At 44.4% G+C, this 137,417-nt stretch overlaps 2 protein-coding genes across 8 annotated transcripts in view; both read left to right on the forward strand.

Annotated features, from left to right (window-relative positions):
- LOC123759451 (proteasome activator complex subunit 4) overlaps positions 1-58,395 on the forward strand; it is a 129,545-nt gene extending 71,150 nt beyond the window's left edge. For all 3 annotated transcript variants that reach the window (XM_045744537.2, XM_045744538.2, XM_045744540.2), the window contains 14 exons: positions 901-1,091; positions 3,990-4,180; positions 5,823-5,952; positions 10,291-10,430; positions 13,109-13,210; positions 13,398-13,593; positions 16,241-16,355; positions 18,745-18,979; positions 25,067-25,198; positions 32,469-33,158; positions 34,790-34,945; positions 36,757-36,973; positions 44,798-45,004; positions 47,130-58,395. In XM_045744537.2, coding sequence (XP_045600493.2) covers positions 901-1,091; positions 3,990-4,180; positions 5,823-5,952; positions 10,291-10,430; positions 13,109-13,210; positions 13,398-13,593; positions 16,241-16,355; positions 18,745-18,979; positions 25,067-25,198; positions 32,469-33,158; positions 34,790-34,945; positions 36,757-36,973; positions 44,798-45,004; positions 47,130-47,264 — 2,837 coding nt within the window. In that variant the 3' untranslated portion in view covers positions 47,265-58,395. The remainder of the gene's footprint in view (positions 1-900; positions 1,092-3,989; positions 4,181-5,822; positions 5,953-10,290; positions 10,431-13,108; positions 13,211-13,397; positions 13,594-16,240; positions 16,356-18,744; positions 18,980-25,066; positions 25,199-32,468; positions 33,159-34,789; positions 34,946-36,756; positions 36,974-44,797; positions 45,005-47,129) is intronic.
- A 12,559-nt stretch (positions 58,396-70,954) lies between these two features.
- LOC123759453 (coiled-coil domain-containing protein 103) lies at positions 70,955-100,834 on the forward strand. Of its 5 annotated transcripts, none has more exons than XM_045744542.2 (5): positions 70,955-71,122; positions 78,773-78,939; positions 80,800-80,948; positions 87,982-88,223; positions 97,797-100,834. In XM_045744542.2, the coding sequence occupies exons 1-5, from the start codon at positions 71,082-71,084 to the stop codon at positions 97,957-97,959; spliced, it is 762 nt and encodes a 253-aa protein (XP_045600498.2). In that variant the 5' UTR covers positions 70,955-71,081; the 3' UTR covers positions 97,960-100,834. The 5 variants fall into 5 exon arrangements, with proteins under 5 accessions (XP_045600498.2, XP_069191369.1, XP_069191368.1 ...); XM_069335268.1 differs by having other exon boundaries at positions 71,003-71,058; XM_069335267.1 differs by having other exon boundaries at positions 71,035-71,090.
- The last annotated feature ends 36,583 nt before the right edge of the window (positions 100,835-137,417 follow it).

Consider the following 137,417-nt stretch of genomic DNA (forward strand, 5'->3'; position numbering starts at 1 on the left):
GCTGTAGCAGGCCATTGTGTTAACCTTTTTAATGACAATGTGATGTCTCACTTCAGACAAGTGTTACAATGTAGGGAAAAACAAGTGTTGCTAGACAGGTTTTTAGTGAGAAAAACAAGCGGTGAGCCACAAGCAGGTCCTAGTGGTATGCAGGCAAAACATGGGAGAGAGTGTACCCCAGAAAAGTCATCGCTGCCTGATGTTATAATGGAAGGGGACTTCCTTTTCAAAGATTAACACCTCTCCTCCCCTCCTCCTCACAGTCTTCCATACTTCAACAAGTCCTCATTCAAGGTAAGATATACATACTGTATTGTAATGTTATTCGTATAAAATATATTTTTAAGTTAATATTTTTCGGGGTGTGGAATAGATTAATTCAATTTACATTATTTCTTATGGGAAACGAATTTTCGACTTACGACCCGTCTCTGGGAACGGATTAGATTCGTAAGTCAAGGCCCCACTGTATAAGCCTTGACATTGCATGTAAAACATGTCTTTGAAAATGGAAGAAGTGACTTGCGAAACGCTTCCCTAGGAATCGGACCATAAATAAAGTGTGAAAATGAACTTTGGAGAGTTAATTTTTCAACTACCCTCGACAGTGAAGAAAAACGTAAGAAATATTAAGAAGATTCTTGTTAGAATCATTAATCTTACCCTTTCAGTCATATTCAACAATATACGTAGTATACTATACTACAGTGTCTAAACCTCTGGGAGGTTATTGAGATTCCACCTAGAATGGGACTACATTTTAATTATTTCTTCATTTTCTTTGGGAAGTTTCCCCCATCCTCATGAGGGAAATTTGTTAATAATAATGTATGTACAGTATATGTGCATGTATTGTGTGTAGTGAATTGGAATTGAAATGCCATTTTCTGTCTTTATTAGGAAGTCTGTACCTGTTGTTGGGGCGACAAAACAAGTCATTAATGGTACGTCGTGATTGGGAGTCTCTGAACATGGTGTGGCCTGCTTTAATTGCTTCAAAACACTCTGAAAAGCCTTCAATAATTAGACTAATGAATGCCCTCTCAGATGCTGTGTACTACTATATGGAGCTCTTTGCAGTACATCATGAGGTATGTAAAAAATTTTGTGCGATACAAGATTTCTTGAATTACTGAGTAATAGCAAATATATTTAAATTAGAAAAACATTCATTGTAGTTTTTCTATAACATTCCTGTTTATTAAGGATGATGACTAGTTTTAACCCTTAAAACACTCCAGTTGCTATATGCAATTTTTCTGGGGAGGGGGGGGCTGTCGGCTCCCTGGAGCTATCCAGGCTGATTTGGATATAATAGACTTTGGCATCAGTCAATGTGAATGCAGTTCTATCCTTACTGGGGACCACGAGCCAGAACCTGGCCCCTTCAGAGAGGCACGAAGAGCAATGGCCTATAGAAACTCCGGTGTGGTTGGAAGCATTCTGTCTATCAGCCAGGTCAGGCACCCACAAAGGTAAGCATGACATCACTATGTCGCCGTGCCATTTGTCTGCGCAGCTTCCCAGGAGGGGGAGGGGGAGGGGGGAGCCCCAGACCCTCACGCTGGTTATCTACACACCCCAGTTCTTTGGCTGATGTGATTGGCAATAGTCGTGTGACTCTGGCTCCTGTTTTCCTGTCCTCCAGCTCTGTGCCTTGTGGTGTGGTGCTGTTTCTCTGGTGGGGTGTGAGCCAGGAGTATTTTCACAAGTACTCTGGCTGCATGCGCCTAGGGTCACTTTCCCTAGATGCCCTGTATGTGCCTAGGGTCATTTCCCTAGGTGCCCTGTATGTGCCTAGGGTCACTTTCCCTAGGTGCCCTGTATGTACTGCCCTTGGGGCTTGGGGGGCCACCTTCCACAAAGTCACCTTGGGATCTACCTCTGCTTGGTCTTTTGCTGCTCAGAGATTGACCACCCTTAATGTGCTGGGGTGTTTTATGCACTCATGTTTGCCTTTGAGAAGGGGTAGTTTGCACTGTTTGGGGGCAGGGTACTGCACAGCTAGTTTTCGTCTCTAATAGCGGCTGGATCTTTTCCGCCTGGGTACGTTGTCCTCTTGCAGGGTTTTTCTTTTACTTTTTTGTTTCCTGCTTATTGGGTGGGGGGGATTCTGCCCTTGGGTTTTAGTTACCCCCTATAGTTCTTTGTGGTCCCCTGCTAGGCCCCCCTTGAGTGGGCACATCTTGGTTCAGCTGTAGCAGTTTACTTGGTAGTTTTGGGCGCCGTTCAGCAATACCCTGCCTGAGCTTCCCTTAGCTAGATTACGCGACTAAGGGCCCTGGGAATCTCTGTGGGGCTTTATGGTCCAATGGATGCGACTCCCGAGTCCCCTCTCGCTTCGAGCGAGTTTGAAGGTTGCCCTGTCCTCCTTGTGTCAGGGTGATACTTACTGCTTCTGCCTCCGTCATGCTGCCTGCTGGGTTATCTTAAGGTTATCTAGAGATGATTTCGGGGCTTTTAGTGTCCCCGCGGCCCGGTCCTCGACCAGGCCTCCACCCCCAGGAAGCAGCCCGTGACAGCTGACTAACACCCAGGTACCTATTTTACTGCTAGGTAACGGGTATGGGGTGAAAGAAACTCTGCCCATTGTTTCTCACCGGTGCCTGGGATCGAACCCAGGACCACAGGATCACAAGTCCCGCGTGCTGTCCGCTCGGCCGACCGGCTCCCTGGGTCGGTGACACTTTTGAACCAGAGTCTTGCAAATTTTGTTGCTTGTTTGTGACTCTGTACACTCAGTCCACTGATGACTGTTCGGGTGCAGGCAGCTCAGGCATTGCATGCTAGGTTAAGTTGCTGCAACACACTCGGTTGATTGTTGGCCCGGGAGCCCTGAGGCTGCCCCGTTTTGGTTATAGGGACCAAGACTTGGTTGGTAGCTTCGACCTTGGTTTAATCCGTGCCTTCTCGTCCTTCCCCTGCTGTGGTTCATTCTGGTTTTCCCCCCACTGCTTCAGGCTCCGAAGCATCTGCGGGTTTCGGAATCGGGGCAAGATTTAGTTGGGTTGGCGGAGAGGGTAGTCTCGGGGGATGCCCCTTCCGAGGTGGCAACAGAGGCATTCGAGCCTGTTTCTCTGGCCGATGTGTATGGGTCTGACCAGTGGGCCCCTTCCTTAGTGTTTTTCTGGCTGGCCCGACTTTTCTCGAGTCCAGGGCTTTGGGGGGGATGGCTCGGCCCCCTGTCCTGCTGTGGAGGTTCCCGGGGAGGGGGCGACTTAAGGGTCTTGGTCCCCGTTGGATCCCGTTTGGGTTTATATGCCCTCTGGGTGGAGTTTACTGTTCTGAGGCGTGGAGTTTTCTTATCCCCCTACCTCATCTGACTTGGATTGGTGTCGGCCCCTTCCCGGGTTCGGTTCCGTGTCCCTTCGGTCCCGTCCTTCTGGAGGTTTTCGGCTTCCCATTCCCACCTCATGAGGTGCGGGAAACCCCTGTGGATTACCTCCTGCACAACCCGGATTATGCCTCCATATTGGATCCTCCTTCGTTCAGGTTTGGATCTTCGTTTCCTCGCGGGGTTTGTTATGAGGTTCCAGAATCATCCTGGCTAGTGGTCTGCTTGGACTCTGTCTCTTCGGTTTTCTTCTCCTGTCTATCCCTTGCTGTTTGCATAGTCTGCGGTTGGGCAGTATCTGTAGGCGGCTTCTGCTTGATGTTGTCCGAGGTCAGATATATTGGTTCTTTTTTAGTGGGCTCGTATTCCCTATTTTATTCTTCCAGGGTTATTTAGTAGGGTGTTTTATCCTGGTCATTAGAGGATTGATGTGCTTCCCAAGGCTTGCACATTTCTTGGTTGTTGCGTCAGGAGCTGCTGTGAAAGACCACCAAATAAGGCGTTTCACTACATTCAGTGCTGGATTTTTGTTAAGTTACGAAGACCAGTCAGTCTGTTTAATGTTGTTATATTATAAGGTCTGTTTAAGCTAAAAAATGCAGCTGCATTTTAGTTTCTTGGGCATAGTAATTGTTTTCTTTTTCTTTTTTAACAGATTTCACAGGGCGTTTTGAAAGCAGCGGAAGCCCTGTTACACTCAGATGTGCCAAAGGTGAAAGATGCGGATGTTACTGAGGCAGCTATAACTTTAGCCTGTGATCAGTTAAATGAAAGAGGAAATTCCAATCACGAACTTTATAAGACACTCGTTGGAAAAATGGTGACACTTCTTGATTCAGGAGCACTGTAAGTTAATATATATAATTTTATCTAAGTATTTAACTCCAGCTATACGTCAGTGTAATTTCATTTTGTATATTTAACCCTAAAAGTATGGTTATGTTGATCATCTAGTATGATGTGGTAATCATCTCTATCTATAATATCTATATTTTAGTAATATCTATATTACTAAATATAATCTATATTTTGCATCAGTGTTTGAATACCAATGTTGCCTTGCAAAACCTGTACATCCTTCATCTAAGTAAAATAGCTTTTCTGAGGGAGCCCCTCCGGCTCACCGGAGCTTACCAGGCTGATATACTAATGTTAGACTTTGGCATCAGTCATGTGTATGGAGTTCTGTGGGCCTACTGGGGACCACGGCCAGAACTTTGCCCCCTCAGAGGGGCATGGGGAGCAATAGCCTATGGAAACCCCCATGTGGTTGGAAGCATTCTGTGTCTGCCATTGACCAGGTCAGGCACCCAGAAAGGTAAGCGACCCAAAACAAACCCTTATTCTGGTGAATCTTATTCTTTTGCTACCAAAAGCCGAACAAGTGGATAGAACTCCCCTAAAATAAAAAAGCAAACATCCATGACATCACACGTCGCCATGCCGCTATCTGCACAGCTTCCCCCCTCCTTTTGAGGGGCAAGGGGAAGCCCCAGACCCCCGCACCGGCTATTCACCCGTCAGTTCTAAGGCTGATATTAGAGGCTGAGGTAGTGTGCTCTGGCTCCAGTGGTTGTTTCAGCACTGTACCTAGTGTGTGGTGACTGTCTTCTAAGTGGTGCGTGAGCCAGGAGTGATTCTCCAGTACTCGGGCTGCATGCGCCTAGGGTTTCCTTCTCTAAGTACCCTGTAAGTACTGCCATTGAGGCTTGGACAGTGGCATATCACACGTCTTGCACTTAGTGTGTGGCCCTCCTTTTACCAGACAATCTGCACACACGACACCTCGGACTATCTTTACTTGGGTGTGGGACAAGTTTCTGTTCAGATGTTCTGGATTATCCACAATACAGGGTTTTGTCCAAGCAGAAGCACCACTAGGGATAATCAGTCTCTTGTCTTCTGACTCAGACGATGAAGGTACAGCTACAGGTACAGGTAAAGTGAATAGTGGGCGCCTCACACCTGATGGTCCGGGTGTTGCAACATTGGCTCCAGCGGCATTGACATCAGCAGCATGTGGGATGTCATCATTTTCCAGAGGCCATTTACTAGGGTTAAAGAACAGTAGTGCCGAAATGACTTGTTTATGGAAATGGAGTAATGTGAGTTTCCTTCTATCTGTTGTGTAGTGTTTGTACAACACACAAGCATTGTGTATAGCCATTTGCAAAAAAATAGAAGGGGATTTTCTTCGTCCATTTGTGAGTTTTCCTTGTGAAGTGATGATGATATATGACCATTTGGTCAAAGTGATCAACACATTTCATGTTTGTATTGTAGTCACAGATTGCGTTTGGCTTGTTGACAGTTATTGTCCTTGCATTTGGATGATCAGATAAAAAATGAATTTTATACAAATATTTTTGTATTGGACGAGCGCTGTCCACGGCTAGGACTCAAGATAAAAAAAAGTGGGCGTGAGTGTCGTCCACGGCCATCGATACTGTTAAAAGCCAATAGTTACATTTCAGATGTTCTGTTTCAGGCATTGGCGTTCTCACAACATGGCTCTCAACCTCCTTGGTTGTCTCATTCGGCCAGACATCGCATTTCCTGCTGATGGTGTCCGATCCTTTACTGCCGGTCTCATCCATGACAACATCCGTATTAGAGAAGTAAGTAAAGCAATAAATACATGTTACCTTGAATCCAGTTTGTGTAGGATTTGTATTCAATGCATTAATTTGTGACCCCAAAATGCTCACCAAATTGAATCTTGTGGTTTTCTGTTGTTTTTGTCTTGCGAAGATCCGTAGCCTGGTGGATAGCGAGCAGGACTCGTAATTCTGTGGCGCGGGTTCGATTCCCGCACGAGGCAGAAACAAATGGGCAAAGTTTCTTTCACCCTGAATGCCCCTGTTGCCTAGCAGTAAATAGGTTCCTGGGAGTTAGTCAGCTGTCACGGGCTGCTTCCTGGGGGTGGAGGCCTGGTCGAGGACCGGGTCGCGGGGACACTAAAAGCCTCGAAATCATCTCAAAATAACCTCAAGATCCCCTTGCTGGCCTACCTCAATGGCTGACTGGTTTGTGGACCTTATATGTCAGCTTGTCTGCTGGCCAGGGATGTAGTTTTTCCCTAGTTTGCTTCTTTTGGGTTCTTTGCACACACAATTTCCCAGCATAGTTGGGAAAACCGCCTCTTCAACCTTACCTTCGTCATTGTAAGGTTATTCATCACTCTACTTCACTTCCTCCAAACCTACATACCTCATAAAACATCCAGTATTGCGTTCATCCAAGTTGCAGACGAATGTCTAGACAACCCTACCAGGACACACACCACCCATCCCAAGAGCCCACCACAGGTGTGCGGCTGCAAGCCAACCAGCTCATTGTTTCATCTATTAAAACTGCCAATTTTCCTGTTCAACTTTACGTGGTTCCTGGTTCCCTCCAAGGAGGGTATTATTTCGCAGTGGGAGGAGTTTCCAAATCCTCCCTCTCTGTATGCATATACAGTACAGTGGAACCCCGGGGTTAAGAGTGTCCCTGGTTACAAGTTTTTCGGGTTACGAGCAGGATTTGGTCGGAAAATTTGCATCGGGATATGAGCGTTGTATCGGGTAACGAGTGAGTTGATACGCATACGGGCCGACCTAGCGCATGGTGGCACGGCGATCGCCCCTCAGTTTATCAGTGCCTCGCGCCCAGTGACAATCCCACCTGAATTCATCTGCTTGAATGATAGATCTTGAGAATGTTCATTTATGTAACCTAACCTAACACTAAAATTACTGTACGTGAGCTTATCAAGGCTAGTTTTCCTGCCAGCTGCAGAAGCATCATATTTAAATATTTCAACATTGCTCGTATTTGCACTTAATTTTTCAGACAATTTTCACTTGCACAATACTGTATTGTGCCTCGCTTTAAACCTGGAAATGTAACCATCACTTGCCCTAAAATCTGATATTCTAAGGCTGTCTGCAAATCTGCCTAGAGCATTTCTTTTTTCTTCACCACAAATTGTCACACAACTGAGCAGTATTGTGCAAATCACTTATACACAGCCTCATCCAACTGTGCATAGTGTGAAGGCTTCAAAGGTTTTCTATTATAGCCCCTACTAGTGCAAGCTCCCTCACTCTCACTAGTAAATATGTATTTCATATAGTCATCATGTGTAGAGGCCTGACAGCTGAGTGGACAGTGCTTCGGATTCGTAGTCCCGAGGTTCCAGGTTCGATCCCCGGTGGAGGCGGAAACAAATGAGCAGAGTTTTTTACCCTGATGCCCCTGTTACCTAGCAGTAAATAGGTACTTGGGAGTTAGACAGCTGATACGAGCTGCTTCTTGGGGGGGTTGTAACAAAAAGGAGGCCTGGTCAAGGACCAGGCCATGGGGACGCTAAGCCCCGAAATCATCTCAAGATAACCTCAAGATAGATATTTGTTTCCTTATATCAGAGACAGTTCTAGTGCCTATACTGAAATCCTTGGCAATGCTCACAGCTGACTTGACATTTTCACAGAGTTCAGTGATGCATAGCTTATTTTTAATTATTAACACAACCTTCTTCCTCTTAACACCTCCAGGACAAATGCTATCAGACAGTCTTGGAAAAAATATTATCAAAGTTACTACAAAAACTAGTACTGTAAGTTAAGAAAAATTTGCAGTAATGGAGCATCACTGTGGTATCACACGAGAGCACTTGGATGTTCGTTGACCAGACCTCAACAGGTCTACTTGAGGCATGTTACGTAGGCTGCCAGATAGTAAAAATCCCATAATTTTAGTAGGGAAATATACTCTGCAGCCTGTAGGCACAGTTTAAAAAATTTTCTTATAATATTAGATAATGGTGTATTTTATTTTATTTGTAATTTATTGTATAATATAATTTTCTATGAAGAGCCCCTCTGGCTTCCCAGTGGTATACTGGGCTGATATGTATGTATTAGACCATGGCATCAGTCAATTAAATTGGAGTTCTAGCCTACCAGGGACCACAAGCCTGAACCTGGCCCCCTCAGAGAGGCACGAGGAACAGTGGCCTATAGAAACCCCCTATGTGATTGAAAGCATTCTATGTCTGCCATCTACTGGTTTAGGTACCCCAGAAAGGTAAATGTCCCAAAACAGACCCCACCTGGTGAAACATTGCTACCGAAAACCGAACTGTTAAGCGGAACTCCCAAATCTGAAAGCAAGCAAACAAGCATGTCACACCCACCGCTGCACTGCCTGTCTGCGCAGGAGGGGGAAGGGGGAGCCTCAGACCCCTGCGCCAGCTATCCAACCTCAGTTCTGAGGCTGATATGTTGAGTGGCGATCGTTTGACTCTGGCTCCTGTCTTTGAGCAGTGCTAACCCTTGTGGTGGTGTTCTGCTGTGTATGGTGTGCGAGCCAGGAGTAATTCAAGAAGTACTGTGGCTGCATGTGCCTAGGCCCTTCTTCCCTAGGTGCCTTGTAAGTACTGTTCTTACAGCTTGGGGTTCTCCACCATAAGTTGTTCTGAAACTGCCTCCGTAAGGGTCTTTTGCTGCTCGATGATTGCTTGCCCTTGGAGTCAGCTGGGGTTTTCTTAGCTGCTGTTTGACCTTGGGTAGGAGGCAGTATTGTCGCTGGTAGGGACGCAAGGTACTGTGCATCTTGTCTACTATTATCATAGCGGCCGGTTCTGTTTCCCTGGACACGAGACACACACTCACACCCACTCCTGACACCCACCACACTCACACCCACTCCTGACACCCACCACACTCACACCCACTCCTGACACCCACCACATTCACACCCACTCCTGACACCCACCACACTCACACCCACTCCTGACACCCACCACACTCACACCCACTCCTGACACCCACCACACACACACCCATTCCAGCCTCCCTGCTTGCCTAAAGCATCCCCGACTCCCTCCTTTCCTGGTGGTCGTGTACAATGAGTGTTAGGCCAGGTATTTCACTTCTTTATCTCTGTGGTATAGGTTCACATTTTATATTCAGCAGCAAGTCAACCCTTAGTTTTGGAGAGATGTTTAGGCTTCAGATGTTGACTTGTACACCAGCATATACGGTAAAAACTCTGCCTGTCTATTTGTATCTGAGCAAATTTCTGGTCATCCGGATTCTATGGACATCCATCCGAATATGGATACAAAAGTATCCGGAGGCAATTTTATCAGGATGACACGGTTATCCAGATTAGCGAGGTCTTACAGTTGTTCATTCAAGTGAGGACACTGTAAAAATGTAAAAGCATATTTTTGGCAACTTCCAATCCACACCTACACGGGGCCTCGTAGCCTGGTGGATAGCGCGCAGGACTCGTAATTCTGTGGCGCGGGTTCGATTCCCGCACGAGGCAGAAACAAATGGGCAAAGTTTCTTTCACCCTAAGTGCCCCTGTTACCTAGCAGTAAATAGGTACCTGGGAGTTAGTCAGCTGTCACGGGCTGCTTCCTGGGGTGTGTGTGTGGTGTGGGAAAAAAAAAAAAAAAAAAAAAAAAAAAAAAAAAAAAGTAGTAGTAGTTAGTAAACAGTTGATTGACAGTTGAGAGGCGGGCCGAAAGAGCAAAGCTCAACCCCCGTAAAAACACAACTAGTAAACACCTAGCCTGGAGCGACCTCCCCGTGGTGATTGCTCCATGAATGCTCATGAACTGTGAAAGCATCAGGAGATTTCCTTTTTCCACCAAGGCCAAAGATAGTCAAATATTTATTATTTTCCTGTGATCAGGGAATACATTTTAACAATTTTAAAGTAAAAAAAAATCTATTATTTCTTCTGTAAAGAGCAGTTGTCATTGAAATTAGGGTGAGCAGTGCATGATTTAGGAACTCAATAAATTATTGCTTAGCTCATATGCATGTACATACAAAAGACAAATTTCCAGCATCAGTTTAGTTTTGGGGTGATGGTTACGTGTTAAACCTGGTACCGTCACCCCATTTGTGATATTGAAGGTATTCTATATAATACTGCAATAGTAAACAAAATTTCAGACCTCAACGTTCTACATGCCTTGGATCCTCAAGAATCAAAAGCGTAAGCACAAGAAAATCAAGATTGACCCATACAATGTTGATGGAGCACATAGTATTTCTATCAAACCAGTTCCTGGTGACTCCAGACCTGATAATTTGTAAGTTGAATTTATGTAATTACGTCTTTTTATATTAAAAAAAAGCATCGCGTATAATGAAATGCCCCTCTTTGGGAACCCTCAGCAACTCCACAGAGCTTATGCACTGGTACCTCAGTGCCAGTGCCATCTTAACAGGTATCTCAGACTTATTCATTGGCCTACTGTAAACAAGGACCAGTCTCTCCTCACCATGCCACCCAGTCTTTCTCTCTTGAACTTGAGCAAACACCTAAAACCCATAAGGAAAAGGTAGCCACTGAGGGGCTCCCAGAATGGGGCATTTAATTATAATCAATGCATTATAATCATTTCTGTGTTGGCTCATTCACTGGTTCCCCAGAGCTACTTCTGTATTTCTGTACAGAAAAGTCAGCATGAATGATCAATAGAAGCTGCATGACCAAAACATGCCTAAGAACATAAGAATAAATGAAAATTGCAGGTCTATCGGCTCATATAAGGCAGCTCCTGTATATATCCACCCAAACTAATTCATACATGTCTCTCCTTGCCACTGAAATATTTCAGCAATTCTACATCTATTATATTATCTAGTAACTTGTTCTATAAAGCTTCAATTTTATTTCCAAATTAGTGACCCAGGTCTTTCCTGATTCTAAACTTATCTAGTTTATACTCATTGTTTCTTGTTCTATTATGTATTGATATACTAGTATTTAAAACCTTACTTATATCCCCTTTGTTATACCCTTTCATTCATTTGTATCCTTTAATCATATTATCCTTTATGCTTCGTCTTTCTAGTAAATGTAAATAGTTATTTTATTGTATCTTCATAAAGAAGATTCAAATTGCTGGGTTTAACTGTCATCCTTTGCTATACATTCAAGTTTACCTAAGTCCATTCTGTAGTGCAGAGACTAAAAATGAACTGCACAAACTGAATGAGGCCTAACAGAGCTACGATAAAGCTCAAGACAATCAAATGATTTACCTGGTTGATACCTGGTTGATGGGGTTCTGGGAGTTGTTCTACTCCCCAAGCCCGGCCCGAGGCCAGGCTTCACTTGAGAGTTTGGTCCACCAGGCTGTTGCTTGGAGCGGCCTGCAGGCCCGCATACCCACCACAGCCCGGTTGGTCCGGAACGTCTTTTAGAAAACAGTCTAGTTTTCTCTTGAAGGTGTCCACGGTTGTTCCGGCAATATTTCTTATAGTCGCTGGGAGGACGTTGAACAGCCGAGGACGTCTGATGTTTGTATAGTGTTCTCTGATTGTGCCTATGGCACCTCTGCTCTTCACTGGTTCTGTTCTGCATTTTCTTCCATATCGTTCATTCCAGTACGTTGTTATTTTACTGTGTAGATTAGGGACCTGGGCTTCCAGTATTTTCCATGTGATATTATTTTGTATCTCTCTCGTCTCCTTTCTAGTGAGACATTTGGAGAGCTTTGAGACAATCCCAATAATTTAGGTGCTTTATTAATCTTTGTTAAATTGCCAATCAAGCTGTTCAATGCAATCAGAGCTACCGATGTGCTTTAATATACCTACTAATCTCTCTCGTTTCATATTTTTTCTTGCAACGTACCTATCATTTTATAAATTCTGCTAGAATATACCTACTGAAAATTATCTGTTAGATTAAGGACCTGCCCGAAACGCTGCACGTACTAGTGGCTTTGCAAGAATGTAAATACCATGCTATGTATCCTCACAAACCCAATGTACCTTGTATATAAATAAATAAATAAATAAACCAATGGAACCACCTACCCGCTGAAGGCGTAAATGCCAAAATCCAGCTAGAAAATATTAGGACAATTGGCGGGACTTAACAAGCCCCCAGTTTGTTGTCCTCGTCGAGGCCACTAGATAGTGGCCCTTGGTTAAATTTAGGTAAATAAGTACCATCGCTTCTCAAATCTTGGGAACAACAATGAAAGCTATACACTGTCTTTTAGAATTACGTAGGTAAACAAAAAAATGTAACATTTATATACTACAATGTTGGTGCTGACTGTCCAGGTTGAAAAAACATAGTTTTACTTCGAAATGTACTAATTTTATAAGAAAATACGACGTAAGTAAGTAACAAGTGGTCACAGATAAGCTCCAATATGCCAGCGTCGTGATTGGCTACAGCTGTAAGATGGAAAATGTTACCTTCTCTCTGATTGGCCAAACTAAAAGCCTAGTGACATCTAGCGAAACCTAAGTGAACTACTTAAATATCTTTGTAAATTTACTTTTCTGAATTGCCCTTTGGCACATTCTTAGCCGGCACTTTGGAATCTTCGTAGCACACATACTTACGAAGAAAGACATGGAGCTTTGTGAATCTAGGTCCTGGTGAAGGTGAGAGTGCAGCCATTTGGTGGCAGTCAGGGAATGTGGCCATGCAAGAAACTAGAAGAATGATGAAAGTACATTTTGTGATGACAAAAACAGCTTGGAGAGTCTTTTGTATGTTTGAACTTTCCTTGGTCACTCTGGGGTGGATTGAGCTTGCCTCCAAAATGTTCCTAACACCTTTATGACCCAGCTTGAACACTTGAACAGACCCCCAAGGCACCTGTGCAGAATGACCCCCCTGCCCTGACTTACTTGATTCTTTCCAGTAGAACCTGCAATGAACTTGCCTCAGGGAAGTATTGAATACTTCCCTGAGGAAGTTCAGTACTTGATAATGTACTGATGTTCTGCTCCTACTTAGATGGATGCAGTATGATAGTAAGAAAAGAATTAATACTGAGGAGCAGTGGGAGGAGAGCAGATTTGTGGAGAAGACCTATTTTGGATGGTATACATGGCCAAAGTAAGTAAATGTATTATTAATAATAAGCATTTTTGCAACAGTTGGAGATAAGTTGAAATTAAAAATATAGTATAATTTTGATAGCCAACTATGTGTTAACTGCTAATTAGTGTACTAGTTAAAATAAAAAAAATTGAAATCTACTTTTTAGAACTTGTCTTAATTTTAACGTTTCATGACTTTGCAGATCATTGTTAGTTTATGCTCCACCATCACAGCAGCCAACACTAGATCGAAATCGAGAGGAGTTAAAAGAAGAAGAGAAGGAGATTTATGACTTTTTCATCTCGCATGATAATGTTGACAAATTAGTATCGTTTTTATCTCTCGAAGAAAACAAAGAACGTGATAATTTCAACACTCGGCGTTTCTGGATGTTTAAGGTACTGTACATCATCATGTGACTTATAGGTGTTGAGCAATCTCGGCATTACTACAAGGAGCCACTGAGGCCCCACTCCCCCAACCAAAAAGAGATGTTTTATTACATTCAACTCTGGCTTTCTAAGGGGGAGCCCCTTGTGGCTCCTTGAAGCTGCTACACTGATACAATGCCATACAACTAGGGTGCCATCAGTCAGTTTTTAATTGGCTTACCGGGGGACCACAAGATAGAACCTGAGCCCATCAAAGAGACGCAGGGAGTGGTGGCACTATGAAAAGTTTTTATATAAAGCTACTCAAAACTGCCAGCTCCAAAGGAAGGCACCTAGACAGTCAGGGAAACAAAACAGACCACTGCTTGGTTAGAAACGAGACTGCAGTCTCAAAACTGCCAAAAGAACTCCCCCAATAATGTAAACAAACGATTGAAAATTCATGAAACTAGGATGAGCTAGTTCCCCCCACCTTTTCCTTCAATTAGCAGGAGGGAGGGAGGGAAGAAGATAGTCATCTGGCTGCTCTACCACCAGTTTTTATTCTAATGTAGACAGTGCTCTGTGCCCTCTGTTTGCTCTGGCTCCAGTCTCCTGTCTTTAATCAATTGGTGTTTGCCTTTGAAGTTGTTCTTGTGCACATTTGTGCTGTGTGAGCCAGGAGTTTGGTGTACTTGGAGCTTCAGTACTCCCTCCCTCCCCCCCCTCCCCCCCATCCACACTGCTACCCCTCTTTCTGCTGTGGGAATTGGGGAGAGGATGTACAGTAGTGGGGATACCTTTCAGCCCATCTGTGATAGTCTTAGTCTCATCTCTGGCACTCTCTGGCCTGCCCACCCAATCGACCACCCGCTCCTGGATATTCACTCTGTGCCATCCACCTTTTTACTCACTCGCCCACCCAATCGCCTGACAACCCTTGCCACCCACCTGATGCTACCATCTCTCCTGCCACCAGCCTACTCATTCTGCTGCATGGATGCCCAAATGCCCATCTGCCCACCCTGCCACCCACCCACTCTGTTGCCTGCCTACTCTGCCACCCACCCACCCACTCTGCCCACTCACTACTACCCATCTGCCTGAACCCTGCTGCCCATCCACACACTGCCTGTCACCTGCTCGCCAGCCTCGATTCTACACAGTACTGCTCCATTACTGAAAGATTTTCTTTTTAACTTTTTTATACTTTAACATAAGCCTCAATCATGTTTTGCTAACATCATATCTGCCCTTGCCTGCCCACCTTCCAATCAGCCACCAATCCATCTACCCTACCCTACCCGCCCACCCCACTGCCTGCCTGCCTGCCTGCCTGCCTGCCTGCCTGCCTGGCTGTCTGTTTCCTTTCCAAATATGATTAAAAAATCACTGACATTTTAATACTTCTGGATTTAGTGGAGCCCCAGATTTAACTACCAAGGTACAGCCCCAGATTTAACTACCAAGGTACAGCCCCCTATAGGTTGTTAAATCGAGTGGATATTTATATACAAAGGAAAGAAATCAACATACAAGCATTGAAACGTTTATCATTTGCCCTGATTAACAGTTCTCCATGCAAGGACAGAAACCTAACAATAACAACTGGGGTCATAGCCCCCCCCCCCCTGACCCCGTCTCCTCCTCCACTCTGTCTGGTGGCTGCCCTCTTGAGGTGGAGTGGAAGGCCACAGTATTTGATTATACTGTCATATCAACAACCTAACCTTTAGCAGCAAAAAATGGACTAAATTTCAACAATTTCATTGACCCTTAAACTGTGCATGGCGTATATATACACCACGAATAACATGTCCCATGGTGCGCATGGTGTATATATACGCCATAGGATGCCAGGCACGATTCAAATGGCCCGCGGCTACATGGGGTTCACATTAGCTTCCTCAAGGCTCTTGTAAACAGATGCCATGTTTAAAAAAAATCGTGGGCAATATTCTTCGGTGTGAGAGCCACAGTACTATTGGAGCAACCAAGGCTGGCACACGCAGCATGAGCTAACAGCAATGCTGTTCAATTATATGTTTATTGCTTTAAAAAATTATTAAATTATTTGTTTATTGTTTTATGAATGTAATAATTGAACCACTAATATGAACACCATACTTTTGAGTATAGCGATGATCCACACATTTTATGATATAAATCTATCACACTACACACTATTGAATAATAATACTGCAAAAAACTAAGAAAAAGTCAGATATTGAAATAATTAGGTAATAATATCTTTGTGGCAACTCCCACCAGACAGCTTGGATGACGCTGACCGCCTCTGACAACCTCTCTGTCAATGCCCACATTTTGCCAGACTTCATTGGCCTATTCGGCCCAAAATGTGTCGCCTATGAATTTTTTTTATTTTCCCGTGCTCAGGGAACACAAATTAACATTTTTAGAAGATGAAAATTTTTTTTTTTTTTTTTCTTGCACACAGGGGTGTAAATCTCCTCAGGACCTCTTAGCAGCTTAAGGGTTAATATGTATATTACGTAAATAAACATGTAGATCTTGTGTGGTTATTTTAAATTTAGCCCTCATACATTTTAAGAGATTGTTCTCTTAAATGGATTTGATTGAAACCATAAAATGAATGGAATGGATTGTTCACCTATCTAATACAGATAATCTCATGCATCTTTAACCATTGCAGGGTTTGTTCCGGAACTTTGGAGACACTTTCCTTCATCTGTTGGAAGGTCATATAAAAAGACTGGTTGGAGAAACTCAAAAGAGCAGTCAAAGGTGTGCTGCAGAAATTATTACTGGTGAGCTCTTAATCTATATTTATTAAATAATATTTATCAAGTAATGATTAAAGTTTATTAAAGATCTTGTAAAACTGATTAAGTAATACTGTGTAATTACCTAAGTAATTACCTAAGCCGGTCAGCCGAGTAGACAGTACACTGGACTTGTGATCCTGTGGTTCCGGGTTCGATCCCGGGCGCCGGCGAGAAACAGTGGACAGAGTTTCTTTCACCCTATGCCCCTGTTACCTAGCAGTAAAATAGGTACCTGGGTGTTAGTCAGCTGTCACAGGCTGCTTCCTGGGGGGTGGAGGCCTGGTCGAGGACCGGACCACAGGGACGCTAAAGCCCTGAAATTATCTCAAGATAACTTCAAGATACCTAAGTGTAGTTACAGGATGAAAGCTATGCTCGTGGTGTCCCGTCTACCCAGCACTCTTTGTCATATAACACTTTGAAACTACAGTACTGTCTGTCTGATATTATATCATTTCTCTCAAGGTGTTCTACCCATTTAGTTTTTATTATTTTTTCCACTATTTTCACTATTACACTTGTCAATGATACAGGTCTATAATTGAGGGGGTCTTCTCTGCTGCCACTTTTGTAGATTGGAACTATGTTAGCCTTTTTCCACACGTCTACTATGGCTCGAGTACACAGGGATGCCTGAAAGATGAGGTGAAGTGGAATGCTGAGCTCAGATGCACATTCTCTCAGAACCCATGGGGAATCTCAGTCTGGGCCAACTGCTTTGTTCTTAGCTCCAAGAGCATTTGTTTCACTTCGTCTCTAGATGCCTCTGTGCTCTATGCTGTTCTCTGGAATTCTTATTGTGTCTGGTTCTCTGATGATCTCATTTTGTACAAACACACTTTGGAAATTTTCTTTTAATGTTTCATACATTTCCTTTTCATTTTCCATGTATCTGTCCCCCATTTTCACCCTCTGAATATTATCCTTTACCTGCAGCTTGCTTTTAATGAATTTATAGAAAAGGCCTGGATCTGATTTACAATTGTCTGCTATACAGTTCTCAAAGTTCCTCTCTGCTGTTCCTTACTGACGTGTAGTTGTTTCTTGCATCTTTGTATCATTGGTATGTTTAGGGGTTTGGCCTCTTTCTATAATGATTCCATGCTTGTGTCTTTTGATCTCTGGCCCTCTCACAATTTCTGTTGAACCAACCCTGTTTCCTAGGTCTACATGTCTGTTTTGGAATGAATGTTTGTGTGCCTTCATCGTATATTTTGCAAAATTTGGCATACATCTCATTTACTTCCTTGCCTAGCAAAAAGTCTTTCCAATGATACCCATGAAAAAAATTTCTTAGTTCCCCATAGCATCCTCTCTTGAAATAAAGTTTAACAACTGTTTCAATGACCCCATTCTCTACTAGATTATACCGCATAGCGTATTTAATGTTGAAGAGGACATGATCACTCTTTCCCAAGGGAGGAAGGTACTGGATGTCAAATACCTCTTCTTCTTTCCTGGTGAATTCTAGGTCCAGTACTGATGGAATATCCCCTTCCTTCATTCTTGTGGCCTGCTTGATGTGTTGATTCATGAATGTCTCCAAGATGAGGTTTAAAAATCTGCCTGTCCAAATGTCTTCCGTGTAATAATGTCAAATGTGTGTAATAAAAAGGAGGCATGGTCGAGGACTGGGCCACGGGGACACTAAGCCCCGAAATCATTTCAAGATAACCTCAAGATAAGATAACCATGTAGCCTATGTTTTCTATCACATCTGAAAAGATTGAATTCTGGTATCCATATCTCATTGTCATAATAGTCCTGTGTGTGAGTTTCAGTCAAAGCTGCAAACATTTAATTTGCCTCATTTAGAAAATCAGTTAGAAAGTAGACTTTGTTTTGCATGTTTTGATGTATGTTAGCAAATAAGAAAGATATACAGTAATCATATATGGGAAGTTTTGGGTATTTTGCTTGTGTTAAAGTAAAATGATATAAAATAGAGCTGGGAAGAACGAAGTGATTTGTGAAATACTGTATATTTTGTAAATTTGATATTATGCAATATATCACGATGTTTCTTAGGCAACAATTATGAACAATTATTGTAGCATATTTCAAAGAATGGGGAATTAGTTATGTTGGGCATGATTACTGTGTAAAGATTTGTATTTGATTTCTAAGGATGTTCTGGTTTCATAATGGGTAATTATATACAGTCTAAATGTAAGTGGATACTGTTGGAAGTATATTGTAAGCAAATTTACAAGTGCTGTAAAATAATTAGACATTTTCCTTTGTCTTTTGTCTTACATTTTTTGGCTCAACATAATATGTAATGGTTTTAGGAATTAAGGGTAAACTTGCATATCTACATTCGTCATTATTTGTAAACTTTAAGATTTCATTAGTTGGTCATTAATTTCAGGTATGATACGTGGAAGCAAACATTGGACCTTTGCTAAACATGAAGCATTATGGGAGGTGTTAAAACCAATCCTACAGGTAGGGATGGCAAAGGTGACGGTGGAGACGGTGGAAGACTGGGGCACGTGCATGGCCACAGCCAGTGCAGACAGAGACCCCAACAGATTAGCACCCTTAATGGAGATCTTAATGGATGATCCCCTTAGAGCTAGTGAAGGAGCATTTAATGGATCAAGGTGAGAGACTATACTTAATAATTAATGTGAAATTTTATTTTGAAAAGTCACTCGTATACACAGTAGATATGGTATAGATTGTCTTTTATTTTGGTTGAGACCATGAAAACTGCAGATCAATTTTAGGTAAATGTAATATAATACTAGTTTGGTAAGTAGTACATACATGTTAAACAAAAAATTCATCAATAGTAGTTCTACTGTAGTGTACTTGGAATTAGTTTTTAATACTGTATATATCATGGCAGTAAGCTGAAAATGCTGCAGGTATACTGAGAAATTAGGGTTAACAGGTAACAAAGGAATAGTAGTACTGTAAATCCATTAGACTGGGCAGGTACTGATGACATCACATTGAGGTTAGAAATAGTTTGTTGAATATAATGAAATGCCCTTTTCTGGGGTTCTACCAATGACTCCCCATATCATATTAGCTAGTGCCCCCAGAGCATTGCCATCTCACCAGGCCTCTCGGGCTTTTCCCATCGCCTCATTACTTTCTGGGGGGGGAGCCCCATTGGCTCCCTGAAGCTATTATACACTGATCAGTGGCATACAAATTGATGCCATCAGTCGTAGAGTTCTATTAACCTACTGGAGACCACGAGCCAGAACCTGGCCTTCTCAGAAGTAGTGCAGGGAGCAATGGCCTATGAAAACCTTACATTTAAAGTCTGATCATAATTGCCACTACCAAAGCCCCAGAAAGGTAGGCAAACCAAAACAAACTACTGCATGGTTAAAAATAGAGACCACATTCTTAAAACTGCCAAAACAACTTCCACAATAATGAAAACAAACGACCAAAATTTTTGTGAAGTGCCCCATCTTTCCCCGTTTGCGGGGACGAGAAAGGCCTACCAAGTCAGCTGGCTCATTACATCCTTAGTTCTTGCTGATGTGTGCCCAGGTGTGATGCTGTGGTCACAAGCTGAACAGCAGTGCTGTTAGCTGGTGCTGATTGAAGATAATGCTGATATTATGGATGGGAGACATAGTGCTATAGACTAGGGAGCCGGACGAGCATACTAGGCAAGTTCGGTTGGCACAAAAATACTTGCTAATAATAAAATATTGAAAGCAAACCAAATTATTACAGTAAATTGTTATTAATAATAAAATATTGAAAGCAAGACGAGTTATTAGTCTTAACACAAACTTACGATACGTAGACAGTTATGAAGGGAGGGTTTATATTTAATCTATTTTAGTACTGATAATTAAATTGGTTCAAGGGAAATGTTTTTATAATGTTTACAATCCAGAGACTGATGTTTAAGAAGTATTCATATTGTTGTAAGCTGGTGAATTTAATGGCGACGTGGCAATGATATCCCATATTCTTCTGTGGAAAATTCCACTGCAGTTTCATTTTCTTTGAATGAATTTGTTAGAACAAAAACAGCAATATTAACCGTTTGTTGTATTTAAAGTTAATAAATGGTGTCAGTTTTTCCGACATACCCTGCTTGTGGGTGCTGTCTTGGAATTAAGTGACCCTACCTCATCTCCCCGGACAAGAGGGGTAAGAAGGTTGCCTTACAGGACTCAACTCAGACCACCTCCACAATTGTTACATCCCTCTTTTCCCAGAATTAAGACAAACCCATGTGTACATAGTTAAGCATGATTTTGTCTTGTTAGGGAACCTTCCTCTAGTATTCCAGATGAAAAAACAAAATTGCATACAAAAAATCTAACCTAACTAAGTATTATGACACATAGTACTGTGGGGAGTTTTCCAGCAGTTGTTTATTTAATTTTAGATTTACAATACTATGATTAAGTGAACTGTATGTTTTAGTTTTAATTCTTGCTAGAGGTCTCCCTGTACACATAAAAATTTGGGGGCTGGTTTAATACTGCTAAACCAACTTGAAATTTGAAATAAAAATATTTAAATGAATTGGTTAGTAGGCCACACAACTATGGGTTAATTTGTGAGAACGTTAATCTTAGCTGGAAAGAAGAATTCCTCCTAGACCAGCTCGGGTATGGGAGTAGACAACAATGGATCAAGCATGCAAAGTAGACCTCGTGGTGACTGCATCCAGTACTCCCGCGAGTTGGAACAGGTGTGGAACCCTCTCACGTCGCCACAGTAGATTGGGTTTGTTTGTGAGGCATGCCTCGTAACCCAGTTGACATTCTAATGTTATAAAACTCTGGAACAAAAGATAATTTATACAACTGGAACACATTCTCTCGTGTTTGGAGAATGCGGCAGTCCAAAGCATGGTAACTCGTTCTAGGATGCGTGTCTGCTGCTCAACTTGCACCTCCGAGAGACACGCTTCTCTTATAAGCACAAATATGGTGTCAAAGGTGAGAGTACAGTGGTACATCCATCTGTCACCTAATCTCGGTTATCACATTGATGGTAACATGCTCAAACACATCTTGGTTATTGAGATGTTTGATCTGGGTAAGACTGTATTGAGAAAACTCAGCCCAACTGGGTAAACAATTGAATTAGATTCACAGACAAGCATTTAAAACTTGGATAGTGACATTTATTTTCTGATTATTAGACATTTTGAATACTACTTTATGTACCAAACTTAGCATTGATTAAAATCTACTCAGTAGTAGTCACTGAACAGGAAGTAGAGAACCCAATATGGCTGACTGCCCCTAGAATTTCACAAAACACATAATACAGTAGTAGAACATACAGTATATCACCTTGCAAACACTCGCCAAGTTCAAAATACAGACATGATGAAATTAGTGGGAACAGGCCTCGGTTCACACAACTCCTCTGGTCTGAAGCCTCCTCTTGGACTAACATGGAGCCTCAGCTCACACTGTCTCTGTCTCTCCATTCACACACTAATGAATCTTCCTGATTTCTTCTTTGCTTTCTGATCTGCTTTCTGTTCGCCTCAATTGATTTGTCCCCGGCTTTTATACCCTTGGATCCCCGTTACCATTGGATTACCAGATGAAGCTGGAGAATTCTCGGAAAGGGATCAATTAGCCAACCTTTGATAATTATCAAAGGTGGGGTTTGTGAAACCTTACCTTATCTTCTGGGTGCGAGAGTGGTAGGTTTAGGTCATAGGGATCAACTCTGGTCACCTCAACAGCTTTTACATGTGGATGTAAATTGCCTTGTATGGAGACCACTTCTTGAACCTCTTGTGGTATAAAAAAACCAGATATGAATATAATGAAACACCAGTTTCTGGGTGTGCCCCAGTGGCTCCCTGAAGCTATAAGCCGAGATGATGATATCTACTAGGTCGCATCAGCCGTGAAGTTCTGTAGACCTACTGGGGAACAGAGCCAGAACCTGGCCCCCTTACAGAGGAGCAGGGAGTGATGACACTTATTTTCACCACCGCGCTGGGAAAGGCAACCAGAAAGTCAGTGAGTCAAAACATATTACTACTACTAAATTATAAAAAAACACTGAAGCCTTGAAACCCACGAAAGAACTCCACCCAACTGGGTAAACCATTGAATTCTCTCGGTACTAGTACGAGCTTGTTCAACCCACCTTCCCCACTCGTATGGAGGAAGGAAGCTCACTGTCCGCCAGGATCTGAGCTCCAAGTTCTAGAGCAGATGTACAATATTTTCAACAACATTTTTCCCTCCGTAGTTCTTGGGGTTTCATATTGTAGCGTCTTCCAGCCTCATTTTTCAAGTACAGTACTTAATACAGTACATGAATGCATTGTCTTGGCTGGTTTTGTCTCTAGCCTGTTGTCATGCCAGGCAATGTCTGTGTTTGCATGCAAGCTCACAGAATGTTATTGGAGTTCAAGATGGTTCAGATGGTATTTCTGTGCATTCCTCTTCTGTGGGGCTTGACGACCTAACTTCATTCAGATAGTCTATGGGTGGTTCATTGTCTCATAAGTGAAAGCTGCACTCAGTCTCTTCCCTATGGACTTGGACTCATGGATGTAGCCTTGCTTCATGGGGTTTGATCCTTGGTGCAATTCACATTTGTGGCATCTAAAATGTGCTAACTGCTGGTTTCACTTTTATCCAATTTCAACAAGGTAGGAGGTAGAACCTCATTTTACTGCTTATGCTAGACCTTCAGGTTACAAGAAGTGGACATTTTTGCCTCGGTTTGGAATCTGCAGCTGTACTGTTTGTGACTCCAGTTTTCTAATAAGAAGCATTTGTGGGGATGCTTTGCTACTGAACTGGAACCTTTGGTTCCAGTCCTCTTTCTTTTCTTACTTACTTTTCTTCCTTATAAGGCAAAGGTTGGCGAACCTCTTTCTTTTGGTTCAGGTGTTTACACTGTCAGCTAAGATGGAGAGCTTTAGTAACCACATCAGGCTCTTGACTCCCATGCTGCCAGTTCAGCCAAAATTAACATTTCCTTCTCTCATGTTATCCCAATTTGGTACCTTTTCTAATAATTTTATTTCCTGACTGTTGATTGATGGCTTATATTGAATGCTATCTCCTCTTATTGTTCAGCTTTGGCAGAGCCTCGTTTGATTTTAATGTGGTGTTAACCTTGGCACCCCTTTCTGAAGCTGTCAAGTTTTCTTCCATTATGGCTGGCTAGATTCAGCTCTGTCCCTGACGAAGATTTTGACTTCTTGTTGGCTCCTTTCCCAGTGAACTCTATGTTCATGGTAATACATACCCCATTTTTTCTCATGTCATGTCATGCTTCCATTTCTTTTGGGCCCAGTGATTGGTTCCCTAGTTTACAGAAGTCCAGTGCTTCCTTACTAAAGATTGATTGGTACACATTTTGTTGTAAACCTGCAACAGTTCTATTGTTACGTAAAGTATGGTGACAATAAACACAAACACTAAGAGAATATATATATTTGGTCGAGTATACAGAAGAATGCAGGTGATAGCTTGGCGAGCAATGGTGAGAGTTGAGCGCACTGAGAGTCGGTACAGTATCTCGCAAGTGTCTGTTCTAGACCACACTTGAAAGTAGACTCGTTATTACTCGCTACTCTGCTGCTTTTATGCTCGGGCAACACCTCACCATTCTCCAAAGGTTGGCGGGAAAGGTTTGAGTTCCATAATTAGTACCAAGAAGAGTTTTGCTTCTCTCGTTAGGCTAATGCGTTTGGAGCGAGTATATTATTGGGATAATCTACTCACTACAAACCTATTTGTATTCTGACTTGGTTCATGCATTCTGCCTTGGCAGCAGTCTCCAACATGTATGCTGCCAACATCAGGCCCCTATGGTTCTGGCGCACTGAGTGCTTTCAGGGCCTTGCCTCCTTAATCTGCCTTGCCTGTGTCTACAGTGGGTGGCACTGCACTATGTTAGAATATATGAGGTTTGGTACCATCTGGGTCCTAAATTTCTGGGCTTTTGCTGCTCCGAGTAAGTCTCGCCTTCCCTGTGTTGTGTGCCTGATTTTATTTTATACTAATTTCTTACCAAAAGCAGGTTTCTCTCACAAGACATAGTTGAGAAGAAGCTTTGTGAGATACTGAGGAATTGACCCAGAAATAAGCAGAAGTGTTGTGACACACCCATTTCTGGCTCCACCTCAGTAACTTGTTGTTCCCCACCCTGCGTGCATCTTGCTAGATGTTTCACCAATGCTAGTGTGTGATGGGCAGGTGCATTGCCAGGTTGGTGGTAAGTTGGTTTGGACAGCTTATTTAGTAATTGCCAGTTTTGTTTTGGTAGTTGGACAGTTTCGAAACATTTCATAGAGGAAGTTTGTGTCTTGTGGCATCCTTTCATGCATTCAAGGGCAGTTTGCCTCAGTATTGAACTGACCTCTGATCTGCATGTGTTCCTTGCCTTGAAGGAGGGGGCAAGAGAAAATTGTAAAAGCCCTGATCCCTGGTAGGCAATTACAGTCTCTTGGGTACCTGGCTTCTTCAAACCTGACCAGTAACGACCAGAACGTAAGCTATGTGAGGTAATGAGATGAAACCCAGTAACAGGCACTTCATTATTTCTGGCACACTATTTTTACCATTAATTTATATTGTTGTACTTGGCATTTTTAAATCTTAAAAAAAAAGTTACTTTGAAATATTTATAACAAATGTTTCAAAATAATGACTGAAATGGCTTAAATGCATATTGTGTATAAATCTAATGCATACAGTAATTTTTTTTCACAGCCGAATGTATATGTTAATGGGAGGCCTAGGCCAGCAAGAATGGCGTGTAGCAGAGTTAAGTCATCGATTGCTAGAGTATCTGCGACCATCACTTTCACACCCATACAAAAGCATTAGGGATAGATTGGGAAGGTCAGTATAACTCATATTTCTGAACCCTTGTAATGATACTTTATGGTTTTTTCATGATTTTTCTTAAGAATGCCTTTTGTCTTGGGTTGAAATTTCAACACATACTGTATATATGGTGGTATAATTAGCGTCTATTTTTTATGCCAGTTTTGTATACCATTGTATATATGAAAGTGCAATCTCGCTTCAGCAAATCTCTGGTTGCAATATGCACTCTGCAGACCTGATCTACTCATCTGCTTTGCTGGACAAGTGTTTGGCAAATTGGATGATATATGGATTTTGCTTGGGAGTCAGGGCCAGTGTTCACCGAACTGAGAGAATGTTGATGGATCTGGTTTATTTACATAATTTTAGTGTCATGACCCAATCTTTAAGAACCCCAAAATTGATTGTAATGAAATGCCTCTTTCTGGTAAAGCCACAGCAGGTCCCTGAAGCTATCTTGCTGAGATTGCTCCAAGCTTATGGGTCACAACAGTCGCAGAAACTCTGTTTGGCCTATCAGTGACCAGAGCCAAAACCTGGCCCCCCCATACAGAGACATGGAAACAAGTGACACTCCATCACCCCCACATCCATGAAGTCACCATTGTCTAGAGAATTCTCCCATTCACAAAAGCCTTAAAGCGGCCAAACATCTCCACAGATTTACACACAACACATTCAGACTAGTTCAAAACTCATTAGTACGGATTGCCACCACCAGGCGACCCAGCTCCTGCCTGCATCTGGCTCCCCTGTCAGTTCTGGAGCTGATGGATAACCAGCCAATAAACTGACTAACCTGGAGGGAAGGAAAGGAATCGGGGAGTTGGCCGCAAACTCCCGAACCGTACTGTGAGTCCGACGACGGAGACCAATGACCCTGGCCGGCTATGATTGTCAGTCACAAAGCTCGCAACCTAGAGCCGAGACTTCCATGAATACGTTAAGCAAGGGCGAAGGAAGGTGCCAGGGAACCGAACCTGAAAAGCCCGAAGAGGAAGCCAAAAATGCACCAAGCAGCACAGGATTCTCAGAGCCTGCACCCAGCAATCGTGGCAGCCACAAAAGGGACTGTCCCGAAGATACCAGAACAGCCACAAAAGCCAAATCTTACCCAGAGGAAACACAGTGAAGGCAAAATTCAGACTCCTACTCAACTGCTAGAGCAGCTGCCAAGTCTCCTGATGCCGACTCAACACCAACAGATGGGTACTGCAACCAGGTTGAGGTCACCAGAGGCAGGGGAAAGCAATGCTGTCGAAGAGTTCCAAACAAGGCTGTCAGGTTCAAACCTGGGATGGAACCAAACAACTTCTGCCAGCATTCCAGGAACATGAACCCAGGCAGCTGGGAAAGAACCAGGAACTGGCAAGCAGAAATGCAGACCAGTTGAGAGCCCACCTCAGCAAGTGGAAGAGATAGTCCAAAACTGGTAGAAGAGATGAGATAAACCAAAGGAATTGGTTCATCTAGTCTCTTGCCGCATTTAGTTTCTCCCATTGGCCTCCTCTGGCTCCACGAGTGTTCACGTGGAGCCAGAGGAGGCTCAATGGGAGAAACCAAATGTGGCAAGCTTGATGCCCATATAAGCAGAAACCATAGGGAAAAAACCCTTACTGCCTTTGGTTCGTTTGTAGAGAGTAAGGAATGCACCGAATCAGCCATAAAAAGCTGAAAAAGAACCAGACGCCTGAGAAGGCCCGGTACCAGACTGGGACCTGGCAGGAGGACCTAAACTCTGAGAATGGGGAGAGACTGACCAACAGCACCATGAGATGTGGGAAACTACCTTAAAAAAAGAAAACATAAAATGTGGGACCAGAGGATCAGCTTCCCTATACCAAATGGGAAACAAGAAGAGCTGGAGCAGCCGAATCAAACGATTGGGGGCAAGCATAATGCTGGCCCGCCAGAGACGGATCTGCAGAAGGAATCACAAATGACCCAGGAACTGGTTCCACAGAAGGCCTACATTGACCCACAGGACTTAAAGCCCAAGCTCTGCCCAGAAGAGAGAGCTAAGGCCCACACAAAAACTGAAGAAAAGCCAACACAACCTGCTGACATGCAAGGCATGCAAAGAAGGTGGCCACCAGACCCCAGAGCACCGGAACAGAAAGCTCAGGAGGTGCAGCCGAATGCACCATAACATAGGCCATGACTCCCCCATCCCCCCTCCGCCTCTGCCAAGTGCCTGAAGACCCCCTGGAGCTAATCCAAAGGAAGCCCCAGGTGATCTAGGAACACACAATGGAACCCAACACAGGTGGTCTGAAAGTCAAAGACCACAGGCGCTGCCAAGGAGGATACCTGGACAGGGAGCAGAACGAGACGTCCAGTCCGAAAAATGTGGGTAAGCAAGCACCCAAGGAGGCTGTGATAAGAGCCCACCACCACACTAGGAAGAGGACGAGACCCAGTATATACTCAAATGCTCTAATCTTTCTAACAAATGTGACTTAACATAAGCTTACCCCCTTCCATTTATCTTTCTTTCTCTTTCCTTTTCTTTCTCTTCTCCCCTTTTTCTGTTCATTGTCTTCTCCTATGCTCCCTTGCTATCCTCTTCTTATTCCTATTACTATCTCCTTCTCATTCAGTGGTTATAATAGGAGCTGCCTCGTATGGGCCAATAGGCCCTCTGCAGTTCTCATTATTACTACTATCCCCTACACCTTACTTTCCTCCTCAGCTCTCTTGCCTATTTATTGCCTGTCTCTACCTCATCACAATCGACTTGAGAATGGTCCAGGACGGACCGAAACGTCGTCGTCCCCTCAACTTCTAGTGTGTGGTCTGGTCAACATACTTCAGCCACGTTATTGTGACTCATCGCCTGCAAAAGGACGATACCCCATGCCACCCAAGTGTGCAGGACCAACAAATGCCTTGCCAAGACCCAAGTGATAAGAAAGAAATGTTTGCCAGCCAGGATAATACTGGAACCTTGCAAAGCTTCCAAGGAAGAAAAGGACCCAAATTCAATAGAAGCACCTTTCACCTCCACTGATTAAACCCTGATTTTTCATATACCCGTACAGTACTACAAAAATGTATTTATTTATCTAGTATAATTTTAGTGCAGAAATAATGTCCTACATTAAAGGCATTTTTGTTACAAATTTCATTGAGCAGGATTACTAATAGTAGTTTTTCTGGGGAAAGCCCCTTCGGCTGCCCCGGAGCTATCCAGGCCGATATGTAATATATTAGACTTTGGCATCAGTGTGAATGAAGTTCATAGGCCTACCGGGAACCATGAGCCAGAACTTGGCCCCCCTCAGAGAGTCCCGAGGAGAAATGGCCTATAGAATAGCACATGTGATTAGGAGCATTCTATGTCTGCCATTGACTGGGTCAGGCACCCAGAAAGGTATGCATCCCAAAATAAACTCCTATTCTGGTTTAAACTATTACTGAAAGTCAAACAAGTGGACAGAACTCCCCAAAGAAAAATGAGCAAACGAGCATGACATCACCACTTGCCACGCCGCAGTCTGTGCAGCTTCCCCTTCCCTAGGAGGGGGAAGGAGGAGCCCCAGACCCCTCACACCAGCAACCCACACCTTCAGTTCTTTGGCTGATGTGGTTGGCATTGGTTGCTGTGGCTCTGGCTCTTGATTCTGTCCACTGCTCTGTCTCTTGTGGTGTGAGGCGAGTCTTCTCTGGTGGTGCGCGAGCCAGGAGTAATTTCCCAAGTACTCAGGCTGCATGCACCTAGGGTCACCTTCCCTAGGTGCCCTGTTAAGTACTGCCCTTTGGACTTGGGGTTATCTTCCACAAGTCATCTTGAGTCTACCTCTGTTGATCTTTTGATGCATGGTAATTGACCGCCCTGAGTGTGCTGGGGGGGGGGGGGGTTTCTTCCTCCCTGTTTACCTTAGGGTAAGGGGTAGTTTGTACTGGTAGGGGGCACTGGATACTGCACAGCTAGTTATCACCTATAATGGCGGCCAGCTCTGTTCCACCTGGGTATGCTGTCCTCTTGCAGGGTTTTTTCCTTTGTTTTTGTTTTCCTGCCTGGTGGGGGAGGGGTCTGCCTTTGGTTCATTTCCCCTCTAACTATATCTTGGGTTTCTATTTTTGTGTTCTAGGTGGTACCCCCTGCTAGGTTCCCCATGAGTGGACACGTCCCATGAGTTCAGCTTCTAGAAAGTTTGTTTGTAGATTTGGGTGGCGGTTAGCAGTACCCTACCTGGGCTTCCCTGAGCGCGAGTTCCATCTCAGGACCCTAGGAATCCCCACGGGGGCGCGTGGGTCTGATGGATGTGACCCCTGAGTCCCCCTCATTTTGTGCAAGTTTGAGGGTTGCTCTGTCCCCTTGTCTCAAGGTGACTTTGTTTTTTCCTTTGTCACGCTGCCTGCTGGGTCAGTGACAACTTTGACCCGGAGTCCTGCGAGTTTTGTTGCTTGTTTGTGACTGTTTACCCAGTTCACTGATGACTCTATTCGGATACAGACAGCACAGGCGTTGCACGTTAATTTTGGGTTGTTGCAACACGGCCATTGCAGCTTACCTCCTTCACGACCCCGATTATGCCTCTAATGGATCCGTCTTCGATCAAGTTTGGGTCTTCGTCTCCATACTGGGTTCGTTATGCGGTTCCAGAGTCATCCTGCCTAGCGAACTGCCCTGTGTTGTCGTTGGAGGCTTGGAGTACTTTGTCATACCACACGCTTGAGTGGCGCTAGGCGTTTACAGTGGTCCAGGTTTACCTGGGGGGGGGGGGCATATTCGAGCACCTCAATATGTATTTGTTCGCCCCTGCCCTTCAGCGGGATGTTGGTGGGGTTCAGCTTCACGTGCAGGTTCCCTCCCTTTCAGCTGCACTGGTGGCTGAGGGCTTGCACGCTCGTGGCCTGCTGGATTTGGTCTTGCACGTCTTTACCTCCTGGGGCTGTCTTCGGATTGGCTTCGGGAGGATGTGGAGGCGCTTGGGGCCGTTCCTGGGTCTGGTGCCTTGGTCTCGGCGGCATGTGTCATCTGAACTGCTGGACCTGTTTGCGCTGATCCTGCGGGATGCGGTGTCACAGCTATTGCCTCGCGTTTCGCGTGTCGGCTAGTGGTGCTCGCTTCCTCGTTGGAATCTGCCTGGGCCTTGGCTCTTAGGTTTTCATTGCCATTTTGTCCTTTGTTGTTTGCAGAGTCTGCGGTTGGGCATTTCTGCCCAACCGAAGCAGTCTCTCTGCTTCGGCTGGGCTCCTGCCTTCGTTTGTTTGGTGGGCTCCCGGGTCCCTTGGCAGTTGCGAGGGTTTGTGTGGGAGCCTGACCTTTGCCGTGGTGGCCTACCCACTGGGTCGGGTTTGGCTTCGTCAGTTGTTCTGGTTCCTTTGAAGACTTCCCTTCCGCCTCTCTCGCAACTGCTGGGTTCGGCCTCCGGGGGCCTTGGGTCAGCTGCTGCGTTGCCGACTTCCTCTTCGGGTTTCTCAGAGTTCAGTGCCTTAGTGCCTATCCGAGCCCTCACTCAATGTGTTCACGGATGCATCATCTTTTGTCTGGGGCTTTGTGACCTGTGCTTGCCAGACCAGCCAGGGGCGGTGGGGTCCGTCCTTCGTCGGGCACACAGTTCGCGGCGGTGTGGGTGTCGCTTCGTAGGGTTCGGGTCGCTCATGGATCGATGATTGGGCTCCATTCGGACTGCTCCCTGGTGGTTCATTGCCTGAACCGAGGGGGTTCGATGCAGTCCTTGGCTCTTTGGGGCTGGTCTCTTCGGATGATGTGACCAGCCGAGTCGCGGAGGGCCCAGCCTTGGTTTCAGGTGCTGCTTGCTCGGTGTCCAAACCCAGGGGTTTTCCCGTGGTTCCGCCTCTTTCAGGTGATTGGTCTGGTCCGTTACATGGCTGATTCAGTCTTCTCCTCGAGGCTTCGCATTTGGTAATTTTGACTTGTCTATCACCATCTGTTTGGTGATCAGGTAGCTTCATTGATGGTGTCCCTCTTGTGTGCTTCGTCTTTGAAGCAGTATGTGGTTTACTGGCGGTCTTTCCTTTTTTTTTTTTGTCTCTTCATAGGTATACTACACTTTTTGTTGAGGTGGTCTTGTTTTTTCTCTCGTGGCCGTTCATCTTATGCCGCATGCTGTCACCTCATATTGTGCGGCGCTGGTGGAGCCACTATGGCTTGCTTTTGGTTTTGATGTTCCTTCTGCACCATTTCGCGAGCTGTCTCGGGCGTTGTTTCACCTCCAGCCTGCTCATGCACCACCTGAGCCATCCTGGTCTTTAGACAAGGTGCTCTCTTATCCCCTCGGTTTGTTGTGGCCCCTTCAGTTCTGGATTGCTCCTCAGAGGTTTCTGCTCCTTTGGGTTCTGATGATCGGTTTGTTAGTTTGCAGCTATCTTCTTTTCTGGTGAAGTTGGGACTGCTATTTTCCGGAGGGGTCCCTTGGGGTAGATGCTTGGTTGGTTTGGCCGGGGGGAAGAGTACATCATCTTGTGTCCGGTTGTTGATCTCAGCCATTAACCGTGTGCCGCGGCCTCTTGTGACCCTGGACGTGCTTTGGGTTGACCCAGGGTTCCCTTTGTCCATGTTCCAGGGTTCGGATCTCCTGGGTCGTCTGCAGGGGGTCATTCAATGTTGCCAGTTGTCTTGCTTTTGAGTTTCGGGCATGTGGTTTCCACTTCCTGGGTTTGTCCCTCTTTTGCCCTTGTCTTTGGGTTTATAGCTCCAGGGAGCCAAAGGGGCTCCCCCCCCCCTCCCCCCAGAAAACCAGCATTGAATGTAATGAAATGCCATTTTCTGGGTGAGACCAGGATGCTCCCTGGCATCCCTCCCTCCCTTCCGGTCGGCGGCGCTTTCGCGTGTTTTGACATAGAGCCTCAGAACTGAAGGTGTGAGTTGCTGGTGCGAGGGGTCTGGGGCTCCACTTTCTCCTCCCAAAAAGGGGGCGAGCTGCGCAGACGACAGTGCGGCAGATGGTGACGTCATGCTTGTTTGCTCATTTTTCTTTGGGGAGTTCTGTCCACTCATTTGACTTTCAGTAGTAATTTCAAGCAGAATAGTGGTTTGTTTTGGGATACTTATCTTTCTGGGTGCCTGACCCGGTCGATGGCAAACACACAATGCTCCAAATCACACGTGCTATTCTATAGGCCATTGCTCCTCGTACCTCTCTGAGGGGGCCAAGTTCTGGCTCATGGTCCCCAGTAGGCCTATGAACTCCATTCACACTGATGCCAAAGTCTCATATATATCATATCATCCTGGAGAGCTCCGGGGAGCCTCTGGGTCTCGCTCAGAATATGGCTTTTCATTACATTAAACGCTGGGTTTTTTTTTCAGTGTGTTAACGGGTATCTTCATGTACGACTTGGTGCTACCAGGTGGTGTGACGTCTCTCTACCCTAGTAGCTCCGAGTTTATAGACTATGTACTTCCTCAGCTAGCAATACTGATCCAGGAACCGGGCTCAAGCATGGCCCATGATTGTGACTTAGATAATTCAAAATGTGATCCATCACTCCCATTGTCTCAAGACATCCTCTCTTCTCAACATCCTAATGGTACGGTGTTTAGTGAAAGGGTTGTCCCATCAATGATGGATTTGCAAAGTTCCTCACTTATGAGCAATGATAGTTTAAATAAAGTGCTTAATTCCATGCATATTGATGGAACTTCCCAACTCTCCTTAATAAATCCATTGACAAACCACCTTGCCAGCCTGGAGTCTTCTAATCTTCTGGCTGGACATGAAAACAAGGATGCTCTCAGGGTTAGTGCAAAACTGAAGCTCAGAGAAAACTGTGATATATCTAGTGATGTTATATGTGAACCTGTTAATGTAATACCTTCGCATTCTCTTAGTGATATAAAGAACAATATTCATGAGAATCACATCAAAAGTCCAGCAAATGGATGTTTTGGGGGCAGTGAAGAACGAAAAGCAACTGTGCGTCTGATGAACACTGTGTGTCGATGGCTTGTTGGCCAGATGGGACGCTGCTACAATGGTGTCACTCCAGAAATTTACAGGTAAATTTGAAATTTAACTTACTTTCATATGAATTTTATTGTCATTTAGCCCTTGCACTGCATAGCAATGTACCTATCCTGCACAGGAAGAGAAAATAATTCTTCTAATTTGGTTTACACATTGGCTGTAATGCCTAGTTTTCATCTTTATTCTCGGTCAAAATATGGTAAAAATTAGTTGTGAATTTTTCATTTTTCATTACATATTTACGTGTCTTCTTGAAGGGCATGACAATAATCTAAGTTTCTTATCCTTACTATTATCTTAGCATCATCAGCAAACATGTTCATATAATTCCGTATACCAACTGGTAGATCATTTATGTAGACAATGAACATCACTGGTGCAAGAACTGAATCCTGTGGTACTCCACTTGACATTTCTCCAGTCTGATACATTGCCTCTGATTACTGCCCTCATTTTTCTATCAGTCAGAAAATCTTTTATCCATGTTAGAAGCTTACCTGTCACTCCTGCAATATTTTCCAGTTTCCAGAACAACCTCTTATGTGAAACTCTGTCGAAAGCCTTTTTTAGGTCCAGATAGATGCAGTCAACCCAACCATCTCTTTTCTGTAAAATCTCTGTGGCTCGATCATAGAAACTGAGTAGATTCGATACACAGGATCTTTCAGATCGAAAACCATACTGTCTGATATTATATAATTTATCTCCAGGTGTTCTACCCATTTAGTTTTTATTATTTTTTCCAATATTTTCACTATTACACTTGTCAATGATACTGTACGGGTCTATAATTAAGGGGGTCTTCCCTGCTGCCACTTTTGTAGATTGGAACTATGTTAGACTTTTTCCACACGCAAATAAGTGAGCAGCTATTCCGTCCTGAAGATGGATCATGGTCTCTTTTGTTATTACAAGATAAAGGCTGTTGTTTCCCTGGTGGGCTCAATCATGTGCTGTATGAAAATGGAGTCTTGTACTAGGTCAAGAAACTGCTCTTCTGTTTGTGATGTTAGTCACCCAGACTATTAGCTTGTGGGTAAAATCCCCCATTATAAGAGTTTTTGCTTCAGTTGCTTCCTTTATCACATGATGCAGGTCTGTAACTTACAACCCCTGCCATTACTATGTCTATTTTATAACATATTCACACTATCAGTTTACTACCATTTTTTATTATTATATTGCTTAATACAGATTCTGAACATCCCATATTATTCATTTCCTTACCAGCAAATTCTCAAGTTTTTCCAGGCTTGAGTGTCATGATGTTGGCCTTGCCAGATCTCTGGTTTACTAGTGCTCTCATCTGATGACAAAAAAGATAAAGCAACAGGGTGGTATTTTGGTTATTTATTATATTTTTTAGTTAGGTTTGATACAAACAAATGGCAAACTGTTCCTATTGAGTGAGAGTTTTGTGACTCCTGTTCTGCTAATTTGGCAAGGTTTTCTGATAAGTGATGTCTTATGAATCCAACAACTGCTCCCAGTGGGCCTTGAATTGGCTAGATGACTGCTGTTATGGTTTTGGCCTTGGATACTGGTCCATAAGCTCTAAGGAGCCACTGAGAGGGGAACATTTTCTTTTAGTTAAAGCACTTAATTTTTATTATGTTCTCAGTACACTGATAACTTTCAACATACCTATTCTCTTTGTATTCAGGCTTCTCCCTCACCTGTGTCAGTTGGAGAGTGTTGACAATGATCCAGAGCTTCGTGGTAATTGTGTGGCAACATTAGCTGTCATAAGTCAAGCTCTTGTTCTTCCAGCTCGTGTTCCAGCACTCATGGATGCCATCACACAGGTAGCTAAGAGCAGGTATGTTAATAAAACCAACTTAATTCTGATTAATGTTAATTCAACTAATTAATGTTAATTCTGATAAAAAAAAAAAGAGATCTAGGTGTGGTTCTAGATAGAAAACTATCACCTGAGGATCACATAAAGAAAATTGTGCGGGGGAGCCTGTGCTACACTTTCTAACTTCAGAATTGCTTTTAAATACATGGATGGCGAAATACTAAAGAAATTGTTCACGACTTTTGTTAGACCAAAGCTGGAATATGCAGCGGTTGTATGGTGCCCACATCTTAAGAAGCACGTCAACAGACTGGAAAGGGTGCAAAGACATACAACTAAATGGCTCCCAGAACTGAAGGACAAGAGCTATGAGGAGAGACATTAAATATGCCAAAACTAGAAGATAGAAAAAGAGACGACGATATGATCACTGCGTACAAATAGTAACACGAATTGATAAAATTAACAGGGAAGAATTCCTGAGACCTGGAACTTCAAGAACAAGAGGTCATAGATTTAAACAAAGATGCCAAAAAATGTAAGAAAATTCACTTTTGTGAACAGTGTTAACGGTTAGAACAAGTTAGGTGAGGTGGTGGCCAAAACTGTCAATAATTTCAAAGCATTTTATGACAGTGGTGGGAAGACGGAACATCACGAGCGTAGCTCTCATTCTGTAACTACACTTAGGTAATTACTCTCTCTTACACAGAGGAAGATAGTAGGAGGCTAAACGACTATACACATTACGGTGCGGTGCGCCAATTGGTGCTCGCTCACGAGTAACTTTAGGCTTTGCTAAAGGGACTTATGCCGGGCTTTTGGACAATATATGCATATACACCTGCAGGGAATTTAATTGCGAACACAATGATACCAAAACAAAGGACATGGCACGAGAATTAAGGTGAGAAAACGGAAAAGAGTATACCCATTGTACTGATTTTGTGCGTTCACGGGTAACTTTTGCAGACTTTAGGCTTTGCTGTGGAGAGTCATGCCGGGCTTTTAGACATTATATGCAGATACACCTGTACAGAATTCTATTGCGAACACAATGATACCAAAACAAACAACGAAGCATGAGGATTAAGGTGAGAAAACTGAAACGAGTATACACATTTTGGTGTCGCCGTGCGCTCGCCCGCACTGCCGGGAGCGTGACCACAAAGTTTTTTTTGCACGCTCCCGGAGTGTGAGTGTGTTAAGAAAATGTGTTAAGTATGGGAAGAACTGCAAAGTTTTCTTGAAAACACTCGCCCAGATAAAGGTGTAGCAGGCTGTTGCATAGACCATTTAAATGACAATGTGGTCTCACTACAGACAAGTGTTAAAATGTAGGTAAAAACAAGTGTCTTTAGACAGATTCTTAGTAAGGTAAGCAAGCAGTGAGCCAGAACCAGGTCCTAGTAGTACTCCTGCAAAACAGGAGAGGGAGTACCCCAGAGAAGTCATCACTGCCTGATGTTATAATGGAAGGGGACTCCCCTTCCAAACATTAACACCTCTCCCCCCCCCCCCCCAACCATCTTTCATACATCAACACGAGTCATCAATTAGGGGTAAGGAATATCCTGTACATACTTTAGTACTAAAGATTTAGGTGAATTAGGTATAAAATTTACTTTGAAGTTAATATTTTTGGGAGTGTGGAACGAATTAATTCAATTTACATTATTTCTTAAGAGAAAATTCGCTTCGGTTTACAAATTTTCGGGTTATGAATCGTCTCTGGGAACGGATTAAGTTTGTAAGCTGAGGTATCACTGTATATGATTACATATGTATGAGCAGATACAGTAGTTAACATTTTATTTTTCCATCATCAGTTGGTGGCGTGCCCGAGCTGCAGTATTGTCACTGCTACAGGTGGCTGTGTTTACCAACATGTTTACGATCCTAAGTGATAACAGAGCTCCACAACAAGTACAAGAGCTGGTTGTGGGTCTCTTGTCTGATGTGAGACTGGAGGTGCAGCAGATGGCCTCTACTGTTCTGAGTGGACTTATACATTGTAAATTCATTCACGCCGAGGACAAACTCTTGGTAGGATATTTTGTTGTCTCTTATTTGTATCAAATATTTGCCACCTTGGCTAGCAGGGTGGCAGGTTCAGTCTCCTTCAAGCATTTCTATCCCGAGACATTTCCTCAAACTATACAGATATCACTGCAACTAATATACTGTACTCTCCTTTTTCACCATGCTTTTGGCCTCCCTTTTCTTCTCCCATTTGTATATTGCAGAGCAAATAACAGTTTACAACCCAATCACAAAAGCATCCAAAAAGTCAGTGAATCTTTGCAGATAACTGGAGGGTTCATAGGAAATGAAACTTTCAAATGGCAAATAGCTCCAAACAATTCACACATCAAATAACTCAAACTTACTCATAAGACTCTAGTATTGATTGCCACCACCAGGTGGCCCAGTCCCTGCCCCCAACCCTTGGTCCCCGGTAGGCCAATAGAACTCCGCAACTGATGGCACCTAGTAGTATGTATCAGGGATAGGGGATTTTATATCTTGAACTCTACTTATCTTCTAACAAACAAACCCCCTCTACCACTTCCCTGTTAATATAAGATTAAAACCACGGCAACTACTACTTACTGCTGCTGTTGTCAATCAGCAATGGACACTGGAGTGCATATTGGAAGATCACCTTGAAATCTGTTGTCATGGAGAGGGATTACCTTTGTCAATGTTACCTTTACTTGGAGAAATGGCTCCTATCTGGCCTATTTATCATGAATACACACCCTCGTCGAGCTGCCATGACTCGCCCCCACACTCCTTGTTTTGGGATTATCTTCTAATTATCCCTCATGATATTACTGTTCAATGTCAACCAATTTGCAGCCATATATATATATATATATATATATATATGTCGTACCTAGTAGCCAGAACTCACTTCTCAGCCTACTATGCAAGGCCCGATTTGCCTAATAAGCCAAGTTTTCATGAATTAATGTTTTTTCGTCTACCTAACCTACCTAACCTAACCTAACCTAGCTTTTTTTGGCTACCTAACCTAACCTTACCAATATATATATAGGTTAGGTTAGGTTAGGTAGGGTTGGTTAGGTTCGGTCATATATCTACGTTAATTTTAACTCCAATAAAAAAAAATTGACCTCATACATAGTGAAAAGGGTAGCTTTATCATTTCATAAGAAAAAAATTATAGTAAATATATTAATTCAGGAAAACTTGGCTTATTAGGCAAATCGGGCCTTGAATAGTAGGCTGAGAAGTGAGTTCTGGCTACTAGGTACGACATATATATATATATATATATATATATATATATATATATAATGTCGTACCTAGTAGCCAGAACTCACTTCTCAGCCTACTATTCATAGCCCGATTTGCCTAATAAGCCAAGTTTTCCTGAATTAATATATTTACTATAATTTTTTTCTTATGAAATGATAAAGCAACCCTTTTCTCTATGTATGAGGTCAATTTTTTTTTATTGGAGTTAAAATTAACGCAGATATATGACCGAACCTAACCAACCCTACCTAACCTAACCTAACCTATATTTATAGGTAAGGTTAGGTTAGGTAGCCAAGAAAAGCTAGGTTAGGTTAGGTTAGGTAGGTTAGGTAGACGAAAAAACATTAATTCATGAAAACTTGGCTTATTAGGCAAATCGGGCCTTGAATAGTAGGCTGAGAAGTGCGTTCTGGCTATTAGGTACGACATATATATATATATATATATATATATATATATATATATATATATATATATATATATATATATATATATATATATATATATATATATATGTCGTACCTAGTAGCCAGAACGCACTTATCAGCCTACTATGCAAGGCCTGATTTGCCTAATAAGCCAAGTTTTCCTGAATTATTATATTTTATCTAATTTTTTTCTTATGAAATGATAAAGCTACCCATTTCATTATGTATGAGGTCAATTTTTTGTTATTGGAGTTAAAATTAACGTAGATATATGACCGAACCTAACCAACCCTACCTAACCTAACCTAACCTATCTTTATAGGTTAGGTTAGGTTAGGTAGCCGAAAAAGTTAGGTTAGGTTAGGTTAGGTAGGTTAGGTAGTCGAAAAACAATTAATTCATGAAAACTTGGCTTATTAGGCAAATCGGGCCTTGCATAGTAGGCTGAGAAGTGCGTTCTGGCTACTAGGTACGACATATATATATATATATATATATATATATATATATGAATGAAAACTCACACCCCAGAAGTGACTCGAACCCATACTCCCAGAAGCAACGCAACTGGTAACTACAGGGCGCCTTAATCCGCTTGACCATCACGGCCGTCAAAAGGAAGTGATAGCCGAGGCTATTTGAGCCACTTCCCCGACGGCAACTCAAGCGGATTAAGGCGCCCTGTAGTTACCAGTTGCGTTGCTTCTGGGAGTATGGGTTCGAGTCACTTCTGGGGTGTGAGTTTTCATTCGCATATAGTCCTGGGGACCATTCAGGCTTGTTCGCATTTGTGTTCCTCACGTGTGCCCCAAAGAATGAGGTGATTTGGTGAAATGCTATGCCCAAGATTACCATCCGAGTTGCCGTCGGGGAAGTGGCTCAAATAGCCTCGGCTATCACTTCCTTTTGACGGCCGTGATGGTCAAGCGGATTAAGGCGCCCTGTAGTTACCAGTTGCGTTGCTTCTGGGAGTATGGGTTCGAGTCACTTCTGGGGTGTGAGTTTTCATTCGCATATAGTCCTGGGGACCATTCAGGCTTGTTCGCATATATATATATATATATATATATATATATATATATATATATATATAATATATATATATATATATATAATATATATATATATATATAATATATATATATATATATATATATATATATATATATATATATATATATATATATATATATATATATATATATATATATATATATATATATATATATATATATATATATATATATATATGTCGTACCTAATAGCCAGAACGCACTTCTTAGCCTACTATTCAAGGCCCGATTTGCCTAATAAGCCAAGTTTTCATGAATTAATGTTTTTTTCGTCTACCTAACCTAACCTAGCTTTTTTTGGCTACCTAACCTAACCTTACCTATAAATATAAGTTAGGTTAGGTTAGGTAGGGTTGGTTAGGTTCGGTCATATATCTACGTTAATTTTAACTCAAATAAAAAAAAATGACCTCATACATAGAGAAAAGGGTTGCTTTATCATTTCATAAGAAAAAAATTATAGTAAATATATTAATTCAGGAAAACTTGGCTTATTAGGCAAATCGGGCCTTGAATAGTAGGCTGAGAAGTGAGTTCTGGCTACTAGGTACGACATATATATATATATATATATATATATATATATATATATATATATATATATATATATATATATATATATATATATATATATATATATATATATATATATATATATATATATATATATATATATATATATATATATATATATATATATATATATATATATATATATATATATATATATATATATATATATATATATAATATATAATATATATTGACTAGGACCTGCCTTACCCTACAGAGAACTCTGTAGGGTAAGGCAGGTCCTAGTCAATAACGGCTTCTCCAATGGTTTCATCGAAGACATCATAAGAAGGAAAGTGAAAAGCCATGCAACCTCTGAAGAGACAACTAACACAACACCTATACCCCCTATTAGACTATTTTACAGGAACTTCTTTTCCACAGCTCATAAAACGGAGGAAAGGGTCCTGAAAGATATTGTTAATAGAAACGTTATCCCTACAGACAAAAATCAGAGGATACAACTGACGATTTACTATAAAACCAGAAAAACGGCCAGCCTACTCATGAGAAACTCTCCAGACACAAAACAGAACGCTTTAAAAGAGACTAATGTCGTCTATGCCTTCAAATGCCCACTTGGGGACTGTAAGCTCCAAAAAACCCAGTATATAGGCAAGACAACAACATCTCTTTCTAGGCGTTTAACGATGCATAAGCAACAGGGCTCCATTAAGGAACATATAATCTCTTCCCATAACCAAACCATCGCCAGAGAAATCCTAGTAAACAACACAGAAATCATCGATAGATACAGCGATAGCAGGCGGCTTGACGTTTGCGAGGCACTACACATCAAGAAGTCAACACCAGCAATCAACAGCCAATTATTGCACAACTATATTCTACCCACCTCAAGACTCCGCTCCAATATAGAAGCATCAAGAAATATGGACCAATAGGCTTTCTACAAACACTTCTATTCAATACCCATTGTTTCTGTTCTGTCTTGTGTTGATACTTTTAATACCCTATTAATATCCCCTCCTGTTCTGTCTTGTGTTAATGCCACATCACCCTTCCCACCTCACTCAAATGTAGATATAAAATCAGAGATACGTTCTAATCAGTTGTGTATTTGTGAAGTCTTTGAAAATGTAATAAGTTTTACGAAACGCGCCCGTGTCGCGTCAGACTAGAAATAAAAATGAATTTTGGAGAAGTGATTTTTGATTTACCTCCAACAGTGAAGCGTAATGTACGAAAGATTGAGAAAATTCGTGTTAGAATTATTAATCTTACTTTTTCGGTCATATTTAATAATATATGTCTACAGGAAAGACTGCTACCAAAATATACTAATATATATATATATATATATATATATATATATATATATATATATATATATATATATATATATATATATATATATAATATCTCTCTCTCTCTCTCTCTCTCTGGCTGGCTGGCTGGCTGCCTGGCTGCCTGGCTGCCTGCCTGCCTGGCTGCCTGCCTGCCTGCCTGCCTCCCTCCCTCCCTCCCTCCCTCCCTCCCTCCCTCCCCTCCCCTCCCTCCCCTCCCTCCCCTCCCCTCCCTCCCCTCCCTCCCCTCCCTGCCTGCCTGCCTGCCTGCCTGCCTGCCTGCCTGCCTGCCTGCCTGCCTGCCTGCCTGCCTGCCTGCCTCCCTGCCTGCCTGCCTGCCTGCCTCCCTCCCTGCCTGCCTGCCTGCCTCCCTCCCTCCCTGCCTGCCTGCCTGCCTGCCTCCCTCCCTGCCTCCCTCCCTCCCTGCCTCCCTGCCTCCCTCCCTCCCTGCCTGCCTGCCTGCCTGCCTGCCTCCCTCCCTGCCTCCCTCCCTCCCTCCCTCCCTGCCTCCCTCCCTGCCTCCCTCCCTCCCTCCCTCCCTGCCTCCCTCCCTCCCTCCCTTCCCTCCCTCCCTCCCTCCCTTCCTTCCTTCCTTCCTTCCTTCCTTCCTCCCTCCCTTCCTTCCTTCCTTCCTTCCTTCCTTCCTTCCTTCCTTCCTAGAAATCTTCACCAGGACAAGAGCAAAAATCAGTTGTCTACAGACATTACATGAATATACAGTATCCACTCAATTTAACGGCCTCTTTTATACCGATCAGCCGGTATTAACGACCGGTATCTGGAGCCTGCTATACCGATCTGCGGTCGATATTACCGACAGTCTGTCGGTATTGGGTTTGTTGTGGCATCAGCGTCCCCTCACATGGCGACCAGGCCACCGACCTGGATCGTCCAGAGTCATATATTACATCTTAATTTTCTTTTAAAATGATTCACTTTAATGAAGAAAATTTTAAATTATTATTAATAAAATATTTTGAAACAGTTTTTATTAACCAAAAGTCTTTGTTTTCTTATTAAATACCTTTTATAGTATAGGCACTAGGTATTTTTTCCCACGGACCTAGAATGTACTCCGCCGGGCCATGTGTTTCCATTGTTTACTCTGAACTCGCGCGGCTAGCTTCAATTGTGAAGGATATTACTGTACTGTAATTGTGATCTTCTTTTTAATTTACAAAAATGCCAAAAGTTACCCAAAGGAAGTGCCTGACGGTTGCACAGAAGCTGGAGTTAATTAAGAAACTTGATAAAGGATATTCTCATGCACGAGCAGCAGCAGAGTTTAACATCGGGAAAAGTACAGTAAGTGACATCAAGAAACAGAAGGATACTCTATTAAAATATGCCTGAAAATAAGGGTACATACAGTATGTACCCTGTATACAATATAAACAATATAAAATAAGCGCTGCAGAGGATGACGTAATCTTCACAGCTTCGTAATCTTCAGCTTCATTAAAAGTACTGTAAGTCAATTTACCAATTTTATTATAGTATTACAAGATATTAATTGTTTTTTTTCAATAAAAGCTACATATTAGTCTCTGCAAATGTATATTCTATCGTCAGCAGAGAATAGATGAGCTCAAAATATTTCGTCTTGGCTAGCTCTCAGTGACAAGGCTCGATCGCCATTGTTATGGCATGGCCGCCACAACCTGTGTTGTAACATTAAAAATACATTACCTGCACTGTTCAGGGTAAATCAAAACACATCTCTAAAATATTATTGAGGAAATATTAACTTGCTGATTGATACATGAAATATTTTGCAATACAAAGGAATGAATCAATTTTTTCCCACCCATCTGGGCTTGATCAGACCGTGTTCACACATCATCCATGCAGCAGCCAACAACTGGCTTAATCGTCGGTGTGGCACTAAATTGGAATGCAATTACACAATGAACTTTATTTATTTTTAGTTATACAGTATAAAATATATCCTACCTGAATGTTACTTGAAAAATTACCCGACCCGACTTAACTTCGGAAATAACGGAGCTCCGGAAATAACGACTAGGGCTCAGCCCCATATAGGCTGTTAAATTGAGTGGATACGTATATAATATTACAGTACATAGGATTCTACAAACCAGCAACCACCTATATAATATCAGTTCTTCACCAAATAAACTGCACTAGGCTTCTGCTAAATTTCTGCCCTCAGCCTTTTTGCCCTCTCACTACTTGTGGCTGAGTAACTTGCATATAAAATATCTCCAATAAGGAAAAATAATCACTTTCTCACCTTACATTGCATTAGTCATGCCATATGCATTCAAGCACTCCCTCAAACATATCATGGTGTCCATACAATTCTCTGTTCTGCATCCTGAGGGCACACCATAAGAACATCTGTCTCTGGGTCCTCAAAATCAGGTAGGTACTCCTGCAGTCTCTTCAATACTTGCTGCTACTTAGTCCCACTCAATGCCTGTGAAGTTCCTCTATGCAGCTTCACAAAAACATGTGTAGTGCCACTACACTTAAAGTTCCACTCTACCACTGAAGCTCCACTCTACCACTGAAGCTCCACTCTACCACTGAAGTTCACTCACTTCACTTCACTTCACTCACTTCACTTCACTTCACTTCACTCACTTCACTTCACTCACTTCACTTCACTCAGTTCTCTCTATCACAATAGCATAATGCATCATGCTATTGTGATGCATCTATTGTGATTTCTGTGTGTAATGAAGTAAGGATGAAGAGGTAGAACGGCCTATTGATATAGCTCGAGTGCATGGGGGGATTGTGTAAAACCCTGGTTTATGTCTTGGAGAGGCTGCAGGCCCCAAGTAAGTTCAGTAGAACTAATGGTTTCAATTCTTTTGACCATGTCGTAGCTCAGTCGATTAAGGCAGCATCTGGGTTGCTCTCAGACGTAGGTTCGAATCCTCGTCACAGCCCTTGTGGATTTGTTCATTTGATACATCACTTTATTGTGATTTCTGTGTGTAATAATTTTTTGTTCTTGATTTGTTTCTCAGACCTAACACACAACTATACAAATCTACTTTTGAAGATGAAAAATCCCCAAATCCATGTGTACTTTTCGTTTTGTAGGAAGAAATTTTGTGAATGTAATACACCAGAACCGTCTTCCCACCCCAATATTGCAAAGGATGCAAGTGTTTTAATATTGTTAAAAATTATTACCAATTAACTGTACCTGTATTTCATTTTTATTTTTAGGGAGACTTCACTTCCAAGCTACAGAATGGCCGTGATGAAAAGAGAAGACCAAAACAACCATTAAAGACCCTAGATGTTATAGAGTTACATGCAGGAGTTTTAGGGTTGTGTGCTTATGTCAGTGCCTTCCCATATGATGTCCCAGACATGATGCCTCAGGTTTTAGTTACACTTAGTGAACATCTCAACGACCCACATCCTGTACCTGTGAGTTACAATTGCACTTATCATTTATATTTTTTCATTAGGCTGTGATATTTTAAGATTTTAATGTAAAGTTACATCATGTGGAAGAAAAATTAGTGCTAATGAATTTAGAGTATTAATTCTACAGAGATTCTAGATAGAAGAGAGCCTTGAGGCACTGAATCGAGGGTGCACAGAGTGCCATGTGGTGTTTGTAGGTACAGTATAGGGAGTGATTTAAAACTCCCGTGGGTACACGGGGCTCACATCCTGTGCCACAGGACTCCTGTAAACTGACGCCAACTTGGATAAAAATCGTCAGCATCTGGGCCTCGTAGCCTGGTGGATAGCGCGCAGGACTCGTAATTCTGTGGCGCGGGTTCGATTCCCGCACGAGGCAGAAACAAATGGGCAAAAGTTTCTTTCACCCTGAATGCCCCTGTTACCTAGCAGTAAATAGGTACCTGGAAGTTAGTCAGCTGTCACGGGCTGCTTCCTGGGGGTGGAGGCCTGGTCGAGGACCGGGCCGCGGGGACACTAAAAGCCCCCGAAATCATCTCAAGATAAGATCTGTGCTGGCTGAAACAGCCTTGGTACTGAAAGAGCGACCAAGGCACATAAGGGGCATAACTGGCCGACCCCTCTCAGTGTTCAAAAGAGAACTGGATAAGCACCTCCAAAGGACACCTGATCAACCAGGCTGTGATTTGTACGTCAGGCTGAGAGCAGCCGCATCCAACAGCCTGGTTGACCAGTCCAGCAACCAGGAGGCCTGGTCGACGACCGGGCCGCGGGGACGGTAAACTCCGGAAGCACCTCAAGGTAAGGTTGGCGCATGGAGGACCTGTGCACAGCACAGCTGTGCAGCTAGGGGCCACAGCACCAATTAGTAATGACGACCAAAATAGGTAAAGAAATTATTTTGCGTTGATAGTGTTGTAGATGATCCTGACTGATAGACTATGTACAACATTCAGATATCGGTGAACACAATGTTAGTTACGATATTCACAACATGAGGTAGAGAGAGACAGCATCCAGCCATTATTTCCTGCATCTACGCATCATGAAATGACCTTATGTTCCATCACCAATGTTCATTTTGTTATGAATATGGATTCATATTCGGGATTTTGTGACAAATGTGATAATAACGGCAGTTTTGTAGCTAGGCATAACGAGATGAGTAGAATATTGGAGGCATTGTTTTGCACCATGTAACTGCAGGCATCATCTGCTTGTGGCTCCATGCTGTACTAAAGTACAGTATTTTGATTTCATCACCATTCTCACCAGAACTGATTATAAGTATTAAATGGAGCCTGACAGCTGAATGGACGGCGCTTCAGATTCGTAGTCCTGAGGTTCCGGGTTCGATCCCCGGTGGAGGCGGAAACAAATGGGCAGTTTCTTTCACCCTGATTCCCCTGTTCTCCTAGCAGTATGTAGGTACCTGGGAGTTAGACAGCTGCTATGGGCTGCTTCCTGGGAGTGTGTAACGAAAAGTAGACCTGGTCAAGGACCGGGCCGCGGGGATGCTAAGCCCCGAAATCATCTCAAGATAACAAAGATAGTAGGTTTTGGTGCATATAAATGTTGATAGTGATATACAGAGGATCACTTGGTTTGTGAACCCCTTGGGAACAAGGGGTTCCCAAGAACAAGTCGACGACACCATCGGATGTAGAGTCGCATTCTTCGATGAAATTTACATCGTAACTCGAAATTATCGTAAGTAGGGGCAATTGTATGTCGAGGTGCCACTGTATTTGAATTTTTTGAAATGCTGTACATGCACCACTACAATGGCCCTGTCATAGAATTCATGACAAATAACCAGTAATCTTGGCAAAGTTCTAATTAACTCTGTTACCAAAGAATATTTGATACAATGATGATATTAGGACTGCATGTTTACTGTGTGTGTGCTTGCCAACATCATCAATGTATGTTGTGACTGCCTCTCTGGCTAGAGTGTTGGTGAATAGTCCTGTGATTTTATGTAAGGCACAGAACCACTCAGTGTTCAAGTCAGTGCAGTTGAATAGGTGGCATGTGTTCAGTTCTGTATATTTCTTGGTCTGCTTTGAGGTTATCTTATTTATTATATTTTCATGTTGAGTTAATTTTCTTATTTTTGTCACAGGCAACTATAAAGAAGACCCTCAGCAATTTTCGAAGGACACATCATGACAACTGGAGAGACCATAAGCAGAAATTTACCGAGGACCAGTTGGTAGTACTGACAGATCTGCTGCTCTCCCCTTCTTATTATGCCTAACATGATACATTGTCTTAATAACTCGAATATCATTTGTGGAAACCTTATACTTGATTCAAGTCAATGTGGCTAAAGTATTTTATGATCCCTAAGAGATGTAGCACATGTAAGCAAGCAGTTTTCTTATTTTACCTTCATGTGTGGGAGGAGTTGCATTAACCAGGGTGTCAGGTTACTCTGTTGGTGTGCTCTCCTGGTTTTGTATGCAATTAAGCTACTGTATGGCAAGTTAATGTTAGCTGAAAATGCAAATTAAGTTTATATTGGTAAAGACATTGTAACTTCTTGAAAGTTTGTATAAATTTTTTAACTAAATTAAATATTATGATAACTAGCTTTTTGCCACTGAAGCATACAACTGGATGTCTTACTCATATCATTCACAGCACATTTTAAACATTGACTGCCTGGAATAAGTGCAGCCCATTTTGATATTAGAGTTAAATGTTCAGAGTTAGCATAAAGAATTTGTAATGCGGAGCACTTACTGAGTACCATATTGGTTAGTTGACAGTACAGTTCGATCAAACATTATTAATAAGGCATTGAAAATTTCAGTGATGCCGAGGTTAGTGCTTACAGATAACATTAATCTGAGGTTTGGAATGGTTTCCTATTACTATAGTAGAACTGTGTTCTTTGATTGTTACATTATCCTCATTAATTGTAAATTGCTTTTCTTTCACTTTATGTAGCAGACAGATTTAGTTTTTCTGCTCGCAGACATTACGTTAGTGAAGATAGCTCAGCTCTTCTCCAACTTTCTTGTGGGTCGTCATCACCATCTCGGTTTGTAGCTCTTAGGTATAACGTGATCATTCGTAAAGCACAAGTTTGTGGTACTTGTTTCTAAAGATTTTGTTTGTTTTACGATATATAACAGCATGAAGTTTGGACTTTTGTCCTAGGGCATCACTAAAGCATCTGCTCTTCATTGCTTTTTATGATTTATTCAAGTAATTAATTTTTAAAGCAATTTGTTGTATTAGATTATTTAAAAATTTACCAGTGCCATTAGCAAGAACTACTACTCCATGATATTGCATTACTGATATTTAGTTGTATCTTTCACATTGGTATCTCTGTTACTGTTGTTTCACTTGCACAAAGACAAGTTAGCTCTCGGTAATTTGTCATACGCAACTTTATCCCGTCCTCACAGTATGTGAAGTGTCAAATGTTGACACTTACCATGCATAAAGTGTCGATCTATTCTAGGCTATCTGTGGCCAATACTCATTAGTCCTAGCAAACAGCACAATAGTGACATGAGAATTCAGAACATCTTTTTTTATTGCATGGTATCCAGTTGATGTAAACTTCATTATTTTTAAAATGTGAACCAAGTTAGGTAATGTGTGCGTATTTATGTATATATGCTCTTATTCAGTTTAAATCTTTAAGGTTAGAGTAATGACCTACAATTAGCCAGAATTGGAAATATTCAATAAAAAACAAAATTATGGGAACCTAAATAACTTCAAAGATTTAGATGAAAATTCAAGATTTTAGCTTCAGAACTGCAGAGTAAATTTACATTTGCTAAAAATCATTAGGGGACCTCATTTTCACAGACATGCTTGACTGAAGCACACAAACCTTGTCCCAGTTTAGATATATGAAGAATAATCTATTTAAATTTATTTCTGCAGATGGGCAATGTAACACAATCCATAGAAATGTCATTGAAGAAGTTATGAATTGCATCTAATTTATAAAGCTCTAAAATGGAACCTGTGGGTAGTTCTAAATTGGATTGACAATTATTGCACATTGCCAGTCTTTGTATTTGATACCGTAAAACCCTTTGCAATGCAATTTAATAATACCAGGCATTTTATTTATTTCTGGTTTACAAAGGCCAAGTAATATTTGTAAGTTAAAATCAAGGCTGTATTTTATATGTAACTTTTTGTAAATTTCAAAAGTATTTACATATATATTGTATATAAAACAGAAGGTACTGCATTTAACATATGCTACCACCATTGCATGATAAGATATACATCAGGGTAACCTCATGGAGTGAATAAGTACATAAGTTTTAAGGGGATTATACCGTGTACATGTCACTAGTAGAGCTAGGGAATTGGGGCAGATTCATTATTTTAACTTTGTCAAGATTGCATGATTGGTTCTTTCTAGGTATAAAAAATTGTTTTATTACTTTTCATTGGTTGGTGAAGCACTGTAGGACAAAACTACTTGTGTAAGTATTTTTAAGCTATAGTAGAACCAAAGTATTGTACAGATAAGCAGAGAAATTTTATACAAATATTTATTGGTTATGGAATCATTCCACCTATGTACTGTAGTAACAAGTTTCAAGTAATAAAGCAACCAATCAAAAGTGTCTGGACATCATTGGTACAAGTGCATAATGTTTTGTTTTCACTCGGAAAGCTATTTATTACAGTTTGAATTTTGTTTGTGGTTTTGGATTATTTATGTAAGGGGCCTAAATCATGTTTTTGGCCATTTCTTTTAATATTTTGTATTGCCATTAGATAGCCTTGGTTACTAGCTCAATTTTGAGCTTTATTTGAAAGAAATCAGACAAATCTAAGTATCATTTTTGTTTCTAAAGTTGCATTGACTACCCACACAAGTCTAGCAATAATGGTGAGCTGACAACAAGGTTTTTCTGTTAAGTCTAAACCATAATCGGCTTAATTATATACAAATCATTGAAAAGTACATACAAATGTAAGTTATATAATTAAAACTGATATTGTTGAGGATTTGTGGCACCATTTTTGGTGGGAAATTCAAGTCTCAAAAACACACTTTTTCTTTTTTCTAGATTTTAAAAATGTTCATGGGTTTTGACAAAATTTGAAACATAATAGTGAAACCTTGACTCAATGATCCTCAATTTGGCAAATCTTGGGTTGGAATGCACACTTGGAAAAGCCGCCTGTCCTCCTAATTCAAGGCCAAAGTCCATTCCATGCACCCGCCAAACCCTCTGTTTATGAATGGAAAAAATATTTACATAGGACTCACAACTGATGGTGTCCGAACACATCTGGAACAAATGCTTCACTGACTACTATTATTCGAACCGTGACCCTGTAAATGCTTCACCCACATATCCCCTTCCCTTTCCAGACTGTTGTTGTCATAAGGGGGCTTGGTTGGCGGCGGCCGGTGTGTGATGCTCCATGGGATAGTCCTCTGTCCTTTTGAAGCCTTATGCTCCTGCTGCCATCTTCACTAATTGTGCTGGATCCCTTTTCCTTCAGTTTCATTTTGCCTATCCCCCTCCCTCTTCTCCTTTCTGATTATCATTTCCTGTCAACTTTTTGCCATCTCTTGATTATTCTTTCAATCATCATCTGTTTTGACGTCCGGGTGTTTGGAGAGGCACAATCTCTCACCCGAAAAACTGTGGTACCCCCATGTTTTGAGTGAGGGGACGCTATTATTGTCAATCTTTGCCTTTGTTGCTGAACCCGAGCTTGACGGACTGACGGTTCTTAAAGTGGCGATTGCCGTGCATACTGGGTATACCCAAGATGCACCCCTGGGGGGCCCTTGTCTTGTCAGGTGTCCTATCCTCTAATTGTGGCTCCATGGTGAGTATGGGGGCTTATTCAAGGATGAAATTATTACTTGTTCATTTATATGCCGATAATTGACCCTCTTTTCAACTTCGCAGGCTTGTGGGGTGGGCGACCAGCCCCCCCCCCCCCCCATCAAGGTGATTCGCCTTTCCTTCAACCACAGCTGCAACTTGTGATTGATGTTGTGTTGTCTTGTCTTGTCTAGAGGTTGCTGTGTTATCTTGAGATGATTTTGGGGCTTTGCGTCCCCACAGCCCAGTCCTCAACCAGGCCTCCTTTTTATTACACACCCCTAGGAAGCTGCCCGTATCATCTGTCTAACTCCCAGGTATCTATTTACTACTAGGTAACAGACATCAGGGTGAAAGAAACTCTGCCCATTTGTTTCCCGCCTCCACCAGGGATTAAACCCGGAACTTCTGGACTGTGAATCCGAAGCGCTCTCCACTCAGCTCTCAGGCCCCCCATAGCTTCAAGTTCTCTACAACTAAAACTTGTGCTATGACTTTTACTCTGAAGCAGGTCGTTCTTTGTCCCCCTTTATCATTTTATAGTCATCCCCTTATGTACAAAGATTCTGCTAAGCTTTTTGGGTTAATCTTTGACACTCATCTTTGTCTTGGTCACCGGTACTGCTCTCTCTGCCTCTGTACGGCTATACGACTGTGTACCCCAAGGTAGTGTTCTGAGCACCACTGTTACACCTAACCTAACCAATACCTAAATATGTACAGAATGCTAATATAACAATATTAATTTATATTTAAAAAAAATCCTTTTTTGAATGAACTACATGTTAAAAATTGATGAATTCGTCTTTGGAGTCGACTGCTGGATGGAATGGACTTAGTCTGAGGATGGGTTGTGGAAAAGATGCCCATCATATCATAGATTAAAATTACAAATTTCCGTAGTGAAATCAGCCCATAAAGCATGGTGAAATATGAGGGTATAAATGGTAACATTCTTAACACTTTCGCGCTATCTGGACGCGCCGGCGCGTTCGGTTTCGTCTAACGTAAATGCATAGTGGACATAAAGTTATGTCTACTTTTAAAATATTTGTATAAAATTCAATTTTAATCCGATTTCATTGGAGTTTGTTTCAAACGACGCGCCATGAAGTTCTCTTTCTCAACACTAGGCCGCCTGGCGCGTCGGCCTACCCGGTCACGTGACGGGCCCATTGTTTTCGTGTCATGTGTCGTGAGTCGATCACGCTCCCCTCGCGTGCCAAACTCGAGCATTTTTACCCGTTTCCGTGTGGATTATACCCAATTACTTCATCAAAAATGGATCAAGGTCAAGGCCCAAGCACTTCTACAAGCACTCAAGAAACATTGAGAGAACTTGGGGTGTACACATGTGGCACAATTAGAATGCTACGTGGCGCCCCAAAGGTATTGCAAGTTCTAGCCAAGGGTAAACTTCCACTGGATACCACAGTATACCGCCGCAAAGATAATACCTTCATTCTCCTGTGGAAAGACAAGCGAGTGGTTTCAATCATTACCAACATCCACAATGCAGACACTCGGCGAGTTCAGCGAAGGAAGCGAATTCGCAACCGAGACGGAACAAGTGGAATACAACAGAACAGTGAACAAACCGACTGCAATTTGCGAGTACAATAAGTTCATGAAAGGTGTGGACCACTTCGATCAAATGGTTAAATATTACCATTTTACCAGGAAAACTCACAAGTGGACCAAAAAGATTACCTTTTATTTCCTGCAAATGGCATTGCATAATGCCTATGTTTTGTACAAATACAACACAACTGATCGAAAAAAGCTAACATTGCTACAGTTCCACGAAGTGGCAATCTGGGCCCTATTGCACTGGGACACAGAGGAGTGGCCTAAAACATCATCATCATCTCAACACTTGCGGCACGCTCCAGACATAAATGATGACACAGCTCCTGCCAATGCTGACGCCATGCCAACTCCCGGACCATCTGGTGTGAGGCAGCCTTTGTTCACTACACCACCTCAAGATGAAGCAGACAACGAATCTGAACCCGACATGTCTGCACACTGCCAGTTGACGAAACTGTTTTGTCAGATGAATCTGACTCTCCTGCAACTCCTGTTACACCTCCAGCGAGAGGACCTGGCCGCCCTATTGTTGATTCAGAAAATCGCATGAACTACAAACTGAAACATGAAATTTACAGACTGCCCAAACGTCTCAAGTGTCATGCATGCACACGGTCCGGTAAAAGGAAGGACACGAACTATGGATGCAAGACCTGTGGTGTTGCACTCTGTGTTGTTCCCTGCTACACCAATTACCACCGGAAACAGGTGTATTGGGTGGTGAAGAAGTAACCACCCGCAACAGCTTCACTCCACCTACAAACCATCTGTTGAGCAACTTCAGGAATGAAGAACCTGAAGAAGGTGGAGAGAAGAACAAATGCTCAACTTACTGTTCCACAACCAGCCTTCCCTTGGTAAGTACACCTATTTGGTCCAAGTTTGTGTAGTATAATTTAGCTCATAGAACATTCTATTGCAAAAACATTGCCACAAAAATGAATGACATACATACAATAATAATATCAGAACAGTGAAATAAGTATAAACTTTCAAAGCAACGTTTCGCGCGTGTGTCGTCCGGTCACCGTTACCGGGTAACAGTGCGCCCACTTCCCACACTCTTGCGGGTGGGCCGGGACCATTATTCTACGATTATATTCATATCATCGTGTTGGGAATTTTATTGGGAGTCCATTGATACCAAAATTAAGGCTGTAGGACAATTGTAGAGGTGATAATAATCCCAAGAGTAAAAACATTTTGTTGCTGTTGAGCGCTCACGGCGACTCATCTTCGTAGTTATTTATTTCATGCTGGTATCTCTATAGCTTTTGTGACTTTTTTTACTGGTGTTCTTCTAGAGAATTTTATTGCGAACACGTTGGTACCAAAATAAAATACGTAGCATGAAAACTAAGGTCAGAAAAGTAAAAAGAGTATACACATTTTTGTTTTTACGCTTAAGCGATAAAAACGCCACGCTGAGTGACCTTCGCCGAGAGCGCGAAAGTGTTAATAGGGCTTTTATCACCTTTTTATATTAATTTCCATAGATGGATAAATAATTAGAAGTAAGAGTTGCGGGCCTTAGGATAGCCATCGAGCATATTTAAAATCATTTTTTTTCTCCAGTTGTAGAAAATTTAAAAATATGGGCCCCTTCTTTTAAAATTAGATATCAGGGCTAGGGTATGGCAAATATGCTTAGATATGGTTAAACCTCTTTACAGACAGGTTCTCTTGGTGGTTGTCCTTCATCTTACAGGTTGAAATTTATATTTTGCTTGGTGAAATCTGCCCATACAGTGGGAAATACTAGGGTATGAATAGTAACTTAGTATGGGTCCAATTGCATTTTTAATGATTTTGGTAGATGGATGCAACATTACATGGAAAAGGCGAGGGGCAACCCATTCTCGCAAATTCGTAAAGTCAATATTGACTTATTAACTACGTGCATAGGTGATATACTAAACATAATAGATACCCTTAAAAAGATTCATAGAAAACACCGACCTTACCTAACCTTGTTAGTATCTTAAGATAAGCATCTTATTGCTTCGTAATTACAATTATTACTTAACCTATACCAATTATAGGTTAGGTGATTACCAATTATAGGTTAGGTAATTGCTTCGTAATTACAATTATTACTTAACCTATACCAATTATAGGTTAGGTAATAATTGTAATTACGAAGCAATAAGATGCTTATCTTAAGATACTAACAAGGTTAGGTAAGGTCGGTGTTTTCTATGAATCTTTTTAAGGGTATCTATTATGTTAAGTATGTCACCTATGCACATATTTAATAAGTCAATAATGACTTATTAAATTTGCGAGAACGGGTTGCGAGGGGCCTTGGGAAAGCCATAAGCATATTTAAAACCAAATTCTATAGTTCATTTTCATTAGAGATTCCCAGTTTTCATTCACAAATATGGGCCATTTTTCTTGGAATATGAGGTTTTGAGGTTCAGGCGTGGAAAATATTAGAATATGAATGGTAACTGTTAATGTGGCTCCAGTCAAGTTTTCAATGATTTTCATAGATGGATGCAACATTAAAAGAAGCAATTAGGCCATTTTATTGTGTATATAAAAAAAATTATGCAAATGCTTCCTATTGGCATCTTAGGTTGCAACGAATCCATCACTGCACCAAATTGGGACTGGTCCCACATACAGTAAGTAGTTTGTTGATTGAGTTTATACTGTGTGTAACTTGGCAGCATTTATAATACTGATCGAGAGTATTTTGAAAAAGTTTTTATAAAAGTGATTTAATTAAAAAATAATAGGAATTCTTATTAAACTTAACTTGGACATTTTTACAATTCAGATTATAGAACCTTGTCTATTGTCTCTAATGATACTAAAAGCATGACCATGCAGTAATATTTGTGAAACCTTGACACTTTAAAAAACAAAAACAAAACTCTTGAGTAACCGTCGTGCTAATGCTTTAAAATGTAAATACACGTATCAAAGAAATGCAAATCTGAAAACTATGTACAAGAGTAAACTTGATTTGGGCCCCCTAAATATGGTCTCATTTATACATATAGTAGCAATATGAAATATCCATAAATGAAAATACAGTACAGTATATATTTATACAGTTATCAGTAAGGTTTGAGAATAATTGTGAATGTATTATAAGTACACTAGATATAACAATTGGTCAATGGAATGATTGTACAGTATTTGAGTTAGTATATAGTTTCGAGGTGGAATGAAATGATGCATCTAGTTCATGTATTCCACCAATTTCTCGGAAGGCCTCCCTCGGTAGCTTTCAAAGGTTTAAGTGCCAGTATTGTAATCCTTAGTCATAGGATCATGCCAGGCCTCATAGACCCACACTGACTTAGTTGAAACTAGGGCCAGAATCTGGTTCTCTCAAAGAGGCTAGGAAAGTTTGGGGATCAAAGGTCAATCCAAAACCAAGGAATACCAGCCAGACAGGCAGGAAAAAAAAAAATGCTTGAAAAATAAAAAATTTAGCAGAAATAATGTAAATGATAGTTTGTTGCATTTAAACTTCTACCCTAATTCACCAGATGGCTGCCCAGGGCATCCCGGATTCTGGCCCGCAACGTGTCTCATTTATTTGCCTGGTACAGTGAAAGTTAGCTGGCCTGCTTGGATCCATTGGCAATTTGTTTGCACATAAGTATTTTATACCACCCACATATGTTCTCAGGTTACCATTTTGCTCCAACTTTATCCCATTGTTTTCTTCCCTGGTTTATCTGGTTGTATATCCTTGCCCACTGGACATGTCTTTTCAAAGGGTTTAGGTGCCTGCTAATGAGGCATTATTGTAGTTAGCTCTATGCTTGTGTGTACAAGTGCATTGTGCCAGTACCTGAATTGCACTTAGAAGCACATTTAGTAATTCTTATTTGTGGATTCATATGCCTTCCCCTCATTGGCTGATTTATTGGGATAAAGTCTGTGTCTGACCCTATTTATCCTGACAGCCAGTTCTCATTGCACCCAAGAGGTTTTCTCTTCCAATATTATTAAAAACCATTCTCTGAGCATAGGAAAAATGTTCAAAAAATTTTCACTTTTCAAAATGGGGTGTGAATTTTGGAGGCCTCAAATATCAGTTAGGAACCCTGTATAAGGAGCAGTTTCAAATGTTAGTCTTAAATGTCTTAGGATGACATGTGTACCACAGGTTAATTTTCTTGTGAAATGCACACGTCAAGGGTTAAAGGCCCCTGCTATTGTATGGCGGCAAATTCTGAGGGGTTGCTCTTACCCGTGTGCACATAGTGTAAGTCTGCCTAATCTGATCCTGTTTTGGCCAAGGGTCGTCGTCCTTTTCAATTGGCCTCTTAAACTACCTCCGAAACACGGTTTGTTTCCTCAAGGATTTCTTATGGTGGCCTCAGTTCATTCTCCTCCAACAACCTTGTTTTAGTGGAATGATTCTTTGGAGGAAGAGTTGCTATTCCCTTCCTCATTCATGGTCTGAGCCCTAGGAAAGGGATGTATCCTTGACCCTGGTCTTTTCTGTACTGTGAAAGGAAAGGGGTCTCATGGCTTTCAGGTCTGAATTTTACACTAACTGCCTGTCCCTCAACACAGTTACTATTAATGTGTACAGTACAGTATATATATGGTAAGCATATATCAATGTACCTCCTCCCCAAGGTCATATTACTGACCATACCCAGGATGCAACTCATGGGTACCTATTTACTGCTAGGTGAACAGGCGCATTAGGTTATAGGAAATGTACCCAATCATTTGTATCCTGGTCCCCAGGATTTGAACTTGGAATTCAAGTCAGGAATGAACCCAACTATACTACTGGGGATCTTGGGGTTTGTTTTTCCTGTGGAAGCTTTTTCAGTTTTCCTTCCTCCTGGTTCAAGTCGGAGGCTTTGTGTGTGTTACCTAGCGCCAGTTGGAGCCAAGTATGCTCTGCAGATTTGTGTGCTTACATTTTCCTCAGTCTCGATCCTTAGGATTCTGCTCCAAAACCATGATCACTCGCACAAAGTCTAAGCTCATTTAAGTTTACTTTTTTGTTGTTACCACCACCACTAGCTGGTATCTTGTGTCAATGGACGGTCTTCTCCACAATTTTTTGATGTGTGGCCAGTTTGCTTTGGCTGCATTTTTTGCCTTTTTGTCCACAGTTGCTGTTTGGTTCTGGGATTTTGGTGGGCCCAGCAGCCAAAGGGTGTTGGTTTCTTTAGATCCTCCTCCACATACACGTGATGACCTGGTTTTTCTGGCTTTAACTACTGACTTTCTTTTCAGCAAAGCTATTTTCCTCCGAGGTGTTGCTGTGAATACCCGGTCACACTGAGTTACAAGAATGCTTTTTTTCTGGCAGTCCTTCAGTAGCTTTCCAACCTATCCTTGTTTTCCCAGTGGGTATTTTAGGGATGCCTTACCAGTTGTTTTTGAGCTAGGAAAAGTGAAAGACATGACAAAGTGCTCTAGGCTTCTTTATCTGGTGGCAGTTTGGGCAAATTAGGGCTAGATTTATTCACCCATGTCATACTTTTGTATGTAATGTTTACTTATTTGTTTCTTTGAACCAGTTTGTTATATTTTGTGTTTATGGTTGACCTTTCTCAGCTTTGGGAATATCTCATCACACTCCAGTTGGTCTGTATGAGAGCCAGATTCTGGTACTGGCACCCAAGAGGTCAACATGGTTCTTGAAGGACTTGCACGAGCCTCAGGCTTAGTGGTACCAGTGCTTAAGTACAGGAGAAATAGTCTACTCAGAAAAAGGAGTTTTATCACATTAAATGTTTTATTTTGTGAGAGTTTTGCCTTTGTACTTTAATAAAGATTCTAACCTATTTGGCATTCTACACTGTGATGCTCAAGCCACATACTGTACTGTTGTCAGTTCAAGAATTTTTATTGATGGCCAAGTACAAGGATAATTATATTGTTTCCTATATTAACATACATAAATGTTTTATATTTCCTGTATGAGCTGCTTTTTTTTTCAAATTTATTAAAAACACTTAAAACTCTTAATATCTAGTCATTCATCATCATATATCCTACAAAATACATTATTGATAAAAAAAGATTATTGATGTACATGTATTTGTGTAAATGATTGTATATATGTATGTACATGTATGTGTAACTAGCTTCAAAGGATTGTCACTTGCTTAGCTAAATGAACTATGGGGTTCAGTTCCTGAACCGATTGTGTGCCTCTATAACCCTTCTCACCACCGCCCATGGGATGGGAATGGAGTGCATAATAAAGAAAGAATTATCTCGGGAGTAGAACTCCCGAAACCTTCTCCAGGACAAGCTGGATGTGAGAGACCATGGAGTTATACCCTATAAACCGAGATAAATTGGGATAACGAGTAAAGTGGGGTGTTTGATTTTAAATTTTCTGTTAAACAGAATACAAAAAGTAAGAATCAATCAAATAAGATCAAGTGCAGTGAAAAGCTCTGTACCCCAAGGCACAGTCCTTGCACCATTGCTCTTTTCTCATTCTCACCTCGGATATAGATCAAAATACTCGTCACAGCTTCGTGGCATCCTTTGCCAATGCAAAAATCATGAAAATTTCTTCTGTATTAGACACTGAAAAATTAAAAGCCAATATTAATAGAGTCCTTGATTGGGCAACAGAAAATAACATGATGTTTAACAGTGATAAGTTCCAGGTACTATACTAAGGTATGGTGGAAACGAACTTAAATGAAACACAGGGTACAAAACACAATCATGCAAGGAAAGCGACACACAAAAGATCTGGGAATTACGATGTCTGACTGAACATTTAGTGAACACAACCAAGCAAATATAGCGGCAACTGGGACAATTATAGGATGGAATATGATTATGTTCAAATCCAGGGACCCCCCACACCAATGATACTATTTAAATCACTGGTGCTGCCCCTTCTGGAGTATTGCTTAGTACTCGCTTCCCCTTCCAGAGCAAGAGATTTCCGAAATAGAGGGAATACAGAGAACATATACGGCACAGACACGATAAACCACCTAACCAACTGGGGACCAAATCAAAGCTCTCAAGATGTACCCTCTGGAAAGGAGATGAGAGGGGTATCAAATAATATATACATGGAAGATATTGGAAGGCCAAGTCCCTTGCACAGTAGAATAACATACTGGGAGCAAAAGGTAGGAAGGAAATGTAGAATAGAACCAGCAAGAAGTAGAGGTGCCATAGGCACAGAGAACACTGAACATCGTAAGTCCACAGCTGTTCAATACTCTCCCAGCAAGCATTGGAAATACTGCCGGCACAAAGGTGGACTTCAACAACCAATTGGATAAATTCTAGCCAGTACCGGACCAACTGAACTATAGTGGGTACGTGGGCCTACAGGCAGCTATAAGCAACAGCCTGTTGGACAAAGTTATCTCAAGTCAAGCCTGGCCTTAGACAAGGGCCCAGAGACCCTCTCCGGATAAGATCCAGGTAACTAAAATTGGCAAATGATTGCTACATCAGACATGACCATAACTGACCTTTAAAGGAGTTTGGGAATTTTCAGTGAAATTGTGGCAATCTAGTTTAATTGGATATCTTCACCTTAGTCAATTAATATATGATACTAGATATATATATCCAGTTGAACAAACAGCACTCATTTTACTAAAATAACATCCATTGCAAATTTTAAAATGTGTAGCATCAAATTTTCCTCTAATAAATCCTTTTAATTTGTGCTTCCGATGCCCATTTACATATTTAATTAAGCTTAAATCTGCTTACTCTAAGAATAATTTTCTATAGGGGGGGGAATAATATTGCATTAGTACTAATAAATGTATTTTCTTTATTTAACATTTACATCAATACATTTTCTTTCCTGCATGTTTAACTATGTTCTTTCATTATCTGCAAAGCAAAAGAAAAGCACTAATTAGAAGTTAATAAATGCAGCAACAATAAGGCTGAAGTACCATATATAAATTTAAACAAATATATTAGTGAAGTAATAAACAGTAAATGATGAACATCAATTGATTAGGCACCAAATTGAGAAGTTTGCTCTTCAGCAATTGAATGTCTTATAACACAAAAATTAATGCTGTAAATAAATTAATAGCAAACATTTATCCCATGGCATGAGAATAATTTGTAGAGTATCTCCGGTTGATGATGCTATAGTATCTTAAGATACAAGCAAAATTATGAATTATTCATGAAAATACTATATATTGAAACTTTGATAGGCAATAAATGCATACCTAGGAAACCTTGAACAATTATCAAAAGAAGGCACCAAGCTGGGAAGACTGTAGAAAGAGAAATCAGTGTCATTGAATATTCAAAAGGCACTTGCCAGGGATGCAAACATGAGAACAAAAGCACACAAGGTGAGCAATATTGGAGGTATCAGATTCACCAAGGATTCTATCAAGGAAGTAGTGTCCACAAGGGACAGTTGGGAAGCTAGTCCTAAAAATCAGGACAGTCTACAAAGAGGTGCATGACTAAAATGGACAATGCAGTTCAGACAATAAGAAGCAGAGAAGTGTTCCATTAAGTGCCTGCCTGTGAGTTAAATGTGTATGGACAACACATGACCTAACCAGAGTCATTTCACAACGCAGATTACCCGGGGTAAGCAGAAGGCCAAGAAAGACAGGTTACCCTGTAGTGCACACAATTTTCATTTAGCAGCTACATAACCTTGTGACTAGTGCACCAGACCAATGACTCTGCCAATGGTCTCAGTGAGGAATTAATGACTGGGTAAAAATCTGAATAAGGAATACTTTTTGGGTGCAAGTGCAGATAGCCTCCTTAGTTGTAGTGCCTGCATGCTCATTTAATCCTTCCACTGAGCATCCCGACTGGAGAAGTGGTGGCCAATTATTCACAAATGGCACATCCCGGCTAGGGATGTATTAGGATAACATGCAAGATTTAATTAAAACTTCTGTGCGTTCACAGGGCTCGCACTTTTTTTCAGGCCACCAGTAAACGGAACATATATATACATACAGAGGTACCTCGGAATACGAGCAGGATTTGCTCTGGAAAATGTGCCTCGGAAGGCAAGGGTTACCTCGAAACACGAGTTTGTTGATACACGTACAGGCCGGATTAGCACGTGGTGGTACGGCGATCATCGGCTCTCACCCCTCAGTTTACCAGTGCCTTGCGCCCAGTGACTATCCCACGTCAATTCTTCACCCGGATTTTCAGTGTTTTGTTGGATTTTTGGTTATTTGACCATAAAAGTTATTATATATCTCACCATGGGTCCCAGGAAAGCCAGTGGTAAGGATCAAGGCAAGAAATCCCATGTGAGGATGACAATAGAGGAGAAACAAGAGATCATTCGTTAGCATGAAAATGGTACACGGGTTGTTGAACTGTGGGAAGAACTGAGGGAAGAGATGCAAACTTTTATTGAAAAACTCGCCCAGAGAAAGCTGTAGTAGGCCATTGCCTTAATCTTTTCAATGACAATGTGATGCCTTACTACAGAGACAGCTTGCGAAGAAGGGAAAAACAAGCTTCCATGGACTGAAAAACAATAGTTAAGAAGAGAGACTAGAGACATTAAACATACCAAAACCACAAGATAAGAAAATGACGAGATATGATCACCACTTACAAAAACTAACAGGAATTTACCAAATTGACAGAGGAATTCCTGAAACCAGCAGCTTCACGAACAAGAGGACTAGAGGATTCAAGCCAAGGAAACAAAGATGCCAAAAAAATATTAGAAAGTTTTGTTTTGCAGAGTCGTAGACGGTTGGAACAAGCGAGGTGATGGAGGGCAAACCGTCAGTCGTTTTTAAAGCTTTATACGACTTTTAAAGCTTTATAAGGGTACTGGAAAGACAACACCACGAGTGTACCTATCATCCTGTAACTACACTTATACAAAATATGGTAAATTTTGTAATTACCTGTCAAAATGCTAAATAAACATAATACAAATAATGACTAAAAACCCACTATATCTGAAACAAAATCCACTTGTATATAAGCAGAAGGCATTCTATGGCAAGCATGGTGGGAAGTGTTTAACAGGAACACCTTGAAGCACCCGTCATCACCTAAGCATGAGAAGCAAGGAGGTTCACACTTCTCTAAATTTCAATGGTTGGGAAAGTTCTTAGTTTAAAATGTATTTCAAGTTGAAAGCCAATACAGTGAGGCACTCAATATGTTTCATGGAAACCATGTCTTTTAAGAAGTACAAATATGACCTTAATGTACTTATGAATATGTTCATACTCTACCTTTAAATATTTCATTTATGTACAGCAGAAATTCCAGTTTTCACTTTTTGAGCAGCTGATGACGAACTAGTATGAAGGGCAAGGCTAAACCAGAGCCAAAGAATAGCACAAACACCGCTGTAAGGCGAAATCTATTCTGGATCTGGAAGGGGAGATTCTGCAAGAAAAAATATAAAAGTACTGTTATAAAATTGCTTTGAATATACAGTATTAAATATAAAACATTTGAAATAGCAGTGATAATTTTTAACATGCAGATACATAAACACGACTTCTGACTCATTAGCAGAACTTTCCCTGTGCAAAGGTAATTTTAACCTTACTGTACCCATTTTTTCTGGGCCATGGCCAAGTATGACGGGGAAGACACCAGTATCTAGGTTCGGCCTCCAAAAAGATGTTTAGGGCCTATGATAGTGGTGTTTTGCACTTTGTGAATATAGAATTCTAAGAGTGAGCCTGGTGCAGTGCATGGGCATGCTGACTATTGCTACTTTCAAGTCCAGTGGGGTTAGGTTGACATCTGATAATATGGTTCGATGTTGGTGTCACATTCATGAAGAATTTGTTTGGATCATTGATCTTCAATGTGTTCAGGGGTTCAATGAAAACAATCTTACTAAATCCTGGCTATTTTACTTATTTCTTTGTTGTCACTTGTGAAAATTCCATCATCAATGTGCAAGGAGCCCAATGCTGAATGTAGTTTTTTATTCCCCTAAATTTCACTTATGGCCATTCGCTCTCTTTGCCGTTCCTGGATTTTATGCTATTCTTGCAGCTTGAATTTGATCATTTCTATTTCTCTAGTCTTCATTATCATTGTTCTGATAGAGTGGAGAGTTTTGACATTTTCTACAATTTGTCTTATTTGCCTCTAGGAGACAACATTCTCATTCCAGTTTGCATCTCTCTTTTTCCCTAGTGTTATGTGCCTTCCACATATTTCTAGTGCTACTGTGGCCATGGACAAGGACACAACCTATAGTACTGTATCATCCTTTGTAGATGACACTAGGATTTTTATGAGAGTAGACAACATAAGAGGACACGGCAAACCTCCAATCAGATGTCAATCGGGTCTTTCTATAGGCTACAGAAAATAATATGGTGTTTAACGAAGATAAGTTTCAGCTCATGCACTACGGAAAAAAATGAAAATATAAAAACGGAAACCACGTACAAAACTTGGTCAAATCATAATATAGAACGGAAAGGCAATGTAAAGGATTTGGGTGTACTGATGTCGGAAGACCTTACATTTAAAGAACACAAAGTAGCCGTCACAACTGCAAGAAAAATGACAGGTTGGATAACAAGAACCTTTCACACTAGGGATGCTATACCGATGATACTTTTCAAGACGCTAGTGCTCTCTTAGAGTTGAATACTGCTGCACAATGACAGCCTCTTTCAAAGCTGGAGAAGTTGCTGACCTGGAGAGCGTGCAGAGATCCTTTACTGCTAGAATCCACTCAGTAAAGCATCTAAACTATTGGGACTGACTAAAGAGCCTAAATCTGTATTCTCTTGAGCGCAGGCGGGAGAGATACATAATAATTTGCACGTGGAAAATAGTAGGGGGGCTGGTCCCAAACATGCACACAGAAATAACATCACATGAGACAAAGCACAGTTGAGAAAAGGCACAGTTGATAAAATGCAAAGGGTAACCAAGGCGAGAGAATGATTTGTAGATAAAAGGCAATTTCAGAATCAAGAAACTGAGGCTCTCTGATTCGTAGAGCGTGGAGGAAGAGAGACGAGGACACTTTTCTTAACAGAAGGAGGATGGTAAGAAAAGAAGTGAATGTACATGCCACTATGCATGGAATAGTGCTGAGAATGGTCCAGGATGGACCAAAACGTCGTTGTCCCTTCACTTTCTAGTGTGTGGTCTGGTCAACAAGAAGAATAGTAGTAAGGAGGATCCACAACTTTCTATCATGTAATGGAGACGAGAGACAGAATGGTTTTGGAGGGCGAGGCACATGCTATAAGACCTTATTGGAAAGTTCAGAGATTTCTACATACCGGCTCAGAAGCTGGTTACTGATGACTCCCTTGTGCTTTTCAAAGGATGTGCTGCCTTAAACCAGTATATTCACTCAAAACGCCACCGATTTGAATTGAAATTCTTTGTACTCTATGACTGAATCAAGAATGGTGTTACACATGATACTTTATTCGGCTACAAATATAGACATCCTGGTAATGACAAATATGGCTTTGCTTTGTTTGTTTATTAATTTTTTTCCATAACCTACATGGTAGATGAACCAACGTACCCTAATGGATCAACATCGTAATTAATTAATGCTTTGATTGTTAACATATTAACAGGTTAAACACGAGACCCGTAAGAGAATGCAGATTATATAATACTGTTTAACCATTGCCCAGACACCAAGAACCCCCCTTTTTTTTTTTTTAACAGGCTTAGGTATACACAGCAACGTGCTGCTACTCTATTCTATATGAAAGATTAGTGTAGATCAAAAACTAGCTAGAAGTTCATCTAATATTCCCATCTCACAGGATGGTTAGTCATACATGGAATTAGGGGGAGAAATTACCTGTCTCAATACAAAAACAAACCGCCTGCCACAGCCCCGACCAGCTGATGGAGGTAGGCGTTATCTTACTCTCGCAGCTATACCTTTGTCACACCATGTACACTTACAGCTCCGGGAACGCCGCCTTCACCTCCTCTCCTGATGGCGGAGGTCATGAGGCTCCTGGAGGCCACAGCTAGCCTGCTGGCAAACATGTTGAGCAGGATGTTGGACGTCTGTACACTACCACCAATGGACAACCGGCTGGTTCCTCTCACACAAATGAGCGCTTTTATTCCCGTCTCATCAATAATAGATTTATATATATATATATCGCAAATCTACTTAATATAATCGTTCTAGTGTGACTGTACTACTTTTTATTTAATCTTGCTGCTTTAATTTTACTCAGTTTTATTAAATATTGCATCGGTTAATATCTCCTTTGATTATTGAACAATGTAGATGGAGTAAGATTGTGCGCATGCCCATGAGTTTTGTTATTATAATTATTAGCTAGTTAGAAATTAGTTAGGCCGCGAGAAATTATAGCTAGCTTTTTATATACACTGTGTAATCTTTCAAAGTGGGTAATTTTTGGTAATTAGTAATGTTAATTATTTAGGAATACTTGTGCATAGGCTATATGCATCATGTTATTTTCTCACCTATTTTTAGTCAGTTGATTTATTTGTGTATTAAGGTAGCTATTTTCTCTTCGCATGATTCCATGTATCCATCCCATCCCGTGTGATGGGAATATTAGATGAACTTATAGCTAGTTGTTTAGTCAGAGTTGCCCACGGGATGGGTATGGGGTGCATAATAAATAAACTAAACTAACTCTTAGAGTTGGTTTGTCTTTGTATTGAGGCTGATATTTGCTCCCCTTATTCCGTGTATGACTAACTATCCTGTGAGATGGGAATATTAGATGAAATTATGGCTAGTTTTTTATTTACACTGTGTAATCTTTTAAATATACTGAAAGCAGCAAACAGCTGGGGCTCCCCCCTACTGCTCTAAGGGGACCTTCCGTCTACCTGCAGTAGGGGCCATTTGTCAGTGACACTTGGGTTGAGCAATCCCAAAGGCAGTCTGCCCCTGTCAAGGGTTTTCGTGCCTTGTCACCCATAAACTTTTGTGAAAACCATTACGGAGACGTACTGACCCCTGTCAGCACGATGGGTGATCTTCATGATGATCCGGCTATGAATGACCGGTCGCCAGACTGTCCAAACTGTGGCAGAACCTTTCGAGACTATAGAGCAATGCGAGTCCATCTGAGCCGCATGCAGAAGGTCCAATACCACCAGGAACTTGAAGAGGCCGCGAGTAGAGCGGGTAGGCCCAAAGCAAGGTAGACCGATGAGGAGAAACGCCTCCTGGCAATGGAAGAGGTGAAGCTGGAAGACAGACCCCAGGCAGGCCGGGATGGTATGAACCAGAGGCTGCAACAGCGCTTTCCTTCGCGAACTTTAGAGTCCATAAGAGTCAAAGGAAAAGGAATGAGTACAAAGAACTGGTGGTGGAATACAGAAATCGCGCGGAGGGCGAGTTAGTTTAGTTCATTTATTATGCACCCCATACCCATCCTGTGGGCGGTAGTGGAAAGGGTTACAGAGGCACATAATGGGCTCAGGGACTGAACCCCACAATTCATTTAGCTAAGCAAATGAACAAATCCACAAGGGCCGTGACGAGGATTCGAACCTGCGTCCGGGAGCATCCCAGACACTTCCTTAATCGACTGAGCTACGACAGGGTAAAAAGAGTTGAAACCGAAGTTCTACTGAAGTAAGTTCAGTAGAACTTCGGTCCGAAAAGTGTAAAATATTCTGCCATGTTCCCCCCCTTTTTTTATTTTCTCAACACAATTTATATTTTAATCTCAATTAGTATTAAGTTTTAGTCTTAGTGTTTTTCCTGCCCGAAACGCTTTGCGTAATAGTGGCTTTAGGTATTGTATGTACTAGCCCGTAGTGGACTTACCTGGCACAAGAGCAGCGCTGTGTATGAAAAAAAAAAGAAATTACAAATCTCGTTAGATATATACCAGTACGGAGTCAGGTGAGAAAACAAGTAGAATAAAGGAAAAGGCAAGGGGATAAATAGGGGATTTGAACATACTGTACAAGAATGTAACAACTCTTGTATATATCTAAAAAAAAAAAAAAAATAGGGGACGAAGCACATACAAAGATTAATCGGGTGTAATAACCCTATTATGTTGAGCAGTGTCTTCTGTGTTGGCATTGTTATGTTCCGGTCTTGTTCTTACTCTCATGGTGGGTAGAGTAAATAGTTCCGTGATTTGGGTATTCATGGTAGGGTGTTGTATGTATATACATACATACATTTATATACAGCACTTATATAAGACCAATCCTGGAGTATGCAGCTCCAGCCTGGAGTCCATACCTAGTTAAACACAAGACAAAGTTAGAGAAGATTCAGCGGTATGCCACCAGGCTCGTCCCGGAACTGAGAGGACTGAGCTACGAGGAAAGGCTAAAGGAGCTGAGCCTCACATCCCTGGAAAACAGAAGAGTAAGGGGAGACATGATAACCACCCACAAAATTCTCAGGGGAATTGACAGGTGGAAACTTAGTACCCAGATGAGCCACAGAGACGTTAGAAAGAATTTTTTCAGTGTCAGAGTAGTCAATAAATGGAATGCACTAGGAAGTGATGTGGTGGAGGCTGACTCCATACACAGTTTCAAATGTAGATATGATAGAGCCCAGTAGGCTCAGGAATCTGTACACCAGTTGATTGACAGTTGAGAGGCGGGACCAAAGAGCCAAAGCTCAACCCCCGCAAGCACAATTAGGTGAGTACAATCAGGTGAGTACATGGGAGTATGTTGATGGGGCGGTTGGGTAGTTACCAGCGGCGGCCGGGCGTGGTTCCCAGCAACTCAGTCGAGGTCAAGGCCATCTGTCATGTTCGAACACCTCCTATGTCATTTATACTATTTAAATCAATATAGTAAATTTGTAAATATTAATAACACAAAATTACAAATACACTCAAAGAAATATTGAAAATATAAATTACGGGGCAGCGTAATTGATCAACCAACAACATGTTGCGTTTCGGGTCTTTCCCGAAACGCTATGCGTTAAAGTGACTTTATTTAGTGTATATACTAGCTCTATCTTTAAATCGAACATTATGTTTGTAACTCATCTTTAATGAATGTACCTTTACCTGAATAAAAAATCTAATCTAATCTAAAGTTAAATAAGCTCGTGAGGTCAGCCAAGCGTCCAGTACCTAGAGATGGTTGACCTCGGCGTGACCAGTAGTGTGGGTTGCCAGGTCACTAGTCATACACGGGGACAATATGTGTATATATACATACATGTACACCTTGAGACTTTACTTTAGTGCTGGGATAATATCCAGAGTCAAACCGTCAAAAAATTGGGGAGTGATCACAAGTGGTGTTAATCATTGAGAGGTTGTAGAGGACCACCATTGCCAGGGGTCAAGGTATAGTTGACCTGGTCGTGCTGGAGAGTGTGGGGTCAAGGTATAGTTGACCTGGTCGTGCTGGAGAGTGTGGGGTCAAGGTATAGTTGACCTGGTCGTGCTGGAGAGTGTGGGGTCAAGGTATAGTTGACCTGGTCGTGCTGGAGAGTGTGGGGTCAAGGTATAGTTGACCTGGTCGTGCTGGAGAGTGTGGGGGTCAAGGTATAGTTGACCTGGTCGTGCTGGAGAGTGTGTGGGGTCAAGGTATAGTTGACCTGGTCGTGCTGGAGAGTGTGGGGGTCAAGGTATAGTTGACCTGGTCGTGCTGGAGAGTGTGTGGGGTCAAGGTATAGTTGACCTGGTCGTGCTGGAGAGTGTGGGGGTCAAGGCATAGTTGACCTGGTCGTGCTGGAGAGTGTGGGGGTCAAGGCATAGTTGACCTGGTCGTGCTGGAGAGTGTGTGGGGTCAAGGTATAGTTGACCTGGTCGTGCTGGAGTGTGTGGTCAAGGTATAGTTGACCTGGTCGTGCTGGCGAGTGTGGGGGTCAAGGTATAGTTGACCTGGTCGTGCTGGAGAGTGTGGGGGTCAAGGTATAGTTGACCTGGTCGTGCTGAAGAGTGTGTGGTCAAGGTATAGTTGACCTTAATGATAATTACAATACAAATAATTATAAAAATGAGAAAACGTTAAATCCCACTAACTTAACTATTCTTCCCCTCCCCCCATGCTGACCTTACAACCAACCCTACAAGGAGGGCGAGCCTCAACAACACCGGTAGATTGTTCCAGGTCATTGTCCTAGCAACACATTTTGACGTTCGTTGACCTCTGATTGCTTGGTCTTTAGTCTGTGTTGCTAGTACAATGTGTACTAGTGTTCTAGTACAATGACAAGAGTTGCTATACGGTCGGAGCATTTTTGATTAACCAGAATCTGTTTTACCTCGGGGCTGTCAGACGTAACATTCTAAGCCAGCACGCAAGCGCCTCTTCGAGAGATTATAACCTGCAATTAAGTTATTCCCTTAGGAATTTGTCTAAATTGTTGCTTAATAAATATATAAATACCTTGCTACTTTTTCTCCTATAAAGTGCATAGCAACTTTTTTTTTTTTCTCCCCTCCATGCTATATAGTGTCTGGTATAATGCCTTATTCCAGGAGGAAATAAGTATCAGAAGAAGTTGGTTCCGAAGTAATGGTTTATCGCTAGAACCTTCTAACCAAAGAACGCTTGAGAATAACTATGGAGGATATACCAGAATTATCGAAGATTACATGGGAACAACGTTACTAGAACCATGAACTTAAAATTAAATATTGAAAGTAATAAAGTACATAAAAGCTCTTGGCTGTATAAAAGATTCCTATGCTTGATTGTAAGTCCACTACTGTGACCCTGCTACTGGTCACAGTAGTGGACTGCTACTGGTCACAGCTGTAACAGGTTAAGGAATTTAAGACGCCACAACTTTCACTCGCATGTTTCAGGCGAAATAAAACATCGTACCACCAATCAAAATCTAACAGTTTAGTTTAGTTCATTTATTATGCACCCCATACCCATCTTGAGGCGGTAGTGGAAAGGGTTACAGAGGCACATAATGGGCTCAGGGACTGAACCCCACAATTCATTTAGCTAAGCAAGTTACAATCTTGATGAGCTAGTTACAAAATTCAATATAAGTCGTCACATCAACAATGGGTTCGAGATCGACCTCAAGTACAGGTTCTAAATTAAGCAGCTGACATATGTGGAGAGCTAGTGTCAAAATTTATATGTTTGTCCTGCACACCGCCCCCCATCCAGTGGGCAGCGGTGGATAGGTTACAATCACTTAGTTACTACCTACAGTTAGCAAACTGGGGATATTTGGCTAAAATTTCTGGTAGCAGATCATTTTGAATGAAATATTGACACATCGCTGGAACATTGGTTATAGAATTGTCTCTAAATTCACGTATCTTTTCGCACTCCATCACATAGTGACGGAGGGTGTGCGAATAATTTTGTTGACACAGTTTACATTTGGTCAGGTCTACATCAGCAGATAATGAGAATTCCCAGAGATACTTGTAACCGAGTCTAAGCCGAGCAGCAGTAACATCTAGAAGTCTGCTGATTTTATTGGATGATCCATAGATGTGTGGCTCCTCTTGCATGATAGTATGATGATAGATGGAATTACTGGTGTTAATTTCACTTTGCCTCAGATCTACAAGATCTTTTTGGAGGAGGGGGTGAGGTAAATGGGTTGTCATGGAGGAGTGAGGTAAGCGAGGAGCGTCGTGGAGCATGGGTGAGGTAAGCGAGGAGCGTCGTGGAGCATGGGTGAGGTAAGCGAGGAGCGTCGTGGAGCATGGATGAGGTAAGCGAGGAGCGTCGTGGAGCATGGGTGAGGTAAGCGAGGAGCGTCGTGGAGCATGGATGAGGTAAACGAGGAGCGTCGTGGAGCATGGGTGAGGTAAGCGAGGAGCGTCGTGGAGGACGGGGTCTGAGGGCTGGACTAAGTGATTGATCAGAGGTGGGGTCGGGGTTGGTAGACCTGGTGAGTGGTCGCCTGGTTGATTGTAAACATTGAGGTGCGTCGCCGTTGTCGCCAGACTCTTGCCGCTGCTTCACCATGAACACTGGCCTTAACACATCTTAAATATCCTCCCCGCCCGCCTGCTCCTCAGGTACACTGTAGCCTCCACAAGCATCTTGGTGTAAACCACCAATTTTTTTCTATAGAAGGTACAAATAATGCCAACTAAAGGAGAATTGGCTTAACCAATTCATCGGTCGGTGCCAACCTTGCCAGAAAAATCCCACAGACTCAGACACATGTTGCTACCACATATCTTTCAGTCAGCTATCCAAACTCTCTTCTCCTTTCACCAGTCAGCCCGACAAATGTGTCCATCATTCACTCATTAAAAGTCAAAGCTAGGAACATTAATGAAATACCAACTATGGTATACAAGAGTATGCTATGGGCATTCAAGGGCATGGTATGGTATCCCATGCCCTTGCACCACCCTTAACTTTGCTGCTCAACAAATTTCTAGTGTCATACCTTCCCTGATATCCTTAAAAAAAAAAAAAAACGAAGCTATACCTAATAAATTCCCTGTAACCTACCTTACCTCTCTATTGTCAACCCATGTATGTTTTTTTTTTTTTTTTTTTTGTTTTTCAAATCAACGCTGTTTTAATGTAATTTTCTGTAATAATTTGTAATTGTATTTGTGCTGTTTTTCAACAATGTTCCCCCCTCTCTTACCTCTATTTTTATTTGTACTCAACGCATTTTTTTCTTTTTACCCATTAGTTTTAAGCTTTAGTCAGTAGTGTTTTTTCCTGCCCGAAACGCTTTGCGTAATAGTGGCTTTAGGCATTGTATGTACTAGCTCTTATCTATAAAGCCAACAAACTTTGTAAAATCTCTTTATGTATGTACCTTTGCCTAAATAAAAATTATTATTATTATTATTATTATAAAAAAAACACTAGTAATACCAGTTCATAAAGGAGCCAATCCGGCAGACGTAAATAATTACAGACCATTTAAAAAGTTATTTACAAACAGGTCTACTCCTACCTCGTAAAATTCAACATACTAAGTCCCTATCAGTTTGGCTTCTCTCCCAAAAGAGTACCAATGATGCAATTTTTAGTCTGCTTGATATAATCTACTCAGCCCTTGACAAAAATGAGTTTCTGATTGGACTCTTCATTGACCTGAAAAAGGCCTTTGATGCTGTTAACCATAACTACCACTTACTTAGACTCCACCATTATGTAATCAGAGGCCTTGTCCTGAACTATATTCGACCATAGTGACATACACTGGTACATAGCCATCAATGATATAACCTCTTCCACTCTACCATTAACTGTAGGAATGCCACAGGGAAGCATCCTAAGACCTCTTCAATTTCTTCTATTTATTCATTTTATTTTAATTATTTATATACAAGAAGGTACATTGGATTTATGATGGGTACAGAGCATTGAAAGTTTACATTCCTGTAAAGCCACTAGCATGCATAGTGTTTCAGGCAGATCCTTAATCTAACATATAATTTTAAGAAGGTAATTTCTAGCAAAATTAAAAACATGTTTACAGGTACTGTACATTGTAAGAAAGTATAAAAATGCATTGTAAGAAATTATAAAATAATACATTGTATAAGAAATTTGACAGGATTAGCAGGTATATTAAAGTAAATTTAAAGGGTTATCCACAGGTACGTTGTAGCATAATTTGAGGATTATTGCAAGTTATAATGTAGTAAACTATGTGTATAACATGATATAAGAGTGATCACAATGGTCACAATGGCAAAGATCGATTGATCGCAATGATCACAATGGCAAAGTTGTATGGCACAGGTACACGTATTGGGGAATTACATATACTGTATATACATTATATACATCAATGATCTGCCTAATGTCTCTAACATTCTTACGCCTATATTATTTGCTGACGATACTACCCTAATCTACTCAGACCCCAACCCACACATATTAAATAATGTTGTAAATAATGAACTAAAAAAAAAGTCCACTTGTTGATGTCAACCAACAAACTCACACTCTCATACTTAATTAACTATTTCTAGAGTTCCCCCAGAATCCCTAGGGCAACCTCTCCAATTCAACATCTTGTAACTGGTGTTGTAGATTTTGTAACCTCGGTGCTTGATCACCAAGGTACATACTGTACCACAAAAACAAGGTATTGTACCTGATCAGCTACCAGTAAATCTAGAAAAACTCTAATAATTTTCCACTGCCACCACCTGATTCAACTCCACCCTGATTAACCCCCCAATTGACAAAACAGGAAACCACCAATTACATATTTTCCCAAATATGGATCCCCAATTATGAATAGGAGGGAGGAATTTACTATTAACAGTATTGCGCGCCGCCAACTTAGAGGTCACACCCGCGGCGTGTGGGCGAGCCGTTAAGAACACCTGTTTGAGAGTCTCTAACTATTTAGAGTTTCCTGCCTTAACTGCAGCTCCAGTTTCTTGTCCCTGTGGTCTACTGATCCATCTGTGAAGTATATGAAGCTGTCAGATGCAGAGTTTGCTTCTATATCCATCTGTGCAATATTACGTAGCAGATGAAGATTAGTTGGTTCTTTTTTCCTTCAAGAGCCATAATCTTAAAGTCAAGGGGCAGCGATTCCCAAGGGGCTTGCATAACAAAGTCTGCATGTATTTCGTCGACACCCTTCTCAGTGACTGTGTTTGTTATATTGAATGTATTGATGTTATAGAATTGTCACTTAGTATGATTGTTATTAGTATGATTAGTATGATTATTAGTATGATATGATAACAAAGTCTGCATGTATTTCGTCGACACCCTTCTCAGTGACTGTGTTTGTTATATTGAATGTATTGATGTTATAGAATTGTCACTTAGTATAATTGTCACTCCTGGTTTATCGCACAATGGGTCCACCTGTTGCTAATGGAGGCTCTTCTGTCCAGAGTTAGTGCTCCAGTGATTATATCTTTAAGTGAACTGATTCTAGGTCTAGTCAATATCTTGGTCAGCATGCATGCAGCAATCCCTTTTACCCTTATTTCAATCGACGTTAGCTTGGTTTCTAGTCTTAGGTTCAGTATTTTAGTCTAGTACTGTAGAACTCTTTGGAATCGACGTCTATATTCTCCACCTCGCAAGTCGTGTCGCTGCAAATCGGATTGCACTGATTGCTCATGGTCATCCTCTGCATTGTTGGAATCTGTGCATAGCTATGATCCATCGCTTTGCTATTGGTATTGCTGCACATCGGGCTGCATTGATTGCTCGTGGCCGTTTCTTGTGTTGTCAGAATCTATACATCTCTGCTATCCAGTATTTAGGTGTTAATGATGCTACATATTGGGCTACATTGATTGTTTATTGCCTGCCTCTTGTGTTGTTGGAACCTGTGCATCTCTGCTGTTTAATACTTCTTTGTTGGTGCTGTTTCATATCAGACTGCATTGGCTGTTGATTCCTGTCTCTTGTGTTGTAAGATTCTGTTGATCTTGAGTGGCCACATCTTTTTGCAGTTGCTTTTGTGAATGTTGATGGACTGGTGTTTTGACTACCCGACTGTTGGTAGTCTGTTTGTCCATGTCGCATTGTTTGTCCTCTTGTGTTTTGTATATAGTACTGTGTATTTCTTGTGTAACTGTGGTCTGCTGCACGATCTTGTCCATTATTACACAAGTGATTTCTTGAGTCTGTTGTTGTGAGGCATTCTGCATCATCTGTAGGCAATTGATAATATTCTCTGCCATGATCTTCACGATGTTTTTCAGCTGGACCTCTGTAAATTTGCTGTGTTGATTACATAAGTAATTGCTTTTTTGCTTATGTTGTATTTCTGCAGCATTTTTGTGTATTTTCTGATTTGGAATTGATAGATTCAAGAAATTTTGTTCTGTGAGGGTGTGTGTCTGTTGTGGCTGTGCACGAGTGTTCCAGACATTGGTGTTGGTGTATGTAGTGCTGGTCTGTGTGTTTATCCTGGCCTGAGCTGTCTGCACCTTTTCTTTTTGTGCAGGGCCGGTTGTGCTCCAGGTATGATGTTTGTCTCCACAATTTGGACATTTAGCTGTTGTGGTCTGGTTTGCCTTGTGCTTAGCTATACAGTCTTTAGTTGGATGCTTCAGGCTGCATACTCCACATCTCTCCTGTCCGGTGCAGTGCGATTGATGGAGACCGTATTTCTGACATCTGAAGCAGCACAGGGGTATGGACGTATGGTCTCTGTTGGTATATTCCCCAATTTCCAAGATTGAATGTTTCTGGCACATATCCCATGATGGTCACCAGAACCTGACATCGTTGCTTTGTCTACTTTGTGTGGCATCATTCTGCATTCAGGATTTGCTTGTGTTCTAGTACCTGTACTGGATCCAGTGGAAAGTCAATTGGGTATCCAAAAAGCATGACTCTTGTGAGTCTTTCTGAAGTGTCCAGCTTTTCCAAGCATACAGGGTTTCCCTTGCAGGACTGTTACTTTTTCTAAGGAATTTGCAGTCTGTTGGTCTCCAACCCGTTCTCGCAAATTCGTAAAGTCAATATTGACTTATTAACTACGTGCATAGGTGATATACTAAACATAATAGATACCCTTAAAAAGATTCATAGAAAACACCGACCTTACCTAACCTTGTTAGTATCTTAAGATAAGCATCTTATTGCTTTGTAATTACAATTATTACTTAACCCGTACCTATTATAGGTTAGGTAATAATTGTAATTACAAAGCAATAAGATGCTTATCTTAACATACTAAGTAGGTTAGGTAAGGTCGGTGTTTTCTATGAATCTTTTTAAGGGTATCTATTATGTTAAGTATGTCACCTATGCACATATTTAATAAGTCAATATTGACTTATTAAATTTGCGAGAACGGGTTGTGGTCTCGTGGTGTCATTATTATTTCTCCTTTCAGATCGACTGTGATGGAAAGTTTTAGCTCAGGTTGTTCCTTTTCCACTGTTGTTATTACTCCATATGCTGTAGGAAAGTGGTCTGTCTGCATTATCTTGAATTTTGGAAGATGTGCAGAATCTGATGCTGTTTGGTGTGAGATGGGTGGTGTCCTCTCCTGTCTCATGCTGTTGTCTTGTGACTGGGCTGTGGAGAGAGGTACATTGTCTGACACTGGCTGGTGTGTGACTGGTACTGTCCTCTCCTGTCTCTCATACTGTCATCTTGTGGCTGGGTTGTGGACAGAGAAGCATTGTCTGATACTGGCTGGTTTGTGACTGATGCTGTCCTCTCTAGGTCCATTATGTCTGCTGTCTTGCTGGTAGAAGCACGTGGTGAAGCCTCGATAGCAGTTTTCTTCGGTGCCTGCTGCACCTCGGTTCACTGTCCCTCCTTGTCTGAAAGCTGCCTCCATTGCCTCTTTCACTTTGACTTCCCCATGATGTTTCCACATAGTGAGGACTGATTCACTGCCTTACCTAATGTCTGAGGCACTGCTAGGCCTGGAGAAATTCATTCCCCTCCAACGGAGGGTGTAGAATGATTCCTCCCAGGTGGAATCAGGGATACCTAACACCTCAATGAGCTGATTGGTCTACCTTTCCCTGAAAAGGCTCAGTACACCTTTTAAGGTGCCCCCCTTGTGGCGATGCCTGCAGGGTAGGACTTAGTGATCTGGTTAGTGATATGGTCCTCACAAAAAAAAAAGTGCGACGAGTGCGGTGTGACAGTTTGGGTCACCTGCTTACTGGGTTGCGCAGAATACCAGTCAGCTGGACAGTAGATAATCAACAATATTGTTTGTCCATCAATTGTAGACAAAATTGGTATTGTTTCCTTCGAAACAAGATCTTCTCTGGGTCTTGGAGTATTGATGTATTCTTCCTCACAAAACTGCGATGATTTGAGCTGATGGATGCTCAGAATCTTAAGTTTTTCAGGGAACAAAATCGTGAGTGGCCAGCTCGCAATGGCGCCGAGGTGCTATAGGCACAATGAGAGAGCACTGGCTGAATATCAGAGTTCCATGGCTGTTCAGTACTCTCCCAGCAGGCATTAGAAATATTGCAGGAACAAAGGTGGACTTTCTCAAGAAGCAGTTAGATAAGTTTCTACAAGAAGTGCCAGACCAACTGGGTTGTAGTGGATATGCGGGCCTGTAGGCCGCTCCAAGCAACAGCCTATTGACCAAGTTACCACAAGTGTGAAAACTTGGGAGTAGATGAGGAGAAAAAAAGAGAGAAATAGAAGAACTCCTGGTATGCTCCAGGAATGGCTATAAGTCAGGACTGACCCACGAAAAGAAGGGGAAAAGAAGAGAACTCGGCACTGGCCCAAATGCAAAACAAGCATGGAACTGCTGAAGAATAAGTAACAAAGGGTAAGAGGGCATCAACTAAAGAGGTTGTCAGCACTTCCATGTACTGTACTGTATACACATTTGCTGTAGGCAGATTAGTGAAGGAAACCGACAAGTTCATGCAAGCCCACAGACATCAAAAGGACAAGGACAACTCCAGGCTGGCTAAGCCAGAGTACCTCCAAATGACTGTGTAAAGATCAGCCTAGAAGGAGGAACCAAAAAATGTAAGACATGTCCTGCCACCAAAGCGGACAAACCTGACCCTGTGCCTACTAGCTCAATGCTGCCTGGAATCAGCTAGTCAAATGTGCTTTAGTACCAGGCAGACCACCTGAGCCAGCAGAACTGGAGGCTGTGGACAGAAGGCTGCTCCAGAAAGTGTCTCACAAGATCCATCTATAGCCGGACAAGATGGTCCCGGCAACAGCTGGGCAAAAGTGCTCTGACAACAGCCAAGTAAGACAGGTCTGATGACATCCAGGACAAATAGTACAGTTGAAAGTTGGGGTATACAGCTGGACAAGACAGCGCTGGCAAAACAGCTGGGCAAGACAGCCAAGTTAAAAAAGTAATCCAAGACAGTATAACTTGGTTTCTGAAACGGTTAGTTCTAGCAAGACAGCACTGTAAAAAACAGCTAGACTTAAATAACCCAACAAAAGATTATTAAAACTTGCTTAACTTTATAGAATGACTTTGGTGTTAGTAATTTATATTTGGACCTCTGCATATTTCATTCACAGTATTTCATTTTAAAAACCTGAATTACAGTACAATACTAGGTTTTATTGTTTTGACACTAATGTACAATCACAGCAACCAACATTGACATGGAACACATGTTGCATTTTATTCATTTACTTATTTATTTATTTATATATATACAAGAAGGTACATTGGAATTGAGGATACATAGCATAGTAATTACAATCTTGTAAAGCCACTAGTATGCGCAGTGTTTCGGGCAGAATATGACTTGGATATGAATATGAAACTATATGAATATGAAACTATGCATTATGTGACTTGGAACAAGGTATGAATGATAGTAGACAAGGATGCTTGTATTTACCATATATTAAATTAAAACATCATATGCTAATACAATATTTGAAATTGTTGAAGTACTGTACAAAAATAGAGCTCTTAATATGGTAGCTATAGAGGAGCAAATGAATGATGGAAAATGTATATACTGTATAAAAGTTAATTTTAGTACAATACTTAGTTGGCATTATCTAAATTATTCTGTAGCGTGATGGCATGTGGAGGATGGGAAGGAAGTGTGGATTCCAATCAGCTAGAAGCAAGACTTCGAGCAGGATTAGATGCAGATCGGCGTTACACAGCAGAAAATGCTGCCAAGTTACGAGCCATTCACTCGGCACCAACTTATGATGAATTCAGGCAGCTTGTTCTGGGTAAGAAAAAATAATTTTCATGTGTTTTTAAAAGATTAAAAATAAAACAGATGTTTACTCTTGAGATCTTAGTATTACACATAACAAGCACCTTTTCACAGATATGTTTATTAATACTTCAATAGCTGTCTAGTTCAGTTGTAATTGAACACATTTTTGTGAATTTGTTTGTTATTTTATAAGTACAGTACTGAAGTTCCTTTTTGTACTGTATTGATTTAAGGAGTTAAAGTATCTTAACTTTGAACTCAATTAATTTATAAATCATAATTTTTGATTTTATGAGTACTGTACTTACATGTGCAAATTCTTGAATTTCTGTTACTAACCGAAATCAGAATTAAAGTTATGAAGAAATGTGTGTGTTTACTAAAGAGAGCATGTGATGGGTATCTTGAGGTTATCTTGAGATGATTTCGGGGCTTAGCATCCCCGTGGCCCAGTCTTCGACCAGGCCTCCTTTTTGTTACACATCCCTAGGAAGCAGCCCATAGCAGCAGTCTAACTCCCAGGTACCTATTTACTGCTGGGTGAACTAGGGCATCTGGGTGAAAGAAACTGCCAATTTGTTTTCGCCTCCGCTGGGGAACGAACCCGGACCTTAGAACTATGAATACTGAGCTCTGTCTACTCAGCCGTCAGGGCCCCTAGGTTAGGTTAGGTATGAAAGACTTGTTAAACCAAGTGTATGTAAAGAATAGATGTGATATATTCATGTAATGCTCAAACATGATATTCATGTAATGCTCAAACATGAGGCTTATTTTATTATACTATTCCAGGCAAAGTTCCCTTGGTAGCTCCCTTAGCCAAAATGCACCAGACTCAGACAGATCAGTAGACTTTGTAGGACTTTTTGCTTCAGAAGGACAAGTAACTTTCAAAATTGTCTTGTCCATCTACCAACAGAGTAGGGGGCTCAAGGAAGATCACAAGTTCAAATCCTGTCAAGACAACTATTCACCATAACACACAAATCCTTCAAACTACTTAACACTCCCTGTAAATGACTCTGGAAACTCAAAACTCACCAAGAGTTGGTATGAATCTATTCAACCCCTTTCCATTAAATACATTTGTATCATCAATACTCTGCATAGAAGTTTGAGTTGCTTGCCATCTCTTTCTTCAACCTGATGGTTTATGCAACATTACTTTTCTGGGAGGAGCCCTGTCGGCTCCCGGAGCTATACCAGGCTGATATGCTAATGTCAGACTTTGGCATTAGATCAGTCATGTGTATGGAGTTCTTAGGGCCTACCGGGGACCACGGCCAGAACCTCGCCCCTTCAGAGAGGCAAGGGGAGCAATGGCCTATAGAAACCCCCGTGTGGTTGGAAGCATTCTGTGTCTGCCATCGACCGGGTTAAGCATCCAGAAAGGTAAGCATTCCAAAACAAACCCCTATTCTGGTTAAAATTGCTACCAAAAGCCAAACTTGTGGATAGAACTCCCCAACAGAAAACAAGCAAACTAGTATGATGTCACCGTGCCGCTATCTGTGCAGCTCCCCCCTCCCCGGGAAGGGGAAGGGGGAGCCCCAGACCTCTTATGCCGGCTATCCACCCATCAGTTCTGAGGCTGGATGTCAAATCACGCAAAAACCGCCGACCGGAGGGAGGGAGGGAGGGAGGGTTGCCGGGGAGCCTCCAGGTCTCACCCAGAAAATGATGTTTCATTACAGTCAACGCTGGTTTGTTGTTATTGTAATGAACAGTGTAAGATGATTTATTGAAAAGTGCTGTAAGACTTGTTTTGTCAAAATTCTATATGAGTTTTGTTGTTATTGTTGTATGTAGTTCAGCAATTTGAACAACAGAAGGTTGGAAAAAAGCTTGACGCTTTGGTTTAAAATTACAGGTGCTCATCTAAAGCCACTTGATCGTAATGACAAAAGTAAAGTCCGGCCATCCATCTGGAATTCTCTAGCTTCTTCAGCAACTAAAAAGGCTAGTAAGCCACCTCCACAGGATACTGAAAATTCTGTATATCCAACTGATGTACAGTATGTAAGTATCTCTGTTGCATTCTTACCATTTCAGTACTGTATTTCACTTAAATTTAAAATTTTGTTTTGTCTGAATAGAATTTTCTCAAGCATGTATTATTATACATTTTCAAACTATTTTCTGCCTCTTTATTTTCTTAGCATGCATCTATGGCTAGTGTTTGATGTTGTAGATTTAAAGAAATTCCATGTAAATTTTTGTTGATTCCTGTTACAATTATGAACATGGTAATATTATTATTGCTTTTCTGGAGTAGTGGCTCCCTGAAGTTATCTCACTGAGAAAGTTTCCCATATTGAGTCGAATCCTGCCGTAGGAATCCTGTTGGTATACTGGGAGACCAGAGCCATAACCTGGACCCCACATAGAGGAAGAGGGAGTTGGGGATTACAGTATTATGATCATCCACATCCAGAAAGTAAGCAAAGTAATACAAACAACTGCAAGGTTCACCTAAATGAAGCACCAAAACAGCCAACAGACTCTGCAGATTATTTACTCAAATCTAAATGGTTCACTCGAAAGTGATCTTGAAACCCTTGAGTGCACAATGCTGCCAGCTGGTGGCATCCCGAGAACTGTCTAACGGCCAGCTATGATTCAGTCCCAACCCCAATGTCAAAGTGCTCGGACTTTCCATAGTTGCCAAAACCATAGCGAGTTCACGACTTTTATGAGACTAAAATTGGAATATTCAGCATTTGTATGGTGTCCATATCTCAAGAAGCACCTTAATAAAATGGAAAAGGTGCAAAGGCATGCTACTAAATGGCTTAGTACCTTCTGTGGTTGATTATTGAATAAATCGCTAAACTATATGTTTAACAGATCTCTAACCCTGTCCATGGAGGACAGAAGAAAATGTATATATGCTGGTTAACATTGTAAATGTGTGGCTACATCTGTGATAGAAAATAATTAAAAAAAAAAAAATTTTGACCCCCAGAGTCCTGCAACATATGCGTTATTGGGTCTTCATTCATTCTGTTCACACCTGCTTCTAATCAAGTAGCTTACTGGGCAGCAGCCACCCTACGGGCAAAGTTTTCCAATATTTGGATTTTACGACATTGTGCTCATTTAGATACCCCTGGAATTGGCCCCTGTTGTATTTAGTGATATGGAATTGGAAGTTTTGGTGTAATCTGCCTGGGCTAAGTACACACCTCTTGCTTTTCCTGTGGGTGTTGTATGCCCTGCTTCGAGTCTTTCTCCCTCTGGTTCTGGTGCTGAAGTGTCTGAGGGGTTTCTGAGTCTTGGCAGGGTTTAGTTGAGATGGGTAGCTCACCCATCTCCGGGGATGGTTCCATCAACTTTGATGGAGGAGACAGTTGAGCTGGCTCTATCTGCTGAGGATTCAGAGCCTTCTTCACAAGCATGTGCTAGCAACATTCTTTCTCCTTTTAACAATGCCTTTCTGTCCCAGGCATTAGGTGCAGCATATGGTTCTGCCCTGGGGCCATCATGGTTGACTTCTGGGGCTGTAATAGGGAAGATGGAATTTAAGGAAAGTCTGTGGGTGCCCTTGAACCCTTCTGGGAAGGGGCAAATTTGTCCTATCCCCCCTTCAATGTATGAGCTGGATTATTGGCTGCTGCTCCAAGGTTCAATTTCATATGCCATTTGGTGCATCCCTTTTGCAAAGGTTATCCTGCATTGTGTTGTCTTTGGCTCATTTGGACTCATTTCAGTTCCTCCTGTGGGATTTGGACCTCACATTGTTGATGGACCCTGGGTCTGTCATGGCATACTGACTGCAGTATGAGGTCCAGGATTTATCCTGTCTGGCTGCCAACCCTCTCATATCCTTCAGGACTTGGCACTGGTTCTGTCAAATTCAAACATTTGATTGGCAGGAAGTGAGTTCTGTCTTTCATATGTTCTTGGAGGACACTTCTTATTTTCTGCTTGAGGACTACTGATTTGTTCTGGCACTTTTCAAGGATATGGGCAAGTGGCAGCTCCATGTGTAGCTGCGTGTGCTCTCTGGAGTCCTTATTGCAGAACACCACAGGGCTCATATTCACTTAGTGGCTGTCATGCATTTTTGGGCTGTCATGGGGTCTCTTTGCTGACAAGTTCCATGAAGGTGTGGAGTTGCTTGCTTTGGTCCTGGGTGTGGAGGCCTTGTTGCCTACAGTACTGACTTTGGTGGCATTCTTGAGGTTATCTTGAGATGATTTCAGGGCTTAGCGTCCCCATGGCCCGGTCCTCGACCAGACCTCATTTTTGTTACACCCCCCAGGAAACAGCCCATAGCAGCTGTCCCAGGTATTTATTAACTGCTGGGTAACAGGGGCATCAGGGTGAAAGAAACTCTGCCCATTTGTTTCCAGCTCTACTGCGGATCATACCCGGAACCTCAGGACTACGAATCCGATGTGCTGTCCACTCAGCTGTCAGGCCTTGCCTAATGTGAGAGATGGATCTCTCAGAACAAGCTCATGTCCACTCATTTGATATGTGCTATCAGGTTGCTTCCATGGCATAACTTCCTTTGGAATGGAAAGAAAGGGCATGTTTGATGTCTATGGTCTCTGTGGTCTTAGGAATTGTGTGATATTGTCTATGTTGACCTATGTCATTTCATTAAGCCAGAATCAATTGAGCTGTTGGTTGGTACTAGCGGTAAGGGCTCTTAGTCCAAGGATGGGAAGTTGGTGTTGTGTGGTAAAAGGGAATCGACATGGTGAAAGACCATAAGGCTAAACCCCCAAATACCTCACCTCATCCTACCTATCACAGTGACGACCTCTGTTGAGAACGAGGGAAGGGTATGCCTTGCTGGTGGCTTGAACTTGGCGGGGCAGCCAATGACAATGTGAGTGTGCAGAACTTAGGGCTCTGATTGGTTAATCAGAGGGGGTGTGGTTACCTCGAGGTGGGGGGCTGTTGCCTACTAGGGCATTTGGAATTGTACGCTTATGAGGGGAGGTCGTCTTGATTCAGCTAACCAAGACAACACTTTTTCCCTCGAGCTTCAATTATATCATCACCAGGACACCTGCCAGTACCAGCACCGAATCACTGATTACTGTAGGTGTGTCTGGATAATCGAATTCTGGACTTTGGAAGACTTCAGGACCCTGAGCGGGTGATGCCAGCTCCACTGAAGTGATGTCATGGGAGTAAGTGGAGTGCCATGAATTCAGTGCCACAGATTTATTGTATCCAATTGACTTGTATAATTACCTAAGTAATTACCTAAGTGTAGTTACAGGATGAGAGCTATGCTCGTGGTGTCCCCGTCTACCCAGCACTCTTTGTCATATAACGCTTTGAAGCTACTGATGGTTTTGGCCTCCACCACCTTCTCACTTAACTTGTTCCAACCATCTACCACTCTGTTTGCAAAAGTGTATTTTCTTATATTTCTTTAGCATCTTTGTTTAGTTAGTTTAAATCTATGATCTCTTGGTCTTGAAGTTCCAGGTCTCAGGAAATCTGAGAAAATGGAAAATACCCACTCAACAGTCTGCACAGTGGAGACAGTACAAATAACCATCAGCATGTATCAAAACTGATGGGCATCCCTTAAACTTGCAAGAAGTAAGTGTGGGCATGGTGGGCCTGCTTGATACCTGCTTGATGTGATTCTGGGAGTTCTTCTACTTCCAAAGCCCGGCCCAAGGCCTGGCTTGACTTGTGAGAGTTGGTCTACAAGGCTGTTACTTGGAGTGGCCCGCAGGCCCACATATCCACTACAGCCTGGTTGGTCCGGCACTCCTTGGAGAATCCAATGGGTCAATAAAATAATGTTCCACACAAAAGACTCTCAGGGCTTACTAGTTCTTGACGGACACCATGGCACTAGGGATGCTCGCCAAAAGAAACCGACACCAAAAGCAACCTTTAGAAAAAACTGTGAAGGACATCAGCAGTGTGCGATATGTACAAGCGCATGATTCCTAGTTCATCTCTTGATCAATAACTCCAGAATGCCCCCAATCTTAGAGCCTAGCAGAACAGTCAAGGACCCTTGTACAACTCAGGACGAGGCACCCTACACAGTAGGTCAGCCTCTACCTTGAGGTTACCTTGAGGTTACCTTGAGGTTACCTTGAGGTTACCTTGAGGTGCTTCCGGGGCTTAGCGTCCCCGCGGCCCGGTCGTCGACCAGGCCTCCTGGTTGCCGGACTGATCAACCTCATCTCTATGAGATGAACATCAAAACTCACCAGGGAAAATAATCCTATTAGGACAGGGGCAGCATCAGCAAGTCCCCAGGGAAGGGTAACCCTAAGCACATGCAGTTGTAATGAACAATTTTCAAAGTTCATACAACAAGCGAGGCTTGTAAAAACAAACACACGCACGCACGCACGCACACACGCACACACGCACACACACACGCACACACACACACACACACACACACACACACACACACACACACACACACACACACACACACACACATATGTACATACATATACACACATACACATATAGCACATCAACAAACTGGAAAAGGTGCAAAGACATGCTACTAAGTGGCTCCCAGAACTGAAGGGCAAGAGCTACGAGGAGAGGTTAGAGGCATTAAATATGCCAAAACTAGAAAGACAGAAGAAAAAGAGGTGATATGATCACTACATACAAAATAGTAACAGGAATTGATAAAATCAATAGGGAAGATTTCCTGAGACCTGGAACTTTAAGAACAAGAGGTCATAGATTTAAACTAGCTAAACACAGATGCCGAAGAAATATAAGAAAATTCACTTTCACAAACAGTGGTAGACGGTTGGAACAAGTTAGGTGAGAAGGTGGTGGAGGCCAAGACCGTCAGTAGTGTCAAAGCGTTATATGACAAAGAGTGCTGGGAAGACGGGACACCACGAGCATAGCTCTCATCCTGTAACTACACTTAGGTAATTACACATATACACATATACATACATACATACATACATATACATACATATACATACATACATACATACATGCATACATGCATGCATGCATGCATGCATGCATGCATGCATACATACATACATACATACATACATACATACATACATACATACATACATGTATGTATGTATGTATGTATGTATGTATGTATGTATGTATGTATGTATGGCTCAGGAATCTGTACACCAGTTGATTGACAGTTGAGAGGCGGGACCAAAGAGCCAAAGCTCAACCCCCGCAAGCACAATTAGGTGAGTACAATTAGGTGAGTACATACATACATACATACATACATACATACATACATACATACATACATACATACATACATACATACATACATACATACATACATACATACAAAGAAAATACTAAATATTGAAACATTTCACAAGCACAGGGGGGCCCCCTGCAAGACGGAGTCTGAAGGATGACCAACACCTACCTAGAATAGTAGATTTGAAGACCAGCAGCTCCCATATAGCCACCATCTGGCTCTATGGGGTATGGTCTAACTACTGGGCGGATTGTTTACTGATTTATTTGCTGCATTGTTGTACATCATTTCTTTGCTGGGGATTTGTTTCTTTGGTGATGGTGATCATGAACTTTACTTTTATAGCAAGTATATTATGTCAGTAATATACTTGCTCTATATTCTCATTAGCTATGCGCAGATAATGAGATGGGTCTGTTAATTCTACTTAGTCCACTAATTACAATTAATACCTCTTCCCAAACCTGCTAAAGGATGGTCAGGTGAGGTGTAGGACTGGTAATGTAACCAGTTGACAACGAATCATCATCAGTGTAGCTCCAATAGTAGTTCAATACAGATGCTTGAGAGATACCACACATCTTGAACATTTACCAACAACAGTGTAACACTCGACGTGTCCAGTTCCTACCCTCACAAGATGTTTCAGCCTCGAAACAGAGCAGACAGCCAGACTCTGGCCTCATCGAGCTTCCACCCCTCTCGTTCGAAAATTAGCTCCTCGATTCTGCCCGCATTCAGAGCACCACAGTCTACACACTCACCCTGCATCCGAGCTGCTCTCTAGCCCTGTCCTCACTCAGCTCTCTGCCCTGCTCTAGGCTTCATCTCAACTACAACACCACTTCTCTACACTCTAAACATACTGACTGCTGTAACCAAGATTAAATAAATATAAAAACCACTAAACTGTTTAATCAGCCAAAAACGTACAGTAAACATACGTTAAAATTTGCTTTGAGCACCTAAGTGAGGGGGGTTCAAATTTGGGTCTCTGGTCTCCAGTAGGTCATTAAGGACTCCTAACTTACATTTGGCCCCTTCAGAAAGGAGTGTTTCATAAGCTTAAAAACTTATTTTTGCATTAGTTTACTAATGTAAAAGTTGACCTTGGGGGGAGTGAATCAGACGAAATTAAGAGGTTTCTAGTGCAATACTGTAGCCATGTACCAAAAGAGGTCATAGTGTATTGGAGACAGTGTGAGCACTCATGCAAAGTACCATTGCTGTTGCAATATTTAATATTAGCAATATTAAATTTATTAATTTTCTGGAGGAGCCCTGTTGGCTCCTTGAAGCTATCCAAACTGATATGTGCTATATTAGTTCGAGGCCATTAGTCACTGGAGTTCTTAAGCCTACCGGAAACCAGCGCCAGAACCTGGTTCCCTCAGAGAGGCGCAGAGAGCATTGGCATACGATCACTCTACATTTTAAGTATGTTGTATTCCAGGCTGGGCACTCAGAAAGATAGGTGAGCCAATATAAACAATTAGCCAATAAAATGCAACCTACAGCCAGAAAGAGGAAGGAACTCCTGCTAAAAGAAAGACAAGTATCCAAAAATAACCCAAACTGGCAACTCTACCCTCAACTAGTACTCCCACTCATTAGTGTATTAACCCCCCCTTTATAAGGGGGTGGGGGGGGGGAAAGCCCGCTCAAGCAAGCCAGCTATTTGCCACCTCAGTTCGAGGCCTGATGGAAAGCCAAAACCTTTAACCAGAGGGTGGGAGGGAGGGAGCCTCCGGGGCTTCACTCAGAAAATGTTGTTTCATTACATTCAATGCTGGTTTTTTATTTTTTCCCAAATTCATTTTGCACAATAATCTTTTACAGGATGTCAATAATCCACCAACTACTACAGAAGGTCTTGTGCAGCTGTGGGAGCGATTGGATTTAGCAGAACGACTTGACCTATTGCGCAACTTATCACCACTAGCAACAGAGAGACTAGCTGGGGGCTTGGTGGCTGGTGGCTTGCTAGGGGATGCCATCACCACACTCCTGGCTTTTACACCAACAGTCAGTGATGTGGTCATGGTAGTAAACATGCTGCAGGCATTAACACTTGCAAAAAGGTTAGAAAATATGTAGGTGTTAATAATATTAAATAAGCTATACAAGTTATTGTTAAATTATATAGCAGTTAGGTTTCCTTATGATTGGAAGCACAGCCATGCAGAGTAGAGCATTTTCTTAGTATTTTTAACCCTTTCCAGAACCACTGTATATCACATTCTATAACATTTAGTTATAATAAGCAGATACTTTGAAAGTTTACATATACATTTTTAGCCATCTCCAGTAGATATACCTAATAGTTTTGTCAGACTTTCTTGGGAGGAAACCTCCCCCTCAATAGCCACCGATGGTACAACCTGACAATGGTTGAGCCTTGGAAATTACACCAGGCCTTTTTGGACCCACAACCATCTACTGGTGACCAGGGCCAAAATCTGGCTCCCCTCAAATAGGCAAAGGGAGCCAGGTGATCAAATATCACCACAGAACCAAGAAAAAAGACTGTCTGAAAGTCAAAATGTTCAAAGACAAGTGGTTGAATACAAATTCTAACTCTTGGCAAAAATCATGCAAACAATCATACAAGGAAATTCTGCTGTGATATATTCTTGATTTGAGAAATTTTCTTGAAGCAGGACCATTCTCCAGGTGAGCTGGGCTCCTGGATGAGCTAGATGTGAGAATTTTTAGTGTGCAAACTGTTCCTGCACCTTGGTCCTAGTTACTAGGTCACATTTGTATAATCTGTTGTTCAGAGCAGACGTAGGAACTGCACTTGTCGATTCCCCAGCCCTTTTGTGGCAAGCCTTACCCCTTTCCATCCACATTTCTACTTCCTAAGGCCATCCTCTATGCATGGACCTGTCTCTTCCTCTCATGTCTCGTAGTTCTCCCATTGCTAATACTGTTTTTTCTGTGGAAAGCCCCTCTGGCTCCCCATAGCTTACTGAGCTAATATGCATTTATTAGACTGTGGCATTAGTCCATCGATTGAAGTTCTTGCCTACCAGGGATCATGAACCAGAACCTGACCCCACCTCGGAGAGGCATGAGGAGCAATGGCCTATAGAATCCCCCATGTGGTTGGGAACATTCCACGTCTGCCATCGACCGGGTTAGGCACCCAGAAAGGCAGGCATCTCAAAACACACCCCACCGGGTTAAAATTTGATTACCAAAAGTTGAACTATCAAGCAGAACTAAGAACAGAAAAATAAAGGTAACTGCAGAAGGCCTATTGGCCCATATGAGGCAGCTCCTATTTATAACCACCCAATCCCACTCATACACCCACTCCAAATACCTCAGCATATGTGCCCCGTGACAAGCAAAAGGCTGGTTCCTCATTTACTCCGGTAAACGTCTGTGGTAAAAATTCGCTACCGCACCGGAACTGAGAACCAGCACCATGGAATGAGGGAAGAGAAAGGAGCTAACGTACCAAAATAATGGAAAACATTTGCTCCTTCCCTCTGGCAGCAATGAGACACAATGTCGCCAAGACGCCAGTAGTTGTCAGTAGGCTCCCTCACATGGTCCCCGCAGACAGCAGGTTACCCGCTAGGAAGGTGCCACCACCTGACATTGAGTCTTCCCTATTTATATCGAATACGTCAAAGTGATGTCGTTACTGTGTGCAAATGAATTTCAAATGGTCACCCAGCTTTCACCCTGCTGTGAGCTAAGCACGAAAACCCCTGATGTACCATGTCTCTGCATTCCTGTCTCTGTGCAGTGCTGTGCCCTGGTGGTGGTGTTCTGCTGTGTTATTTTGTGTGAGCCAGGAGTAAATACTAGGGCTACATGCACCTAGGGGGCCCTCATCCCTAGATACCCTGTGAGTACTTCCCTTGCGGCTTGGGATTATCTTCCACAAATCATTCAGGGACTACCTCCGTGGGGATCTTTTGCTGCTTGATGATTACCCGCCCTTGGGGTCAGCTGGGGGTTTCATAGCCGCTGTTTGTCCTTGGGTAGGAGGTAGTATCGTCGCTGGTAGGGGTGCAAGGTTCTGTGTAGCTTGTTTCCCATTATTTACAGTGGCTGGTTCTGTTCCTCCTGGGGACGTTGTGCTTTTGCGGGGTTTTTCTATTTTTGTTTGTTTGTTGCCTGGTGGGGGTCTGCCCCTTAGTAATTGTGCACCCTTTGTTATTCTGGTGGCCCCCCGCTAGGTCCGTATGATTGTACATGTCGCAGGAGTTCAGCTTTAGTTGTTTTCTCGGTAGTTTGGGCCAACCGGTTAGCAGTACCTTGCCTGGGCTTTCCTTATCGGTCAGCCTAAGGGCCCTGGAAAACCCCGTTGGGTTCATTGGCCCAATAGATGCATCCTCTGGGTCCATCTCACTTTATGTGAGTTCATGGGTTGCTCTGTCCCTTTGTCTCAAGGTGACATTCACCATCTTTGCCTCCGCCATGCTGCCTGTTGGGTCGGTGACACCTTTGGCCCGGAGTCCTTCGAGTAGTGTTTCTTGCAGGTGCTCCAATTCACCCAGTTCACTGATAATGATATTCGAGTGCAGGCGGCTGCAGCATTGCATGCGAGGTTTAGGTTGCTGCACCGCGCTAAGTTGGTTGCCAATCCGGATGCCCCGAGGCTGCCCCGCTTAGGTTATAGGGACCCAGACTTGGGGGCGTTAGCCGCTTCGACTTTGGTTTTGTCCGCGCTCCCTTGCCCTTTCCCTGGTGTTGTTCATCCTGCTCCCTCCCCAGCTGCCGGCTCCCAGACGTTTGAGGGTTTCGGAGTCTGGGTGGGGTTTAGATGGTGATGAGACTCGAGGACTTTCGGGGGCTGTCTCATCCGGTTCGGTGTCGGAAGCATTCGGGCCTGCTCCTCCAGCCAGGGCTTTTAGGTCTGACCAGCGGGCTCTCTCCTTTTTTCCAGCTTTTCTGGTGGACTCTTCCTTTTCTTCAGAGGCAGGGGGTTTAGAGGATGGCTATGCCCCCTGTCCTTGCATGGAGGATCCCGGGGCTGGGGAGGAGTTGGCCTGAGGGGCTTGGGCCCCATTTGACCCCACTTGGGTGTTGGTACCCTCAGCATGGGCTTGTTGTTGCAGGGAGGAGGGGTTTTCTTCCCCCCCCCCCCCCTCCCTGTACGAGTTTGATATGGGTTCGGTTCCGAGTTCTCTTGGGTTCTTCAGTTCTTTCTTTCAGGAGGTTTTTGGCTTCCTTCATCCAGCCTAAGGAGGTGAGGGAGGCCAATGCGGCGTACCTCCTGTGCGACCTGGATTTCGCCTCGGTAATGGACCCTTCCTCTTTTGAGTTTGTTTTACTTTTCCTTATTGGGTATGTTACGAGGTGCTGGAGTCTTCCTGGCTGGCGGACTGTACTTTCTTTTTATTGGGGGCCTGGTATACGTTCTGTTGGACCCGCACGCTTGAGTGACAGGAGACTTCTATGGTTGTTCAGGTTAACCTGGGGGGCGAATTGGAGCACCTCAATGCATGCTTGTTTGCCCGTTCTTCTTAAAGGTATCAGCCTGGTGCAGCTTCACCAGCAGGTTCTTGCCCTTTTGGCATTCTTGGTTGTGGTGGATTTGTGCGCCTGTGGGCATTTGGCTTCGGTCTTGCGTTTCTTTGCCCTTCTCGAGTTGTCTTTAGACTGGTTTGAGGAGGATGTGCAGGTGCAGGGTGCCATGCCTGCATCTGGTTAGCTTGCCTTGGCACTCCGGGCATTGGCTGCGTTGTTAAAGATGTTTGCGCTGATACTGAAGGAGATGGTGTCTCTGTTCTTTGTTACTCGCTTGGTATGCTGGCAGGCTGTGCTCGCTCATTCCTTGGAATCCACTTGGGCCTTGGCTCTTAAGTTTTCATCACCATTTTGTCCTCTGCTGTTTACAGAGTCTGCGGTTGTGCAGTTTCTGCATGTGGCTTCAGCTAGCTGTCGCCCTATGTTGGGCTTGTTGATTCTCCGTGGTGGCCATGGGGGTCCTTCCCGGAAAGGGTTTGCCAGGGTTCGGGGTTCCTTTGGTCGTAGTAGGCCAGTGGTGCCAGTTTCGGAGCTGGCGCTTCCTTCAGAGCCGACGGCATCTGATTGGCACTCATCTCGCTCTGCACATCCATCTGTTTCTCGTAAGGGGCATTGAGCCTTTCGTGGGTCGCCCTGTTGATGGGGCGATTTGGGGAAAGCTCATAGTGTTTGCTCACATCTGGTCCCACGATTTGTGGGCATTTCGGGTCATATCCTCCGGCCTGTGGTGGCGTTGGGTGGCTCCTCCTTCGGGAGGTTCGGGCTGGCAGGGCAGGCCTCTTCTCCTGCACTCTGTCAGGTCATCTTGGTGCAGGTGCGCTTGAGTGTGGTCGAAACGACAACGTCCCTCAGGTGGGTTTCCCGTCTGTTCCCAGTCCCGTGTGCGGATCTGAGGATAATCTGGACTTGTCCTGTCTGAACCCCTGGATCCAGTGTCCCTCCTTTTGGATGATCAATCTGTCCCCGGTCCGACTTTTTTTGGAGCCTGATGCTTGGATGGTGTCTCTGGACCTTCAGGATGTGTATTGGCACATCCCAGAGGTCTGATCATCCGGGGTTGAGGGACTGGTTAGGTTTTGTGGTGGGGCGGCATGCTTACCGCTTTCGTTGCCTTCCATTTGGCCTGAATTTGGCACTTCGTATATTCACGTGTCTTAACCGGATTGTGGTGACCCCTTCTTTTAGGGGTTCGGGTTCTGGGCTACCTCGACGACTGGCTGGTGTGGGCTCCCAGCCGGTCCATGTGTCTGCTTGCCAGAGATTTGGTTCTTTCCCAACTCGCTAGGTTCAGGTTCTTGGTGACCTGGTGGAAGTCCCATCTGGTTCCCTCTCATGTTCGGACTTGGTGGGGCCTTGTGTGGGACACTTGGACTGCTTCCTTGTCTCTCCCTCTGGAGGCATTGCTGCGACTGCAGTTTTGCCTTCAGCTGTCCCTTCCCCCTCCCCAGGAGGGGGAAAGGGGAGTCCCAGACTTCTCACGCCAGCTATCCACCCATCAGTTCTGAGGCTGGATGTCCTGCTGACCGGAGGGAGGGAGGGTTGCCAGGAAGCCTCCGTGTCTCGCCCAGAAAATGGTGTTTCATTACATTCAATGTTTTTTTTTGGGCTCCATCTCTGTTTTCCCTTCTATCTTCTTTACCCCAAATCCTTCCTATTGCTCTCATGGTTATACTAGGTGTCCACGTTCATTCCAGTCATCATTCATCTCTGGTTGAAACTGTTGCCAGCATGAATTGCATTGCAGCCACTGATTGTCTTCTGGCCTGAAGTATAAGCTGGTTTTCTGATCCTCTTTATTCTCTAAGGGAAAGAAGGCCTCAGTCTCTGACCCTTCCTTCCTCTGTTCTGGAGTTAGGCACCATCATTATTCTGGAGCTGCCCATGTATTTGAGTACTCTTAACCTTCACTGACTGTGTGTTTGAGGTTGTGTCCTTGCCCCTCAGGGGCTGTTCTTCCTTACCCATGCTACATAACCCTGATTTCACAGATCCCAATTTTAATTGCCTATAAGTTTTCCTGTGTGTTTCTTTACTTTTTACTTTTTATTCCCATCTATTTCCCAATATTTCTCTTATTCAAGGGAATATAAAAAAAATTCTGTGGGGGAGCCCCATTGGCTCCCTGAAGCTATCTTACTGATCAAGTGCCATACTACTTGAGAGTCATCAGTTGCAGAGTTCTTTGTATGCCTATTGGGAACTAGAGCCAGAACCTGGCCCCCTCAGAGATGCAGGGAGCAATGTCCCATGAACACTTTACATGTAAGGTATGTCATCTTGCCATTGACCAAGGAAGGTACCCAGAAAGGTAGGTGCTTCAATGAGGTTCACTTTCAGCTTTTCTCTGTCCTCTTTTGAGAGGTCTTGTCTTATTGACCAAAGTTTGCCATCCTCGTCACATTGCAATTTTCTGGTATTCCGAAGCACTTCTGTCATATACTTCACTCCATTAAACGTCACCCTTAAGGGGCGGTTCTTGTCTCTCATATTTTCCTATCCTCCTAAAATCAGTGACATGCTCCTTTGAATTTAGGTCTTCTTCTATTCCTACTATTTTTTCTATGATTTTCATCTCTTCTGCTCATAGGTCCACCCTGGATGGAATTTCCTTCTATACACATCCAAAAATTATGGACTTACTTCTATCTACAGTGTTTTGTACCAGTTTACTGTTGGTTACCAGTTCTTTCCTAATTGCTTGCCTAAGATCTGCATCTTGTTTGTCATTTCTGGTTTTGACTTCCAAACACACTTCCTTGATATTCTCTTTCTCTTTTAGAACTTGGGCATATGTCTCCTTTATTTCTTCTTTATACTTTTCTAGTTCTTTATTAACCTCCTCTATGTGAGTTGTCAATGAAGTTTCCAGTTGGAGATCCTTCCCTAACTCTATGTTAGCCCTCAGGCTCCCTTGGAGTTGTTCACCATATGAGTCTATTTTCTTGTTTATTACTTCAAAGTCACCACACTTCACTTTCCACACCTCATTTTCTTTCACTAGTTTCTTGATTTGCTCCTCCAGATTTGTTACCTTGTCCATTAATGCAGTAATAATCTTACCTTGCTGAAGAATACTCCCTTTTAGAGTGCAAAGCTCACCCCTAAGAGCTCCATTGTCCTCTTTCAATTTAAGCACTTTTTCTACATACTTCTTTTGCATATCCTCAGTTATCTCTAACCTGCCAAGAACACCTCCTTTCCTTATATCTTGTGGTGAGAATCCTTTGAAACAATCATCTGTTGGTGTGTCTACATTCCCAGTGGCGGTGGTGGCGGCCATCTTTGTTTATATTCTAGAACAAAAACAAACTTCTCCAACTCGGCTATTTTCTCTCAATTTTATTTGTTTGTTGTATTTTATTTGCTTTTACACTTCCCTGAACCTTTATGTAACCTGGGACACCACTGTAGCCCTCAACCTGCTTCCAATACTTAGGTAATTTGATATTTTGTGGAGCTTGCTGCAGTGTGACTCCTGCATCCTCCAGCTCTAGTTACTCTACCTCCAGTGTGTGTGTGTGTAATTACCTAAGTGTAGTTACAGGATGAGAGCTATGCTCATGGTGTCCCATCTACCTAGCACTCTGTCATATAACGCTTTGAAATTACTGACGGTTTTGGCCTCCACCACCTTCTCACCTAACTTGTGTACTCACCTAATTGTGCTTGGGGGGGTTGAGCTCTGGCTCTTTGGTCCCGCCTCTCAACCGTCAATCAACAGGTGTACATGTTCCTGAGCCTATTGGGCTCTATCATATCTACACTTGAAACTGTGTATGGAGTCAGCCTCCACCAAATCACTTCCTAATGCATTCCATTTATCAACCACTCTGACACTAAAAGAGTTCTTTCTAATATCTCTGTGGCTCATTTGGGCACTCAGTTTCCACCTGTGTCCCCTAGTATATGTGCCCCTTGTGTTAAATAGACTGTCTCTATCTACCCTGTCGATTCCCTTGAGAATCTTGAATGTGGTGATCATGTCCCTCCTAACTCTTCTGTCTTCCAACAAAGTGAGGTTTAATTCCCGTAGTCTCTCCTCGTAGCTCATACCTCTCAGCTCGGGTACTAGTCTGGTTGCAAACCTTTGAACCTTTTCCAGTTTAGTCTTATGCTTGACTAGATATGGACTCCATGCTGGAGCCGCATACTCCAGGATTGGTCTGACATATGTGGTATATAATGTTCTGAAAGATTCCTTACACAAGTTTTTAAAGGCCGTTCTTATGTTAGCCAACCTGGCATATGCCACTTATGTTATTCTCTTGATATGATCTTCAGGGGACAGGTCTGGCATAATATCAACCCCCAGGTCTTTCTCTCTCTTTGACTCTTGAAGTATTTTATCTCCCAAATGATACCTTGTATCTGGTCTCCTGCTTCCTACCCCTATCTTCATTACATTATATTTGCTTGGGTTAAACTCTAACAACCATTTGTTCGACCATTCTTGCAGCTTGTCCAGGTCTTCTTGAAGCCTCAAGCTGTCCTTCTCTGTCTTAATCCTTCTCATAATTTTGGCGTCGTCAGCAAATATTGAGAGGAATGAGTCTATACCCTCTGGGAGATCATTTACGTATATCAGAAACAGGATAGGTCCAAGTACAGAGCCTTGTGGGACTCCACTGGTGACTTCATGCCAATCTAAGGTCTCACCCATCACTGTAACTCTGCTTCCTATTGCTTAGGTACTCCCTTATCCACTGTGCCCATGTGGTTGGGCAACCCGTTCTCGCACTTGCCAATAAGTCAATATTGGCTTATTTAATAGGTGCATATGTGACATACTAATTGATTGTGAATATTTTAGTTTACCTTGAAAAGCTTCATAGAAAACACCGACCTCACCTAACCTTCTTAGTATGTTAAGATTACAATTATTACTTAACCTATACCGTTGATAGGTTAAGTAATAGTTGTAAATAAGAAGCAATAAGATGCTTTTCTTAACATACTAAGAAGGTTATGTGAGGTCGGTGTTTTCTATGAAGCTTTTCAAGGTAAACTAAAATATTCACAATCAATTAGTATGTCACATATGCACCTATTAAATAAGCCAATATTGACAGTAAGCAAGTGCAAGAACGGGTTGGGTTGGTGCCCATATGGGCACCAACATATGCAGTGGGCATATGCAGTGCATATGCAGTGGTTGAGGCCCATATGGGCAAAATCGAACTAAATGGCCACCAGAACTGAAGGACAAGAGCTACGAGGATAGGTTAGAGGCATTAAATATGCCTAAACTAAAAGATAGAGGAAAATAAGCAATAGGATTACTACAACATACAAAATAATAATGGGAATCGATAAAATTGATAGGGAAGAATTCTTGAGACCTTTAACTTCAAAAACAAGAGGTCATAGATTTAAACTAACTAAACAAAGGTGTCAAAGAAATATAAGAAAATTCACTTTTGGAAACAGAGTGGTAGATTGTTGGAACAAGTTAGGTGAGAAGGTGGTGGAGGCCAAAACTGTCTGTAGTTTAAAGCATTACGGTATATGACAAAGTGCTGGTAAAGCAGGACACCACGAACATAGCTCTCGTCCTGTAATTACACTTAGATAATTACCAGGTATGTCAGTTTATAGTCTATCATACCCCAGAATGAATTATAGGTGGCCAGAAACTGGAAGCTTCTGGGTAGCTGTCTGTTAGGGGCTTTGGCACTAGGGAGTTTGAGCTCAGTTCTGAGTGAATCATTTGCAGAATCTATTGGCTGTTTTAGTGCTTCATGTAAATGAACTTTACAGTTGTTTGTATTGCCTCGCTTACTTTTTGGGTGTTTTCTCAGTGTGATTGATCATAATAATCTCTAGCTCTCTCTGCCTCGTATTATTATTTTGCCTGTGTGAAGTAGTTTCAGGTTCTGGTTCTGGTCTCCAGTAGCCCAACAGGACTCCAGTGGCTGATGTGACTCTTGTATGAGAAGCCATCTCAGCGAGATAGCTTTTTGCCTCTGCCTCGTACAAATATTTTGCCTGTGTGAAGTAGTTTCAGGTTCTGGCTCTGGTCTCCAGTAGCCCAACAGGACTCCAGTGGCTGATGTGACTCTTGTATGAGAAGCCATCTCAGCGAGATAGCTTCAGGGAACCATTGAGGTTTTACCAGAAAATGACATTTCGATATACTGAACGCTGGTTATTTATTTATTTTTTAGATTTACCCTGAGTGTGACGTTAGTGTGTGGAGAAGAGCGATGGGCATGGGGTCGACTTCTGGAGAAGCTTCAGCTTGCTCTGTCTGAACGGCCACAAGATCTTGCAGAGTTAAATGTTACGGAATGGACTCTGGCACAGCTTAAGCTCAAGTTTAATCTTTAAGATTTTTATATATTATTACTTATAAACTTAGAAGACAATAAGTTGCACTAATATATTATGATTTAAGAAAAAATCTTTTTACTCTGAAGGAAGTATTCTTACAGTGGGACCTTGCTCAAATGGATCGTGGTGCACCCGGATCCCTTAGTGACCAGGCAGATTTTTGATGGGCAAGACTAGGGTGTCCATTTCACCAAGATGTCTTGGTAGACTAGATATATTTTGCTCAATCAGAACTGAATATTTATCCATATTTTCTTAAATACAGGATTTACAGAGTTAAAAAAAAATCAGAAAATCTTGATTAAAAAACAACTTGGGCAGTCAGTAATTGAATAGGCCAATTTTAGAAAAAGAAAAATTGTGTAACTGGTTTTAATTTTGGTGCATTTCATTCAGTAAGGGATAGAGTTTGACTTGGTCAAGGTGCCAAAAATATTATTCTGAAAATCTTGAGTCATGGAAAGACTTTTAGGCATGGTAAAGTCAATAGGCATGGTTTGTTGACACCATTAGGGATCATAGTGGTACTTTTGAAAAATAAAGTTAAGGTTAAGGGGCTCTGGAGTAGGAAGTATTGAGAATAATAGCAAGATCTCAATTACTTTACGATCAGATTCTGCTGATAAATTTTCATCATATGATATGTTGACATTAATATTTTTCTCAATGAAATTTGCTCATAGAGCATGGAAAAATAATGAAGGTAATAATTGTATTTACGCTTTAATATTTCTTGGATTGAGTTTTTAATGATTTTTCTAAATGAGCACAATCTTAGAAAAATTGATATGGTGTTATGGAAGAAACCACTGAACATAGTTAATATGAAAATTAAGGGGGCATTACTTCCAAATTTGCACATAAGGGGCATTACTTCCAGACTGCACATAAGCCTATCTGTAAGGGTGCCAATTTTGGAAAATTTGGCCGCAATTAGGGGAAGTCTGGCAAAAAAGAGGTGTTGGCAGAGCAGGCGCCAGATGAGGTCTGCTTCGCCCCAGCTGTCTGGCGGGAGTTGCCACAAAGATATTGTTACCTAATTATTTCAATGTCTCTGATTTTTTCTTTGTTTTTTTGCAGTAATATTATTCAACAGTGTGTATTGTGATATATTTATATAATAAAATGTGTGAACCATCGCTGTACTCAAAATTATGGTGTGCATATTAGTGATTCAATTATGTTCATAAAACAATAAACAAATAGTTTTGCTGTTATTACACTATATACACAGGTTATATATAAGTATTTGCATGTTTTGTTCACCATAATGAACCACTAAGTTGGTATTGTGAGTCAAAAGCAACGAAGAGCGGCCACCACTCACCAGCCACTCGCCACCAACCCCTCCCTCACCTTCTCACTCGCCAACATACTCCTCCCACCATACTGTTTTTTTTTATTCACTATACACAGATGTTATATATATAAGTATTGTATCTACATGTTCACCATAACTGTACATCTAAGCTTGTATGGTGAGTTCAGGCAATAAGAGACATAGCTACACACACAGTCAGCTGGTGGCTGCCGCCCTCACTGGTTCAAGGCCAGATGCACTAATATTTCTCCTCCAACAATACTGTTTGTGGTGTTATTACACTATATACACACATTATAGATACGTATCTACATGTTTTATTCAACATAATTGTATAAATAAGCTGGTATGGTCTTATGGTGCCCAAAGACCATAGTGGCCACCAGTACACACCATGGCATGTCATGCAGATTATGCCACCTTCCTCACCAAAATGGCTGCTCCCAACATACTCCTCTTGCTGTTATTACACTATATACACACGTTATATATAAGTATCCACATTTGTGTTCACCATAGCGAACCACTAAGCTGGTGCTGGTATAGTGAGTCTAGACAGTAAAAGGGGGTCACACACAGTCAGCAGACAACGCTACCTCCCTCCCCACCAAGATTACTCCTCCCACTGTAGCGCTAATTATCACCACAATCCTGCTATTATCAGAATCCTGGTCATTTTTATCACAGTCAGGGGTCTTCTGTAATACTATCATTGCTAAATAATAGCATGTACATATATATTTTGACATTTTTAGGCAATATTATGGTCACAAGTTGAACAGCGGTGCTGTGAGCTCATGCTGCGTGTGCCAGCCTTGGTGGCTCACTCAGTACTAAGGCTCTCATACCCGGGAATGTTGCCCATGATTTTTTTTCTGGGTGGCGTCTGTTAACTATCGGTTGTGGCTGTACTATAGCTGCCCCTATCCTTCCCGGGGCATTTAAAATCGTGCGCCAGAGCCTCAATCATCTATATATGTATTGCTCGGTTTCAGTAAAGTTACTCCCATCGTCTATGTATTACGCGGTTTAAGGGTTATAGGCTGCAGCTTGGAGGAGGATGATGAAAATATGTGTATAATCCTGTTTTGCTAGTAGATAGCTATCATATGACTGTTTGAAATTAAGACTTCATCCAGTAAAAAATTTTCTTCGACCGAGAGAATTAATCAGCTTTTCCAAACAGTAAGTAAAAATATTGTTACATTTTCCCTTTAAATTTTTATTTTCCTCAATTTTATGTTCCGGTATATTTAAATTGCATTGTTCACGAATTATTGTGCTCTGTTAGTTGAGGTTAGAATTATTTTTTACATTAGCAAAAAATGACTAACGATTGGTGGGCTGGACTCCTTGGTTAACCAGAATAGGTGAGAGTGCAATTGTTCCGTTTGAGTAAGGTGCCACTTTCTTGTTTCTCAAGTGTCTTAGTACTTATTTCCATTTTAATAATTGAGACCAAAATAATATGCAGTATTAATTATATGTAACATCTTATGTTAATATTTTCTGTACTTAACATTAAAATCAATTTTATTGATTATGAAAAGCCTCTGGATTTTTAATATGCAATATACCTTTTAAATATCTTATTGGCAGTATTATATCCAGCCCGTCCTCCTAAGGTTTCCCAACGTCAAGAAAACGGTCACATTAAAGTGACCTCTCCTTACCTATCAGAGGACCCAAAACAGAAAAACGGGACAGTATGTCACTTTCGTGAGTCGCTTCAATTTTCTTATGACAATTTTTAGCCTTATGTAACGCATACGATCGAAATGCTACTTCTTTGTAAGAGGACAGGTTGTTTTATCAGTATAAAAATATTAAATATTTATAATACATGATTAATCACTACAATGAAATTTAGACATCATCTAAAATTTTAAGAATACAGTAAAAGAAGAGTGTTATCTTCAAAATTAAACACAAAAATAAAAATATTAGATTTTTATTTTTTAGAAATGGTACTCAGTGTAGAGTACTTGCATTGAAGAAGCATAATTGCTACAATTTACTTGAATTAGTGTTATTTTGGGGGAATTTCCCTCAGTAGCTCACCATAGTTTGCATTTTGATAAAGTCAAGTACATATTGAAAAGTACACCAAGCCTCAGATGTCCATGCTAACCTATCAGAAGCCAAGACCAAAATATGACACACTCTACAAGGCGATGGGAGTTTGGGGATCAGAGATTGATCCAAAACCAAGAAAAATCCACCAGAAAGATAGGTGAAATTAAACAAAATAAAGCACGAAGAAATATTTATTCTGAGGCAAATAATGTTTGCCACTGGTAACTAACACTAACCTTGATACACCTGGCCATTACCAGATGATGGCCCAGGTCACTTGGATCCCTAGTCAGCCATCAACCTCAGTTGCCTGGTGCAAGTAGAGAGAGTGCCTCTCTGCCTTGGACCCTCTGACCTGCTTTTATTTCAGGTAAGAGGTGTTGGCAATCCCTGGAACAATTAGTTCCATGAGGTCATTGCATTATTTTTGTTCTATTAATGTTTTATTATTGTTCCTTGTATTATAATTCATTTCGACTGTGTGCCAGGGTGGCCTTCCCTGGTGGCTGGCTTGCATTTTTTCCTGCTCCACCAGATCTGAGAAATTGGGGTTCCTTCCCTGCAAGTTGGGGGTCTCTTTGAGTCATTTTGCCATTGGGTAATGCATGGGACTTGCTGTCCACAGTAAGGCCTGTGGTTATGGAGTTAGCTCTGTGCTTATGTATGAATCTTCAACCAATGAAGCTTCAGCAGCTGGCAGTCAAAACTGACCAGGGTGCTCATTCACCTTGTTACATGCCAATGATCGTTCCATGTCTCCACCATGCTGCCTATTAGGTCAGACACCTTCAACCCCAAATCCTGCAACGTTTGCACTCATTAGATCTATGTTAATAGAGACTGTTTCAAAATAGGAGGCTTATCAGGCAGCTACCACTTCATGGCATGTTTTATCTTTATTTGTGGTTCATGGCATGGTGTTCAATTGGATAACCCTATGGTGTTTATAGACCTGGATTTAGAGGAGCTGGTGAATACCACCTGGTCTAAGTTAGCCCCCCCTTCTTTATTTCCCCCTTCTGGTGTGGTTTGCCCAGCACATGATCTCTGGCTTTGAAATGTCTGAGGATTTCAGACAAAGGTCAGGATTTAGCTTTGAAGGTCCTCCCAGGCTGCTCCATCCACTTTTTTTTTTCTTTTTTCTTTTTTTTTTAGGGATATTCCTGCGCGGGCCCTAAGCCTCTGGCTGTCCCACTAAGTGTTGCTTGTTTCTGTTTTACTTGGGCGGAGTATGAGTATTTATTACTCGTATGGTCGCTTCAGTAAGATTTTGCCATATGTGTTTAACAACTTCTGCTCTGTTGAATCTAAGTTGAAATCTTAATGGGTTTGTAACTGTGCACGGTGTTAGATAATGTTTGATGGCAGATACAGTTGAGCCATCCCTTCCCACCAGGGTCCGTCTAATTACCACAAGCTTCACAAAGCTTCCTGGCAATACGTTAGTAATGAATAAATATGATATGTTAGGTTAAGCTGACCTAACCTAACCTAAAACTCCTATCCTAACCTAACCTAACTTAACCAAACCAAACCTAACCTAACCGAAGCTTGGATCGTCGACACCAGCTTTTTATTTTCGTCTAATTTCTTTATAAAAAGATATTTTTTCAGATTAAAATTATGTTTTTTCGTGTTGTACATTCAGCACCAACATTATAATGAGTAAATATATCATATTTATTCATTAACGTATTGCCAGGAAGCTTTGTGAAGCTTGTGTAGCTTGTGGTAATTAGACGGACCGTCCCACCACAACATATGGAGCCTTTGCCTTCACAACAACTACTTTGCTGTGATCCTTTTCAGTGGGATACCTTTTTATCTCAGGCATTGACGTGTAGAACTTCAATGATCAAGAGAGTAAAATTGTACAATATACATTATAAGTTATTGGATGTGACTGAGGACTTAGAGGTAAGTCAATGAAACAATACTCCATTTTATGTAAAATTTATTGCTCAATATAGGTGAATGTGTGCATCCATCGCTTAAATCAAGTATATAAATATACGTTGTTGGTGTTTAGAAAGGTAAATGAACAATTGCAAACCTTATTACAAAACTAGCTTTCACATTGACAGTGGCTGGTCACTGGGCAAACTATAGTGTATTATATATCCATTTCCTTGGTTAATATACGTTTTAGTGTGCATCCATTGCTTAAATCAAGTATATAAATATACATTGTTGGTGTGTATTGAGGTAAAGGAAGTATTGCAAAGCTAATTAAGACACTAGAATTCAAATTGAGGTTGGCTCGCTGCTGGGCAAACTGTCTTTCGTTGCCGAGTACCACTATTCAACAAACACCTCACTCACCCTGCAACTCCGAATTGACAGTACGATTTAATACTAAGTGTAATAAGTACACTTTCTTACTGTCATAGCCATCCAGCCATCCTCCGAATATGGGGAGGTAAATGCAATGGCACAAGTAAGTATAATTATGTACTATTCCTAGCATTCAGGAATTGTACTTATTACACTTAGTATTAAACCGTACTGTCAAATAATCGCCAGAATCGCACCAAAACATTGTGAATATTTGAGTTTACCTGAAAAGCTGAATAGAAAACCACGACCTAACCTAACGGCCTTAGTGTATGAGGACAAGCATTTTATTGCTTCTTAATTACAATTAGCACTTAACCTATAGCTATATTGATATTACAGTTTTATAAAACTAATAAAACAAAACTGAAGTCTTTTAATAAATTATAAAGTAACTCAGGATATTTTCAAATTTTCTATAAAATCTGTATTGTTTAATAAAACTGAAAAAATTTCTTTATATTTAAAACTTTAAATATAGAATTAAAGATGAAAATTTAATTCTAAAATTCTGAGTGTTTTAACAGAAAACAAGGAGAATACATGTAGAGGTAAGTGTAATGGCACAAGTAAGTCTACTCGCCTAGTTATGTCTGTAGGATCGAGCATTGATTCTTGATCCCGCCTATAATTATGTACTTATAGTGTAATTATGTACTATTCCTAGCAGTCACGAATTGTACTTCATTACACAGTATTAAACCGTACTGTCAATTCGGGGGATGCGTTGCACCATCTAACATCGACTTTGATTGTTATTATGCCTAGGTATATTCAATCAGCGATAGATTCAATAGATAAACCTTTAATTTTCATGTGTTCATGCAATTGGTGCATTTGAAAGCTCACTAACGAATTCCGAGTGATATATTCGTCTCTCACTAATGCCACAACCTGCCCTCCCTCCCAGCCAAAAGAGAGTAATTCCATAACAGAAAATCATACAATCAATGGGTAACTATTATTTTTGTGTTCTCGATCATAGTAAGCATATTGATTTAGAGTTGATTTCCACAATGACCATGTCACATTAAATGCTAAAAACTTCCAAATCCAATCCTCCACTAAACGCAAACAACAATCCTACAAACCTATATTAACCTTTCCATAAAACACCACTGATGTACCACCACCAGTTTCCACACACAAATAAAAATAAAAACTTAACTAATTTAACCTATCTATCTCGATAAATAAATATAATCACTCCGACAACTCGCCATAATCTAATCAACTTTCTATATTTATTGTGTGATAATAACACCTAATCTTGGTTCTAACGTTATTATATAATGATATTGACTTCACCGAACCTCACTGAACCTAACCTAACCTGTTTTCACTAATTGGCATATTTTTGGTATAAAAAGTCGTAATTTTAAAGTCCACGAACCCATGACAAAGCGCACGCGAAACACCAGGCGAGTGTCTTACCACTACACCACGGAGACTGTTAAAGAACACTGTTTTTCCCAAAAACGGTGGGTTTTCTGAGTGGAAGAGAACGTATGTCTGGAAGCTGACTTTAACCGCCCCAAGCTGCACGCGCAGTGAGCCGAGGTTATATAAGCCTGGACGGAGGCGGCGTGGCCCCTCTTCCAAGCCAGCAGCTGCTCTTACATAACGCCCACCCTCCTCCCGGGATCCTCTGCATCATCTGTTTTAATTTTGAAAGGGACGGCCCACAGACGTGCTCAAGGGGCACTTGCTCTTGCATGCTAAGCATTTGCTGTATCTTTGGGGGTGCTCCGCCGGAACCCCCAAAGTGATAAGCCTGCAGATAGCCAAGAAATATTCCCATGAATTGTAATTAGTCTAATTAAGTTAATGCAACTTTCATTTACTACCTATGGATGTAGTTATTAATTGTAATTGATCTCTACTTTATCATTAAGGATTATACCACAGTACTTTATTGTTATGCACTAGTCAATACTAATTATTTATCATTCATCCTAATTAGCTATTTGAGTCATTAAAAATAATTGCTTATCATTATACTATTTGTTATTATTATTTATTATATAATAATAATTATCTTATTATTTATTAATTTATTATTTATTAATTTATTTATTAATTTATTATATAAATTTATATAAATTTATTATATAAATTTATTATATATTGTGACGATAATCTCCTTCAAGAGATTGAGCCTGCTCTTCCCTCCATAATTACGTCGTTGAAATTATATAATACTACTATGGAAGAAATGTCCAACAACGACAACAACACCAGCAAGGTTTGCCAGAGCGCAAAACGTTGCAGCCAGAGACACCTGTTCAGACTCAAACCGCCAAACTACCTGTTGATCGCTACCGGCTCCGCTGATGGGTGGCCGGTCTGGCTGCACCTGCACTCGCCCCCCCCATACTACTTGATGTCTGGGGTCGCCACGGCCTCAGACCTCAGAATGTTCAGTGCTTTCGTGGTTACCACTCCTCCCGGCTAGACGTTAGCGTGTACTGAGAGAGGTGGTAGCTTAAAGCCAATATTCCAGCACCTTCCCTTTATTTTGTGTTGCACTTCTTGTTATTTTATCTTAACGTAACTTTTCATTGTGTCATTTAATTATTCTTATTATTTTGATTGATTGATTTTATTATACAAATTTGTTTGTCCATTTTTTCATGTTTTGATTTATTTAACGTAATTAAAATTTCATTGTTAAAGTTTACTTGTGTTTTGTGTGTCTTCTCCTTACCTTACCACAGACGAAGTTCCAGTTTTTCTATTTTTTTTTATAACTATGTCACGAGGCCATACCCCTAGCCTTAAACAGCCGAACACCAACGCGTTACCGTCACAATATTTATTTATTATTTATTATTTTCGCTGCTACCGGCCAAAAATAGCGCGATTTTCGCCGCTACTATCCAAAAACCGCTCGATTTTCGCCGCTACCGGCCAAAAACCATGCGATTTTCGCCGCTGGCAGGCAAAAATCGCGATTTTCGCCGCTACCGGCCAAAAACCGCGCGATTTTCGCCGCTACCAGTAAAAAACCATGCGATTTTCGCAGCTGGTGGGCAAAAATCGCGATTTTCGCCGCTACCGGCCAAAAATAGCGCGATTTTCGCCGCTACCGGCCAAAAACCGCGCGATTTTCGCCGCTACCGGCCAAAAACCATGCGATGTTCGCAGCTGGCGGGTAAAAATCGCTATTTTTGCCGCTAGCGGCCAAAAATCGGGCTATTTTTGCCGCTAACGGCCGAAAACCGCGCTATTTTGCGCAAAAACCATGCGATTTTCGCAGCTGGCGGGCAAAAATCGCGATTTTCGCCGCTACCGGCCAAAAATAGCGCGATTTTCGCCGCTACTGGCCAAAAACCGCTTGATTTTCGCCACTACCGACCAAAAACCATGCGATTTTCGCAACTGGAGGGCAAAAATCGCGATTTTCGCCGATACCAGCCAAAAATAGCGCGATTTTTGCCGCTACCGGCCAAAAACCGCGCGATTCTCGCCGCTACCAGCCAAACACCATGCGATTTTCGCAGCTGTCGGGCAAAAATCGCGATTTTCGCCGCTACCGGCCAAAAATAGCGCGATTTTCGCCGCTACCGGCCAAAAACCACGCGATGTTCGCAGCTGATGGGCAAAAATCGCGATTTTTGCCGCTAGCGGCCAAAAATCGGGCTATTTTTGCCGCTAACGGCCGAAAACCGCGCTATTTTGCGCAAAAACCATGTGATTTTCGCAGCTGGCGGACAAAAATCGAGATTTTCGCCGCTACCGGCCAAAAATAGCGCGATTTTCGCCGCTACCGGCCAAAAACCGCGCGATTTTCGCCGCTACTGGCCAAAAACCAAGCGATTTTCGCAGCTGGCGGGGAAAAATCGCGATTTTCGCCGCTACCGGCAAAAAATAGCGCGATTTTCGCCGCTACCGGCCAAAAACCGCGCGATTTTCGCCGCTACCGACCAAAAACCATGCGATTTTCGCAGTTGGCGGGGAAAAATCGCGATTTTCGCCGCTACCGGCCAAAAATAGCCCCATTTTCGCCGCTACCGGCCAAAAACCGCTCGATTTTCGCCGCTACCTGCCAAAAACCGCGCGATTTTCGCCGCTAGCGGCCAAAAATAGCGCGTTTTTTGCCGTTAACGGCCGAAAACCGCGCTATTTTGCGCAAAAACCATGCGATTTTCGCAGCTGGCGGGCAAAAATCGCGATTTTCGCCGCTACCGGCCAAAAATAGCGCGATTTTCGTTGCTAGCGGCCAAAAACCGTGCGATTTTCGCCGCTAGCGGCCAAAAATCGGGCGATTTTTGCCGCTAACGGCCGAAAACCGCGCTATTTTGCGCAAAAACCATGCGATTTTTGCAGCTGGCGGGCAAAAGTCGCGATTTTTGCCGCTATCGGCCAAAAATAGTGCGATTTTCGCCGCTACCGGCCAAAAACCGCGCGATTTTCGCCGCTACCAGCCAAAAACCATGCGATTTTCGCCGCTACCAGCCAAAAACCATGCGATTTTCGCAGCTGGCGGGCAAAAATCGCGATTTTCGTCGCTACCGGCCAAAAACCGCTCGATTTTCGCCGCTACCGACCAAAAACCATGCGATTTTCGCAGCTGGCGGGCAAAAATCGCGATTTTCGCCGCTACCGGCCAAAAATAGCGCGATTTTTGCCGCTAGCGGCCAAAAATCGGGCTATTTTTGCAGCTAACGGCCGAAAACCGCGCTATTTTGCGCAAAAACCATGCGATTTTCGCAGCTGGCGGGCAAAAATCCCGATTTTCGCCGCTACCGGCCAAAAATAGCGCGATTTTCGCCGCTACCGGCCAAAAACCGCTCGATTATCGCCGCTACCGGCCAAAAACCATGCGATTTTCGCAGCTGGCGGGCAAAAATCGCTATTTTCTCCGCTACCGGCCAAAAATAGCGCGATTTTCGCCACTAGCGGCCAAAAACCGTCCGATTTTTGCCGCTAGCGGCCAAAAGTCGGGCGATTTTTGCCGCTAACGGCCGAAGACCGCGCTATTTTGCGCAAAAACCATGCGGTTTTTGCAGCTGGTGGGCAAAAATCACAATTTTCGCCGCTACCGGCCAAAAACCGCTCGATTTTCGCCGCTACCGGCCAAAAATAGCGCGATTTTCGTTGCTAGCGGCCAAAAACCGTGCGATTTTCGCCGCTAGCGGCCAAAAATCGGGCGATTTTTGCTGCTAACGGCTGAAAACCGCGCTATTTTGCGCCAAAACCATGCGATTTTCGCAGCTGGCGGGCAAAAGTCGCGATTTTTGCCGCTATCGGCCAAAAATAGCGCGATTTTCGCCGCTACCGGCCAAAAACCGCGCGATTTTCGCCGCTACCAGCCAAAAACCATGCGATTTTCGCAGCTGGCGGGCAAAAATCGCGATTTTCGCCGCTACCGGCCAAAAACCGCTCGATTTTCGCCGTTACCGGCCAAAAACCATGCGATTTTCGCAGCTGGCGGGAAAAAATCGCGATTTTCGCCGCTACCGGCTAAAAATAGCGCGATTTTCGCCGCTACCGGCCAAAAACCGCGCGATTTTCGCCGCTACTGGCCAAAAACCAAGCGATTTTCGCAGCTGGTGGGCAAAAATCGCGATTTTCGCCGCTACCGGCCAAAAATAGCGCGATTTTCGCCGCTACCGGCCAAAAACCGCTCGATTTTCGCCGCTACCGGCCAAAAATAGCGCGATTTTCGCCGCTAGCGGCCAAAAACCGTCCGATTTTTGCCGCTAGCGGCCAAAAGTCGGGCGATTTTTGCCGCTAACGGCCGAAGACCGCGCTATTTTGCGCAAAAACCATGCGGTTTTTGCAGCTGGTGGGCAAAAATCGCAATTTTCGCCGCTACCGGCCAAAAATAGCGCGATTTTCGCCGCTACCGGCCAAAAACCGCGCGATTTTTGCCGCTAGCGGCCAAAAATAGCGCGTTTTTTGCCGCTAACGGCCGAAAACCGCGCTATTTTGCGCAAAAACCATGCGATTTTCGCAGCTGGCGGGCAAAAATCGCGATTTTCGCCGCTACCGGCCAAAAATAGCGCGATTTTCGCTGCTAGCGGCAAAAAACCGTGCGATTTTCGCCGCTAGCGGCCAAAAATCGGGCAATTTTTGCCGCTAACGGCCGAAAACCGCGCTATTTTACGCAAAAAACATGCGATTTTCGCATCTGGCGGGAAAAAGTCGCGATTTTCGCCGCTACCGGCCAAAAATAGCGCGATTTTCGCCGCTACCGGCCAAAAACCGCGCGATTTTCGCCGCTACCAGCCAAAAACCATGCGATTTTCGCAGCTGGCGGGCAAAAATCGCGATTTTCGCCGCTACCGGCCAAAAATAGCGCAATTTTCGCCGCTACCGGCCAAAAATAGCGCGATTTTCGACGCTACCGGCCAAAAACCGCGCGATTTTCGCCGCTACCAGCCAAAAACCATGCGATTTTCGCAGCTGGCGGGCAAAAATCGCGATTTTCGCCGCTACCGGCCAAAAATAGCGCGATTTTCGCCGCTACCGGCCAAAAACCGCGCGATTTTCGCCGCTACCGGCCAAAACCCATACGATTTTCGCAGCTGGCAGGCAAAAATCGCGATTTTCGCCGCTACCAGCCAAAAATAGCGCGATTTTCTCAGCTACCGGCCAAAAACCGCTCGATTTTCGCCGCTACCGGCCAAAAATCGCGATTTTTGCCTCTATCGGCCAAAAATAGCGCGATTTTCGCCGCTACCTGACAAAAGCCGCTCGATTTTCGCCGCTACCGGCCAAAAACTATGCGATTTTTGCAGCTGGCGGCAAAAATCGCGATTTTCGCCGCTACCGGCCAAAAATAACGCGATTTTCGCCGCTACCGGCCAAAAACCGCTCGATTTTCGCCGCTACCGGCCAAAAATAGCGCGATTTTCGCTGCTAGCGGCAAAAAACCGTGCGATTTTCGTCGCTAGCGGCCAAAAATCGGGCGATTTTTGCCGCTAACGGCCGAAAACCGCGCTATTTTGCGCAAAAAACATGCGATTTTCGCATCTGGCGGAAAAAGTCGCGATTTTCGCCGCTACCGGCCAAAAATAGCGCGATTTTCGCCGCTACCGGCCAAAAACCGCGCGATTTTCGCCGCTACCAGCCAAAAACCATGCGATTTTCGCAGCTGGCGGGCAAAAATCGCGATTTTCGCCGCTACCGGCCAAAAATAGCGCGATTTTCGCCGCTACCGGCCAAAAACCGCGCGATTTTCAACGCTAGCGGCCAAAAACCGTACGATTTTCGCCGCTAGCGGCCAAAAATCGGGCTATTTTTGCCGCTAACGGCCGAAAACCGCGCTATTTTGCGCAAAAACCATGCGATTTTCGCAGCTGGCGGGCAAAAATCCCGATTTTCGCCGCTACCGGCCAAAAATAGCGCGATTTTCGCCGCTACTGGCCAAAAACCGCTCGATTTTCGCCGCTACCGGCCAAAACCCATACGATTTTCGCAGCTGGCAGGCAAAAATCGCGATTTTCGCCGCTACCAGCCAAAAATAGCGCGATTTTCTCCGCTACCGGCCAAAAACCGCTCGATTTTCGCCGCTACCGGCCAAAAATCGCGATTTTTGCCTCTATCGGCCAAAAATAGAGCGATTTTCGCCGCTACCTGACAAAAGCCGCTCGATTTTCGCCGCTACCGGCCAAAAACCATGCGATTTTTGCAGCTGGCGGCAAAAATCGCGATTTTCGTCGCTACCGGCCAAAAATAGCGCGATTTTCGCCGCTATCTGCCAAAAACCGCGCGATTTTCGCCGCTACTGGCCAAAAACCATGCGATTTTCGCAGCTGGCGGTGCAAAAATCGCGATTTTCGCCGCTACTGGCCAAAAATCGGGCGATTTTCGCCGCTAGCGGCCAAAAATCGGGCGATTTTTGCCGCTAACTGCCGAAACCACGCTATTTTGCGCAAAAACTATGCCATTTTCGCAGCTGGCGGGCAAAAATCGCGATTTTCGCCGCTACCAGCCAAAAATAGCGCGATTTTCGCCGCTACCGGCCAAAAATAGCGCGATTTTCGCCGCTACCGGCCAAAAACCATGCGATGTTCGCAGCTGGCGGGCAAAAATCGCGATTTTTGCCGCTAGCGGCCAAAAATCGGGCTATTTTTGCCGCTAACGGCCGAAAACCGCTCTATTTTGCGCAAAAAGCATGCGATTTTCTCAGCTGGCGGACAATAATCGCGATTTTCGCCGCTACCGGCCAAAAATAGCGCGATTTTCGCCGCTACCGGCCAAAAACCGCTCGATTTTCGCCGCTACTGGCCAAAAACCAAGCGATTTTCGCAGCTGGCGGGGAAAAATCGCGATTTTCGCCGCTACCGGCAAAAAATAGCGCGATTTTCGCCGCTACCGGCCAAAAACCGCGCGATTTTCGCCGCTACCGACCAAAAACCATGCGATTTTCGCAGCTGGCGGGGAAAAATCGCGATTTTCGCCGCTACCGGCCAAAAATAGCGCGATTTTTGCCGCTAGCGGCCAAAAATCGGGCTATTTTTGCCGCTAACGGCCGAAAACCGCGCTATTTTCCGCAAAAATAATGCGATTTTCGCAGCTGGCGGGCAAAAATCGCAATTTTCGCCGCTACCGGCCAAAAATAGCGCCATTTTCGCCGCTAGCGGCCAAAAATCGGGCTATTTTTGCCGCTAACGGCCGAAAACCGCGCTATTTTGCGCAAAAACCATGCGATTTTCGCAGCTGGCGGGCAAAAATCCCGATTTTCGCCGCTACCGGCCAAAAATAGCGCGATTTTCGCCGCTACTGGCCAAAAACCGCTCGATTTTCGCCGCTACCGGCCAAAACCCATACGGTTTTCGCAGCTGGCAGGCAAAAATCGCGATTTTCGCCGCTACCAGCCAAAAATAGCGCGATTTTCTCCGCTACCGGCCAAAAACCGCTCGATTTTCGCCGCTACCGGCCAAAAATCGCGATTTTTGCCTCTATCGGCCAAAAATAGAGCGATTTTCGCCGCTACCTGACAAAAGCCGCTCGATTTTCGCCGCTACCGGCCAAAAACCATGCGATTTTTGCAGCTGGCGGCAAAAATCGCGATTTTCGTCGCTACCGGCCAAAAATAGCGCGATTTTCGCCGCTACCTGCCAAAAACCGCGCGATTTTCGCCGCTACTGGCCAAAAACCATGCGATTTTCGCAGCTGGCGGTGCAAAAATCGCGATTTTCGCCGCTACTGGCCAAAAATCGGGCGATTTTCGCCGCTAGCGGCCAAAAATCGGGCGATTTTTGCCGCTAACTGCCGAAACCACGCTATTTTGCGCAAAAACTATGCCATTTTCGCAGCTGGCGGGCAAAAATCGCGATTTTCGCCGCTACCAGCCAAAAATAGCGCGATTTTCGCCGCTACCGGCCAAAAATAGCGCGATTTTCGCCGCTACCGGCCAAAAACCATGCGATGTTCGCAGCTGGCGGGCAAAAATCGCGATTTTTGCCGCTAGCGGCCAAAAATCGGGCTATTTTTGCCGCTAACGGCCGAAAACCGCGCTATTTTCCGCAAAAATAATGCGATTTTCGCAGCTGGCGGGCAAAAATCGCAATTTTCGCCGCTACCGGCCAAAAATAGCGCCATTTTCGCCGCTACCGGCCAAAAACCGCTCGATTTTCGCCGCTACCTGCCAAAAACCGCGCGATTTTCGCCGCTAGCGGCCAAAAATAGCGCGTTTTTTGCCGTTAACGGCCGAAAACCGCGCTATTTTGCGCAAAAACCATGCGATTCTCGCAGCTGGCGGGCAAAAATCGCGATTTTCGCCGCTACCGGCCAAAAATAGCGCGATTTTCGTTGCTAGCGGCCAAAAACCGTGCGATTTTCGCCGCTAGCGGCCAAAAATCGGGCGATTTTTGCCGCTAGCGGCCAAAAATCGGGCTATTTTTGCCGCTAACGGCCGAAAACCGCGCTATTTTGCGCAAAAACCATGCGATTTTCGCAGCTGGCGGGCAAAAATCGCGATTTTCGCCGCTACCGGCCAAAAATAGCGCGATTTTCGTTGCTAGCAGCCAAAAACCGTGCGATTTTCGCCGCTAGCGGCCAAAAATCGGGCGATTTTTGCCGCTAACGGCCGAAAACCGCGCTATTTTGCGCAAAAACCATGCGATTTTTGCAGCTGGCGGGCAAAAATCGCGATTTTCGCTGCTACCGGCCAAAAATAGCGCGATTTTCGCCGCTACCAGCCAAAAACCATGCGATTTTCGCAGCTGGCGGGCAAAAATCGCGATTTTCGCCGCTACCGGCCAAAAACCGCTCGATTTTCGCCGTTACCGGCCAAAAACCATGCGATTTTCGCAGCTGGCGGGAAAAAATCGCGATTTTCGCCGCTACCGGCTAAAAATAACGCGATTTTCGCCGCTACCGGCCAAAAACCGCGCGATTTTCGCCGCTACTGGCCAAAAACCAAGCGATTTTCGCAGCTGGTGGGCAAAAATCGCGATTTTCGCCGCTACCGGCCAAAAATAGCGCGATTTTCGCCGCTACCGGCCAAAAACCGCTCGATTTTCGCCGCTACCGGCCAAAAATAGCGCGATTTTCGCCGCTAGCGGCCAAAAACCGTCCGATTTTTGCCGCTAGCGGCCAAAAGTCGGGCGATTTTTGCCGCTAACGGCCGAAGACCGCGCTATTTTGCGCAAAAACCATGCGGTTTTTGCAGCTGGTGGGCAAAAATCGCAATTTTCGCCGCTACCGGCCAAAAATAGCGCGATTTTCGCCGCTACCGGCCAAAAACCGCGCGATTTTCGCCGCTAGCGGCCTAAAATAGCGCGTTTTTTGCCGCTAACGGCCGAAAACCGCGCTATTTTGCGCAAAAACCATGCGATTTTCGCAGCTGGCGGGCAAAAATCGCGATTTTCGCCGCTACCGGCCAAAAATAGCGCGATTTTCGCTGCTAGCGGCAAAAAACCGTGCGATTTTCGCCGCTAGCGGCCAAAAATCGGGCAATTTTTGCCGCTAACGGCCGAAAACCGCGCTATTTTGCGCAAAAAACATGCGATTTTCGCATCTGGCGGGAAAAAGTCGCGATTTTCGCCGCTACCGGCCAAAAATAGCGCGATTTTCGCCGCTACCGGCCAAAAACCGCGCGATTTTCGCCGCTACCAGCCAAAAACCATGCGATTTTCGCAGCTGGCGGGCAAAAATCGCGATTTTCGCCGCTACCGGCCAAAAATAGCGCAATTTTCGCCGCTACCGGCCAAAAATAGCGCGATTTTCGACGCTACCGGCCAAAAACCGCGCGATTTTCGTCGCTACCAGCCAAAAACCATGCGATTTTCGCAGCTGGCGGGCAAAAATCGCGATTTTCGCCGCTACCGGCCAAAAATTGCGCGATTTTCGCCGCTACCGGCCAAAAACCGCGCGATTTTCGCCGCTACCGGCCAAAACCCATACGATTTTCGCAGCTGGCAGGCAAAAATCGCGATTTTCGCCGCTACCAGCCAAAAATAGCGCGATTTTCTCAGCTACCGGCCAAAAACCGCTCGATTTTCGCCGCTACCGGCCAAAAATCGCGATTTTTGCCTCTATCGGCCAAAAATAGCGCGATTTTCGCCGCTACCTGACAAAAGCCGCTCGATTTTCGCCGCTACCGGCCAAAAACCATGCGATTTTTGCAGCTGGCGGCAAAAATCGCGATTTTCGCCGCTACCGGCAAAAAATAACGCGATTTTCGCCGCTACCGGCCAAAAACCGCTCGATTTTCGCCGCTACCGGCCAAAAATAGCGCGATTTTCGCTGCTAGCGGCAAAAAACCGTGCGATTTTCGCCGCTAGCGGCCAAAAATCGGGCGATTTTTGCCGCTAACGGCCGAAAACCGCGCTATTTTGCGCAAAAAACATGCGATTTTCGCATCTGGCGGAAAAAGTCGCGATTTTCGCCGCTACCGGCCAAAAACCATGCGATTTTCGCAGCTGGCGGTGCAAAAATCGCGATTTTCGCCGCTACTGGCCAAAAACCGCGCGATTTTCGCCGCTACTGGCCAAAAACCATGCGATTTTCGCAGCTGGCGGTGCAAAAATCGCGATTTTCGCCGCTACTGGCCAAAAATCGGGCGATTTTCGCCGCTAGCGGCCAAAAATCGGGCGATTTTTGCCGCTAACTGCCGAAACCACGCTATTTTGCGCAAAAACTATGCCATTTTCGCAGCTGGCGGGCAAAAATCGCGATTTTCGCCGCTACCAGCCAAAAATAGCGCGATTTTCGCCGCTACCGGCCAAAAATAGCGCGATTTTCGCCGCTACCGGCCAAAAACCATGCGATGTTCGCAGCTGGCGGGCAAAAATCGCGATTTTTGCCGCTAGCGGCCAAAAATCGGGCTATTTTTGCCGCTAACGGCCGAAAACCGCTCTATTTTGCGCAAAAAGCATGCGATTTTCTCAGCTGGCGGACAATAATCGCGATTTTCGCCGCTACCGGCCAAAAATAGCGCGATTTTCGCCGCTACCGGCCAAAAACCGCTCGATTTTCGCCGCTACTGGCCAAAAACCAAGCGATTTTCGCAGCTGGCGGGGAAAAATCGCGATTTTCGCCGCTACCGGCAAAAAATAGCGCGATTTTCGCCGCTACCGGCCAAAAACCGCGCGATTTTCGCCGCTACCGACCAAAAACCATGCGATTTTCGCAGCTGGCGGGGAAAAATCGCGATTTTCGCCGCTACCGGCCAAAAATAGCGCGATTTTTGCCGCTAGCGGCCAAAAATCGGGCTATTTTTGCCGCTAACGGCCGAAAACCGCGCTATTTTCCGCAAAAATAATGCGATTTTCGCAGCTGGCGGGCAAAAATCGCAATTTTCGCCGCTACCGGCCAAAAATAGCGCCATTTTCGCCGCTACCGGCCAAAAACCGCTCGATTTTCGCCGCTACCTGCCAAAAACCGCGCGATTTTCGCCGCTAGCGGCCAAAAATAGCGCGTTTTTTGCCGTTAACGGCCGAAAACCGCGCTATTTTGCGCAAAAACCATGCGATTCTCGCAGCTGGCGGGCAAAAATCGCGATTTTCGCCGCTACCGGCCAAAAATAGCGCGATTTTCGTTGCTAGCGGCCAAAAACCGTGCGATTTTCGCCGCTAGCGGCCAAAAATCGGGCGATTTTTGCCGCTAGCGGCCAAAAATCGGGCTATTTTTGCCGCTAACGGCCGAAAACCGCGCTATTTTGCGCAAAAACCATGCGATTTTCGCAGCTGGCGGGCAAAAATCGCGATTTTCGCCGCTACCGGCCAAAAATAGCGCGATTTTCGTTGCTAGCGGCCAAAAACCGTGCGATTTTCGCCGCTAGCGGCCAAAAATCGGGCGATTTTTGCCGCTAACGGCCGAAAACCGCGCTATTTTGCGCAAAAACCATGCGATTTTTGCAGCTGGCGGGCAAAAATCGCGATTTTCGCTGCTACCGGCCAAAAATAGCGCGATTTTCGCCGCTACCAGCCAAAAACCATGCGATTTTCGCAGCTGGCGGGCAAAAATCGCGATTTTCGCCGCTACCGGCCAAAAACCGCTCGATTTTCGCCGTTACCGGCCAAAAACCATGCGATTTTCGCAGCTGGCGGGAAAAAATCGCGATTTTCGCCGCTACCGGCTAAAAATAACGCGATTTTCGCCGCTACCGGCCAAAAACCGCGCGATTTTCGCCGCTACTGGCCAAAAACCAAGCGATTTTCGCAGCTGGTGGGCAAAAATCGCGATTTTCGCCGCTACCGGCCAAAAATAGCGCGATTTTCGCCGCTACCGGCCAAAAACCGCTCGATTTTCGCCGCTACCGGCCAAAAATAGCGCGATTTTCGCCGCTAGCGGCCAAAAACCGTCCGATTTTTGCCGCTAGCGGCCAAAAGTCGGGCGATTTTTGCCGCTAACGGCCGAAGACCGCGCTATTTTGCGCAAAAACCATGCGGTTTTTGCAGCTGGTGGGCAAAAATCGCAATTTTCGCCGCTACCGGCCAAAAATAGCGCGATTTTCGCCGCTACCGGCCAAAAACCGCGCGATTTTCGCCGCTAGCGGCCAAAAATAGCGCGTTTTTTGCCGCTAACGGCCGAAAACCGCGCTATTTTGCGCAAAAACCATGCGATTTTCGCAGCTGGCGGGCAAAAATCGCGATTTTCGCCGCTACCGGCCAAAAATAGCGCGATTTTCGCTGCTAGCGGCAAAAAACCGTGCGATTTTCGCCGCTAGCGGCCAAAAATCGGGCAATTTTTGCCGCTAACGGCCGAAAACCGCGCTATTTTGCGCAAAAAACATGCGATTTTCGCATCTGGCGGGAAAAAGTCGCGATTTTCGCCGCTACCGGCCAAAAATAGCGCGATTTTCGCCGCTACCGGCCAAAAACCGCGCGATTTTCGCCGCTACCAGCCAAAAACCATGCGATTTTCGCAGCTGGCGGGCAAAAATCGCGATTTTCGCCGCTACCGGCCAAAAATAGCGCAATTTTCGCCGCTACCGGCCAAAAATAGCGCGATTTTCGACGCTACCGGCCAAAAACCGCGCGATTTTCGTCGCTACCAGCCAAAAACCATGCGATTTTCGCAGCTGGCGGGCAAAAATCGCGATTTTCGCCGCTACCGGCCAAAAATTGCGCGATTTTCGCCGCTACCGGCCAAAAACCGCGCGATTTTCGCCGCTACCGGCCAAAACCCATACGATTTTCGCAGCTGGCAGGCAAAAATCGCGATTTTCGCCGCTACCAGCCAAAAATAGCGCGATTTTCTCAGCTACCGGCCAAAAACCGCTCGATTTTCGCCGCTACCGGCCAAAAATCGCGATTTTTGCCTCTATCGGCCAAAAATAGCGCGATTTTCGCCGCTACCTGACAAAAGCCGCTCGATTTTCGCCGCTACCGGCCAAAAACCATGCGATTTTTGCAGCTGGCGGCAAAAATCGCGATTTTCGCCGCTACCGGCAAAAAATAACGCGATTTTCGCCGCTACCGGCCAAAAACCGCTCGATTTTCGCCGCTACCGGCCAAAAATAGCGCGATTTTCGCTGCTAGCGGCAAAAAACCGTGCGGTTTTCGCCGCTAGCGGCCAAAAATCGGGCGATTTTTGCCGCTAACGGCCGAAAACCGCGCTATTTTGCGCAAAAAACATGCGATTTTCGCATCTGGCGGAAAAAGTCGCGATTTTCGCCGCTACCGGCCAAAAATAGCGCGATTTTCGCCGCTACCGGCCAAAAACCGCGCGATTTTCGCCGCTACCAGCCAAAAACCATGCGATTTTCGCAGCTGGCGGGCAAAAATCGCGATTTTCGCCGCTGTTGGCCAAAAATAGCGCGATTTTCGCCGCTACCGGCCAAAAACCGCGCGATTTTCAACGCTAGCGGCCAAAAACCGTACGATTTTCGCCGCTAGCGGCCAAAAATCGGGCTATTTTTGCCGCTAACGGCCGAAAACCGCGCTATTTTGCGCAAAAACCATGCGATTTTCGCAGCTGGCGGGCAAAAATCCCGATTTTCGCCGCTACCGGCCAAAAATAGCGCGATTTTCGCCGCTACTGGCCAAAAACCGCTCGATTTTCGCCGCTACAGGCCAAAACACATACGATTTTCGCAGCTGGCAGGCAAAAATCGCGATTTTCGCCGCTACCAGCCAAAAATAGCGCGATTTTCTCCGCTACCGGCCAAAAACCGCTCGATTTTCGCCGCTACCGGCCAAAAATCGCGATTTTTGCCTCTATCGGCCAAAAATAGAGCGATTTTCGCCGCTACCTGACAAAAGCCGCTCGATTTTCGCCGCTACCGGCCAAAAACCATGCGATTTTTGCAGCTGGCGGCAAAAATCGCGATTTTCGTCGCTACCGGCCAAAAATAGCGCGATTTTCGCCGCTACCTGCCAAAAACCGCGCGATTTTCGCCGCTACTGGCCAAAAACCATGCGATTTTCGCAGCTGGCGGTGCAAAAATCGCGATTTTCGCCGCTACTGGCCAAAAATCAGGTAATTTTCGCCGCTAGCGGCCAAAAATCGGGCGATTTTTGCCGCTAACTGCCGAAACCACGCTATTTTGCGCAAAAACTATGCCATTTTCGCAGCTGGCGGGCAAAAATCGCGATTTTCGCCGCTACCAGCCAAAAATAGCGCGATTTTCGCCGCTACCGGCCAAAAATAGCGCGATTTTCGCCGCTACGGGCCAAAAACCATGCGATGTTCGCAGCTGGCGGGCAAAAATCGCGATTTTTGCCGCTAGCGGCCAAAAATCGGGCTATTTTTGCCGCTAACGGCCGAAAACCGCTCTATTTTGCGCAAAAAGCATGCGATTTTCTCAGCTGGCGGACAATAATCGCGATTTTCGCCGCTACCGGCCAAAAATAGCTCGATTTTCGCCGCTACCGGCCAAAAACCGCTCGATTTTCGCCGCTACTGGCCAAAAACCAAGCGATTTTCGCAGCTGGCGGGGAAAAATCGCGATTTTCGCCGCTACCGGCAAAAAATAGCGCGATTTTCGCCGCTACCGGCCAAAAACCGCGCGATTTTCGCCGCTACCGACCAAAAACCATGCGATTTTCGCAGCTGGCGGGGAAAAATCGCGATTTTCGCCGCTACCGGCCAAAAATAGCGCGATTTTTGCCGCTAGCGGCCAAAAATCGGGCTATTTTTGCCGCTAACGGCCGAAAACCGCGCTATTTTCCGCAAAAATAATGCGATTTTCGCAGCTGGCGGGCAAAAATCGCAATTTTCGCCGCTACCGGCCAAAAATAGCGCCATTTTCGCCGCTACCGGCCAAAAACCGCTCGATTTTCGCCGGTACCTGCCAAAAACCGCGCGATTTTCGCCGCTAGCGGCCAAAAATAGCGCGTTTTTTGCCGTTAACGGCCGAAAACCGCGCTATTTTGCGCAAAAACCATGCGATTCTCGCAGCTGGCGGGCAAAAATCGCGATTTTCGCCGCTACCGGCCAAAAATAGCGCGATTTTCGTTGCTAGCGGCCAAAAACCGTGCGATTTTCGCCGCTAGCGGCCAAAAATCGGGCGATTTTTGCCGCTAGCGGCCAAAAATCGGGCTATTTTTGCCGCTAACGGCCGAAAACCGCGCTATTTTGCGCAAAAACCATGCGATTTTTGCAGCTGGCGGGCAAAAGTCGCGATTTTTGCCGCTATCGGCCAAAAATAGTGCGATTTTCGCCGCTACCGGCCAAAAACCGCGCGATTTTCGCCGCTACCGACCAAAAACCATGCGATTTTCGCAGTTGGCGGGGAAAAATCTCGATTTTCGCCGCTACCGGCCAAAAATAGCGCGATTTTTGCCGCTAGCGGCCAAAAATCGGGCTATTTTTGCCGCTAGCGGCCAAAAATCGGGCTATTTTTGCCGCTAACGGCCGAAAACCGCGCTATTTTGCGCAAAAATAATGCGATTTTCGCAGCTGGCGGGCAAAAATCGCAATTTTCGCCGCTACCGGCCAAAAATAGCCCCATTTTCGCCGCTACCGGCCAAAAACCGCTCGATTTTCGCCGCTACCTGCCAAAAACCGCGCGATTTTCGCCGCTAGCGGCCAAAAATAGCGCGTTTTTTGCCGTTAACGGCCGAAAACCGCGCTATTTTGCGCAAAAACCATGCGATTTTCGCAGCTGGCGGGCAAAAATCGCGATTTTCGCCGCTACCGGCCAAAAATAGCGCGATTTTCGTTGCTAGCGGCCAAAAACCGTGCGATTTTCGCCGCTAGCGGCAAAAAATCGGGCGATTTTTGCCGCTAACGGCCGAAAACCGCGCTATTTTGCGCAAAAACCATGCGATTTTTGCAGCTGGCGGGCAAAAATCGCGATTTTCGCTGCTACCGGCCAAAAATAGCGCGATTTTCGCCGCTACTATCCAAAAACCGCTCGATTTTCGCCGCTACCGGCCAAAAACCATGCGATTTTCGCCGCTGGCAGGCAAAAATCGCGATTATCGCCGCTACCAGCCAAAAATAGCGCGATTTTTGCCGCTACCGGCCAAAAACCGCGCGATTCTCGCCGCTACCAGCCAAACACCATGGCAAAAATCGCGATTTTCGCCGCTACCGGCCAAAAATAGCGCGATTTTCGTTGCTAGCGGCCAAAAACCGTGCGATTTTCGCCGCTAGCGGCAAAAAATCGGGCGATTTTTGCCGCTAACGGCCGAAAACCGCGCTATTTTGCGCAAAAACCATGCGATTTTTGCAGCTGGCGGGCAAAAATCGCGATTTTCGCTGCTACCGGCCAAAAATAGCGCGATTTTCGCTGCTACTATCCAAAAACCGCTCGATTTTCGCCGCTACCGGCCAAAAACCATGCGATTTTCGCCGCTGGCAGGCAAAAATCGCGATTTTCGCCGCTACCAGCCAAAAATAGCGCGATTTTCGCCGCTACCGGCCAAAAACCGCGCGATTTTCGCCGCTACCAGTAAAAAACCATGCGATTTTCGCAGCTGGCGGGCAAAAATCGCGATTTTCGCCGCTACCGGCCAAAAATAGCGCGATTTTCGCCGCTACCGGCCAAAAACCGCGCGATTTTCGCCGCTACCGGCCAAAAACCATGCGATGTTCGCAGCTGGCGGGTAAAAATCGCGATTTTTGCCGCTAGTGGCCAAAAATCGGGCTATTTTTGCCGCTAACGGCCGAAAACCGCGCTATTTTGCGCAAAAACCATGCGATTTTCGCAGCTGGCGGGCAAAAATCGCGATTTTCGCCGCTACCGGCCAAAAATAGCGCGATTTTCGCCGCTACTGGCCAAAAACCGCTTGATTTTCGCCACTACCGGCCAAAAACCATGCGATTTTCGCAGCTGGAGGGCAAAAATCGCGATTTTCGCCGATACCAGCCAAAAATAGCGCGATTTTTGCCGCTACCGGCCAAAAACCGCGCGATTCTCGCCGCTACCAGCCAAACACCATGCGATTTTCGCAGCTGTCGGGCAAAAATTGCGATTTTCGCCGCTACCGGCCAAAAATAGCGCGATTTTCGCCGCTACCGGCCAAAAACCATGCGATGTTCGCAGCTGACGGGCAAAAATCGCGATTTTTGCCGCTAGCGGCCAAAAATCGGGCTATTTTTGCCGCTAACGGCCGAAAACCGCGCTATTTTGCGCAAAAACCATGCGATTTTCGCAGCTGGCGGACAAAAATCGAGATTTTCGCCGCTACCGGCCAAAAATAGCGCGATTTTCGCCGCTACCGGCCAAAAACCGCGCGATTTTCGCCGCTACTGGCCAAAAACCAAGCGATTTTCGCAGCTGGCTGGGAAAAATCGCGATTTTCGCCGCTACCGGCAAAAAATAGCGCGATTTTCGCCGCTACCGGCCAAAAACCGCGCGATTTTCGCCGCTACCGACCAAAAACCATGCGATTTTCGCAGTTGGTGGGGAAAAATCGCGATTTTCGCCGCTACCGGCCAAAAATAGCGCGATTTTTGCCGCTAGCGGCCAAAAATCGGGCTATTTTTGCCGCTAACGGCCGAAAACCGCGCTATTTTGCGCAAAAATAATGCGATTTTCGCAGCTGGCGGGCAAAAATCGCAATTTTCGCCGCTACCGGCCAAAAATAGCCCCATTTTCGCCGCTACCGGCCAAAAACCGCTCGATTTTCGCCGCTACCTGCCAAAAACCGCGCGATTTTCGCCGCTAGCGGCCAAAAATAGCGCGTTTTTTGCCGTTAACGGCCGAAAACCGCGCTATTTTGCGCAAAAACCATGCGATTTTCGCAGCTGGCGGGCAAAAATCGCGATTTTCGCCGCTACCGGCCAAAAATAGCGCGATTTTCGTTGCTAGCGGCCAAAAACCGTGCGATTTTCGCCGCTAGCGGCCAAAAATCGGGCGATTTTTGCCGCTAACGGCCGAAAACCGCGCTATTTTGCGCAAAAACCATGCGATTTTTGCAGTTGGCGGGCAAAAGTCGCGATTTTTGCCGCTATCAGCCAAAAATAGTGCGATTTTCGCCGCTACCGGCCAAAAACCGCGCGATTTTCGCCGCTACCAGCCAAAAACCATGCGATTTTCGCCGCTACCAGCCAAAAACCATGCGATTTTCGCAGCTGGCGGGCAAAAATCGCGATTTTCGTCGCTACCGGCCAAAAACCGCTCGATTTTCGCCGCTACCGACCAAAAACCATGCGATTTTCGCAGCTGGCGGGCAAAAATCGCGATTTTCGCCGCTACCGGCCAAAAATAGCGCGATTTTTGCCGCTAGCGGCCAAAAATCGGGCTATTTTTGCAGCTAACGGCCGAAAACCGCGCTATTTTGCGCAAAAACCATGCGATTTTCGCAGCTGGCGGGCAAAAATCCCGATTTTCGCCGCTACCGGCCAAAAATAGCGCGATTTTCGCCGCTACCGGCCAAAAACCGCTCGATTATCGCCGCTACCGGCCAAAAACCATGCGATTTTCGCAGCTGGCGGGCAAAAATCGCTATTTTCTCCGCTACCGGCCAAAAATAGCGCGATTTTCGCCGCTAGCGGCCAAAAACCGTCCGATTTTTGCCGCTAGCGGCCAAAAGTCGGGCGATTTTTGCCGCTAACGGCCGAAGACCGCGCTATTTTGCGCAAAAACCATGCGGTTTTTGCAGCTGGTGGGCAAAAATCACAATTTTCGCCGCTACCGGCCAAAAACCGCTCGATTTTCGCCGCTACCGGCCAAAAATAGCGCGATTTTCGTTGCTAGCGGCCAAAAACCGTGCTATTTTCGCCGCTAGCGGTCAAAAATCGGGCGATTTTTGCTGCTAACGGCTGAAAACCGCGCTATTTTGCGCCAAAACCATGCGATTTTCGCAGCTGGCGGGCAAAAGTCGCGATTTTTGCCGCTATCGGCCAAAAATAGCGCGATTTTCGCCGCTACCGGCCAAAAACCGCGCGATTTTCGCCGCTACCAGCCAAAAACCATGCGATTTTCGCAGCTGGCGGGCAAAAATCGCGATTTTCGCCGCTACCGGCCAAAAACCGCTCGATTTTCGCCGTTACCGGCCAAAAACCATGCGATTTTCGCAGCTGGCGGGAAAAAATCGCGATTTTCGCCGCTACCGGCTAAAAATAGCGCGATTTTCGCCGCTACCGGCCAAAAACCGCGCGATTTTCGCCGCTACTGGCCAAAAACCAAGCGATTTTCGCAGCTGGTGGGCAAAAATCGCGATTTTCGCCGCTACCGGCCAAAAATAGCGCGATTTTCGCCGCTACCGGCCAAAAACCGCTCGATTTTCGCCGCTACCGGCCAAAAATAGCGCGATTTTCGCCGCTACCGGCCAAAAACCGTCCGATTTTTGCCGCTAGCGGCCAAAAGTCGGGCGATTTTTGCCGCTAACGGCCGAAGACCGCGCTATTTTGCGCAAAAACCATGCGGTTTTTGCAGCTGGTGGGCAAAAATCGCAATTTTCGCCGCTACCGGCCAAAAATAGCGCGATTTTCGCCGCTACCGGCCAAAAACCGCGCGATTTTCGCCGCTAGCGGCCAAAAATAGCGCGTTTTTTGCCGCTAACGGCCGAAAACCGCGCTATTTTGCGCAAAAACCATGCGATTTTTGCAGCTGGCGGGCAAAAATCGCGATTTTCGCCGCTACCGGCCAAAAATAGCGCGATTTTCGCTGCTAGCGGCAAAAAACCGTGCGATTTTCGCCGCTAGCGGCCAAAAATCGGGCAATTTTTGCCGCTAACGGCCGAAAACCGCGCTATTTTGCGCAAAAAACATGCGATTTTCGCATCTGGCGGGAAAAAGTCGCGATTTTCGCCGCTACCGGCCAAAAATAGCGCGATTTTCGCCGCTACCGGCCAAAAACCGCGCGATTTTCGCCGCTACCAACCAAAAACCATGCGATTTTCGCAGCTGGCGGGCAAAAATCGCGATTTTCGCCGCTACCGGCCAAAAATAGCGCAATTTTCGCCGCTACCGGCCAAAAATAGCGCGATTTTCGACGCTACCGGCCAAAAACCGCGCGATTTTCGCCGCTACCAGCCAAAAACCATGCGATTTTCGCAGCTGGCGGGCAAAAATCGCGATTTTCGCCGCTACCGGCCAAAAATAGCGCGATTTTCGCCGCTACCGGCCAAAAACCGCGCGATTTTCGCCGCTACCTGCCAAAACCCATACGATTTTCGCAGCTGGCAGGCAAAAATCGCGATTTTCGCCGCTACCAGCCAAAAATAGCGCGATTTTCTCCGCTACCGGCCAAAAACCGCTCGATTTTCGCCGCTACCGGCCAAAAATCGCGATTTTTGCCTCTATCGGCCAAAAATAGCGCGATTTTCGCCGTTACCTGACAAAAGCCGCTCGATTTTCGCCGCTACCGGCCAAAAACCATGCGATTTTTGCAGCTGGCGGCAAAAATCACGATTTTCGCCGCTACCGGCCAAAAATAGCGCGATTTTCGCCGCTACCGGCCAAAAACCGCTCGATTTTCGCCGCTACCGGCCAAAAATAGCGCGATTTTCGCTGCTAGCGGCAAAAAACCGTGCGATTTTCGCCGCTAGCGGCCAAAAATCGGGCGATTTTTGCCGCTAACGGCCGAAAACCGCGCTATTTTGCGCAAAAAACATGCGATTTTCGCATCTGGCGGAAAAAGTCGCGATTTTCGCCGCTACCGGCCAAAAATAGCGCGATTTTCGCCGCTACCGGCCAAAAACCGCGCGATTTTCGCCGCTACCAGCCAAAAACCATGCGATTTTCGCAGCTGGCGGGCAAAAATCGCGATTTTCGCCGCTACCGGCCAAAAATAGCGCGATTTTCGCCGCTACCGGCCAAAAACCGCGCGATTTTCAACGCTAGCGGCCAAAAACCGTACGATTTTCGCCGCTAGCGGCCAAAAATCGGGCTATTTTTGCCGCTAACGGCCGAAAACCGCGCTATTTTGCGCAAAAACCATGCGATTTTCGCAGCTGGCGGGCAAAAATCCCGATTTTCGCCGCTACCGGCCAAAAATAGCGCGATTTTCGTCGCTACTGGCCAAAAACCGCTCGATTTTCGCCGCTACCGGCCAAAACCCATACGATTTTCGCAGCTGGCAGGCAAAAATCGCGATTTTCGCCGCTACCAGCCAAAAATAGCGCGATTTTCTCCGCTACCGGCCAAAAACCGCTCGATTTTCGCCGCTACCGGCCAAAAACCATGCGATTTTTGCAGCTGGCGGCAAAAATCGCGATTTTCGACGCTACCGGCCAAAAATAGCGCGATTTTCGCCGCTACCTGCCAAAAACCGCGCGATTTTCGCCGCTACTGGCCAAAAACCATGTGATTTTCGCAGCTGGCGGTGCAAAAATCGCGATTTTCGCCGCTACTGGCCAAAAATCGGGCGATTTTCGCCGCTAGCGGCCAAAAATCGGGCGATTTTTGCCGCTAACTGCCGAAACCACGCTATTTTGCGCAAAAACTATGCCATTTTCGCAGCTGGCGGGCAAAAATCGCGATTTTCGCCGCTACCAGCCAAAAATAGCGCGATTTTCGCCGCTACCGGCCAAAAACTACGCGATTTTCGCCGCTACCAGCCAAAAACCATGAGATTTTCGCAGCTCGCGGGCAAAAATCGCGATTTTCGCCGCTACCGGCCAAAAATAGCGCGATTTTCGCCGCTACCGGCCAAAAACCATGCGATGTTCGCAGCTGGCGGGCAAAAATCGCGATTTTTGCCGCTAGCGGCCAAAAATCGGGCTATTTTTGCCGCTAACGGCCGAAAACCGCTCTATTTTGCGCAAAAAGCATGCGATTTTCTCAGCTGGCGGACAATAATCGCGATTTTCGCCGCTACCGGCCAAAAATAGCGCGATTTTCGCCGCTACCGGGCAAAAACCGCTCGATTTTCGCCGCTACTGGCCAAAAACCAAGCGATTTTCGCAGCTGGCGGGGAAAAATCGCGATTTTCGCCGCTACCGGCAAAAAATAGCGCGATTTTCGCCGCTACCGGCCAAAAACCGCGCGATTTTCGCCGCTACCGACCAAAAACCATGCGATTTTCGCAGCTGGCGGGGAAAAATCGCGATTTTCGCCGCTACCGGCCAAAAATAGCGCCATTTTCGCCGCTACCGGCCAAAAACGGCTCGATTTTCGCCGCTACCTGCCAAAAACCGCGCGATTTTCGCCGCTAGCGGCCAAAAATAGCGCGTTTTTTGCCGCTAACGGCCGAAAACCGCGCTATTTTGCGCAAAAACCATGCGATTTTTGCAGCTGGCGGGCAAAAATCGCGATTTTCGCCGCTACCGGCCAAAAATAGCGCGATTTTCGCTGCTAGCGGCAAAAAACCGTGCGATTTTCGCCTCTAGCGGCCAAAAATCGGGCAATTTTTGCCGCTAACGGCCGAAAACCGCGCTATTTTGCGCAAAAAACATGCGATTTTCGCATCTGGCGGGAAAAAGTCGCGATTTTCGCCGCTACCGGCCAAAAATAGCGCGATTTTCGCCGCTACCGGCCAAAAACCGCGCGATTTTCGCCGCTACCAGCCAAAAACCATGCGATTTTCGCAGCTGGCGGGCAAAAATCGCGATTTTCGCCGCTACCGGCCAAAAATAGCGCAATTTTCGCCGCTACCGGCCAAAAATAGCGCGATTTTCGACGCTACCGGCCAAAAACCGCGCGATTTTCGCCGCTACCAGCCAAAAACCATGCGATTTTCGCAGCTGGCGGGCAAAAATCGCGATTTTCGCCGCTACCGGCCAAAAATAGCGCGATTTTCGCCGCTACCGGCCAAAAACCGCGCGATTTTCGCCGCTACCTGCCAAAACCCATACGATTTTCGCAGCTGGCAGGCAAAAATCGCGATTTTCGCCGCTACCAGCCAAAAATAGCGCGATTTTCTCCGCTACCGGCCAAAAACCGCTCGATTTTCGCCGCTACCGGCCAAAAATCGCGATTTTTGCCACTATCGGCCAAAAATAGCGCGATTTTCGCCGCTACCTGACAAAAGCCGCTCGATTTTCGCCGCTACCGGCCAAAAACCATGCGATTTTTGCAGCTGGCGGCAAAAATCACGATTTTCGCTGCTACCGGCCAAAAATAGCGCGATTTTCGCCGCTACCGGCCAAAAACCGCTCGATTTTCGCCGCTACCGGCCAAAAATAGCGCGATTTTCGCTGCTAGCGGCAAAAAACCGTGCGATTTTCGCCGCTAGCGGCCAAAAATCGGGCGATTTTTGCCGCTAACGGCCGAAAACCGCGCTATTTTGCGCAAAAAACATGCGATTTTCGCATCTGGCGGAAAAAGTCGCGATTTTCGCCGCTACCGGCCAAAAATAGCGCGATTTTCGCCGCTACCGGCCAAAAACCGCGCGATTTTCGCCGCTACCAGCCAAAAACCATGCGATTTTCGCAGCTGGCGGGCAAAAATCGCGATTTTCGCCGCTACCGGCCAAAAATAGCGCGATTTTCGCCGCTACCGGCCAAAAACCGCGCGATTTTCAACGCTAGCGGCCAAAAACCGTACGATTTTCGCCGCTAGCGGCCAAAAATCGGGCGATTTTTGCCGCTAACTGCCGAAACCACGCTATTTTGCGCAAAAACTATGCCATTTTCACAGCTGGCGGGCAAAAATCGCGATTTTCGCCGCTACCAGCCAAAAATAGCGCGATTTTCGCCGCTACCGGCCAAAAACTACGCGATTTTCGCCGCTACCAGCCAAAAACCATGCGATTTTCGCAGCTCGCGGGCAAAAATCGCGATTTTCGCCGCTACCGGCCAAAAATAGCGCGATTTTCGCCGCTACCGGCCAAAAACCATGCGATGTTCGCAGCTGGCGGGCAAAAATCGCGATTTTTGCCGCTAGCGGCCAAAAATCGGGCTATTTTTGCCGCTAACGGCCGAAAACCGCTCTATTTTGCGCAAAAAGCATGCGATTTTCTCAGCTGGCGGACAATAATCGCGATTTTCGCCGCTACCGGCCAAAAATAGCGCGATTTTCGCCGCTACCGGGCAAAAACCGCTCGATTTTCGCCGCTACTGGACAAAAACCAAGCGATTTTCGCAGCTGGCGGGGAAAAATCGCGATTTTCGCCGCTACCGGCAAAAAATAGCGCGATTTTCGCCGCTACCGGCCAAAAACCGCGCGATTTTCGCCGCTACCGACCAAAAACCATGCGATTTTCGCAGCTGGCGGGGAAAAATCGCGATTTTCGCCGCTACCGGCCAAAAATAGCGCCATTTTCGCCGCTACCGGCCAAAAACCGCTCGATTTTCGCCGCTACCTGCCAAAAACCGCGCGATTTTCGCCGCTAGCGGCCAAAAATAGCGCGTTTTTTGCCGTTAACGGCCGAAAACCGCGCTATTTTGCGCAAAAACCATGCGATTTTCGCAGCTGGCGGGCAATAATCGCGATTTTTGCCGCTAGCGGCCAAAAATCGGGCTATTTTTGCCGCTAACGGCCGAAAACCGCGCTATTTTCCGCAAAAATAATGCGATTTTCGCAGCTGGCGGGCAAAAATCGCAATTTTCGCCGCTACCGGCCAAAAATAGCGCCATTTTCGCCGCTACCGGCCAAAAACCGCTCGATTTTCGCCGCTACCTGCCAAAAACCGCGCGATTTTCGCCGCTAGCGGCCAAAAATAGCGCGTTTTTTGCCGTTAACGGCCGAAAACCGCGCTATTTTGCGCAAAAACCATGCGATTTTCGCAGCTGGCGGGCAAAAATCGCGATTTTCGCCGCTACCGGCCAAAAATAGCGCAATTTTCGCCGCTACCGGCCAAAAATAGCGCGATTTTCGACGCTACCGGCCAAAAACCGCGCGATTTTCGCCGCTACCAGCCAAAAACCATGCGATTTTCGCAGCTGGCGGGCAAAAATCGCGATTTTCGCCGCTACCGGCCAAAAATAGCGCGATTTTCGCCGCTACCGGCCAAAAACCGCGCGATTTTCGCCGCTACCTGCCAAAACCCATACGATTTTCGCAGCTGGCAGGCAAAAATCGCGATTTTCGCCGCTACCAGCCAAAAATAGCGCGATTTTCTCCGCTACCGGCCAAAAACCGCTCGATTTTCGCCGCTACCGGCCAAAAATCGCGATTTTTGCCACTATCGGCCAAAAATAGCGCGATTTTCGCCGCTACCTGACAAAAGCCGCTCGATTTTCGCCGCTACCGGCCAAAAACCATGCGATTTTTGCAGCTGGCGGCAAAAATCACGATTTTCGCTGCTACCGGCCAAAAATAGCGCGATTTTCGCCGCTACCGGCCAAAAACCGCTCGATTTTCGCCGCTACCGGCCAAAAATAGCGCGATTTTCGCTGCTAGCGGCAAAAAACCGTGCGATTTTCGCCGCTAGCGGCCAAAAATCGGGCGATTTTTGCCGCTAACGGCCGAAAACCGCGCTATTTTGCGCAAAAAACATGCGATTTTCGCATCTGGCGGAAAAAGTCGCGATTTTCGCCGCTACCGGCCAAAAATAGCGCGATTTTCGCCGCTACCGGCCAAAAACCGCGCGATTTTCGCCGCTACCAGCCAAAAACCATGCGATTTTCGCAGCTGGCGGGCAAAAATCGCGATTTTCGCCGCTACCGGCCAAAAATAGCGCGATTTTCGCCGCTACCGGCCAAAAACCGCGCGATTTTCAACGCTAGCGGCCAAAAACCGTACGATTTTCGCCGCTAGCGGCCAAAAATCGGGCGATTTTTGCCGCTAACTGCCGAAACCACGCTATTTTGCGCAAAAACTATGCCATTTTCACAGCTGGCGGGCAAAAATCGCGATTTTCGCCGCTACCAGCCAAAAATAGCGCGATTTTCGCCGCTACCGGCCAAAAACTACGCGATTTTCGCCGCTACCAGCCAAAAACCATGCGATTTTCGCAGCTCGCGGGCAAAAATCGCGATTTTCGCCGCTACCGGCCAAAAATAGCGCGATTTTCGCCGCTACCGGCCAAAAACCATGCGATGTTCGCAGCTGGCGGGCAAAAATCGCGATTTTTGCCGCTAGCGGCCAAAAATCGGGCTATTTTTGCCGCTAACGGCCGAAAACCGCTCTATTTTGCGCAAAAAGCATGCGATTTTCTCAGCTGGCGGACAATAATCGCGATTTTCGCCGCTACCGGCCAAAAATAGCGCGATTTTCGCCGCTACCGGGCAAAAACCGCTCGATTTTCGCCGCTACTGGACAAAAACCAAGCGATTTTCGCAGCTGGCGGGGAAAAATCGCGATTTTCGCCGCTACCGGCAAAAAATAGCGCGATTTTCGCCGCTACCGGCCAAAAACCGCGCGATTTTCGCCGCTACCGACCAAAAACCATGCGATTTTCGCAGCTGGCGGGGAAAAATCGCGATTTTCGCCGCTACCGGCCAAAAATAGCGCCATTTTCGCCGCTACCGGCCAAAAACCGCTCGATTTTCGCCGCTACCTGCCAAAAACCGCGCGATTTTCGCCGCTAGCGGCCAAAAATAGCGCGTTTTTTGCCGTTAACGGCCGAAAACCGCGCTATTTTGCGCAAAAACCATGCGATTTTCGCAGCTGGCGGGCAAAAATCGCGATTTTTGCCGCTAGCGGCCAAAAATCGGGCTATTTTTGCCGCTAACGGCCGAAAACCGCGCTATTTTCCGCAAAAATAATGCGATTTTCGCAGCTGGCGGGCAAAAATCGCAATTTTCGCCGCTACCGGCCAAAAATAGCGCCATTTTCGCCGCTACCGGCCAAAAACCGCTCGATTTTCGCCGCTACCTGCCAAAAACCGCGCGATTTTCGCCGCTAGCGGCCAAAAATAGCGCGTTTTTTGCCGTTAACGGCCGAAAACCGCGCTATTTTGCGCAAAAACCATGCGATTTTCGCAGCTGGCGGGCAAAAATCGCGATTTTCGCCGCTACCGGCCAAAAATAGCGCGATTTTCGTTGCTAGCGGCCAAAAACCGTGCGATTTTCGCCGCTAGCGGCCAAAAATCGGGCGATTTTTGCCGCTAGCGGTCAAAAATCGGGCTATTTTTGCCGCTAACGGCCGAAAACCGCGCTATTTTGCGCAAAAACCATGCGATTTTTGCAGCTGGCGGGCAAAAGTCGCGATTTTTGCCGCTATCGGCCAAAAATAGTGCGATTTTCGCCGCTACCGGCCAAAAACCGCGCGATTTTCGCCGCTACCGACCAAAAACCATGCGATTTTCGCAGTTGGCGGGGAAAAATCGCGATTTTCGCCGCTACCGGCCAAAAATAGCGCGATTTTTGCCGCTAGCGGCCAAAAATCGGGCTATTTTTGCCGCTAACGGCCGAAAACCGCGCTATTTTGCGCAAAAATAATGCGATTTTCGCAGCTGGCGGGCAAAAATCGCAATTTTCGCCGCTACCGGCCAAAAATAGCCCCATTTTCGCCGCTACCGGCCAAAAACCGCTCGATTTTCGCCGCTACCTACCAAAAACCGCGCGATTTTCGCCGCTAGCGGCCAAAAATAGCGCGTTTTTTGCCGTTAACGGCCGAAAACCGCGCTATTTTGCGCAAAAACCATGCGATTTTCGCAGCTGGCGGGCAAAAATCGCGATTTTCGCCGCTACCGGCCAAAAATAGCGCGATTTTCGTTGCTAGCGGCCAAAAACCGTGCGATTTTCGCCGCTAGCGGCAAAAAATCGGGCGATTTTTGCCGCTAACGGCCGAAAACCGCGCTATTTTGCGCAAAAACCATGCGATTTTTGCAGCTGGCGGGCAAAAATCGCGATTTTCGCTGCTACCGGCCAAAAATTGCGCGATTTTCGCCGCTACTATCCAAAAACCGCTCGATTTTCGCCGCTACCGGCCAAAAACCATGCGATTTTCGCCGCTGGCAGGCAAAAATCGCGATTTTCGCCGCTACCAGCCAAAAATAGCGCGATTTTTGCCGCTACCGGCCAAAAACCGCGCGATTCTCGCCGCTACCAGCCAAACACCATGCGATTTTCGCAGCTGGCGGGCAAAAATCGCGATTTTCGCCGCTACCGGCCAAAAATAGCGCGATTTTCGTTGCTAGCGGCCAAAAACCGTGCGATTTTCGCCGCTAGAGGCAAAAAATCGGGCGATTTTTGCCGCTAACGGCCGAAAACCGCGCTATTTTGCGCAAAAACCATGCGATTTTTGCAGCTGGCGGGCAAAAATCGCGATTTTCGCTGCTACCGGCCAAAAATAGCGCGATTTTCGCTGCTACTATCCAAAAACCGCTCGATTTTCGCCGCTACCGGCCAAAAACCATGCGATTTTCGCCGCTGGCAGGCAAAAATCGCGATTTTCGCCGCTACCAGCCAAAAATAGCGCGATTTTCGCCGCTACCGGCCAAAAACCGCGCGATTTTCGCCGCTACCAGTAAAAAACCATGCGATTTTCGCAGCTGGCGGGCAAAAATCGCGATTTTCGCCGCTACCGGCCAAAAATAGCGCGATTTTCGCAGCTACCGGCCAAAAACCGCGCGATTTTCGCCGCTACCGGCCAAAAACCATGCGATGTTCGCAGCTGGCGGGTAAAAATCGCGATTTTTGCCGCTAGCGGCCAAAAATCGGGCTATTTTTGCCGCTAACGGCCGAAAACCGCGCTATTTTGCGCAAAAACCATGCGATTTTCGCAGCTGGCGGGCAAAAATCGCGATTTTCGCCGCTACCGGCCAAAAATAGCGCGATTTTCGCCGCTACTGGCCAAAAACCGCTTGATTTTCGCCACTACCGGCCAAAAACCATGCGATTTTCGCAGCTGGAAGGCAAAAATCGCGATTTTCGCCGATACCAGCCAAAAATAGCGCGATTTTCGTTGCTAGCGGCCAAAAACCGTGCGATTTTCGCCGCTAGGGGCAAAAAATCGGGCGATTTTTGCCGCTAACGGCCGAAAACCGCGCTATTTTGCGCAAAAACCATGCGATTTTTGCAGCTGGCGGGCAAAAATCGCGATTTTCGCTGCTACCGGCCAAAAATAGCGCGATTTTCGCCGCTACTATCCAAAAACCGCTCGATTTTCGCCGCTACCGGCCAAAAACCATGCGATTTTCGCCGCTGGCAGGCAAAAATCGCGATTTTCGCCGCTACCAGCCAAAAATAGCGCGATTTTCGCCGCTACCGGCCAAAAACCGCGCGATTTTCGCCGCTACCAGTAAAAAACCATGCGATTTTCGCAGCTGGCGGACAAAAATCGCGATTTTCGCCGCTACCGGCCAAAAATAGCGCGATTTTCGCCGCTACCGGCCAAAAACCGCGCGATTTTCGCCGCTACCGGCCAAAAACCATGCGATGTTCGCAGCTGGCGGATAAAAATCGCGATTTTTGCCGCTAGCGGCCAAAAATCGGGCTATTTTTGCCGCTAACGGCCGAAAACCGCGCTATTTTGCGCAAAAACCATTCGATTTTCGCAGCTGGCGGGCAAAAATCGCGATTTTCGCCGCTACCGGCCAAAAATAGTGCGATTTTCGCCGCTACTGGCCAAAAACCGCTTGATTTTCGCCACTACCGGCCAAAAACCATGCGATTTTCGCAGCTGGAGGGCAAAAATCGCGATTTTCGCCGCTACAGGCCAAAAATAGCGCGATTTTCGTGGCTAGCGGCCAAAAACCGTGCGATTTTCGCCGCTAGCGGCAAAAAATCGGGCGATTTTTGCCGCTAACGGCCGAAAGTCGCGCTATTTTGCGCAAAAACCATGCGATTTTTGCAGCTGGCGGGCAAAAATCGCGATTTTCGCTGCTACCGGCAAAAAATAGCGCGATTTTCGCTGCTACTATCCAAAAACCGCTCGATTTTCGCCGCTACCGGCCAAAAACCATGCGATTTTCGCCGCTGGCAGGCAAAAATCGCGATTTTCGCCGCTACCAGCCAAAAATAGCGCGATTTTCGCCGCTACCGGCCAAAAACCGCGCGATTTTCGCCGCTACCAGTAAAAAACCATGCGATTTTCGCAACTGGCGGGCAAAAATCGCGATTTTCGCCGCTACCGGCCAAAAATAGCGCGATTTTCGCCGCTACCGGCCAAAAACCGCGCGATTTTCGCCGCTACCGGCCAAAAACCATGGGATGTTCGCAGCTGGCGGGTAAAAATCGCGATTTTTGCCGCTAGCGGCCAAAAATCGGGCTATTTTTGCCGCTAACGGCCGAAAACCGCGCTATTTTGCGCAAAAACCATGCGATTTTCGCAGCTGTCGGGCAAAAATCGCGATTTTCGCCGCTACCGGCCAAAAATAGCGCGATTTTCGCCGCTACCGGCCAAAAACCATGCGATGTTCGCAGCTGACGGGCAAAAATCGCGATTTTTGCCGCTAGCGGCCAAAAATCGGGCTATTTTTGCCGCTAACGGCCGAAAACCGCGCTATTTTGCGCAAAAACCATGCGATTTTCGCAGCAGGCGGACAAAAATCGAGATTTTCGCCGCTACCGGCCAAAAATAGCGCGATTTTCACCGCTACCGGCCAAAAACCGCGCGATTTTCGCCGCTACTGGCCAAAAACCAAGCGATTTTCGCAGCTGGCTGGGAAAAATCGCGATTTTCGCCGCTACCGGCAAAAAATAGCGCGATTTTCGCCGCTACCGGCCAAAAACCGCGCGATTTTCGCCGCTACCGACCAAAAACCATGCGATTTTCGCAGTTGGCGGGGAAAAATCGCGATTTTCGCCGCTACCGGCCAAAAATAGCGCGATTTTTGCCGCTAGCGGCCAAAAATCGGGCTATTTTTGCCGCTACCTGCCAAAACCCATACGATTTTCGCAGCTGGCAGGCAAAAATCGCGATTTTCGCCGCTACCAGCCAAAAATAGCGCGATTTTCTCCGCTACCGGCCAAAAACCGCTCGATTTTCGCCGCTACCGGCCAAAAATCGCGATTTTTGCCTCTATCGGCCAAAAATAGCGCGATTTTCGCCGCTACCTGACAAAAGCCGCTCGATTTTCGCCGCTACCGGCCAAAAACCATGCGATTTTTGCAGCTGGCGGCAAAAATCACGATTTTCGCTGCTACCGGCCAAAAATAGCGCGATTTTCGCCGCTACCGGCCAAAAACCGCTCGATTTTCGCCGCTACCGGCCAAAAATAGCGCGATTTTCGCTGCTAGCGGCAAAAAACCGTGCGATTTTCGCCGCTAGCGGCCAAAAATCGGGCGATTTTTGCCGCTAACGGCCGAAAACCGCGCTATTTTGCGCAAAAAACATGCGATTTTCGCATCTGGCGGAAAAAGTCGCGATTTTCGCCGCTACCGGCCAAAAATAGCGCGATTTTCGCCGCTACCGGCCAAAAACCGCGCGATTTTCGCCGCTACCAGCCAAAAACCATGCGATTTTCGCAGCTGGCGGGCAAAAATCGCGATTTTCGCCGCTACCGGCCAAAAATAGCGCGATTTTCGCCGCTACCGGCCAAAAACCGCGCGATTTTCAACGCTAGCGGCCAAAAACCGTACGATTTTCGCCGCTAGCGGCCAAAAATCGGGCTATTTTTGCCGCTAACGGCCGAAAACCGCGCTATTTTGCGCAAAAACCATGCGATTTTCGCAGCTGGCGGGCAAAAATCCCGATTTTCGCCGCTACCGGCCAAAAATAGCGCGATTTTCGTCGCTACTGGCCAAAAACCGCTCGATTTTCGCCGCTACCGGCCAAAACCCATACGATTTTCGCAGCTGGCAGGCAAAAATCGCGATTTTCGCCGCTACCAGCCAAAAATAGCGCGATTTTCTCCGCTACCGGCCAAAAACCGCTCGATTTTCGCCGCTACCGGCCAAAAATCGCGATTTTTGCCTCTATCGGCCAAAAATAGAGCGATTTTCGCCGCTACCTGACAAAAGCCGCTCGATTTTCGCCGCTACCGGCCAAAAACCATGCGATTTTTGCAGCTGGCGGCAAAAATCGCGATTTTCGACGCTACCGGCCAAAAATAGCGCGATTTTCGCCGCTACCTGCCAAAAACCGCGCGATTTTCGCCGCTACTGGCCAAAAACCATGTGATTTTCGCAGCTGGCGGTGCAAAAATCGCGATTTT

Source organism: Procambarus clarkii, chromosome 32 (genome assembly GCF_040958095.1).
Source record: "Procambarus clarkii isolate CNS0578487 chromosome 32, FALCON_Pclarkii_2.0, whole genome shotgun sequence".
Classification (NCBI taxonomy): domain Eukaryota; kingdom Metazoa; phylum Arthropoda; class Malacostraca; order Decapoda; family Cambaridae; genus Procambarus; species Procambarus clarkii.

Coding starts and splice junctions, on each gene's coding strand:
- LOC123759453 (XM_045744542.2), top strand. CDS start 71,082: ATGGATGAGGTAAACGAGGAGCGTCGTGGAGCATGGGTGAG. Junction 78,940..80,799: donor ATTCAGGCAGCTTGTTCTGG/GTAAGAAAAAAT, acceptor TTAAAATTACAG/GTGCTCATCTAAAGCCACTT. Junction 88,224..97,796: donor GCATTAACACTTGCAAAAAG/GTTAGAAAATAT, acceptor TTTATTTTTTAG/ATTTACCCTGAGTGTGACGT.